Source organism: Apteryx mantelli, chromosome 4 (genome assembly GCF_036417845.1).
Source record: "Apteryx mantelli isolate bAptMan1 chromosome 4, bAptMan1.hap1, whole genome shotgun sequence".
In the NCBI taxonomy this organism is placed as follows: domain Eukaryota; kingdom Metazoa; phylum Chordata; class Aves; order Apterygiformes; family Apterygidae; genus Apteryx; species Apteryx mantelli.
In genome coordinates, this window is record NC_089981.1 from 59,200,867 (window position 1) to 59,345,045 (window position 144,179).

At 36.6% G+C, this 144,179-nt stretch overlaps 2 protein-coding genes across 8 annotated transcripts; both read left to right on the forward strand.

Moving 5' to 3' along the window:
• Positions 1 to 36,554: 36,554 nt before the first annotated feature.
• G2E3 (G2/M-phase specific E3 ubiquitin protein ligase) lies at positions 36,555 to 59,937 on the forward strand. 4 transcript variants are annotated; one of them, XM_067296673.1, is made up of 17 exons: positions 36,555 to 37,151; positions 39,397 to 39,458; positions 40,056 to 40,153; positions 42,826 to 42,927; positions 43,550 to 43,674; positions 44,909 to 45,074; positions 45,767 to 45,873; positions 47,243 to 47,359; positions 48,805 to 48,929; positions 49,037 to 49,169; positions 49,804 to 49,929; positions 51,050 to 51,360; positions 52,013 to 52,194; positions 52,588 to 52,760; positions 54,501 to 54,700; positions 54,879 to 54,899; positions 55,297 to 59,937. In XM_067296673.1, the coding sequence occupies exons 2-17, from the start codon at positions 39,422 to 39,424 to the stop codon at positions 55,527 to 55,529; spliced, it is 2,256 nt and encodes a 751-aa protein (XP_067152774.1). In that variant the 5' UTR covers positions 36,555 to 37,151; positions 39,397 to 39,421; the 3' UTR covers positions 55,530 to 59,937. The 4 variants fall into 4 exon arrangements, with proteins under 4 accessions (XP_067152774.1, XP_067152777.1, XP_067152775.1 ...); XM_067296674.1 differs by having other exon boundaries at positions 36,561 to 36,620; XM_067296675.1 differs by having other exon boundaries at positions 36,561 to 36,620; positions 39,400 to 39,458.
• Positions 59,938 to 60,930: 993 nt separating this feature from the next.
• On the forward strand, positions 60,931 to 118,494 carry SCFD1 (sec1 family domain containing 1). Of its 4 annotated transcripts, none has more exons than XR_010884177.1 (25): positions 60,931 to 60,994; positions 65,909 to 65,979; positions 66,835 to 66,923; positions 67,928 to 68,018; positions 68,864 to 68,986; positions 70,217 to 70,304; positions 74,577 to 74,666; positions 76,162 to 76,217; positions 77,175 to 77,260; positions 79,116 to 79,215; positions 82,639 to 82,778; positions 83,743 to 83,833; positions 84,200 to 84,273; positions 86,466 to 86,547; positions 94,594 to 94,690; positions 98,542 to 98,612; positions 99,659 to 99,738; positions 100,298 to 100,360; positions 103,152 to 103,227; positions 107,272 to 107,325; positions 110,965 to 111,017; positions 114,386 to 114,419; positions 114,627 to 114,678; positions 115,529 to 115,594; positions 117,511 to 117,528. XR_010884177.1 is itself a non-coding variant. In XM_067296677.1 (25 exons), exons 1-25 carry the CDS (start codon positions 60,964 to 60,966, stop codon positions 118,301 to 118,303), a joined length of 1,899 nt encoding a protein of 632 aa, XP_067152778.1. In that variant the 5' UTR covers positions 60,931 to 60,963; the 3' UTR covers positions 118,304 to 118,494. The 4 variants fall into 4 exon arrangements, 3 of the variants coding, with proteins under 3 accessions (XP_067152778.1, XP_067152779.1, XP_013795923.1); XM_067296677.1 differs by lacking the exon at positions 114,627 to 114,678 and adding an exon at positions 118,280 to 118,494 and having other exon boundaries at positions 117,511 to 117,579; XM_067296678.1 differs by lacking the exon at positions 114,627 to 114,678 and adding an exon at positions 118,280 to 118,494 and having other exon boundaries at positions 98,545 to 98,612; positions 117,511 to 117,579.
• Positions 118,495 to 144,179: the final 25,685 nt, after the last annotated feature.

A 144,179-nucleotide genomic window follows, 5' to 3' on the forward strand; every position in this document is an offset into this window, starting at 1 on the left:
GTCTAAAATATATGTAAAAATCACAGTGCTAAGAAAAATTTCTTTTCAGAATGTCAAATAATGTAAACTTTATTGTATAAACTACTTTACAATTACATATTTTGTATTTCAATTTAAATCCAGTCAAGTGTTCTGTAATGGTAATGCACCTTAGACAGAAGTAAGGCATTTATACTAAAACATTTAATGACTTTATCCACCTGCGTTTAGATAGGTAAACATGTAAATGTGTGTATGTGTGTCTGCCTGTGTGGGTATCATACAGACCATTTGTAAATTGCCATAAAGATTAGTCACCTAATTAGTTGCTACTGTATATTATTTTTTAAAAGATCCAGATAGAGGATACATTGGCAAACATTCAGACCATCTTTATGTTATTTCATCTAATTGTAAATATCAACACAATTAATTATCATGTAAGCATGTACAATTATGTCATTACTTTGTAAACATACATGAAAGGTTATGTATCACTGCCATGTATTATAAAATATTAGTAATATAATGAAAGACAACCATACCAAACTTCTTCCACAGTCTTTGGTTCACTCATCATTTGAGAAATTCACAGTAATGAGGTTACTAACACTGAAGATATTTTGTTCTGATTGAGGATTTCTATATATGCCATATACAACATTGAGAGTTTCTGCATTATCTTTTTTCTAAGCTTCTGTTGAAGTTACTTGTACAAGATTTTAAATCCTTGACCTGTCAAGATGTCCCATTGCACACATCCCATCACAGAAGACAGAAACAAATATGCGTTTTCCTTTCTTAAGAAGCCATATGAAAACTAACTTATACATCTTTAAAGGCATAGGGGGAAAAATCTGGAGGCATAAAAGCTGCATTGTGCTTTTTATTTTGGTCAAATGCAGGCTAACAAAAATACAGTAATTTTATATTATCATTTTTACATGTGTTCCTACACATAAAAGATACTAATTTTAGCTAATGTCTAGACCTAAGGTGGTCAAACATTTTACCACTTTAATTTTGACTTACATTTACATTTGCTACATTTTAAAACTTGAGACTGGAATCCTCGTGTCATATATTGGGTGCTGAATTTGTTTTATAGATTTGCCAATATTATAAAAGAAGTCTTAAAGCATTTCATAAGGAATTCTTAGCCCCTTTTGCTTTGGAGAAGAAACCTCAATTTTGTCCAGCCAAATGCAGCCAAGTTATGAACTCACAGATATTACAGTTTGTCTTGTACTAAAGAATATCACATACTAGAGCTTAGTAAGAACTTTTTAGAATCAAGAAATAGAATTTCCTGAATGTTTATGAGCTCTGGGCATGCTTCAACTCTACCCAGCAGCTGGTAGGCCCATACAGTGTCATGTAATGCTATTTGAAGAGATCAGGTCAAGTTCAAAAGTGACATAGGTATGTCAAATTGTATCTGCTCTAATAAACCTACTAAGACCATTGGTTCATTAGCTAAAGTGCAGCAGTCTGCTGACATAGGTGCACTATTTCACATTTAATTGCTCCAGAATTTTTTTGCTGTGAAAAAAATACCTGTGAAGCACACTGAGAAAATGAGGGCAATGTCAGCTGAAAGACAACAGCCTACTACTTACTTGCCAGCTATCTTACTAGTTATAGCAGTAAAGATATGTGCTGATGATTATGCACAAGACCATCATGGTTATAAAATGCAGCTAATTTTTTCTGTTTGTTTTCTGAAAAAAGGAAATTTTAAGAAGTGCTGAACAAGAATAATACTTTTCTAAGTTAGAAACTCAAAATTTAGGAAACCCAAGAATTAAGGTTGATTCAGGCCTCATGCATATGTGTTAGGGTGGACTATTTACCTGTTCTTGCAAGAATTTTTCCAGAAGGTTTTGCCTTATTGAATGGACTACACCATGCTCTGGGAGTGTATCGAGGATAAACTGTGAAGAATAATGACCAAAAGAAAACTGATTCATCCATCATGTAACAAGGGAAGTCTGTAGGAGCAGAAAATGTCAGGAAATGATAGGTGAGGGAAAAGGGATTTGAATGCTGGCAGTGAGAACTGGATCTACCACAAAGTTCTAATGTGATGGTAATCGAGACACTTAAACCAAAATTTTCACATATGGCTGCTAATGGCTGCTAAAAATGGCCACATTTTCTGGGTACCTATTTGAGTCATTCTTGGCAGATATGTAGAAGTGCCAAATGATCACAGCTGTGACTGAAATGAGTTGGATCTATGCTAGTTATTTAAAATGCTCTGAAAAATCAGGCCCAAACTGTTTCAAATGAACTAAATATTAGTGAATTCTTCATCATTTTAACTGTTACTTCTTGTACAGACTTCCTTAATTCTGACAGAATTATTTTACAAGTTCTTGACTTTTTAATCATCTTATAGTTTAAGCATATAAATTTTTAGTTGATTTGATGTAGCTTACATAGGTGGAGCTAAAAGCCCAGATTCAGATGACCTGAATTCCAACGAAGTATACCTAGTGTCAAATTCAGAAAGGGCATTAATGCTTGCAATACTTTTTTCACTTGCAATGAGGCAGTTTAGCCTCTGAATGAATTTAGCACTTTCAGATGGCATAAAGAGTAGCTATTTTCATTGTATCATCCAGGATGTTCACTTTTTGTTTGTTTTTGCTGTTCCTGCACCCACTGGAAATATGGAGTGTCTTCACCATTTTCAGAAACTTTTACACAGCACCATTGAAGGACATGTGTTGAACACTGGGATAATCAAACATACATCACGGATTTCAATTTCTGACCTCTGGGCTACTTCTGAACTAGCTTTTATCTAACTGTGGTGGTTTTCTTTTAATTAATTAAATTAACTGATGGTTTGTTTCCTGGTGGTAATAAGATCATATTTATAAACAGGATGTATCAAGATCAACTGATGCTTTTGGTTCCTATTTTGCAACAGTCTTTTATCAGGAAACTGTGGCTCTCTCTAGCTAGCAGAAAAAATTAGCCCAAGAGGATCACCATACTCATATCTGTATTTGAGTTAGCTTATATTTATGTCTATGTGTTATTTCCTTCTCAAATTGCTTAAAAGTCCTCCCTGCTAAATAGTTATACTATTATAATGTAGCAGGGATGAGTATTCATCAGTATTCATCAACCTCTAACCCAATTCTAGGACTACTAGCTTCTTAATTTGAATGCAAATTAAATACAGTACCTTCCAAATATGATAACTCTAGCTGATGTCAAATAATAGAATGAGTAATTAAAAATTTGGAGGATGAAAGTCACAATGATTTTAACTGTGGAATCGATCCCTGTTTTTATAACTCTTTATCTCCTGTGCAGATCTAAACTGCTTTTTCTACTCTGAGGTGCTGAGCCTGTAAAGATGTAATAGCATGCCTAAACTTAATGGATTTTATTTCCGTAGAGTTTCACAGAATTCAACTTTTCCATTTTTAATCACTATGTAGGCTTATTCTATCATTGCAAAAGAGATGGTAATTGTGTTCTGAGAATAAATATCTTCTGCAGTATTGTTAAATATCATCTGTTCTTCCTGAAGACCTAATCTTTGAACAGTTATAATGTATGACCACTTATAAATTGATGGTATTCTTGTTACTTTGATGGGTTGCCAGTTACTTTCCTTTTAAAATCTAATATAATTTCCAAGTTATAGTATGGAAAAGCATTTGGCATTCCTGTTGTATTATTGCTCAGGTCAGGTTTCCTGGAGAATAATTCTTTTGTTACCTCTTATTATCTTTTGCTCAAGAGCATATTAGAATTTGGTAATAAAGTGTATGTCCTACTGGCTATAAATCTGTGAAATACTGATTCTGATGAAATATTATAAAACATACTGCAACAGTTAAGTAGAAGGTTGGGGAGAAAGAAGAGGTAATAAAGTCCATTTGTAACACAGGTAACTTCCCTGCATACAAAATTCATCATTGCCTTTGTAGCCATATGGTCAAACTTTTTAGTCAGCAAGAGGTAGTGGGGGATAGAGAGTATGCATGTGTGAGGTGGAGGGGTACGGTGAGGGGTGTACTGTGTCATAAAGGAAGGAGAGTTTTCAGCCAAAGGAAAGGCTCTGATCTTGGAAAGGAATGTAGGAAAGGAAGGAGAGAAGAAAAGTGCCATACTCTGAACCTGAAAGTGTTGTATGATGGAATTTTCACCCCTGAAAATGTTGGTTCTGAGTGCACAATAGTAAATAGGATGAGGAAGGAAATCATAGTATTAAACTAAACTGGGGAGTATTTCTGAAGAGATATCAACAGTTGTCTTAGAGCTCTTAAGTTAATGACTTAAAAATTATTAGAGATTCTGGGTTAAGAGATGGTTGTCAAAACTGAGTTCAGAAAAAGCAAAATAAATCATGGGTAAAATTGGTGGCATGCATGTTGATATAAGAGGGCAAGACTTGAGCTAGATTTGAATGACTGAGATTGAGACTGGAGGAAACAGGGAAGAGGTGACACAGTGATAAAAAAAATGTATCTCAACCTGTCCTTACTACAAAGTGTCCCAGTTTTCTATTTTAGCGCTGGAAGTGAGATGAAGAGAGTCCCTTTTTTTTTTTTTTTTTTTTCTGAATTTCTGGCTAGCTTCCTTTTCCCTGCGCCAGAATATTTCCCTGAGAACCCCTGAACACAACACCCCAGTTTTTCACATTAAAAATATCTGCAAGGAGAGTCCACAAGGAGATAGAAAGAATCAGCAGATTGCTACTGACTTATCATTTATTTTGGGCATCATTTTCCACATGACCTATCTCGGGAGGTATTTTAGCTCACATTGTGAGTGATGTTTCCAAATGGAGGTAGTTCTTTCATGGCTGATTTTACAGCACCTACCAGTCTCATAATTTGGATCTAAGTTATAGAAGTAACATCTTGGCCTGATGCTTTTCATATTTGTAATCTTTGCTTTCAGCTACACCAGTGTAAATATACTAGTATTCAGTTAAGTGCCCCAACCTACTGAAGTACAATTTATTCTGAATTTTGGTCTACCATATATTGAGGGACAGTAGAGGCTCAAATACAGACTGACTTTCTAGAACGTGGTTAGTCTTTTGATAACCATCTGCCTTCATCAGCAGAATGAATATTTAGTATACCTATCCTGACCCAAATAATTCCTGAGTTTCAGGCAAAGTTATTCCAAACATCTGTCATCACAACTAGAATTCTAGAATCTCTCCAAGCATCTCTGGATGTAAGCGTAGATTTGGTGTTTTGAGTATAGAAGAGGTTGGTCAGAAAGGAGGACACATCCACTACTGTGGCAACTATGGATTTTTGACAGAAAAGACAAAGTGGATTCTGACTTCCCTGTCTCTACTGACCTGGGAATGACTTGAGGTTTCCCTATTAGCTTAACTCCAATGAGGAGGAAACAAAGCAATCTACATTCTCTTGGATTCTTAAACATCTGCCATTCTATTGGGATGGCAGTGCCTCTCCCTCTTTTTTGGCAACAGAGGAAATGGAAGAGAACTTTCCTCATCCATTTGTATCAGAGAATATGTTTCCCTACCATTTAAAGTACAGTTTTCCCCCATAATGACTAAGCCGTAGTATTTAGCTTCCTAAAACAGCCTCTGGAAGAAAGTGCAATGTGTTCCAATAGTTTGCTTTCACATGTGCAATTTGTTTGTGACTCATGAATCCCCATCAATATGCCTTCTGTAGAAGATGTTATAAATGCCGTCATTCCTTTATTTGTATTTGAATCACATGTACCAAGCGCTGAGATTTCATAATATACCAAGCAGATTTTGAGAGGTCAGCAGTTTTCATATCCAGAACAGAAAAATTCATTTATGTGCAAGATTTCAGTGAAAAGTCAGTGGGAAAGAGCAACAAATCCTTGACAAAGCCTTTCTCCCGTCTATCCCTCCCACTGCCTCTCTGTTTGCATCCTTCTTAAATACCACCTCTCCTTTCCATCAGGACTGGCACTCAGAGGTACCAGATGGCAGCCTCAAGATTGTAATACCCTTTAATGTCCGCCCTTTACTGTCTGGCAAAAGTGTTGACATTTCTGCCTTCAATGAGAACTGAAAACATTTAAAAATATATTCAACATGAACAGTCAGTGTCTAAGATGTTGTTTACACACTGCTAATGGGCTTTGACTTTAATAGAATGATCCTGAGGTCTGCAGAACCCACAATCAGGTGTGAACTGGATATTTTCTTGTTATATCTATTACATTAGAAAAACACTCACCTGTTCTGCCCATGGACTTAAGAGCTGCACATACTAATTCTGTCAGCAAATATGAGGACACTGTTACAAGTTTTCTTGCAAGCTTTCCTAATCAACCAAGCTATGAGAGTAATTTCCTAGAATAACCTCTAGGAAGCTCTGCCTCCTCCTCTGGGAGGAGTTGTTACATTCGTTAGGAAGGGAGAAGGCCTCAAAGTTTAAGGGGCAGAAAGAAGGAGGTCATGTGGTATTAATACTTGAGTCTTGACCAGTTACTGGATTTTGATGCTCACTGCCACATGTTTGTTGTGCACTGATGTTCAAGAGGTGAATTGTATAAATGCCTCTTCATCACTTGAAGTAAAATTAATTTATTTGGTTGGCTGAACTGAGCGGAGAAATAATGGAGTGAATGTTCATTTCTAAGAGTAAGTTTCAGGGAAAACACTGTAATTTTGCCTGAAGTACTCCAAACAGGGTCCTGAATCCATAAAGAGACAAGCATTTTCTGTTAAAAGTTAAACGGTCTCAACATACAATAGAATTGAGTGCAAGAAATGCTCAGTACGTCGCAATACTGGGCACTGGCTGAGTGCACCGCTGATCTCTGTGATGAGAGCACTGGTAGAGTGTTGTCTGCCTCCTGCAGCTCCTCCAGAGCGCAGTGTTATTTCTGATGGATATTGAAAGAAACTGTTTATCTCCTCTTCATCCTAAGTTATTAGATAGCTGCCAAAGTGAAACGAGCATCAGCTGATTTTAAACCAACGTGTCCCATTTGAGGTTAGATTTTGACTTCTGAATTCACAGATTACATACAAAAAAAACATGGATTCTTTTCAGTAACCTCTCTTTTTATGTTGATGAAATTATCAATACTCAGGAGAAAAGGAAAAAATTCTTATGGGACCTCCGTCCTTCTTTACGTTATTAAAATACGTTATTAAAATGGTAGCATTATAACTCTTCCAATAATTATTTCTGAGACAGCATTTCACTCTGTACACATTTGCAGAGTTTCCTTTTTCTTTTGTTCATTTATCTTTAAATTGTTTCCAGTTGTTAACAGGCACAAATTTCCGATTAACATTTTATGTACACCCTTAATCCTCAGATACGTGGAACAATTAAAGAGGTATGGGTAAAAAAATGTAAGACTTAATTTACCAACAAATCCGTGGGATTAATTTATACTACTTAAAGATTTAGCACAGAAAGAGTAGAAGTGTCTGAGAAATGAATACTACTTTCTGCTTGCAAACCCTGTATTTTGACAGGCCATATTGTCTTGAGATAGAACATCAGAAAAAGAATGAATAATTTACTCAGAAGTAGATGAGACAAATAGTATAAGGGACAGTACATGAATTTTCTTCTTGGAAGCTGAAGTCTACCCAGGCCTCGCCTGCCTTGCCAACCATTGCATTCTAAAAGCTAAGCTGATCAGAAACAGCTTTCTTTCTTCCTGTTAGTTTCTAAATCGAATAGATAAAACATTCAGATTTCTAGCAGATGCAGTGGGTTGTACTGTGGATTTAAGGGACATTTATCTTCTAGTGCCCTTACTGAAAGTCTGTAAGGTAATTTTAAGTTTATGCCCCCTATCCAGTTGATCTGAGTTTTAAAAAATCCTTTTTTTTATTCAGCAAAAAAGTGAAAACAGTAGGGTTAATTTCAAATAAAATATTACACAGATTTACTTTGTGCATTGAAGCTTTTATCAGAAATAATATTCATTATGATTTGTTATTTAATGTTTCCAAAAAAATTGAATACCGCTGTACTTCAGTAGGGATCTCCCTTCTCTTCCTCAGCAGCATTAAGAACTGTTGTTCACAGTTATTTTTAGATGGAGTGAACAGAATGAGAAAATCTATGTCTTGAAAAGGAAAAAAATACATATTAAGAACTGAGTATGAACTGTTTCATTTGATCGAAAGGGGTGGAATAAGCATGTGGGACACAAATAGCTTATGTCAAGGCATGCTGTTCCTGCATTTTGTCACTCTTCTTTCATATTTTAAATGCTCTTTTATTTCACCTTCACATTGGAACATGCTGAGTGATAGGGTTAGAGAGATCTAGTGTTTTTAAATTTGCAGGGCTGAACGCTGTTTATTGGTATTTGGATGACATCTAGTGGTGACAAAGCTTCTAGAAAATTTTAAGTCACGCGCTGATCATCTCATTGTGAAGAATGCATGTAACTGGGTGCAAGACTGGAATTTTGTAAGCTACAGAAATAAGGGATCAGCCACAGTTCCCCTCTTTCACTGGCTGATCACTGGGAATAGGGAATGTCTGGTGCTTTCGAATCTTAAGAAACGAATATTCTTGTAGGTTATTTTAAGATTTCAAAATCAGGTTCCACTGATATTGTCAAGAGTGGTAACAAAACAGAAGACAAGAACCAGGGTTCGATAGTGCCATAGTGAAACCTTTATACCGAGTCTGCGCTTCAATCTCCCCTCACTGCAGACAAGATAAAAAATAAATTGTACAAATTGTAAGTGCTTGTATATGATAAAGTAATACCTGGTGCTGACAGAAAGGGGCAGAAAACATAGTGTTTTAGATATGTCTAAATGAAAGAGAACTAATCTCAGCTGCCTTGGTTGTGACTATCAAACCAGTTGTACATATTTTATATGGTTGCCTTTGTTAGAATTTACATCCGTATCTGTGAAATCAGTCTCAGGCCTGGTTCGTGCAATAAAGTGAAAAAAGAAATCAAGCTGTGAGAATTCTCTTTCTTCTCCCTTGGAGAATTAGTGTTGAATAGAGGTACTTTGGTTAAACAGCCCTATTTTCTGCAACACAAATATTTTATTTTTAATAAATATTTATGAGGTATTGGCAGGGGAGGAAGAGGTTATACTTTGTTGATTAGAAAAAAACTGTGATTCAATAAATGACATTAAGCTACAGGTTTTTCTGCTTTTATTTCAATACTATGAATATGTAGTGAGAGTTATTGTGCGTGCATGCATATGCGTGCGTGTGTGTGTGCTTGAAAAAGAGAGGAGTGCGTGTGAGACAGGTGGCAGTGGGGTTGCTATAGCAATTACTTGTCACTAATGATAGGAGGGTAATTACTGCAGCAAATTCCCACATAGCTATTCAGCACATAAGTTAGACTATTTCCCATCCTAAAATATTCTTTCTGTACTTATAAGATTACCTTTTTCCTCAGATGGCTACAGGCTGTATTTATCACATTTACAGTAGTGTAAATCCAGAATAAGTCCATTAATTTTAGTGTCACTGGAGTCAGAATTTAGTCACCCCATCCATTTTCGAAAAGAGCACAGAAAAGTTCTGCCTTTGGGGATCTACTTTTCTCACAGACGCTTTAGCAAAATTTGGATTTTCAGAAAGCTTTTTATAAATTCAATGTCAATAATATATTGAGGTTACCTTCAATTTTACATTAGAGTAATTGAGATTAATATTTGATTAATTGAGTCAGACTCCTCACTTAATTGCAGAAGATGTAAATCAGGTTTTCTGCAGTTAACTAAGTAAAATTAAATTCTTAATAACTGTGCAAACAAAGTACAAATCAGGCCATGTTTGAAGGAAAAGAGACAGAGGCATTGAGAGAGTTATTTATGGTGCAGTACCTTTTTTTCCTTTCAGATACTTTAAAAAAAATGGCTAGAGAGTAGCATATCCAAGATGTACTTTCAGATATGTTCATTAACATATTTTTCATTTTCCTCTCTTGGCACTATCTGTAGCTGAACAGTGGCTTCTCACCTCATGCAAATCAGAAAAGAAAATCTACATTGTTTCATCTTTAAGCTGGTTCATTCTGCAGTGTTTAAAACATTTCTAGAGGAATAAATACAGATGCAATTTCTTAGCTAAAATATATAATGAAAATGTTTGTTATGTACTAGAGTGATCATCATCACAGATACAATTGTCTCAAAAGGTATGTATCTCATTTCCACAGAAACATGGTGTTACCTTGGCTACAGTATTTTTTAATGATTCTCTTTTCCCTACTTTATCAATTAACCTGCCTTTTACTAATGAAAATGTGGATTATGGACATTAAGTTTTAATTAATTGATGGCAAATATGTGGAATTACAAGCAGCTCTGGAGAATTTATTTTTTTTCCCACGTGATTGGACTGTGATGATTTGAGGGCACACACTGTAATTTCTGTTTTTTCAAGATGAAGTTGAAGTAATAGATTTCATAACTATGGACTGGAAATATAACACCTATCCTTCCTAAGTAGATGAGATTGTCTGTTATACCATAATTAATTAATGTTTGGTGCATTCCAATTTATGTGTATTTCCTTCTGCCTCATTTGTTATAAAATTTAAAACTGTACATCTCTGCATGTCTGCTAATCTGCTTACCTAGCCTTATTTCACTTTCCGTTCTTAAGACAATTTGCTGACAAATTCATTTTGCTGACTTTTGTTTCCCCAATGTTACATTTTATTAATGTAAAATCAAGATAATCATTATTTGCTATACTAGTATTGCTAAAAGAACCCTTATAAAATCCAGATATTTGGAGTTATTTTTTTAGTATAACTGAGTTATTTCAATTCATAGATAAATGCAGGTTAATATGTTTAAAATTAAAATCTACTTGCCAACTGGTGACTTTGTACAGTAATTAAAATAACATTTGATATAACAACATGAATAATTGCATGTTTAAATAAGGTTTTTCACAATTTCCTTTTCCATGTTTATGCCTCAGGTGAACATTTCATAAATAGGAAGGTTGATTTATACTCTTCTTATGTGTGAATCGGTAAATCCTGTGAATCAGTTCCTCCTCACAGATAGCACTTGAACTCCCAAGGATTTCATGAGAAGCACTTCCCATTTTTCTCACTAAAAACATATAGCTTGATGCCAATTAAAATTCAGTGCACAGGGTATCCAGTAACCCTGATAATCAGTAAAAACATGTCAGAGAGCAAGATAGTTTCTCTGACTGAATGGAAATCTCAACAAGCAGTTAACCTGCAATAGGAGGAAACTCGTTACTGGGATAGCTTGCTGCCTTATACTGTTTGAAAAGCTGATTAAAGAAGTAATAGCATAAAACTATAAAATCCTGACAAAAGCTGTAAGGAGGATAATGACAGATATTTCAACTTGCACAGTGCTTATGTTGGCTCAGAACAAAGGAAAATTATTGTTGGACTGTTAAATCAGTATTAACATACAAGAACATTAATTTCTTCCCCAAAATACTACATCGTTGTTTTAATTCTTTCAGCTCTTTGACACTTGATGACTTGAGTTCAAGTCCCAAATGGACTTCTGATCAGCAGGGTAGCAGATTTCAGAATAAAGAGAGAGAGAAAATGTGTAAACTTGGTGAAGTGCTCCACAAGCTCCAGCTTGCAAACCTCACAAACAGAGATTGCAGCCCATCCAGCTCACAGACTCTCACCTAATACAATGTGCTGTAAGTTGTGAAGAAATGTGTTTAAGTATAAATAGTCTCTACTGGCTTCAGGAAGTGAAACTGTTCCCTTAGTTTAGTCAACACATTGCTTGCTGGGGAAGCTGAGAGGCCAATGTCCTAGGCTCACCAGTGATTTCTCCCTATAAAATGAAAGTTAGCAATAATTGTGTGTATAATATTGTCTATTAGGTGGTGCATAAAGGCTTGCATTGTATGTACATACTGTAATTGTATAGAAAACATTACAGAGTGAGCCTGCTTTTAGCTTGATGCCTCATACAGTGGTAATTAAGGAGAACAGTCTTTTGATTTGCTGCTATTTGCAGTTCTGCAGGAAAAACTGAGTTTAGGCTATCTTGTGCTATGCATTGTTGCCATGTTTAATCTTGATTCTCTAGGAACAATTACATGCGACACCTATGGGGAATTTAATTGCTTGGCTCCTGCTTCTACAGCAATTGTAATTATGGTGCAGTACTATTTGAAAAAAAAAAAGTGTGGTGTTTTTTAGAACATAGCACTGAATAATACCAAGATTAGATTTATACCACAGCATAGCTCAAAGAATTAGCTTCTAGAATTAACCCTGTGTTTCTTTTGATGAGAGGCCAGACAAAATAAAACATCGGTTATTGTAGATATCCTCATGTAAAGCTTTCTATTCAAGCCTATCAAATGCATTTATTCTCCCAACACATGTGGGAGTTAGCACAACTTTTTTTTTCCTCCCCTTTTCCAGCTGAGGAAACTAAGGCACAGAAATATGCTGCATGATTTGTCTTTATGAAAAATCCAAAGGAGAGCAAATGAGTATGTGAAAAGTGTTGGCTTTACAGTGTTTCCAAGCTCCTTTTACTTTTCATAGATGCAGCTTGGAGAAAAACATAAGGGGCAAGAGACATGCCTTTTTAAGCTCCAAGACCTTAAAAATTTCTGTGAAATGGAACATAATCAATAAATGAATAAACGTTGCTCTACACAATTCTGCTGATCTCTCTTGCTGAGTAGAAGTGAAGGTGTCTGCCTGAATCATCCTGCACAAGTCCAACCAAAGGGAGTTGTAGGCAGCATTATCCTTTTGCGTTCTGAACAAAATTTCAAAGAGCCTCCAAAGAGAACTACTGCATTATAATTTTTTTTTTCCTTATAGAAAAGAAAGAATGATCGTGTGCAGTAAGGCATTGCAAACATTTTTATTTCTTTCATTATCTGGATGATTTTCAGAACTGATCTTGATGGCAATTCATATAGAAATTAAACTCTTCTCTGGACAGAAGTCCTCCACTGGCTTCATGATTTAACAGTCTTTTAGAAGCGGAGTACAGATCAAAATCAGGACTGGTACTCCACAGAACAGAGCCCATTCTGGCTGAAGCACTCATGACTTCTAATAACAATGTGAAGGGGTTTTTGTCTCAAGTAAGCGGTAATCATATAGAAGTGAAATTCACTCACTATTTTCCATAGGTTACCAGTTCACCTTTAATATCTGCTATAGTCTCCTTTAAATGATATACAGCATGGCCAAACATGTGACCTATACATAGCAGAAAGGCAACCCACTCCTTTGGTATAATTATACTGTACAAGTAATATACATTTAAGATAACTACTAGGTTTTTCTCTTTGCAGCCTATCAAACATAAGTTTAATCATGCCAGAAGAGGTATAATGCCATAATTTGCCTGTACGAACCTTGGTAGCATTTAGACAATGGGCTACAAAAGTAAAGGTGCACGATATGTACCCCTGCTGATCTGCTTCTGGGATTAGCCTGAAAAATTGTGTATGAGGAAAAAAGAGTAACTAAGAGAAATGCGTTTTCTTCATGTAATTATTAACTTCTTTTGATACTGACATCAACAGAACTGACAAGATCTCTTTGAAAGTCAAGATTACCTTTCCGGAAGCTTTGCATTCTTTGTCATTGAAAGAAAATACCTACATTGACATTTTAAGCTTTTACCGAGTTCCATATTAACAAAGAACTTGGATTTGATGGAAGATCATTTGAAGCCCATATGGTACAAATCTCAGACAAGAATCAGAGCAAATTTTTTGGGACACTGTAGTTCAGTGCCCTGTGCACTGTGTACAGGACACTGTATGTCCTTTTTCTTTCAGTTAGTATCTCCCTAACTATATTTAGGTATGACAATAGCTAGTCATTTCACTGCGTGAGTTAGCCCCATGAGTGAACTATTCATATGCATTTTCCCCATCTATTATTGTCTTAAGACTTCTGGACTGCTACAACAACATGGTTGGGTTTTTCACTCAAAATATAATCTATATATTCAAAGCAAATGTGATAGCCTAATAGAGAAGTTAGAATATGGGAATGGTCATTTGAAGACTTGTATTTTGCCACCATCTGGCAAAATAACGTTAGACAATCATTTGAAGCCTTTATAGTTCGACTTTCTTGTTTGTAAAGTAAAGGTATTATTAACCAATATTTGCAAATTGCTTTGTGAACACTGTTGTAGGTTTAAAGTCACTCTTGTCTTTCCTGTACCTTAAAACCATGTTCTGACTTTGTTTCCTCCAAATTTACATACCTAACCCTCAAATAACCTCCAATTGCATCCCTTGTTTTATAATGTGAATAGTCTGAGCATAGTACAGAAGAGAAGAGACTCCAAACAGTGAATCTGAATGCACTTTTAAACATGCTTTTCCATTGGAGATATTTGCAAATGAAACCCTGTGATGCAGCATTTAATTCCCACGAGAAGTGTTATTCTCATTATATCTTCTGTCTGTATACAAGCTTCTGCTGTGTTACTTGTATTGCCGTTTTCAGCAGGGACTCAGAAGAGAGAAAGGATAGAAACTCAGACAGAATTACTAAACTGTAACACAAAGATAATGAACTCTAATGCAACAGGACAGCAAATTAAAAGACTGGGAAGTTGTTAGCCCATGTAAAAATAGGAAGAAAAAGAGCTTTATTCCATACTTCTGAAGCATTCTTCAAAGCTCAGAGAGCCTACTAAACGAAGCAGTCCAGTTAATCTGCCTAGAACCCCTCAGTTCAGCTCTCTTTACAAAAGAAATCCAACCAGACATTTTTAAGAGCAATTATTTTTTTATGAAAAGGAAATAACTAAGACCTAGAAAGGCACATTAGGGGCTAGAAGACACACCAATCAGGAAATAGTTGATCTCCATTCAGCTCAATTTGTTTTAAAGTATTTCAAACCCCCTGAATACTGCAAATAGCCAAGTGGCTGGGAGACATAGTGCATATTGCCAAACAGATTTAAATGCAAAACCAAGACTCTTGTTTCCCAAAGCTGTGGAGGGTGATTATAACACTGTCTAGTCTTAAGGCAAAGCTAATCTCTGTTGCTTTTATGTATTTCCCTACCAGAGCCCAAATGTTCCCCTTCTGTGCAAAAATACATAGAGAAGAACAAACTTATACACAAATTTGGTAGTTGCAAAAGTGGCATGGAACTGGCAAAATCATACCCTGGTTCATAGCACTATCAACCAAAAGCGTTCAAACGTCATAAATCATTCCCTGTCCTTTGCCTTGGGAGCAAAGTTGTAATAATTTAAACAATTTATCTAATAATAAATTATAGATTTTTATTTACTTTGAAATTTTAAAACATTTTTAAAATCTGAATTACATTTTAGTTTTTCTTTGAGAAACGTAGTCTTGGAATGTATATTTTTAATTGAAACAAACCTTAAGATTCTCACATATCCAAATAATTCTAGGAGCTGAAACATACAGAAATGCGCTATGTATCACAAGATTTGATAAAATCTGAAAGGTGATAATGTTGGATCCATGGTTTGCAGTTTAGTTTTATTGCTCCAGAAGTTTATGGATACTGTTACATGACAGGGTATAAACTTACTGTAATTCTGACCCTTTCAGGTAATGCATTCTGCAAATGTTCCAACACTTCTGCTTTGTGGGACTTGGGGAATTTTCTTATTTTCTGGAAAAAAAGAGCCAGCTGAATCTCTCAGTCTGGATGGGATCTGGCAGAAAATTGAAGGTAATGAAGGCAATATTTCCAAAATTTTGTGGACAAAAACACTACCAAAGAGAAATCAGGAAATCAGATATTCAGCTATATCTGCAGGCTATAGAAAGCTATGACATAATCCTTCAGCAGTATGCAAGAGACTTGCAAGGTCCTTTGCAAGGCTTGCAAGGGAGAATAATTCAGAATACTTCTAACAAGACTATTGATTGCAAAAGGCACATTTTCTTTCCACATAACCACAATTCTGATTTTAAAGATCCGCACAATAATGGTGAAGAATACAGAGCTGAATAACTAGTAAAAGCTACATATGGAATACCTGATATCTGATCAAAGACAAGCTGTTTGAGAAATTTCATAAGCAGCCATGACTATTTGAAGGGTAAATTAAAACTATCTACTGGCAGATAATATGTGAAATACATTATGTGTTAAACAAAAAGGAATAAATGGACATTAAAACAGAATATGAGTATAGCCAAATCGCAGAGACCAGATTTGTTTCTAAGACATGCAGAAACAATCACAATACAGCGTTGAGATTTTCAGCAAAGAAGTAGCGTGTCAGACATGCAGTGAAAACAGTCAATTTCCAAATTTCAGCACAAGTTGTACCACAAATTGCAAAGAAAACCAAAAAAAAAGTTTATTAGCAAGTATGTAAATGGAAGACAAAGCTGGGGTGATGATTGTGATCATGCAGGAAAAGATTCTTCCCTGGCTCACCTAATAAATGTACAAGACAAGTTTTTCAAATGATGTTTGTGATACTGGAAACAAATGAACATTAAAGAAGGGCTAGTAATGATGACCTCGTGTGAAGTATTAATTATGCCTCTTTTATGTGTAGGTGCATGCTGAAAAGTATATTTGGCATATTTGTATGATAGTAGCTATCCTTCAGAGTTTGAACTAAACAAAATTTGCTAAAACTAAAAAAAAGACAAAAACTTCCAGAAGCAGATCAGTAAGTGGGTTCTCATTTGTCTGAAGAAAACTGTGAAAAAAAATCTTAATTAACTTAATGACATTCCTAAAATATTAAAATTATGATTTATCACATAGGTATAATACTGAAGACTTGTGAAACACCTGTATTACAGGTAATATCTCATAAAAAATTCTCACAACAGAAATGTTAAAGAGAATAAGACCTTCTTCTGCACCACTAGATAAAACAATCACAAGACACTGGTGTGAAAACTGAAATACGGCAAGAATGAGAATTGCATGTAGAAGAAAATACTGTCTTTAATATAGAAAATTACTTGAACCTTTAAAGGTAACGGTTAAATGATTCATTCAAAGGTCATAATAATAACTACTCATGCATATCAGTCTTGTCATAATCATTCCTGAGGACCTGTCCTTCAGGAAGTACTGAAGATAGCTAAACAAAACTATGGCTGATACAGTTTTTCAGTTCCTTCAGGATACTCAGAATACTACCACCTATGTTCTTTCACTAACATATTCTTACGGAATCACTAGTAGTGAAAGTCACTGCACGTACAGCAAATAAACACTATGACAGAACCCTAGCTGAACTAATTGTTCGAAGAATAAACCCCTGGGATTCAATATTTAAATCCTATCAACAAATGTCCAATGAGACACAGAATCACTTCTGCTAAAAATTTGTCCGTCTCCCAAGGGTACACTGCTGAGTGGTTTTAGTTAGTATTTATTGCTATTTTTAGTTGGCATTATGTTTTGTTTTCATTTACTTGCCTTTGCAAAGGGAAACGGCAATGAGAGCCAACATGACAGTGCATACTGATCCTTGCCGTGTATTAGGACTAAGAACCTTTTATTCGCCTCTCCCACAGTAAGGACAGCAAAACAATGCATAGCACGAGCATTAGTATCTGGCAGTCTTAGCACAATGGAGAAGATACTGGAAAGAAATATATGGCTTAATAGAAAATAATAAACTAAACCTATTAGACATATGTCTTATGCTTTTGCTCAAAAGCAAATTATATGAATTAAGCCAAATGAAGTATCAGCTTCAACGTTCAATCAGTTGTACTTAAGCATTAAAATAATTGAGCATTTTATGGAATCTAGCTTCATTTGAGCCAGATTTTATATCCTTTTCTCATTATCATTTCTTATTCTTCAAAGAATGTTTCAAGAAAAATGTTTATAAAAACCTCTTTTTGTTCTGCTAACCCTGCAAACGAAACATGTTCCATTTATTTTTAAATTAAGTGAAAATTAGCCAGGTGTGATAGATAAGCTTTCTATACACAGGTCTAAATATTGACAAAAGGAGACGTGTCACTGGAAAAATCATCAGTCTAGCAATTATCACGTTAGCATGTTAAGTGGAAAAAGATGTGAAACTTCCAAATGTGTCAGTACAGATTATTTCATTTCCACCAGCTATCAGCTATACTGTGAACATCAGTGCCTTAATGTATACTCAGCAGCAGGTCAGCCTTTGCAAGCAAATACTTTGATGTGGCATACAGAATTGTCAGATCTGTGGTGAAATCATGTATATCCCCTTCAGAAATGAGCTACCAAACAAATATTAACCAATTCTGTAGAGAGGGCCAGGCAGTTCAGGGATAGGCCAAGAATGGGGCAGGAACAAGCAGCTGGCAGGATTGTCTCACTCACAGAGGTGGCAGTGACTTTCGGTCCAAATCGATGTGGAGAGGGAAAAGAGGAGAAGGAGCTGTCCGCTTCTTTCCCAAAGAGAGCAGGCAGCAGTAGAGAACAAAACATGCTAAAAAGCTTTTTAATATTAAGCCCAGAAACAAGATGTGATTTTAACAGCTGGTTCTGCCAGACAAAATCCAATCCCCTACACTACACCTTTTCCTCACTTTCTCCCAACCTCTGCTACTTATTTCCAATCCCTACATATTAATAATCTCTCAGATGAGGAATGTATTTTCTATTTTTGTCATCTAGTCAATGTCTCATTATTTGCAACTCAGTTCTTCTTCACAATTGTTTCTGTCCATCGAAGAATTTTGCAAAAAGTTAAATTAAGGTTCCTTCCTTACTGAGTAGCAGAGAAAGAAGTGAGGAAGAGAATAATCATTCATGCAGGTGAACAGGATGCATTGTAAAAATATATTTTTATTTAGAATGTAAATATTTTAATTCATTCCAAGAGCCCTTGAATACACTAGTGTCTAGACTAAGTTTGACGTTGAAACTCCTTCTCTGTTGAATAATAGCACTGACAATTTTGTGGGAGCTCATGAGAGTCAGCATAATAGCTCTCAGGATACATAATTTTGGAGGGGAAACTTACAGAAAGTGCTCACCACTGTGTAACCTAACAACATGAGATAAATCCCTTTTGAGACCAGTTATACTTTCTTTCAAGGATCTAATATAATCTAAGATTTTTTTTATATAAACCTTTTTTAAAAATTTACTTTTAAAAAGCTGATGTTATGTGATGTGTGCCCAAAACATGAGACATTTTTAGGAATGATTAATCTGATATGTATCAATGAAAGGTTAACAGCGTGAGTAGTGCCTGGAACAAAGCCTGGTGAAGTCTATAGAGAGAATCTCACCGATTTCAATGACTTTTGGATCAGACTCTTAGTGCATGACTCCATGCCACACTGTGCACCTTCTGTGGGTAGTTTTGTTAAGAAATACAATACATGGCTATTGTATTCTGGGTAAACTGTGGCCTACATTTGCAGACCCCTCTAGGAGGTACCACAGAAGGTGTGTGGACAAGATAGAATTTATGATGCAGCTTCCTCACCGAAATCTAGTAACTGCGGTGCTGTGCTTGTTTTCAACAGGGTTCATTGTACCATGGTCTAATAGCACTTTTTAGGTGAAGATAAGGAAAATCTTTTAAATCTTATTTCCCCTAATATTTTCATTAAAAACATCCTTATTTGATATCTGGAGCACCTTTTCCCTCAGAAGTGCATTATGCAGACTGCTGATGGGATAATGCAAGTATAAGTCAAAGCCTGAAACTACTTCCTCCATAGAAACAAAATGCGCATATGCTACTTTTTAATATGTACTGGTATTTTTGAATCATTCAACTTTAAGATTATTAAGATGTATTATTTTCCTATTTCCTCCAAGAATTTTACTATTCTTTGACTTTTATGCAAGAGCTCCCTAGCATACAAAACAATGACAAAAAGATGACATTTGGATAAATATCACAATTAATATGTAAAACACTTCAATGCACAAATAGGTTTTTCCTATTTGTTATGTATTAAATTTAAGCTATATCAATCATCTTCCTGTCAGAAAAAGCCAAGACATCATCTCCCTTCGTGCCTTTTTCAATGTTCTAGGGAGTCCAGTGCTTCTAATCTCCCAAAAAAATTGGATGTATTTCAAGATAAAATTGCAAAAGCTAATGAGAAATATACTTTAAGATTTTCTTTATGTCCTTTTTACTCTTCCTTGGTGCTCAGCATCATGCAAGATTTGGCCCCAAGTCATGAAGATTTCAGGCAATAGTTTCCCCATGCTTAAATTTTAAAAGTAGTTGCCATAGCAACTGCCAGACACAGCATATGGTGCGTCTGTTACCTCCAAGATAACAGAGCAATTTCTAAAGAATTTACTTTACAATATGTTACGAACCTTGTACTTTTTACAATTTTTCAGGGTGCAGTATAAGGTACTGTTGTTCCCTGACATTCTCTTCAAGTGGAATGCTCATTTTGCAACTCTCTCTTTCATATTAGGCAAATATTTTCCTCTCTTCCTTGTCTTTTTATTCTCCCAATATTCAACAAAACATGAAATATCAAAGTGGGGAAAGGGAAACATCTATTAAGTTTTATATAAGGATTTTACCCAGTTTTGCTAGAATGTTATCTTTCTTTCGCAGTGACAATCCAAAAGACAGAAATACAGAAAAATACAGAATACAAAAGAGATATATCTTAGTAAAACTTCTTCAGTAAATAGGTGCTGAGCAGATATTTTGTAGAACTATACACAGTCTTCAACTCTTTGAGTCCCATAACTGCCCAACTTCTCCAGTTAAAAATTAGTACCTGTGCAAAGTGGCTTCAAACAAGAGGTACTCAAACATACCTCACCTGTGACCAGTTGTTTGCTAGATAGTACATTCTCCTTGACTAGCAAAGACCTGTGTTACAGTCCCTGTTTCAAAATGACCTGGCTCCTATGTGCCTAACTCCTGAAAAGGACCCCCCTAAGCCAGTTTGCAAGCGGTATTACACTACCTACCTTCCTCTATACAGGGGAGAAGATTCTGCTGCCCAGCAGAGCTCCCAGAACTTAAACATTTCAATGCTTACGTTTCTTTGTAGAACCATACGCAGATTCATGATGGAAAATAGGCCTTTCTTCTTCCTTATGCCCCTTTGTGGTTGTATAGGCTGAGACAGGATTAGACGAATAGTTACTAGGATACATAATAACGTTCTGCTCTGTAATTCTCTGTCCCTTGAGTCCTTCATTCTGACAACTTTCTGCAGTTAAGACACTTTCTGAATAAATCTGCTAAAAAATTAAGAAATAAAACTCCACCAAAACAGGATATATGACTGCACATTTAATTCTACCCCTGAGGGGAGGCTAAGGAAGAGAATGAACCTCTCATTATGCATTTAGTTTAATGCACAGATACAAGGTGCTAACACTACCCCAGTGAAGACAGTGTAAGAACAGAATAAAAAAATTTAAAGGGAACTTTGCATAGATGTACTTACTCTTTATTTACCATGATTACTTCTGAGGGAAGGAGTAATTGGAAGCACTTGGCCAAATAATGCAGCCATGTTTTACAAAGAAATACTAATGTGTAATAAAAAGTCTGCAGTGTTCATTGCAGTAATGTACAGTGTAGATATATTTTTTTAAATCCCCTTTTGCTGCTTGGGCAAGGGGAGAAAGAGACTAAACAGCATAGTGGAAGGTACTATTTCTGGGCAAGTGTGGCTTTCAGTGAAACCTGAATGACTGTGCTTTGGGAAAGATAGGAGAGATTTTTGCTGCTAAAAGAGACTAGTGACAGCACTTTTTTTCCTAATAATTGCAGTTAAAATTATTTAATAACCACAGTTACAGGAAAAGCAATGGTAGGAATTTTAGGTTTTAGCTAATAAGTGGAAAGTGACAGAAGGAGGAGGGTGATGTGTGAGTTTCAGCTCATTTTAGTCATACATTGTCAAATTATTAGTCTGGGGCATTTAGGAAAAGAATATCACTTCCAGTGTTCTGACTGGTTGAAGGATGGTATGGAAATATGATAAATATGTTTAAATTTATAAAAAAGTTATTGTACATAAAGTAAAAGTTGTGATGAACTAAAAATTCTATAACTTGAAAAGATACAGTTGTCATACACCATGCTTCACTTCTATTTGTGCTGTAGATAACATCATAATATATATATAGATCATGAGCTGAGGGCCACTTGAATACCCTGAATGTAATGTTCCCCTTAAGTTGTAATTTCATATATTCTGAAGGCTTTGTTTTACTTTTAGTCTATATAAAGATAATGATACTCTTTTTGTAATAGAATACAACTTCTAGGAAGGATAGTTCATAAAGGGCTCCAAATTCTCCAAATGATCCATAGCCATGTATAGACCATTTATAAAGTAGTACCTACTTCTGCTTGTGTAAAACAAGATGGCCAGAAGATTCAGTATATGGATTGTTAGATTAAGTATCATGTAAATAACAAATAATCTTAAACTGGATTGGTTATATCACAGTAAATTACAAATGGAACAGCTGTGAACAAATTATGTTGCTGCATAAAAGGCAAACATCGTGTTAGGATGCATAAACAGAGGTATAGCCCATAAGACACATTGAATATTTCTTCCATTCTCCTCAGCTTTGGAAAGGTCTCATCTGGTATACTGTCTCCAGTATTCCAGAGCCCATATCAAGGCACAGACAATTTTGGTATTGTCCAAAGGAGGTCAGAAAGAATGATCAGAGATTTAGAAAACCAGCCAAGTCTAAAAGAACTGGAGTTGTTTAGTCTAAAAAAGAAGAAAAGAAACTAACCAAAGTCTTGCAATATCTAAAAGTGTGCCTGAGGAAAAGTTATTACTCTGTTCTCATGATTGAAAGGACAGGAAGTACTATGCTCCAATTGCAGGAAGAAAGATTCAGTGAAGATACTGAGATGTTTGCATAGGTTGTTTATAAAGATCATCCGATCTTCATTATTTGAAGTCAGGTTTAAGAGGTTAGACAAACATCTGTCAAAATGACAGAAAAATTGATTAAATGATCTCTTCAGGTCTTTTCCAGCTCTGTTTTTCTACAGATCCAGGTTTTTATTATTTTATTTACATTCTGGAGTTCTGCAAAAAATTTTCAAGAGATTGAATGGTTGCACCTTTCCATATTGGATTGTTACTTAGGAGGCAACAAGAGGAGTCCCAGCAGGACTAAAAACAGGATGTCTGGCACTGAGAATTCCCCATGTACCTGGGCACATTCCATGCACACTGACTCCAGAGTTACTGTTTTTCTTAACTGGAACAGCAGGAAAAGAGGGAAACAGTATCACTTCAACTACTATTGCACGTACTGTCTGAGGTCCTGACTCACTTTCCAGAATAGGGCCGGCAGTTGTTGCTTGTGAGGGGCAAGATGGCAAAACAACTGCTATCCCAGGAACTCTGGGACAGAGACAAAATTGCTACCATATTCAGGTTGCTGACATTGACCTGGGAGGTCTCCTCAGATGCCACTTTCATCCATTTCTGCATAGTAGGCAGAAGGTTTAGCTCCAGAAGTTCAGTACCCCTTAAAAGGAAGAACAACAGCAAATATGAAACTTTCAGGTACAAAGTGTGGTCGTCAGGGTTCTGTGTGAGGCTATGATGCATCAACACCCCTTCTTCAGGAAGGCCATATGGGTGAAGAAGAGAATTGTGATGGCCAGGTGATGACCTGCTGGAGCTTCACTACCCACAGCTTGTGTAGGTCAGTGAGCAAGTAGTTTGGGGTCAGGAAGTCCATTGGAGATATGGTCATGGTGGAGAACTGCAAAGATGTCATCCAGGTTACATAAGCACAAGTAATCTGCATTAGCAGGTAGGCAGGTCTTTGCCCATTCCCCACCTGTACAGGAGTCACTACAGGATTCACATCTCCATAGAGTAGCATTCCCCACAAAGTTTCCATTGATATATGACCTGCAAGAGCTAACATCCTGCAAAACCTGCCAGATCATGGAAGACATTATTTGTTGCACTAGACATACGCTTGACATTAAGGTCTTTGCAAGTCCCTAAACAAACTGTTGATCTCTTTCCTGCTTATTCACTTCCTTCTTCTGAAACATTCAGTTCTCTTTCCACTTTATCCTGAATTTTTCCAGTTCTGCTCTTAGCAGTCAACCATAATCTCCATGGACACAGGCTGTCTGTACCAGGCAGCCACTAGACCATCTGATATACAAGAAGAACCAGAAAGAAGTGGGTTTGTTCAGTCATAAGATGAATAAGTTAATGGGAGATCTTACTGCTGTCTTCAGCTACCTAATAGGAGGGTACAGAAAGACATAGCCAGACTCTTCTAGAGGTGCACAGTGATAGGATAAAAAGTAGTGGACACAAATTGCAACAAGGGAAATTTCAATTTGATGAAAAATATTTTCACCATGAGAGTAGTCAAAAAGTGGAACAGGTTTCCCAGAGAAGATGTGGAATCGCCATCTTTGGAGATGCTCAAAACTCAAGTGGACAAGGTTGTGAGTAACCTAAGTTGGTCCTGCTTTGAGTGAGACCAGATGACCTCAAGAGATCCCTTCAAACATAAATTATTTGGTAATTCTCTGATTCTGTTGAACTCCGATTTGGCAAAGAGTCAGCAGACACTGTTTTTCACTGAAGAAAGTATAAATGAAAATCCGAGTATGCCTGGAAGAATAAGTCTCTCTCTTAACTGAAAGGGCATAATTTATCAAAAAGTATTTTGTGCCACAGACTGGTTGGCATTATTCTCCTTTGTATGTATTTTTCTACATTAGTGTAGGTCATGTTGAATTTAGTAGAGTTATTCTTGATGAATACTAATTTAAATCACACAGAATCAGCTCCTAAACATGAATGCAGCAAAAATAAAATAACTGGTTAAGTTTCTTTTTTGTATGGCTTATTCCATTTCAGGAAACATAGAACTCAGAAAGTTATTTTCAAAGCACCTCTATAATTAACTGTAAGTGAAGTATATCACTACCGCATATTAGTGACTCCATGTAAACATATTTTCTTCCTGAATGGTTATAAACAGGCATGCCATAACCTCATTTTTAGCTTTTTTCCACATTATAAATTCATTTTTCTCTCTGCAAAATGTCACTTTCTTTCCAGTAGGTTAATCCCAGGAGGTCTGGTAACTACAATTACTCCATTTAAATATTCCACATATCTGTCAAGACTCAAAAGAATTCTGTAGTGTCAGTTTAAATATAAATATATATAATTCTAGTTAATAATCATCACTTCAAGTCTGTTATGAAAACTGTATTACTCATTCAGAGTGTGTGATGTTGTGTACGTATGCAGCATTTGTTGCAGCATTTTCACTGATTTATTGGTTAAAAAACAACTATACTAACTGCAAAACATAATGATCTCATGCAGAAAACAATGCTCTTCAAAGGTAAACTTGTCAATAAGATTTTTTTCTAATGATTTAAGGAAAAAACACTAGAAATTATCCAGCTTTTTACACAGAGAAAGTTGAAATTTTATTTAAATACCATAAAAGAGAAGCTTAGCAAAATATATTTGATGCCTTTCATTTCTGCATCATTTCCATCTAAAACAAACCTTTACAAGTAACCAGAACTCTTTTTTTTTGGTTGAGGGGAAGAAGGTTTGGGGTAGTTGATAACTGGTTTTTCTGCCATCTTATAAATAGCCTGAAAGACAGTAAAAAAGGAGCATCTTAATGGTGTAGAAACTAAAATTGTAATGTTGATCCAAAATAGATAACAAAGTGTATTTTCATTTAATTGAATGTGCTCATCATGTCTCTGCTTACTTTTCCTGCTAGAATAGCCTTTGCAGTAAAGATAAAAGTGTAACTATTTTCACAACAAAAGTTTCAAAGAACTAGAACGAATATCCTTATGCCCAGCAACCACAACTAGTACCAATGAATAGCATTTCAAAGCTTTTAATCTCCATGACAACCCACCTCAGATTCTTCAATAAAATGCCACTTTACATACACACAAACATACTCATTTATGCACACCTACCATGTGTTCATAAATATCACCAGTGCTGTGCATATGAAAACCATATTTAGTACCACTGACTTCTTTCTCTTGGAAAATTAATCAGTGAGCACTTCAGCACAAAAATTAATTTGTGTCCTTCTGCTTATATTAACTGTCAAATAAACAAAAGGCAAAGAGATACAGACATCTACATATACTACAAAATGTGGCTCAAACATATAGAGACATACATTGGTTTTGACAAGCATCAGGAGAAATACCTGGTGTATAAATAAATTGGAAACATTACTTCAAAAACCTACATAACCGAATCACAAATTACATAGCACAATTTTTCACATTACTTCTACTGTCTCAGAAAGGAAATTGTTGAATTAATATAAAAAGCAGAGCTTTCAAAAAGCTGAGTCAGCAAGGGTCTAATTATTGATATGAGTCACCTATTGATGTGAATGTGGCTCACACCTAATACTGGAAAAAACACAACTATTCCAAGACCAAGGTTCAATTTAAGCCACTCCGGCAAATGGTGCATCACAGAGATCTGCCTACATAAAGGAAACAGATATGCATTGCCATTTGGCCAGCTTGTTTTACTGCAGTCGCAAAATGCACTAATTGCAGCCAGTAATCTTGCCTGTTTCACATTTTTGAGGACTAATTCCCTGAACTACCCAGGCTGCCACAGCTGTAAAATACCTGCTAGGAGGAATGCACCACATGAGTGCAGAAACTGATATTTTCACAAGTGAGAGAAAAATATATAGTCACAACTAGAAGCGGGCCGGCCAGACTTGCACACGCATGACCTGAATGGATGAGCACAGCCACAGTTCAGATCCTCCTCCAGCTCATGGCTCTAGAAGACAGCATGCCCCTCGCTCCACCTCTTTAGCTGGAGCCTCTGCCCCAGCAAATCTAGGCGGCATTTCCAGGTAACCTGTCTTAACAGTCTCTCAAACCTAAACCTCAATACCCCGAGCAAATCACAATAGACCTGATTAGTCAGGCTTATGTGCACATCTTCCAAGTACCATTTTGTACCCATTTAGTTACTCTGCAAGGTAATGGCTGATGACCAGGGTAGCTCTCTTTTCCCTATCTTCTCCTAGGATGTGTCAAAGCCATCAGCATCAATTTGGGGAAAAGTGCTTTTCTCCCCACACGCAAAAAGAGAAAAGCTAATCAGAAGCAGCTTTCAGTTGTAGGAGTAGCCTTCTCTGTGACGTCCCAGGCCATCCCCCCCTTTCCCATGAGTCTGCTCATCGCAACACCCTTTATCCTAGTTTGTAATGTCAGTGCACAGCAGGTGACATAAAACTCCTGTGACCCACAGGTAGCTGCCTCATTCCCAGCCTAGAAGCACAGGTGAGAAAGGCAGGAGAGAGAATTCTGAGATTCTGCCAGCTGTGTTTTGTGGTAGACATGAACAGAGATGCTCAGCCTCCTCCTTCTCGTGCACTCCTTTCTACCCTCCCTGCACAGACCTCTACTGCCAAACATGTGCTTATAGAAAAGGCCACTTCTGCATACCTGTTGTTGCATGGAGGGTCACAGGAGCCTAAGAGCTTAGAAAGGGCTTGAGGGGGTGTTGGAAGAGCTTGTGAGTTAGGCCTTCAGTGTGGATATGGATGAATTGGCCCTTCAGAGAATCTCAGAAGGCTTTAAGGATTTAGCCTAGCTGGCTCATGTTCTCTGTGATTCACCAACAGTAATATTTGCCAAAAGATATGTTACAGAATAGTGCTTCAGAAGATAGGCTTTTGGGAGAGGGGGATATTTTTAATTCTTGAAGAAACCAATGCAGTACTATCTGGCTAGTCTGTGGGCATCATAAAACAAAATTTATCAAAAAGATGTTTACTCTGCCTATTCATTTAAGATTAGCTGTGAACCCTGAATTAAAAGTGCTGGTTTTATTTTCAGCACTGAGTTTTACTCTTGTCTTAGGTGCCCAACCAAAAAAGCTTCCTATAGTCCAAGTACATCTCCCATAATGTATCAATATTAATAATATTATCTGCTCCAAAAGCCTCCAGTCTGGCTGTCCCCCTTTCTATGACTCTAACAATCTTGCAGACACTTCTGTGTGTTTTGAATTGATGTTGCACTATGTTATAAAATCAAGGTAACATACTTAATTTTCATAGAAAATGGAGTTATTTATTTTCAAAGCTCATTCCATAAAGTCTGGAGTCCATTTCACTGCAAACCAACTAAAGGAGTCTGTCAACATGTATTCCTCAAAATTCCTTGCTTTGCCCTGTAACCTCTTCATCATATAATATTTTCCCTGTTGGAGTGACTTCAGTATGAATCCTTATTCAGACAATAATGCATCTGTATATTAATTAAACATTTGTACTACCTCTAAATCTGACTAAAGGACAGACTGTCTAAAAGGCCAAAATTGAATTCTTTCGCTAAAGAAAACTTAGAGTCTTTTCTCTTGGTGAAAAGATAGAGTTCCAGGGTGACAAGGGTATATATGCTGATATGAATTTGGAAGGTAAAATGCAACCTTCCTTCAACAGAATTCCTTGAGAATACTCCTCCTCTAGCCTTACCTCACTGAAGGGCAGTCTCTTTACTTCTAGATTCCCATTATCCTCCCTCCATTCATATGACCTCCTAAGTTACCAAAAGAGACTACAGAATATATATAGTGCCTGTCCATCTACGTTAAATGCTACATGCAGCGTCAAAAGACTACCCTTCATTGTACTGTTTAGACTGAACATCTAGATGTCATATCTAGAGCTTCCCTCAAATGCTTTGTAATTTAGTGCTGATGTTGCCAAAAAGAGCTAAGTTGCATTCTCTAGATATTCATTACCTAAACATGATAAAAGGTAGGAGTTACCTTTTATCTGCCTCTCTGAGATGTAGAGAGCCTAATGACCTTCAGAACAGGAAGCACAGTAGAGCATAAATCTGAAGAGATTAACCTTATTCTTTGTTATCTTACTATTTTTAAAGGTGCTGTTAAAATCAAAATAGAAAAAGACAGTGAGTTGGATTTTTCACGGTGCCTGGATATAATTCAGAGTAGACTTGGAAATTCAAAGTCCAGAGATACTAATTCTTATTAATCATCATGATATTATTTGCCATATAGCTACCACATTGATAACAACTTCATTTTAGATAAAGATCCCTGACATCAGATAGCAAAAATTTTTTGTTACCACCTGTGTTTCTAATGGAAAACCAATAGAGAGACCAGAGGTTTTATATGGAATTAGTAGGTCCTTTGAGCTGTCAAGACCCAATATAGGTAATAAAAGATCTAGCCATGCAACTCAGTAAGAATAAACACCTTCTTCCTATTTAATGTGTTCAAGTGTTAAACCAACGCTTCACTTTAAAAAATGCTTATATGGTCATTTTATAACTACTGCGTCCTGCAGTTAATTTTCAAGTCAAAAATACTGTTTGTGTAGGATCCTGATGATATTTACAGTACCTACAGTTAAATAAACAAAAGATACTTTACCATCCTTCAGTGTCTTATCCCTATAAAAATTACATACTATACTTCCACAGAAATATATCTTTTTTCTGTAGTTTATTACCTACAGAGAAAAAGTTTTAGGTATCTTTTTATGTCTTGTAGCTGTAGTTTCTAAACTATATATAATTACTTTCAATGAAAAAAGAAAACTATAATGGGAATAGCTTTATTGTCATATTTTTACTAGTGGGTGTAAGAAATGATTTAACTTACAGGTACTGATTATTTAATTGTATTGATATAGCACATACAGCCTACCCTGACTAGTGAATCATTCAGACTGACAAGAGGAGGTGTAAAAATTCTGCTTGCTTCTGTTCTGCCACATCCTTCTAGTTTTACAAAGGATAAAGCTTTATTCACAGGTGGGGGTTAGTAAGCCATTAAACTTCTTGATAACAGCTATGAATGCATAAAGCAAACACATCAATTCCATATGGTATAATTTTGAAATTAATTGGATAGTGAAACAAACTACTCCAGAAGATGACTATCTCATCAGATACACAATACAGCTAACTGAAACTACATATGGTTTAAAAATAATCTTTTTGTAAACTTAACAGAATTAAGCTTATGTACAAGTTACTTATCTAATGTGCTCCATTTCATTTGTTAGTGTGTAACCTTTATTCAATGTAATTGTTGCATAAACCCATTTGCTTGTTTAGATGTGAAAAGACACAACAAACAATTAAAGTCTTAGCTACATCATTATGTATGAAAGTAATTATATTGTATATCTTTAAACCTATGGCCCTGCAACAGCAGTTGATTAAAAGAACATTAATTTAGTCTGTAAAATAATTGTGCTTTGGACAATACTTGACCAAATGTAATTAGCAGAATTTAGATAAATTCTCAGTCTAGCTTTCAGCAACCTGAATAGAAAATCACTCTCTTTGCTATATATAGATAGGCTTGAATATGACTATTATTTGAGTTGCACGGTATATTATACAGGAATAACAGGGCTAAGATTTTAGATATACAACAAAGCACAGGCCTTTGACTTAAAGAAGTCTCTGTTTTTCTCTTCTTCCTCACCAATTCTGGTTATATTTTTCACTAAATATAAGATGAAGAAAAGCAAGGCAGTAAGGGTTTCACATAAATCTCTTTCCTTATTTTAAATATCTCTTTTGGCTGGGGATAATTAATGACATGGCATCTGGTTTCTTTAGATAGCTACAGTTTGGTATAGTTACATGCAACAATATATTTTCAAGCTACACTCTTCTCATCATTTTTCCTATAATACTTAAATTATGTATATCTTTATGTGTCTTTTTCACTGTATATTATGCATATCCAAAACTGTTATCTTCAATTTACAATATTATTAATAATTCCTTTATTAGTAGAAATTAATATTCTAAGAAGCCGGGTAAAGTAATATGCTGAAAGCATTAACTAATTTCCCTGCTAACAGAAATATTAAGTGTAACATGAGATTTTTCTTTTTATTACTCTATTTGACAAAAGAAACAAATAACGTAAGAGCCGAGTTGGGAAAGATCCAACATTGGTAACAAGAGTAGTGAACTAGTGATTATATTTGCTAAATACTGAAAGAGTTCCCCTTTTAAGTACTGCCACGCGTTTGTTTTGCCAGAAATGAAGTGGTTTTCTTCAACAAATCATTAAAAATCTGTCCAGCACTTGTAGTCCAAGAAGAGCAATGTTGTTGAAGGGAAATCTTTTCTCCCTTTTTTGTTTTGTACAAAAGATAACCATAATGGGTCTGCCTGCAGGGCAGAAAGCTCAGAAAATGATGAGGTTGAAAATGGTTTTATATTCTACACAACTTCAGAAGTGACATGTTAGTAAAGGTCCATGGGAAGAAAGCTGTCATATCTAGAGAATTCTTTGGTGAAAACAAGTTATATTTAATGGAATGAAAATGAATGATATTTTTGGCTATCTATCTATCTTCAGATAAGGAAGAAAGCGAGCTAGACTCTATTCTAAGTAATGTATCATGAACAAAATTACTAGAATTTCACTTATGATGACACTTGAGCTGAAAATAATCCTGGTCTAAGATGACGTTTACAGATCCTGACAGAAGAATCTTTGTGCTTGTAAATGTATCACATCTTACTTGTAACTAGTGGGATTTCATGATTGTTGATGATTTCCAGGTTGCTTTTCAGAACGCTATATAACAATATCTTTACTTAATAGTGAAATAAAAAATGTAAGTATGGTAGTTCACCTAATTTCTTTATCCTTTAAAAAGGATGAAACCAGCAGAAGGTAAACTACCCTTTGAAATGACAGGATTAAAGAGAATCACAACCCTGTTGTTTTTAACAGCAACTTACATAGCTGAATAGAGAATTCGAGCATTGATACCGCATGTTGTAAGTTTGATAAAGATTTCCATTAAAATATTGTTAGTCTGCATCAAATTGTAAAAAATACTTTAGATGAGATGAAAAAATTAATAGAATTTTAAAGCTTAAGGAAGAACAGATAATGCAATTATAACAAGATACAGGTGAGCTACTTAAATTATCATATTCCACTTAACTCAAACAGTGATCATAATCATTTTGCAACTCTGTATTATACACAGATCTAAGAAGAATAATTTAGAAAATCATTAACTCCATCTAGTGGTGATTGTAATTTTCACATGCAACTATGCTCCTGTAAGCAACTATATTCCAAACTTTGATTCTAATTTGTTACACTTCAAGAAATAACAAGAGATAACAACAGCAATTCATTTGATTGATGTATGAAAATTTTTTGAAGTTTTAATAGTATTGAATTAAATCAGTTTCTAAAACTATGCTTAAGAGTTTAAATTTTATTCTAAGGGAACTCAGCTGATAATAATGCCCAGATCTGTTAAAAAATGGTGCTCAAAATATCTTGCAAAGAAAATCAACATCATTATTCATACACTACCTATTGGGAAACTAAGACAGAGGAAAATGAAACAATTTTGGCCAGTGCCAGAATGAGGAAAAGAAGCGAGATCTCCCAAGTTGCTCAGCTCAGTGTTCTGCCCACAGGGAACCAGGACTAGAGAGGCAGAATCTTTCTCCTTGGAGGTCTTTGGCTCAAATCAAGAACAAACTGGTAGTGACTGGCAGTCTGTAAGGACATATGAAATGAAATGAACTTTCTTTTTGTAACTTAAGAGGATAGAGCCATATCACTGCATCTTAGCTATTAAAAGTAATCACGTTTGCAGTCTGCTGAAACAATGTAAAGACTCATTAGACTGCTGAACCTGATCTGCTTACTCAGTCCCTACTAGTGTACAGTTGAATCAAAGTGGCAGCATGGCATGAAAAAATTTACCACTGCCCAATGTTCTGCCCTATTCTATAGAAAAAAACAGGTCAACTCTCCAGGGCAATAACTGCCATTCTTCAAAAGCATTTAATCCGAATTAAGTCATTTTGGATGTTCTTGTTTATATGACCGCTAGAATGTAAGTCCTGCCTGTGAAGTTTTGGAGACTTGGAAAGCAGTAGGTACCACGCTGCTGCATGTTTATTCAGGGTGGGTTATCCCAACAAAAAGGAAAATGAAGTCCATAATGATCAGAATCAAAGGAACTTGAGATCAACAGGGATTTTAACATTGTGAAGGTTTGGGTCTTTGGGGGAATGTGGACATCAAACAAGGTTTAATTTTTATTTCTATTTTCACAACAATACTGTTCAGGCAATGTGATGAACCTCAGGAAGGAGACCCAATATTCACCTCCAGATTTTCCATGACAGGACAACAAAAATGTCTCAAATACTGTTCTATTCTATTTAAAGACAAATAGAAAACACTTCCCAATCAGTAATTTGGAAAACCATCAGTAAATTGTGGACTGGTCAATAGCTAAGAGAAGATTATTAACTACTGAGATCAATAAACATCACTCCATAACCAGGATAATACCGGTTCAGCTCTAGCTTGATCTGACTCATCACTACTGTATCAGTCATAATCTGTACGCACTAAAATCTAGGACACTGAGCAAAGGATTAGAACTGTACTGTGCTTTCGGAGCTTACAGTCTTGGTTAATCTGCCTAAAATTGGATGTTGAAACTATTCACTGGAGAAGTCATCCAGAGATTATTTTGAGTGAGCAAACTTGGCAAATGGAGTGCCCTTCTAAAAAAGGTATAAATAGTACACATCAATAAGAGGCTCCTTTACTCTCTGCTGGTTTTAATCAAACACAGTTGATTCACAGAATTTGTACAGCCAAGCCCTCTCCCACTCAAACCTGTCTTCCTTTGACAAGAGTACTAATGAAAATTCACTGGATTTCTTAGCTACTAGCACTCCTTCTCCCAAGCTATTCCACATGCTCAGTACATTTTTTCTAGTAAGACAAAGTAGTATTCTACATGCTGTCCTTACCAATATCTGTGGATGAATACAGCATTATTAAATAATTCTCTAGACAACTGAGAGTGACTTGGTAGATAAACAGTTAAAAAAATGGAATTTCATAGGGTCCTTATCTCTGAGACATGACTGGCAGGAAAAAAAAAAAGAAGAAAAAGGGAGAAAAGTCCCTCTTTCCAAGTTGTAAAGTGATGGAGATACAGGATGACTTCAGGTCTTCATGCATGACCCAACTGCAACCTAGCAAGAGATTAATCACTGCGGATATATGAAATCCTCTGGCCCCCAGCACGCAATTCTAATATTGTGGTCTTATAGCTATATATTGGAATCTTCTTCTCCTATTACCCTCATACCTTGGAAAGAGGAAAAATGCCTAAACAGAAGAACAGGCAGTGTTTTCTTGTTCTTTAAAAAACAGGATGTATCTTACTGTTTGAAAAGATATTGCCACTGGTTGTTTGCATCTTAATCAAATACTTCACTAAGTAGCATCACCCACAATCTGCAATTAAGGACTCTACAAAATACTTTCTACGAGGCAAGTATCACTGACATTTAGATATATCTTTCAAACGTAAAACAAAACACAAACTATTCAAGCAAAACAAAACATTTACACCTACAGGCTAGAGTTTGTTTAATTAGATTGGGCGATGATAAGTAAATATGTGATAAGTAAATATTTGATAACGGAAGCTTTTCTGTCTTTTGTTTACTGGAAGTAAAAGGAGAAGCTTCTTAAGTTTCTCTAATTAGCCTAAAAATCTCAATAAATAAGAAAAAAGCCATGGGTATCTGACCTATAATTCTTTGGTCATCACACGTAGAAAAGTAATTTTAAGTATTTTCTTAACTTCAGAAAGGATAAGAGATACAATACTTGTAATCACTTCCACTTCAACACTGTGGTTATTCCCCCAGGTGCATCTATTAGATGCAACTGGCTTGTCCTTATTAAAGTGCTGATCATTATTCACTGTTCAGATATACAGAAAGAGAAGGACCATTTAAACTTTTAGCTCAGGAAGGAAAAATTATAAGCAATTTAGCTTACATCCTGTTTGAAAGGCCAAGGAATGGAACAAAGTGGTATTGCATTTATATAAACTCATGACCCACAATGGAACACAGTAATGCAGGCTGTATCTGAGCTGTGCTGGGTGAAGAAACCACACAGTCTCGCAGCAGGAGAAATATCACTCCCAGCCATTGCTGCTCACATACCTGCTTATTATCTGAGCAACCCAGTACCAAGAGACCTAAAATTGTTGTTTTGTGAGGAAATTCCTGCTGCCAAGAGGTGGTATGTTTGAATTTAAAAGACACAGGGAACAATCAGAAGAAATTTTAGATCAAAACATTCAAACAAGGACCAGAAGAGATAATAGGAGAGGACTAGGAAAAAAACTTGTGTTTTGTGGTAAATAGTGAGCTAATACTTTTCAAAGGGACATGTGGAAACAAAGGAACTAAGTTGATGGTAAAAAAAATGTTAAGGTAAGCTGTCCACCTTTATGTTCTTCCTATACAATTAAAGAGTAAGGATGTGATTGGTTATTCTTTAACTTTTATGAATATATAGCCATGTAAATTGGGTATAAAAGGCTGCCTGCATCGTTAGGCCCTTAGGAACTCAGGAAGCTATGCCATCGCTGAGCAGCTCCATGCACGGTTTGGAGTTCTTGACAGCCTGCCATACCTTGGGTGCTCAGAGGAGCATGTTATTACTTGTCAGATTTTTATATAAAGACAGAAAAATATTTGAGGCTCCCTCACAAAAAATCCATAAAAACTAGCAGGACGTGCAGATACATTCACATGTTAATTCTTCCTTTAGAGCTTTTTCTCCCTTCTGGGTAGGGCTACCTGAATAATTGATAAAGAGTGAAAGAAAAAATGGTTAGGTTTTTCCTCACCGAAATGAAAACAAAAAAATGAAAATCGAACAGAAGAGGTCTGCTGACATGCTAATGGCTGTTCTGTATTTGGACATTATCAGAATACCGTAAAGGAATTAAGATATACATTACAAAAGGTGGGGTTAGTATAGCGACAAAATCCTTTCTTTATTCAATAGACCGTTAGTTAAGATGTTCACCCAGAATGCGGAAGACCGGGGTTTAACGCCCAGCTCTCGAGCGAGCCTTCAAGCTGGTCTTTCCCACTGATGTGATGCCGCTTCCTTTAGCAGAAGAGTCAACAAGTCAGTGTAGGCAAGAGCAATGGCGATTCAAATCCACACAGGAGATAAATCCACACAGGAGATAAATCGGATCAGCCACCATACTGAGGCACATTTAGGAAAAATAATGTCATTTGCTAAAAATTACTTGTTAGCAAACTAACAATTACCTATCTCTACTCTTGCACCGTTTTGCGGGGTGTCTTTCTTGTCTTTCAGAATCGCACTTCGCAAGCACACGTGGAAGGAATGGAAAGGTGCTCTGTTTTTGAGGCACCTGCTTAACAGCTATTCCGCGTACAAGCCTTGGGCAAGAGACACAAGTAATAAATTAACCCCCAGACAGGCAAACCCTACGGGAAGGGGCCGCGGGGGGGGGGGGCCGGCCCGGCCCGGCCCCGACAGCGACCCCACGGCCGCGCCCGCAGCTGCAGGCCGCGTCCGCCGCCCCGCCGCTAGTCAGCCCTAGTCAAGTGCCGATCGCCGAGATCGCTAGGCTCCTCCCACCGAAGCGGCGTGCCCGGCAGAAGTGGGCAAGTGCCGATGTAATGGATCCGGGGGGCGGGGCGCTGGGCAGGCTCGCCGCTTCCGGGACGCCGGCGGATGTTGGGGTTTGAATTGTCTGTCAGTTAGTGCGGGCGGCTCGGGCGTGGGGGTGGCTGCGTCGTTGGCCAGGCGGCTGCCGGGTGAGTGACGCTTTAACCGGGCTGTGGCTCTGCCTTGCTGCCTCTAGCCTGAATCCTCTTGGGGTGACTGGGCCTGGGGCTAACGACGCCTCGTAAAGGCCAAGGAGAACTAGGCGGAGCGTTGAGGCGAGGGACGGTGCGGGCAGCCGGGCGGCGGCCTCTGCCCCGTGAGGGGAGCAGCGCGAGCGGATATGCGCAGCAGCCCCCCAGCCCCTGCCGTGAGGAGCCAGCGACGCCTGGGTCTTGTCTGTAGGGAGAAGATCGCGGAATAATTGAGAGAAAATCTTCCCTCTCTTCCTGTCACGCGCTTCTGGGAAGGAAAGTAGCCGGAGGCAGGCAGAATCGCAGTGGCGGAGGGAGGCGGCCCTGCCTACGGCCCTAACGGCTGCCGTCGCCGTTCCCTGCAAACACAGAAGGGCGGCGGGACGGCGCCTCGCTGGGCAGCTTCTTCCCCAAAACCTGCGATGGGTGTTGTGCCTTTTAAAAAGCGCTCTGTGGGTTTCGTGGCTGAAGCTTTTTGAGACTCGGGCAGTAAGTGACCTTATGAATCGTAATGTGTTGGGGTTGTTTTTCCTCCAGACGTGGAGGGAGCTTTCCTGCTCCGGTCCGATGGTGAATAAGGGGTTACTTTCAGGACGTAGCATTGTTGTAAACAAATCGCGAGATGTACTGGAGACCCTCTCGTATGTAAATTTAGGACACATAGTTAACTAATGGTATCCGGGGGGCTTCCATGTAGCCTTTGTTCATGTGGTGTGGAAAACACGTACCTGAAATCTTGCCTCTTCCTTTTGTGCTTTTTCCATTCTCCAATTAAAAACATAAAAAATAACTTGCATTCTGGAGCAGTAAAGAGACAGTTCTAGTAGAACCTAGCAAAACTTCGCGCCACCCTGACGAATTGGCTTAACTTATTTAGGCATGTTAGATAAGATTTGTTTACACTTTAGTTTTATAAACATTGAGTGATAATGTGTTCCTGTCTTGCAAATAGACTAATATAGAATTGCTTTGTTCCTGTAGAAAGCACTGTAGGACTTATGCATGGAACCTCTATGGTTGTTTTCACAGGCTCTTTAACTTGTAAATTTGAACTCCAGGACTCAATTTCCTGAAAGAGTTTGAGAATGGCAGAAGGATTTTTTTTTTTTTTGGTAGCATTTTCTTCTCTCTTGCTGGAGCTAGGAGAGGGGGGAAGGGAGTTTGGTTGCTTCCAGCCAAACATATGCTTTCTCTGTCTTGTAGGGCTTTTTTCAACACTCACTAAACTGAGAAACCAGTCTACTGTGTTTATACAGATGTTTATATTCTGTTGCATTACCCTAGTAGGCTGAGGGCTGTGACCTTTTTGGGGAAATCCCAAAGAGAAAGGAAAATATATAAGCTGTTCTTGTCTTTTCCTCTATGTCCGTGATTCAATAGGGAGAACTGAATTCTCATTTCGTTTTGTCTGACGGTGCAACGTGTGTTCTTAAGGGTCTCTTCACTTGAATTGGTTGCAGTATTGTTTGGCTTTGTTTTGTTTCTTGTAGAGTGTCTTCTGGCAAAAATCTTCTGTTCATACAGCTACTCTGGTTTCCTTTAAAGAAGTGCAGTTGCACAGAATGGTTGCCTTATGCCTGAGAGTTCTGCCTCCGTTTTTTTTCCTCTTCCTCACTCTTTGGCACAATCTCTTTCCTAAAACTCTAATCAGATGGCTGCAGTGCTGTATTTGCAGTAATTGGGATTAGCTTGAGAGCTGTTCTGAAGCCATACCTGGCAGTCATCTAAACTGTAAGTACCAAAGTTCTGATAGCAGGGAGTCTGAGACTTTCAGTTTGGAGGTTGAACTTGCTGCCGGTTGCCCCCCTGCTCACTTTGAGGTGTATCAAGGAAGTTGTTTACCTGCCTGCAAGGTCAAGCATGGATCTGCAGGCAGTGATCAATAATTCTTGTCTTCCAAACTTCTTGTAATGTTTTCTTCAGCTCCTAAGAGGAGACAAGCCAAAGATGCATTCCTAGAAGAGCTCTGTTGCACTGTTGAAAGGATAATCATATTAATGCTGTGGTGAAGAAATATGGTTGGTTGGTTTGTTTTGAGGTGGGCTAGAAAGTATGGTGTTATGGATCTAATTTTTAGGGGCATATCATGTTTGAAAGAAATGCAGGTTTGATTGATTCTAAACAGATTGTTCTCCTCTTTAGAATATAAAACATAGTTCTAAACAGTGCACATTCCCCTGTGTTTCCTTGTCTTGCATTCCTCACTTTTTTTTTTGTAGACTTAGATTGTGCTTCTCTGAATAGGCCAGGATCCTGCATTTTCTCCAAACAACAGAGAATTTTTCTTCTCATTAAGTTACTCATGTTAATAAAATCTTTAATTTGATCAGAAGTCACTGCCTTGGTTGTTCTTGGATCATTATTTTCAACATTGAAAATAATAAATATAAATTCTTTTGTCTATGTATAAAAGTCCAATGCAGCAGCTAGTTCTTTTGAAAATACAAAAATAAAGTATCTTGCTGATAATTTGAGGAAATAAGAGAAAAATAATTAAAAGTTACTATATGCCCCATTGGTCTGGGTATATTTCTTCTGAATGTCTTCATCCAGCTTTCTGAACCTGTCGTTCAGTAGAACAGATGAATTAGTCTTCCTATTCTTGTTCCCATTTTTTTAATGTTACCAAGTCTTGAAATTTTTTGAATTCAAAAGGAAGTATATTGGAAAAGCAGTATTTGATGGTCATTCTCAATGCACTAGATGTGTTTAACATGTCATTTCTTTTTCATAGTAGACAGCTAGAAAAATTCACTAGAATGAATGAAAACAGGCACTTTGACGTTCAAAGCCCACGTAAGTAAGGTTTCTATCATATTCATATACATCTTTAACACCGGTTACAAACCATAACATAATTTTCAGCTCATTATTATTATTTTGGTTTCAAAGAATGGGTGAAGTTTCAATAATCAAGCTATGTTGGTACAATGTGTCTCAGTGAATTAAAAAGAAATAACTATTGTGAATTTCCTTGGATTTGTTCATACAGTCTTTTCTGCAGATGTTTTTAGAAAAGTAGCCTTGGGAATTCAGCTGCCCAGTTACACATAGCTGTGTGTGAGACTTATCATTCAAAACCCTTTCTTAGGTTGAAGCAGTACCTCTTTTCTCCTCACTACTATGACTGTTCTTGATGTTAGAGTATTGAAAATAGTTCTAGATTAAAAAAAAAAAAAGTTTTATATTTCTATTGAGAGGTAAAGAGAAGATAGATACCCAATGTCTGTAGAAGTACATTGGTGGTCTAGGAAGTGCAGAAATTAGGAAATACACAAAGTTTAGGTGACTCCAAGCTTGTCTCAAATCCTTGAATGTTTTTAAAACTAGTATACATTTTAAAAGCACTTAAACATATCACTGAGCATCCTAAAACATGATTCTATATTTTAGCCTGTCTTCTCTGTGGACGGACAGATGACTGCCCTGAAAAGTACGGAGAAAAAAGAACCTATGTGGAATACAATCTCACTGTTCACTATTACTGTTTGGTATGTATTTGGTATTGATTTGGAGCTCATCTGTTTTACCTGAGAAAAAGTAAATGCAGTACTTACTATTTAGTAATTACTTGTCCAAAGTGTTTGTTGTTGGAAATCTTGAAGTGTCAGCTTTAACTTGTAGGCCTGAAGGCTTGTACCTGTCAAGTACAGTAAACTAAGTAAATAAACCCCAGCAAACTTTTATTCAGAGCTAAATTCTGTTCATGTTCCATTTCAATTAATTAATTGGGTAGTACTCCCAACCAATCACAGCAACGAAGGTACATCTTAAAAGAAAGTGAACAATTTGGTATTTGAAAATTCCACCCCTTACGGAAAAACGTAGAGAAAAGCTTTCATTTATTCATGTTTATCATTGATTCTTGTTTGGTGGTGAGGTATTCTTTGACATTACATAGTACATTGCAACACTAGAAATGCAATCCTACTTTTCAGTTTAGTAATATGAGACCTACTGATGATTACAGCTATGGTATGTCAAAATTTAATAAAAGTTGGGCAAAGCTATGGATATAAACTACAACTGAACACTTTGATTATCACGCTTGATGGTTTCTGAAATTCTGTTATATATTCTACTTAAACTACCTTTCAAACTGTAAGCTTTGAATTTTTCTTTAAAACAAAATTATTTAACAAAAAAATGTGTGTGTAAACAAATACTGTTTGAATTTTTTTCCAAGTTGATTAATAAGATCTCAAGAGGGCTACTAAGATGATTAAGGGACTAGAGCATCTCTCATATGAGGCTGAGAGAGCTGGGACCACTTAGCCTGGAGAAGAGAAGACTGAGGGGGGGGAAATCTTATCAATGCATATAAATATCTGCAGGAAGAGTGCAAAGAGGACAGGGCCAGACTCTTCTCAGTGGTGCCCGGTGACAGGATGAGGGGCAACGGGCACAAACTGAAACACAGGAAGCTCTGTTTCAGCATAAGGAAAAGCTTTTTTACTGTGAGGGTGACTAAGCCCTGGCACAGGCTGCCCAGAGAGGTTGTGAAGTCTCCATGCCTTGAGATATTCAAAAGCCGTCTGGACATGATCCTGGGCAGCCTGCTTGAGTGATCCTGCTTGAGCAGGGGGGTTGGACTAGATGATGTCCAGTGGTGTCCCTTCCAGTCTCAACCATTCTGTGTTTCTGTGAAGAATGTATCAAGTACAGTTTTGATTTGGGGCTTTTTGCTGGACAAGTTCTTTGAGGATTATATTGACTGCAGATGACTGAAAAGGTTGGATATTAAATCCTTAAAAGATAAGTTATATAAATGTGGGATTTTTTTAAATTTTTAGCAGTGAAAAGTAATTTTAGGTCTGTTTGTGGTAATTTTGTGTCTCATATGAGGCCATATAAAAAATTTTCTGGTGCAAGATGGGGTAGGTATGAAAAGCCATATGCTTCTTTTCTGATGGCATAACAGCTGAGAAAAGGCATGCTTTACATGGAGCTTGAGGCATCAAAGCCTCAAATTACTAATTTTTAAGATACTTTACTGTAAGGACCTTCTTGCAAATATCGCTTAGCCTTGGGGCCCACTTTTTTTTTTTAAGTAATTTTATTCAAATATTGTGAGTATTATATAAGCAAATAATTTTTCTAGAAAGAGGCCAGTTAGTTGTACCACTTCATTTTTCTTTGCTTGAATGTTTGATACTTGGAAAATATCTCCTAATTGATTTTTAGTATGAAACTTTACATTTCTTAAGACTAAAAGTATTGAAAAAGATGGTTAAAAAATAGTGCCATATTGAAATTTTACTTCTGAAAAAAAAAATCCAAGCATAAAATTAGATTAGAAAGTATATAGGAGGTATCAAGTCATGGAACCATTTAGTTATTTTGAAGTCTGTGATGTAATTGCCTTCCTAAGTAACTGTTGAATCTAAACTCATCAAAGTCTTCTGACCTGTCAATGTATTTGATTCTGTTTTTTAATTCTCTTCTAAAGTGAATTACTTTCCTCTTAGGTTATACTTCAGTACAGATACTTCCCACTGTGCTTCATTATCTCCCCAACACAATCCTCATTCACGTGAACTGATTAAACTAATTTAATTTTTTCTCTGAAGTTTTATATGCTGAAAGTAATTCTTTGACAATTATCTGAGTAGTCCCTATACTTCAGAAAGGAAGTTAAAATGCACCATCTTAGGCTTTATGGTATTACATAGGACTTTGATGTTATGAAACTTAATGATTCTTGCTTGCCTGCAAGTATATACTTCCCAAATTGATCTTTATGATAATTACAGGTAGCAGTCTAATTTGTATAGTTGTTGTATTCATTTTCATATCGGTGGTTACACTTCTCTACTTTCTCATACCAGACAAAAATACCAAGTTACTTTGGATCAGCTTTTTAATCATTGTATATATCTATAAATAGGATTAGATTGCCTGGTCATTTACTGATGTTATGCTCCAGAGTCCTTAAGCCTGTCCCCACACTAGATACTATCAAGCTCTTAGAAATGTAAATTAGCCATGACAGACTTCAGCACTGATTTCAATATCAGTGTGTTTGGAGCCAGAAAGAGCCTATTCTACTTAACAGTAAAAGCTATCTTAGAGCATTTCTCTCTGTTATTCAACAAACATGGCACAGGTAATCTTAATACTTTACGTAGCTGCATTTTTTAAAATACTTAATTTATTTTCATAGCTGATGTCAAGTGGCATTTGGCAGCGGGGGGAAGAAGATGAAGGTGTATACGGCTTTTTGATCACAGATATAAGAAAAGAAGTAAATAGAGCTGCAAAACTGGTAAGAATGAAGTCTTTGGTTTACCAAGAAAAAACAGTAACTCTTTATTAACTGCAGTTCCTGTCATCTGTGGGTTTTTTGGTTTTTGTTTTGTTTGGGGTTTTTTTTGTTTCCCAATGGGCAGTGCTGAGCATCTATACCAGCATCTGAATTTGACGTTTAACTGACATGCATATTGGGTTCCTAGAAGCGGCAAGGGACAGTAAAACAAAACCTATGGAAGTTCCCTAATATTTTTCTTTATATTGCAGATAAATGGATGAGAGCAGATTATACATGCATATTGCCTCGTGACATACATTAAGTCTCAAACTGACCTTATGTAGTTTTGTAGATGTAATTAAAGTATAGCTATCAGTATAATATTTTGTATTTCAGCTTACATGTTACAGTCAACATGCATATAAACAACTCATGATCAGAAATTCTGTAAAATAATTATATCTTCAATGTTTGAAATACGCATAAAATGCAAGCAAATACTTATCACTCCTGCTGGCTGTCCTAACAGTTTGTTACTGATATTTTTTCTTGCACAGTTTTTACTCATTTTCTTTTGTTTATATTCCTGTAATTTTACTTGGGCTTTAATTCTTTTATTTCTAAAACAAATTCCTATTAGAAATGTAATATCTGTAAGAAAAAGGGTGCTTCAATTGGATGCGTAGCTCCCAAATGCAAGCGAAGTTACCATTTTCCCTGTGGGGTCCAAAAGGAATGTATTTTCCAGTTCATGGAGGACTTTAGGTAAGTTTGGGGGGGGAGTTGTTACTTTTTTACTTTCATATTAATGATACTTTTTTATTAAACAGGAGGTGATTTGTTTTTACATGGTTGTTTTTCTATTAAAAATATTTTTTTCAAACTATTTGAGGTAAATGACATCTGGATTATCTCAGAAAAATAACTGCTTTGTAGAACACGTGAAGGTCAAGCAGTTACCTTACATACCTAATATATAAACTAAATTTGCAGTGCTTTTAAAGATGTAATTCCATGCTTCTACAAATAGTTAAATTGTCTATAAAACTGCATGTTAAATCTTGAATTTTGAAAATAACTGCAAAATGTTTAGAGTTTTTCTCCCCCAACCCTGGTTTGTGTGTTTCTCTGCTGAAATGGCAAGTAAAAACCTTTTGCTCCTCTCCTTCCTTCCCTTGGTTTGGCTGCCTCTCTCAGCAGTCAAAACGCACTGTGTGCCATTCCATTGTGTTTCAAAACATAAAACTTCTGGAACTGCTTATCAGAGAGAGTCTACAGGAGAAATGGACTTGGTATCATACATATAAAAGAAGTTATTTTCTTTTCCTACCATCTTCATGGCATCCTGATGGTAGTCAAAATAGTCTTGAGTGTGTTTGATAATACATTTTTATTCTCTCTACTGCAAGTTGAGTTTGCAGGGCTGGTGGATGAAAGTTTGGGAAGCAGTTGTTTAGCTTAGCATAAAGCCATGAGTCATATTTAGTTGAGTCAAGCATATGTAAAAATAATGCATTTTCAAAAGGGTTTCTTTTAAAATTGAACTTCATTGCTATATTTTTACTTTGAAAATGTACGCAATTTTAAAATTTATCATGCTACCTACACTTTGCAGAATCACTGTGTAAATTCAAAATTGACCTTTTAACATCATTGTAACATACTGAAATGTAGGAAGAACCTGAGGTTCTGTGGACAAGAAACACATTATTTGGACCAGAAGAAGTATTTGAGGGAAAGGAGGTGTATGATCCCCATAACGCACCAAAAATCATATGGCAACATGCTTCTTATTACTGTTCTGTTGACTTGATCTGTTGACTTGATCTGTTAGATACATAACTTGTTTACCCATGTTTGCCTTGCCATTTTGCCTGTCCCAAAGCGCTTATTCATGAAGAGCAAATAACAAGATAGGGTATTCATTTTATCTTCATTTTTTATGATGAAAATTCTTAATCTTTTTTTTTATAAGAGAAATTTAAATGATTATTTTTAGGTCTTACTGTTGGGAACATAAACCAGTCCAAAAGTTTTCAGTTAAGGAATCTAGAGAATCTTCACAATGTACAATATGCCTGGATTTGGTTGAACAGCTTCCACTGTACAGTGTACTGAAAAGTCCTTGCTGTAAAAATGCTTGGTTTCATCGAGAATGCTTGCAGGTAACGCAGGTCCTTCCTTTCTTTTCTCTGTGCATCCATGGAGATCATATTTTTGTTACTTATTTGAAATAATAGAACAATTGCTTTAAATTAGGTAAAATTACTTGGGAATAATGTTGGCAATAGGCATGGAAATAAACTAGCTTAGACAGGTGATATTAAAATTGTGATTTGGAGAGTGGTGTTTTACAAGAAGGGGGGGAGTCTGGTTTGTTTGTTTGTTTTCCTCTCTCCATGTTTCTGCATGTGTGATACACCTCATGGCTTTAGTTATTCACAGGAACTTGAGAAAAAGTCCAACCTAGGTAGCTACCTTCTTCCAGGTCACAATGTGCAGAATCTAAATGCTAAAAATGTCATTTATCCATAATTGATACTTTTTGCCTAAGTCCATCACCGGAAAAAATTAGAAAGTTCTTTTTATAAACCTAAATTCCTAGATCTGGAGAAGCTGACTGAAAAGAAGGATTGTGCTTTTGTTTATGAACCTGATTCTTGGATGTGAACTCTGAGTCACTTATGCTCTAAAGGAACAGAAAATACCCAACATTTGCTTTGAAGTCAGGTAGTTGACTTCAACCTTAACATCCATGAATGTAATGCTTATAGATATGGAAGCATTATTTGCTGGCATCTTAAGAGTGGTAATAATTCAATAATTGGTTTGGTTTTTTTGTTTTTTCCTGGCACAGTATCAAGCGTTGAGTGCTGGAGTGTTTTTCTTTAGGTGTACAGTATGTAATAACAAGAACAAATTTCAGAAGGAAATGTTGAGAATGGGCATACACATTCCAGAAAAGTAAGTAACTTTGTAAATAATCCCTGTTTTATAAAAATTTACTTTAAGGTAAAACTTTTTTGTTTATTCTATATAATTGCATCTACAAGCCCATGAAACCTCAGCTCTACCTTTAGTGGTAGAACTGTCTGTTTTGGTAAGAAGTAGCCTGTTTCCTTTCAGTTATGCATCAAAATTTGTAGAAGGTCAAATCAGTCATCTCAAACACAGAGCAGGAGACTAAATTTTTTGAAAGGTCACTTTTCAATGCCATCATTTAGCCAGGGGCACATTTAAAAGATCAGAACACTTTTAAAATATGATCCTTTCGCAGTAACACAAGAGGTTGGTGAGAAATGTATTTTCTCTGTCAGTTTTTTGATGACTGCCTTTATCTGAATTTCTGTCCAGTATTATCATCCGCTGATTACTCATCTATTCATTCTTCTCCCAAGGGATTGTAAGGATATATTTAGTATGTAAACACCTTCCAAAATTATAAGCTGATTTTTACAATAGTTTCTGCCATTTGGTGGGGCTCAAAATAAGGCGAAAAGTAATCAGTGATGTTTACCTGTTAGAATTATGCTTTAATAGCTATTAGTCTCTTCAGAGACTGTTAATTCCCTCTTGAGACAGAAATCCAAGATTTTGGAGAAGAGCAATCAAAATACTTGATGTATTTTGCCATACTGACCGGGCAAATACTGAGTTGTCTTTCATAATGTCATTTCTGGTGGTAATTTCATTGGATTGCCAAAACTAATATTCTTGTCTGCTGTGAGAAAGCAGAATATGAGACGGGAGAAATGAACATTGAGATGGTGCAAAAATAATAAATACTTTAATCAAATTAATGTTGTACAGTAAAAAGTCTGCCAGTGTATATTTTAGGGTAACATTTTTGTTATTCCTACTTCAGGATTTCCCTGGACAGTGGAAAATAAAAACACTGTGTAACTGATATGGGAATCCAAAGACATAATAAAGGGAGTTTTGCATGTATTTTATCAGGAAAAAATACTTGCTTTGTCAGAGTGATTTCCTAGGATAGATACTATTGTGATGCCCAGTAATATAAAAAACAGAGAATGCTTAGAGATTAGCTTGAGGGCTGTCTTGTAGATGGTTAAGATTAACTTCTGTCTTGCAAGATTATTGTTTCATCCTAGATTTCCTTTTTTCTTTACCTCTCCCAGTTGTCTAGCTGTTGTCTGAATATTACATGATTGTATTGTCTGAAATCACATAGTTTGATTCCTGTTGCCACATCTTCATGTGGCTATTATATAAAGGTGAAATTATGTGTTTTTCAAAGACAGAGTAACCCATTTAAACAATCAGAACATGGTTGTAATACGCAGATCTTCCACATTGTCATTGTCTATAGGGATGCATCTTGGGAACTTGAAGAGAATGCATATCAAGACCTACTGCAATGTTATCAGCACTGTGACATTAGAAGATGTCTCTGCAAGAAAGGAAGAGACTATAATGAACCTGATAGGTATGACTGTTTGTTTAAAAAAAAAAAAAAAAAAATCCATACTAAGTTACATCTCCTTACATTCTGTAATACTTTTCAGCATCAGGTTTTTAAGTCAAGCCAAGACACTGTTTCCAAATAAAATGTTAATTTTATGCCCCATAAAAGCCAAGAGAGCAAAACAAATCCATTATCACTTATTTTACCCCTGTTCTCATTTGACATAGAGCTGCAATGGAATTTGTACATCAACATAACGGCATATAGAATAGCATGTGCCTAAACTAGACCTTATTGTTTCTTTCATTCACAGCTTTATTAATTCTATTAAATAATTGTTAGAATAGTTAAAATACCATACAAAGAATTTGTTGAAGGAGTAGACCTAGCTTATAAGTAGTTGTGTATGATCAGTCTACTTTACGAGTGACAGCCAAGCTTTTGTACCATTTGATAGGCAACTGAGTCTATATTCTTGAAAGGGGGTTTTGGCCAGATAATTCTGCCAGTGACAGTGTGATCTTGGTCAATGTTTTAGAGGACAGTTCCAGTCACTTAATAAGGGAAGGCTGTGAGCTATCCCTCTGCACCCAAATGGCAGCTAGAATCATGGTGATATCTTAATGAGATGCTTGAATGATCACATAAAACATTTTATTCTGCTCTACCACTTGTTTAATTTTCACTCAGTGCATTCATTTTCTGCCTTGTTTTTATCATTTTATTTGTGTGCTGCTTCTATATCTTCTGTTGGGATTAGTATACTCAAAGCCATCAGGCAGGGGCCCTACCTTGCAGATTTGTTTCTGTCTTAATGTGGTAAGTTATTTACCATAGACAGGCATGTTAACTTTTCTTTATACAGATTTGGCCAAACATCACTGGGTACTTTCTTCTTAGTACTTATGTCTCAGGATAAGACACTTATGTGTCTTATCATTTAAGAGCTATACCTTTGGCTTCCAATGTTTGAACTAGTATTGGTCACACAGTTGCATTATATGCTTAAGCAAAGTGTAATAAATCTAGACAAGTAATTTAACAGGTATTTAAGTACTGTCATTAATAAAGAATCTTACTCAGAATGTGTAAGAATAATCTGCTTATCCATTTACAAAATTTGGCATTTGGAAATGCTGGAGAGTGAGTGGGTCTCCATAAAGTAAGGGGAATGTTGCTGGCTCGCAACATGAGAAAATACTAGCTGCAAGCTATTGTCATTGGGGGGGACACAGTAACTCATAGCCTCTTTTAATACAGGGTGCTAGAACATGGGGGGTTTTTTGTTTGTTTTTTTCCTTGTTGTACCCTGGAATGGTGACTACATCTTCTCTGAGGAAAGTTTCTCTTGGTTTGAAAACTGAGGCTTTGTTTAGTGCCCAGATCAGATTTACTGTTGACTATTCCTCATTCTAATTAGCATCATTCTTGTGTCTAATTCTAAATACATGAGTTTTTAATTTTAGTAAATGGGAAATAAAGCGTTGTCAGTGTTGCGGTTCCCGTGGAACTCACCTGGCCTGCTCATCTATGAAATCATGGGAGCAAAACTGGGAGTGCATGGAGTGCAGAAGTATCTTTGCAAAATCAGGTAATGTTATGAATGTTACGGTGACTTCTTCAAACAATATATTTTAATAATATGTGCTAAATAAACACCCGGCAAACTCATTAAATGATATTAATTTCATTGTACAGGGAACTATAGCAAACAGCAGAAGCGTTCTTTGGCTGCCTCTGAAAAGACAGATGGGACAACTTGTTTGTTGGAAGAGCCTTCTCCAAAGTGCCCTCGGCAGTCATCCGGATCTCAACACAGCTTTCTTCTCCAGTGTGTAAATCTTTGTTTTCAAACTGAAACAGATTATAACAAAATAATATTGCAGCATGAGGAGGTGATGGCTTATTGTGAAGGAAAGGCTACTTTACTGAATTGCAAATTGAGTAAAATTTGAGTAAAATAAGTTTAGTGATTGAAGTTTTGAGAGTAAGCCATAAACTTTGTGTAAATTTGATATAGACTGTGTACAAATTCACATTGAGTGGCATCTAAACCAGTTTTTAGGTTGACAAGTAAAATTAGATCCTTCTAAAAGCAATCTAAACAATTTAGAGGAAACTTTGAATGTACAAATGGCAAAACTTCAAGCTGAGGTTGCTTACCAGTATTTTCTGATTTTTCTAGCACACATTAATAGTGTGCTAGAAATCTAGTTTAATGTTTATATAAATCATGTTTTTCTCTGTAGTAATAGAGGCTTTTAAGTCTGTGGAAACTGATATTTTTATTTTTATTTTATTTTAATTTTTACTTACTGTATTGGTCAGGACATCCATTTCTTATGTAGAATCCAACTAAATGCAGACCCTAAAACTATGACATAATGAAAACACTATCTTCAAATAAAAAGTGTTTATGCATTCTTCAGTTGTAACTCCTCTTTAAATATTTTTTTCGCTTGTAGGTCACCAAAGATAATGTGCCAGAGCAACTTGACTCCCTGCTCACGCCTAGAACTTCCATCATCCAACAGAATGACAATGTCCTTATCTCCACTGATGTCAAACAGGAACTGGTCACTGAGGAAAAAGTATTTTATTTTATTTTTCTTACACTGAGGAATGCTCTAGCACTTGGTTTTATGTCATATTTTCTACAGAATGTAGCCCAAGCATATTGCACCTAAAAATAAATAAATATATATATATATAGTATTAATTTTGTCACTAGAAAAATTGAATGGTTGCTCTCAAGAACCGAAGTCATAAGTTTGTAGAGGCTTCTGTTTCTAAATGCTAGGGGGATAAAGAGAAAAATTGAAATTTTATTGAAAATTTTTGGGCAGTGAGGGGATTAAAAACCTGGAATGTGTATTTTTCCTTACCCAAGCATGGTTAGCCATTTTGGGGGGGCATAAAAAAAAATCCTAACTACTTTCTTCAAAGTAAATGTGTTATGAATTTTCAGTCCTTTTGCATTTGCAAGGGCTAGTTTGTGATTTTGCTAAAATCGGTGATGAAATAACATCTCCTAGTATATTTAAGGATACAAAATTCTGTGTCTTGCTGTTAGTATTTAATTCATGAATTCTACCTATAATATGTGACCAAATTCTGATGAGGGAATTAGTTACCTCTAGTAGATGGTGTACCTAAATAGTTTTGCTTGAGAGTTCAAAAATGAAAGAATTTTATTTTGACTGGGGCCTAGGGTATTTTTTTAATGAGAACTGCAACACTGTTCCACCCAAATTTTTGATTATGATTACAAAGAAATATTAGTGAATAGTTGACAGGCACTGTTAGGGTATTCTAACTTGGTTGCAAAACATCTCTTAAACACAAACATGATGAGTTCTTCAATTCTTTCACTTGTTTCATGTTACTCAAATGTAGAATGACAGTGCAAGAATTATGTGGGACGACTTTGGCAATAATTCAATTAAGAAAATAACTATTCATGTTATACCAAAGTAATTAGTTCTATTTCCTTTTTTCTCTAATTCTTAGAGTTACTTTAAAGTAATATGCCAGTACAGAGTTAAAATTCAAACAACTTACATGAAATGTTTTACTGGTATAATTTAGATGGCATCTAAAGGTACCAGAGTTTTCAAGCAGATTTTTTTCTCCATAAAAGAATTTACAGTGTTTTCAATATAACTGTTGTTAATCATTAAACATCTGGAAATATGTGCAACTTCATTGTAGGCATCTAAGACAGCAAAGAAGGGAAGTGTCTAATATACTGAAGGAATTAAAGCTACAAATTAATACAAAAACTACAAGGCTTAACATCAATACAGAAAATATCTGGAACAGTGCTTTAAAGGGATTTAGACAGCGCAACTTCAGTCCTACAAACGCCATTGAAATAAAGTTCACGAGCTGCAAAAATAGGTTGAAGACAGATACTTCTGATGGATCAAAACACCGTTTCTTCCAATTATTAATGCTTCATCTTCAGAACTCATCACTGTTTGAGGGCTCTTCTGTAAAGAATCTGTCCCTTGATTCTCAAGGTAAATGCTTTGTTCAAAAATAAATTAATGTAATTATGTAATTTTAAACACTTTAAAAACTTCATTGTGATTGTTAGTTCAAGATCATAGCCCTGAAAGATAAAAATTATTTTTGTGAATCATTTTGTTTTTCACTGTAAATGGTGTGGGGTTTTTGTAATAATGAACATATTTAAACTAATTATCTTTAAACAAATGTTTGGTGTTGTTGGAAAAGTTGCTAACAAACAATAGAAGAACGTAAGCATACAGTTAGACTCAAACTTATGTATTTGTTCTCTGCAAATTAATTTCTTTTCTGATTCTCTGATATTTATTTTCTTTTCTCAGATTTCTAGAAAATTTATGTCTGAAAGCATACTCCCTAGAGATCCAAAGCTAGGTTTTTTGAGTTCTTATGCCTGAGAATAAAATGTGCATTGGGTATAATCTGGAAGAGGAAGCTATATCTCCTCCTAAACTTCAGTAGTACTGGAAGAGTTAAATAGTGGTACTTCTATGTAAAAATTATCAGTTTTATTGTTTCAAGCAGCAGGAGATGGCAAACTTTATATGTTGTGTCTCCTAAAGTGAGAATGGTGTTATGCGATTTTGTATACAGATTCATCAGGATCACAATAGATTTTTTACATATACTTTATTTCATTTGCAGCTCTAAAAGAGAATCTGTATTTTGAAGCTGGCAAAATGATTGCAGTTTCTCTGATTCATGGTGGCCCATCTCTTGGTTTCTTTTCCAAAACATTGTTCAATTGTCTCGTCTATGGTCCAGAGAATGTGAAACCAGCCTTGGAAGATGTTGCTGATGTTGGTGTAGCACAAACAATAAAAATGGTAAATAAAGCTAAACTTACTGGCACATTGTTGTTTTTGAACCTTAAAATACTAGATTGAGGGTTGTAACTTGGAGAGGACATGGTTCAGAATTTAAAACCTGTAAATCAGAATCGTGTTTGAATTGTTTCTCAGACATAATTAGCCTTTAAAATCTTTTACCTTAGTAGTGATCAGTGATAATGCCACACTTCTTTACATGGTTAGTTCTACTTTTGGTGAAAATTTACCAGTAATATTAACCGTAGACCTTTCCTGTTAGTATAACTTGTGTTACCTGGTAGAATAACCTAGTCCAGCAGTGGGACTTTTTCACAGCTACATCTGCAAATAAACTGATTTTATATATATGTACATGCAATAAACATTTATAACTCTTATGTTCTGATGCAGATAAAATATTCAAATAGTCTATCCAGCCTACAGTCAACAGTACATGACTGCTATGAATTTCTTGCTGCTGCTGAATGTTTAAGACCTGTAACAGCTTTGTGTGATAAGAATATGCTGGTGAATGACATATTGATCCATCATGTAATCAAGAGAATTATTTTGCCTTTGGAAAGGTTTGTTTTGTTTGAGTTTTCAAACTTGCTGGATTTTTTCCTCACTGAAATACAAAACAAGATGTTGTTAAAACTAATTTCACACACTCATACTTCTTCTCCATTTAAATCAATGAAATATACTTTAATTTTCAATGGATTAAGTGGTGATTGTTAATTAGTTCAAGTTAGTTTAACTGAAAGAAGAAAAATTTTTTTCTCTGTTTCTGTTTATTTTTGTCATTGGTATTTGGTATCTGATCAATTGCACTTTTCCTCAATTACATTCTTCTTGTATTTTTAGCATTACAAAGAGGGGAGACTGACAGCTGTAAATTGTAGCCTCACAAAGACCTTTGCAACACACAGTTTCTCTAATCCATATTCGGTTTTAATTCAGAGTTGCTCAAAGTGAGAGTCTTTAAGTGTTAAAAATATTTTTAGACATTAAATGAATTTTCCGGAGTTCTAACTATGGAGTTGGTATATGCCACTATGATGGTGACTGTGTGCACAGATGTAGGTTGGCCTACTTCAGAGTGTAAGCAATTCTGAAAAGCTTGTTAAGAACAGTGTACCAGCTATTTCCACTTGGTTTCTGGAATTCGTGTTTTCATGATGTAGTGATGACTTCAGCTAGCTAAGAAAGTTGCATTTGTTAACCATTTTTATTTGGTGTCTGGCCTAATTTCTAATCTGAATTCTTCATCTACTCAGTAAAAAAAGCATTCCGGTTTTTCCAGCAAATGTGGTTGGATTTATTCTTAATGCATTTGTGGTGTTACCTTGGACTAGTTTGAATCGACTGAATCTCCCGAAGAGCTGTGAAAAACTGATTCTGTATATAAGGTTTTTCTGACAACTTAGACTTGAGAGTAATTAGTCTTTCAATCAAAGCCCTTTGTGGCATGTTTGACCAGTCTATTTCTCATATTCTGAACTAGTCAGTTAAAAAGTGAAAGGCAATAATTAGCTAGTTTGTTTATGGAGAAAATCATTGTTGGATATTTTTGAGATGGGCTTAAAATGTGCAAAAGTGAGTAGAGAGAAAATTTGCGTGTCGATATCAAGTTCTAAATGCAAGAGAAGAGCTAGTTAGTCACTTTGGCTGTTAACATTGTATATCACTGATTGTGTAATCCCAACGTGTTTATTCTGAATTTTACTGATTGATTTAGCCTTTTGATCTCTAAGAAATAATGAGTAGACAGCTTACTTAAAATTTTAATTCAGAATTAATATGGTAGTTAAGCACCTTTCAAATTGGCTTTACAATTTATCCAGCACATATAAATAATGAAAAAATTTTGAACCCGCAGAGCTGTTGTTAAAATTTAGATAAGTAATACCATACAAACTCATGCAGACTCCAGAAGCCAAGTAAAGTCTAGCTTTTAAGAGACTTAGTCTTGCCTGAAGACAAGGAATTTAAACTGTTTTCTCCAAGGGCTATTTGTAATGGAGGAGTTCATTATGTTCTCATAACAGTTAAATGCGGACCATGCTCATACAGTCAAGCACCAGAGAAATAAAAGTTCAGTTCTGCATATTGCTTCTCATCTTCCCAAAAAACTCCACAGTGAAACTGTGATTAGCCAAGATTAAAATAAAATGGTACTACGTATACCTTACTGATGACATTTGGACACTGTACAGATTTGGAAACTTTATCTCCAGTCTTACAGCTTTGTAAAACACAGAGTAGAGTTACCAACCTACAAACTTTCTGATGTATGCTCTCTTTCTTTTTTTTGCTCCTAGTTTTAGTCAAGGTTTGAAAACCCTTGGTGTACTAGAGAAAATGCAAATGCATCCAGATGCATTCTCCAGCATATTTTGTCACAAACCTGAAAGACTTTCAGCAGAAACTCTTTGTGATCTCTTTACAATCCATTGCTCATCAGATGTAAATAAAGCTGAAGGTGCTGATTTTTGGATGCATTATTTGCAGGATGTGGAAAGTAAGTAATTTTTTCCCCCTTCTTCACTGTTCGAGGTGCTTAGGAGCTGGTATACATGTAGGATTTGGTTTTTAGAGTTCAGTGTGGTAAATAAGGTTTTGAGGTCACTGTCAGTTTATAATTGTTTCTCCTTTTCTCCTCTTCCTTCCCAATCATAATTTCTGAAACTGTTGCCCAGTTACAGCCAAATTTGAGCAAGGTAAGTATCTGAAAGATTGGTACTAGCACTCCTGTCAGTTTTAGAAAATAAGTTGAGTGGCAAAGAAAAGAGATCCCTTTTTTATCTCCTTACTTTGGCTCTGCTTATAAGCTCCTTCTGAATTAGTCTCAGAATAAAAACTGATAGAAAACAGGTTTCGTTGGTCTTCCTTCTTGCAGAAGAGATTTTTCTATTGACTTTATTTTTTTCTGAATAATTCAACTGGGTTTTTATTTGACCTTACTTATAACTCCAAATTCATTCAACATGTTGATCTGGGGCTTGCCGATTTCACTGGCTTTCTTTTTTTGTTGTTTTGTTTTTCCTCTAACATTTATCATATGGGATATGGTTTGTGAGTAATAGCAAATGATGATATAACAATCCTCTTTTTTAGGTGGTGAATCTGTAGTGACACTGGAGGACATTCTGCTCTTTGGAACAGGCTCTTTTTCTATACCACCCATTGGTTTTGATCCTGAACCCACTGTTAAATTTTTGCATATAAGGTATCCTGTTGGAAACAGACTCCTTAATTGCCTAGAGCTCCCAATAACAAAGACATATGAGCAGTTTAAAAACAAAATGGAGTTCACCATCAGAAACACACTAAGAGGAGAAAGAGAATAAATATTTCTGTTACTAAACTGGATGCTGAAAAATTTGGGGTTTTCTGTGGGAGTGTCTGCTTGCAAGTTGCTACTGCATTTTCAGACAGCATGCTCTCTGCCTCTTTCCAGTTTTCCCCTGAAGAAATGCTAAAAGTGGTAATCGTGCAAGATGGAAAACAATTTGCAAATGAAAATTTGATATTTTCTGTTGAATCATTTTGTTTGAAGTTGGCTTAAGAGCCAGCAGTCTCTTGCAGCACAGTCCTTAAAAACTGGTACTCTTGCTGTAGACAGATGTGCAATGTTACACATCTCTCTAACATTTTAGCTATTTCCAAGACCTAAATATATGTATGTATTACATACTTCAGTAACTTATTTATCAAAGTCCAATCAGGTGCATTTTTAAGATAAGAGACAAAGCTCTACAGCAGTTAAGTAAAACTGTGCAGTTTTTCCAGTTGTTCCATGTATACTTTTTCAGTAATTTTTTTCATTGATTCCTTTATATTTTGATGATTCCTTTAAACCTATGAAAGTTAGGAAACATGAATTTTTAAAGGTAATGTGTTTAGTGCATTAAAATATAACTAAAGTCTGGAGAAAAACTAGACAAAATGATCAAATGCAAGAACAAAATCTGGTTTTAACTTGTTTTTGCTGTTAAATAAAATCTTTGGCATTTGCACACGTTTCTGCATTCTGCTGTTATACTATAATTGTTAACTTCACATATAGCCAAAACAATAAACGCTAAGGTAAATCTTTAATATGCAAAAATAAGTGATTTTTCAAAAAAATATGAAAATCATTGGGTATGAAAGTTATGCATAAAATTTTGTGCTCATTAGAACATGGTGCTACTTCTTGCATGGAAGTCAGTATTTTCGTAGGAATACGTAGTAAAACTATGATCTGTTAAAGTACAGAGTGTCAGCCATCAAATTTTTTTGTGAGTGCTTGACACTTTTCTAGCTTTTATTCTAAACTCCTTTTCAACTTTGCATTTTGAGCAACTTCAACTGTATAAAATATATTGTAATTCTGCAGTTTTTGTATAAATAACATTAAGTTATGAAAAATCAGTATGTCTACAGGTGTCTGGATCAACAAATATTTGGCCTTAATGGATATTCAGTGTTAATAATAAAACTCCTATATGGCAACACCTTAATGTTACTAATACTCAAACTATGAAACTGAAAGGATATTTAAGTGCACAACTTTTTTTAATTGGATGCAAGTCTTCTGAAACTACTTTTTTCCTGTATTAGTCTGGTCATCTATACTATGTCCCAAACATAGATCAGTCTATATGTATAATCTGCTCACATTCTTCAATATACTGAAAAGTAAGTAATCATCTACTTCTATTAATAAAGCTTGTTTTCAATTGAAAATACAAGCAGGATTACTTTCCTTTTGAATGTCTTGGCAGGAAAGCACATCCACATTAAATTATAAAGTGGAGAGGGGCATTTAAAAGAAGCCCAAAATAACCTAGTTTCAGATTCTGGTTTATTAATAGGAGCTATCTTCATTGTATTTTTTCTTCTCATTAAAAAAGTTGTATTACTAAACAGTAATTACAGAACAACCTACTGCAACAGAAGAGTTGTGGAAGTGGTAGTCATGACTTTCATAGCACAGTCCTGAATAATGAAAGTTTAAAGATGAAAAGGCTGATGGGTATTTAACTTGTACAGTTCACTTAAAAATATGTAGGTATTTTGAAAACTTTCTTAAGCTGCTACAGCATCTTAATTCTTTCTTAATTTTGGGGAAGGTGCTACAATTTTTTAAAAAAATATTTCTAGAGGTATGTAGCAGTAGTGTGCACAGCGTTTGTTCTTGAATTTTAAAGTCTCTTTAAGCAAATTTTTCCAAAGTTCAGGTTGGACATCTTTACATTTCTCATGAGATTATTTTTAGCTACTTTGACAGTAATTGCTCTCTCATCAGAATTCTCAATCTCATGAGAATATTTTAAAGAAAGACAGGTACAGTGCTGTATTTTCTGGTTCAGAGCTAAAACCCTATTAAGTTTCCTTTAAAATAAACTTCAATCTCTAGAGACTTGCTAATAAGCTCTTAGAAAATGTCATTTGATTTGTCTATGATCTTAAGTATTTTCTCATTCTCTTCTGATTTTGTATTTTTTTCTCCTGTAATATTCTATACTTGCCTTCCTTCTGTAATTTCTGAATGTCATACTGCCGATAACTTCTTTGTATTCTTATTTGCCTTTAGAATAGTCTTATTATAACGAAGGTAACCTGTTGCAAACTGTTTTGCATAATACAGATTTGCATTTTATGTTCATGTTTTTTAAATTCAGCACTGAGTCTCCTGCAGATAGAGTACTATAAAAATGAGTGGTGTTCGAGGCGCAGTATTCTTTCTTCTTGCCTAGTTAGAGATTAATGTCTTCTGTGATGTTATGTCACGTTTCTGCACTGACAGAACAGAACTTAAGAGAAGCAGCAAGCAGTATGTGAATAATTTTGAATTCAAGAGAAGTTGTTGAACTTCTGGTACTTTGAATGGCAAGGGAAATGGTTTAGAACTTGGAGCTAAATAAACTGCATTTTAAGACCTTCAATGAAGAAGCAAGTCGGTTATTCGACTATTAGGCTTCAGAAAGAACCTTAGATAAAAATAGGGCTCATGCCTTTTACGTTATAGCTTATCAGTTTTACATTGAGCAGTTATTCATTTTATATAAAAGATAAAGCTAACTTATTTTTGTAGCTGTAAGAAAAATCTTAATTTGTCTTTCAAACTATGCTCTACAGTACTACAGCAAAAGGTGGAATTGATAAAATCCAACGGTCTTTAATATTGCTTGCAAAGATTTTTCTGGAGCAAAACTTGTTCCCATTTTTCAATACTAATGTACATGTCCAAGACAAAATTATCTTCTCCTTTCTTTTAGACTTATTTAGCTCTATCTAGACATCTAAAATAGTCCTTGATATATTCAAGTTGCATTCCTAAATGCTACTATGGAGGAGATGAAATCTTCTGCTCATTTTCAGCATTTATTTATAGATACCATTCTTAATTTTGCTTGAATTGTTCATTAAAATTATTATTGCATTGAATAAGCTGACTTCCAGTTTGTCAAAACACAGTCATTATGTTTTTAATTGATACAGTAGGTCATTTAAGTGCAATATTCTCAGGTAATTTCCTCATTTTACATAAGGACAGCTGGAAATTAGGGAAGGTGCTTATTTTTATATCAGTATTTCTATAACACAAGAGGAGTAATAGCATATGCAGTAGCTGTTGCATATTAAATATATTTTTATAGAAATTACATCTTTACAGTAAGATTCATCATTAGGGCCACAAGGGACTATTACGGACCTCTTTTGTGATTGACTGGCCAAAGAACTTCACCCACTAGTTTCTGCATCAAAACCTAAGCTTTTCCTTTGGAATTAATGTCTGATAAGCTATTTATTTTTTATAGTGATCACTTCCTAGTAAACAATACTAGACTAGTGTTGTTTTTAGAATGGTCTCTTCAAGCATATGTAATTAAAAAAAAAAAGTAAAGTATTTTAGATCTATGTTAAGAAAAAAAAAGATGGAAAACAATTTGCAAATGAAATGACTTACTCTCAACTCTCAAATGAAACAACTTACCCAAGTTAAAGGATGCCTGCTAGTTAGCATTTTTTTTAACAATTACAAGTTAAATATAGTCACAATGAGAAGAAATTAATTTCAATTTGTACTTTAAAGCGTTGTGTGTTGCAGCTCTGATTTCTTTGTCTTCAGTCTCAGAAACAGAAGAGTTAAGGATGTTGCGAGGTGTATTTAAAATGTACAGCAGAGTATAAAGAAATGTCAAAAAATCTCAATCACATTCTGCATGTTTGTTTTGAAAATAGTATCAAAACATAAAGATCTTACTCTTTCAAATAGAGGAAAGTGCAACTCTGGAAGTTACAAAATGTGCTTGTAAAGTTTATCTTGATTCTGTACTTTGTGGTAGAGCATTTTAAAGCGTAAGTTTTATTGGTTTTGCTTAAGTTAAGGGAACTGCCAGTTGGATAAAAGGAAAATTGAAATGTAAAAATTAACTCTTGATGTGTCAAACATCTATACTTGTATACAAAAAATTAAGCATTGTCAAAATATTAGTTTGATGTAGAAACAATGCAACCCAGAGTAATTTTGTATTGTATAAACAATGTGGTTTTTCTAAGCTATGGTAATTAGAATAATATTATACAAGAAGATATAATTTTGTAAATATCTTTAGCTCTGACTTGGTCAACTGCCGGATCAGTGCCTGAAACGTTGCAGCTTCAAGCAACATCATACTTGACAGGGGTAGCATCAGTGTTTCAGTCATTTATTGTGGGAGATAACTGTCATGTAAATGTTCAAAGTGCAATAAAGGATTAAATTACTATTTTGTATTAAACATGAAGCTTTTTTTCAAAAGCCGCTTGACTTTTTATTTTGTTAATTTAATGTTTTTCAGCTCTAGAAGGCATCACTGGCTTCTGTAGTCTGTAAACGTAGACTTGATTTTCGGTATCATTTGTGTACATTAGCTGGTTAGCATGTATACCTTTATATAGCTGTATACTTTGTCTACCCTGATACTCATTGTATCCAAAACTGCCAGTTGTGGCTTTTTGATCAGGGACATTTCCCCCTCCAAGATTTCTACAAGGACACATCATTTGCTGCAGCAGCTTTGAGGCATAGAGAATCCAAAGTATCCTCTAGCTACCTGCCTGTAGTGTCCTACGCTACCTAACAGAGAGGTCTTCTCTAAGTAAATAATTCCTTAGAAGTTGATGACTTGGTTGGAGCTAACAAACTGCTTTTGAAACATCTGCCCTTCTCCTGTGGCTAATGCCCATGTCGCTGAGCTGCCCCGGTTGTGGTCAGGCTGCTTTTCCAGGGACCATCTTCGGTTATCTCAGCCTTGTCAGCAGAGCAGAAACAGCTGGAGCCACTCACCCTCAACAAGCAGGGTCAAAGGCAAAATAAGCAATAGAGCTGTTGTCTGATACTTTTTTTTTTTTTGGTGCCTTTGTCTGAAGACGTGGCGCAGGACCAAATTTCAAATCGCAAGACATAATTTCTTAATTGTACAAATGAAGCGAGGCTGGAACAGGAATGGAGACAGGCCAGCGGCGGGGCGGAGGCCCCACCTGCTCGCGCGCCTGGCGCACGCGGGGGGAGGGGGAGCGGCGGCGCGGCGCTCGCCGGCTCCGCTCGGGGCCGGGCGCGGCCGGGAAGGCACCAGCGGAGCCCGCGCGGCGGCGCGGCCCGCGCACCTGGCGCGCCCAGGTGGGAGTGGGGAGGGCAGGCCCCGCCCACGGCCCGCCCCTGCCCGCGCGCGGGCCGCCACGTCGACCGACTGCTGCGCGCGCGGCAGTGGGCGGGGCGCCGCGCCGCGGCCGGCCAGGCGGCGGAGGAAGATGGCGGCCGGTATTCGGGAGAAGCAGACAGGTAAGCGGCTTCCCGCCGCCTCCCTCGCGCTGCCCTTCTCGGGGACTGGCAAAGGGAGGGAGCGCGGTCCGCCCCCCGCTGCAGCCCTGGCCGCCTTGCTCCGTCCCTTCCCTTCTTCCGCTCCCTCCGCCAGCGGGGGCCCCGGCCGCGGGGCGGGGTGTGGGTGTCTCCGCCGGGGGTTTCTTCCCTCTCTGCTGCTCTGGGTCTCCGGGAAGGGAGATGGCGGGCTGCCTCCTCCTCGCCCCGCGGCGGCCGCTGGGGCGGAGCCGCTGGGGCGCTGCTCAGCTCCGCCCGCCGCGGAGGTGCGCGGGCAGCGGGGTCTCGCTGCGGCGCTCGCGGAGGAGGCGCGGGGCTCCGGCGGCGGGTGGGGGAGGGGCGCGGCGCCGCCGTCGCGGTGACCAACGGCCGCGCGCGCCCCGACCCCGCTCCCGGGCGGTCGCGGCTCCCGCTGCGGGGCGGCGCGGGCAGCCGAGGCCCGGGGCCGCCGCGGGGCGGGAATCACCCGCGGAGGGGGCTTGCACGGGGCCGGGAAGTGAGCCGTGCCGGCCCCCGTGCCGCGGCGGAGCGGGTTGCGCTTTCCGCCTTGTTTCGGCTTTCTTCCTGTATGAGATAAGGATCAATGGGAAATGTCGCTGAAAGGTGCAAAAATAAAATTTCTGCTGTGATGCTCCTGTTAAGATAATACAGAGGCCTTGGAGTGCACACTGATCCCCGAGAAATTGAAAATGGGAACTTTACCGTGACGATTAATTATGCAGGAGGTCATCTGTGGGTAAAAGGGATAGTTATTCTGCTATTCCTTACACATTTACTCTGCGTTCATAATTGACTTTCTTCTCTGTCTTGCATGCACTTCCTTTCTGGTGTACTTATAACAACCAGCAACCTAATTTTGATTTTAATTGTTGAAGGACTAAAACTTAAGTAATCTACTTTAACTTAATTATGACCAGGGTAAATCTCAAAGAACTGGAGGCAGGATGCTGCTTTGTGGAGCCTTGAGCCATCCCTTTGAACATATTCCTAAAATGGAGAACATGTCACTCCATAGTCCTGTTTAGTTCCCTTGCCTGCAGAAGCTGTCAATAATTTGAGCTATAGTCTTGTCGCCTTTTTCTTGACAGCTGCAGTATCTTTCTGGTGGCATAGAGGATTCTGGACACTTATTTAACATGAAATTTCTAAGATCATCTGCCTGAGAATCTCAGTCTCTGTATTGGCCTTAAATATTTACTAGTACTGTCAACCTACTCTCTGTATCATAAGCCTACTTACTGTAATCTCATTCCTTTGGTCTCCTACTGCTAATAAGTAGGAGAATACTGCTATTTGATGTTTCTGTACTATCCTTTACTTTTGTTCACTCTGTTAGCTTTCTGATTAAGCAAATTGTCCTTGAGGCTTTATTTCATACAACTTTGTTCTTTTCTTTCATGCTTCTCCTTGCTACTTGATTATTTCAGTCATCCTTCACCATGTTGTCTTCTGTTGGGAAGGTAATTTGCCTGTTGGAGACATAATTTGCCAGAAGATGGATTGAACGACTAAAAGATGCTCAGACAGGAAACTGAAATGATGTATTATCATTTAGTATTTGTATAACCATGCATGTACACCATCTGTTGTGACCTTGGTCCCAGTCCATGACCAGTCAGAACAGGTCATTGTGCAAGCAAAGTAAAAACCTGATCCGTGCTCCAGGGAGTGTTCAGTCTAAACATAAATTAAATGACAATGTGAATATTAAAAAGAAACCCAGATAAATGATGAAAGGATAATGTTTGTCATGATTGTCACAGCACACTGGTAGTTTGATTGCTGTCTTCTTTTGTAGAGAACTGATGCTGAGTTTTACTTTAAATGGTAAGCTCTACAAAGAAGCTGCTTCAAATCCAGTAGTACCAAACCTGCATAACCCTTCAGCTTTATACGGAATTGTTCATATGGCTGTGATGTACAGAAGATGTCGTTGGCAGGGAGGGAGGGAAGCTTCCACGTACTGTTTGTAATCAGCTTGCAGAAGTTCATGGTAAAAAAAAATTAGGCAAAGTGGAAGGCTGGGTCCGGGGAGATCCAGCATTCACTACCAGCTTGCTTCCTCCCACAGTCAAGGGTGAATGTGCCAGCAGTTTAATTACTGGTGATGTGATTTGAAAATGCAGTATACAGGAGGTAGAAGCAAGGACAGTCTGTAAAGGAGGACTTTAGGGCTGGGCATGTACACATGGTGTTAGGAAAGCCAAAGTTCAACTGGAGTTGAGATTTGCAAGGTTTGTTAAGAGCAATGAGAAGAGCTGCTGCTGCTGCTGCATTAGTAGTGGAAGGAAAAATGTGAGACCATTGCTGACTGGAGTAGGTGATTAGTGACAGTGGCAAAGGCTGAGATACCAAATGCCGCCTTTGCCTTGGTCTTCACCAGCAGGGTTTTCCAGGCCTTTGTGCTTATGGGAAGTGTTCAAAGAGAATTACCAGCAGTGAATGAGGGTTGAAGCATGGATTGTTTGAGAGAACTTGACCCATATGAGTCCATTGGACCCAATGAGCTGCATCCAGTGGTGTTGAGAGAGCTAGCTGATGTTCTTGCAAGGCCGCCTCCATCGTCTTTGAAAGGTCTTGGTGACCAGGAGCAGTCCCTGATGACTAGAGAGAGGCAAATGTTGCACCCATCTTCAAAGAGGGCAAAAGGACAATCCAGGGAACTACAGACTGGTTAGCCTTACTTTGATCCCTGTGAAAATCACGGGCCCAAGTCCTTTTGGAACATATCTCTCATCACATGAAAAAGGTGAGCATGGATTTGCCTATAGTAAATCATGCCTGACCAACCTGATTACATCTTGTGATAAAATGACAGGATTTGTGGGTGAAGGAAGAGCAGAGGATGTCATTTACCTTGACTTCAGCAAGGCTTTTGGCATTGTATTCTTGGATCCAAGTTAGGATGTTGTGGTCTGGGTGGTTGAGAAAAAACTGGTTGGATGGTCAGGCCCAGAGGGTAGTGGTTAATCAGTCATGCTATACCTGGAGGCTGGTAGCAACCGTAGCACCATATGGGGTCCATCCTGTGCCCTGTCCTGCTTAAAAACTCCATCAGTGACCCGGAGAAAATGTCAGAGTACACTCTCATCAAGCGTGCAGATGACACTGAACTGGAGGGAACAGTTGATACTCTCGAAGGCAAGGCTGCCATCCAGAGGGACCTAGATGGGACAGAGGAATGGGCCAGCAGGTACCTTATGAAATTCAACAAGGACACATGCAGAGTTCTGTGCCTGGGAAGGAAGAGCCCCTTGCAACGGTACAGGCCAGGGACTGCCCAGCAGGGGGGGCAGCTCTGCTGAAAAGGCCTTGGGGGTTGCAGTGGGCAGCGAGCTGAACACGCGCCTGTAGCGTGCCCCTACACAACAGCATCCTGGGCCGTGTTCACAGGAGCACAGCCAGTAGACTGAGGGAAGTGATTATCCCCTGCTATTCAGTACTTATGAGACCACACCTAGCATACTGCATCCAATTTTTGGCCCTCAGGAGGGCAAAAAGACATTGATAACTGAAGTCTTAAGCAGTAGGTCACCAAGATGGTTGGGGACTGGAACAGTTGCCCTGTGAGAGGAGGCTGAGGGACCAGGGCTTGTTCAGCCTGGAGAAGAGGCTAGTTTAGGTGTGACCCCTAAGCTACCCAGGTAGCAGCCCTCCATTACCTATGAAAAGGTCATCAAGGAGGAGGAGCCCGGTTTGTCACAGTAGTGCATGGTGGGAGGACGAGAGACAATGGGTGTGAATTGAAACAAGAGGTGTTCAAGCTGGGAAATGCTTTTTCACTACGTGGACAGTCAAGCATTGGAACAGATTGCACATCCATCCTTGGAGGTGTTCAAGGCCTGCCTGGATAAAGCCCTGAGTAGCCTGACCTGACCTCACAGCTGGCTCAGCTTTGGGTAGGAGGTTGCACTAGAGACCTCCTGAGCCCCTTCCAGCTTGAGCTGTCCTGTGATCCGGTGAACTCCATGGGAGCTGCATTGAGTATTCTCAGTAGCTTCATTCAGTGTAAGAGTTAGAACCATTTCTACTGTTACCCATTTATGAGCAAAGTGGTGTACATTGCCGTGATTTCTGAATGTTTTTCCTCCTTGCAAAGGTTTATGATGATTTTATTCATGAATTCGGACAGAACAGCCACAAACTTGTATTGATGCAAATATTGTTTTGCTGCTAGTCAAAGATGGGATAACAGAATATTGTGTATTGTCTAATCAGGTAAATGAGGAAGGGCTCCTTATTTAGATGATTTGTGAGTTAGAGGTAGTTTAAGGAATCTGCCTTGTTTTCTGTGTTGAATGGGACATTTAATGAAAACACATTCTTGTTTCTAAGAGTTTTCCTGCTGCAACTTAGAGGAATTTTTGTCCCTCAAAGCAGCAATTTCTTCTGATGTTTTCTAAACATTCTCAAAATGTTTCAATCTGTGCATCAAAATTGTTGTCAGGCAAACAGGTATTTTTGGCTTGTGTATATAGTGCTGTTCCAGTTTGGTGGGAAATGCAGAGCAAACTAGTTCTTAATGTATAGAGTGCCCCCTTTGGAAAGATACTGAAATTATTTTTTAAGGCAAACTGTTACAGAATACAGCCCATATAATAAAGGAAAGAGATTCTTTCTTAATGTGTTGGGACTTGCTTTTTTTTCTTCCTTTTGCAGTATTTCCCCGAGCCTATAAATTCTAGCTGATGTGTGTCAGTCACTTGTCAGTCAAAAGCTGCCTAAAAATAATAGACAATGTGGCCTGTTGTATTTATATTTTGTGGGTTTTTTCCTCCCAAATGAACCATATCATAAAGGCCTGTTAATGTGTTTCTGTTGTTGTGCCAAGTAGTATAACCGTAAAGAGAGTAAATCATTATTCTACTTACTTTGCAGTGGCTTTGAAACGTATGTTGAACTTCAATGTTCCTCCTGTTAAAAACAGCACAGGAGAACCTGTATGGAAGGTAAGTACTACTTGAACTAGAACAGCAGATATTTACAGTGCTCTAGAAAGTTTAGATTATCAGATTTAACTAAATCAAGTTTAGTTTAATGTTCTTAACTTATACAGAATATTTTTTTCCTGTTAAGAGTATATAGAAATTGCATATTAGAATTTCTGGGGATGATACATATTTGAAAGATTGGTTACTTAAAGAGCCAAAGACTAACTGATTCTTTAGGCGAGTATTTTAATGAGCAACTAGGGAGAATGTTTTGAAATGTGCTTAGGTCTCACTGATACCTGTTGGCATAAATTTAGGTGAGACCTTACAGTTGAACTCACAAAGTCAGGAAGAAACCTGTAGAAAGGGAAAATTATTGAAAACTTTAAATTTAGGATAAGCTGAGATCAAGCTACCTTCATTAGCTTTAAAGAAATTAATGTGATTCTGAAGAAATTTTTGCTACCAGAAAGCAAATATTCTATGTCTTCTTCTGTTCTGTTGTCTTTTGTTACTAGGTCCTGTATTTTACCTCTACTTCTCCCTCTGTTTCCTCCCAAATATAGCCAGAGAAATTCTGCCTGTACAGTAACAAATTACTGACAGCCACTGATTCCTATTTGACTGACATTTTTCAGAAGGAAGTGATGAATTTTCTTCCATTTATCTTTGAATTTATTTTCTTTTTTTCTTTTTGTCTTAGTAAGCACAAATGGACAGGAAGTCCACAACAAATTAATGATTTATTATAAATGGGTAAATGTTTAGCACCTTTAAGGAACTACTGCCATAACCTTGAACCTGAACTTCTTCATCCACTGTTTACCTCTTTGTAAGAAGGTGTGTATCTGTACAGCCATGTTTGTGTTACAGGTTCTCATTTATGACAGATTTGGCCAAGATATAATCTCACCTTTGCTGTCAGTGAAAGAGTTGAGAGATATGGGGATCACTTTGCATCTGTAAGTACTTTTAAAAAATATGACTCTTTTTTTTGGGAAGTTTACCTGACATTCCCAGCAAGTCATGAACAATACATCAAAAATCATTCAATGAACAACTGTTAAAATAAAGATTATACCCTTACTTTTTCCTAAATTCAAATGGTATTATTAAGAATCAGGAACTGGTGAGATCATATTCTTCAGCAGGATTTTGTACTCAGTACAGCAGGCCCCTGTCCAAACATAAAAATTATCCAGTAGGGTTTTTTGGACATCTATTTGTACAAATCCCTCTATATTTCATATATGTTAAGATTTCTTTGGTACAAATGGTTTGATGGGACTGCCTATGCTCTTTGCATACATTTTTACACACAGACTTCAATTGTATCTTGTCAAAGATATGGAATATTTAAGTATTATTTTAAGAGATTTTGGATTTCTCTTTCTTTAAGTTCCGTTTATTTAGTTCACTGTCATTCTGTAGCTGTGGTAATAGCCATGGAGGCACTTTGAACATACCTTTAAGTTCTTCAAAAGTTTTTTAACTTTTGCTAAGTGAAGGCTAGAAATTGAAACACAATTTAATATACTGACACATCTGCAGAAATATGATAGGAACATGTTAGCACCTTGCCTGTCCTTGTTTAGAAGAGCAGGAAAGGCAAGTTTACTAGTATAAGATAAGCTGTTTTTTTGTTGTCATGCTTTAAATTAGCCAATAAATAGGAGTTCATACATGAACTTTTTGTATGTAATATTTTAGTTTCCTTTGGATGGAATAATCTGTCTTTCAAATAAACTTTGGAGATCTCCATTGACATATTTAGCTACCAAAAAAAATTAAATGTGATTTTTCATTTTTTTCATGTTATGGTCTCGCTAAAATCTAAGTAAATAAAATGTAAGGAGAAATTCTAGGGAATTGGATTGTTTCTTATAGATAAATGATTTCTTTAGTGTTATAATGTTACACAACTCTGAAGAGGGACACATTAGAGATCTAGTTTTCTTCCTTTCAGGCTTTTGCATTCAGATCGGGATGCTATTCCAGACGTTCCAGCTGTTTACTTTGTAATGCCAACAGAAGAGAATATTGACAGAATGTGCCAGGTAGCTTGCATGCTCAATATCTGAAATGAGTAGACACAACACAGAGAGAGTGTGTGAAGTAATCTTGCCCTGAGGGGAATGTGACTATTCTACATCCAGTTCTTGTGCGTGTCTGAACACACCTTTGCTTGTGTTTTATTATTTATTAGCAAATCTTTGTCATACAAAATATTTCCCAAAATTTTTACATGGAAAACTTCTGTTTCCCAGAGAGTAGAAGAGTAAGTGTGTCTACAGAGTTTTGGAGAGTGAGTTTTGGGAATGAGGGGGCAAGAGGGCACAAATTGAAATACAGGAAATTCTACTTAAACATAAAAAAAAAAAAAACTATTTTTTTAATGTGAGGATGATCAAACACTGGAACAGGTTGCCTGGAGAGGCTGTGGACTTTCTCTCCTTGGAGATGTTCAAAACCTGGCTGGATGTGGCCCTGAGCAACCTGCTCTGAGCAGGGGGATAGGACTAGGTGATCTCTAGAGGTCCCCTTCAACCTCAACAATTCTGATTCTGTGGGAGGAGTTGATGGAAAGTTGACATCTTTACCAAAGAAAGAAAAAATAGCAAAGGATAATTGTTGTCAGTGCTAATGCGTAGAATAGTAGTTGTTGCTTGGTAGCTTAAATTTCATTTCCTGGCTGTTCTGTGAGAGGTGTGTTTTGTTTAGTAATTTTAGTCAAAACACTACATACAAGGGTGTATGAACCAGGCATTTAAGCACTAAGCAGAAAATGTAATTTCACTATGATATTGGAACACCACCTTGTAAAAGTATTTATATTTTTTAATTATTTGGAAATGTATTAGTATTTATTCAGGAAAAAGGTTGTGGTCTTCTTTGCTTTTAGGATCTTCGAAGTCAACTTTATGAATCATATTATTTAAACTTTATTTCTGCCATTTCAAGAAGTAAACTGGAAGATATTGCAAATGCTGCCATAGGTGCTAATGTAGTAACACAAGTGGCTAAGGTAAGAAAATCATAGTCTCTGATGTTAAAGATACTACCATTACAGATGTTCTTGTAGTCTGTTTTGGCCACTTCTATGCCACACACAGCTTTTCTGGCTGAATCATGAACAAAATAAATGGATTTTTTTTCTTTTGTATAGCTTGATTCAGTGACAGGCATGGATTTATTGGGGAAAATAAGGGAATTACAGTCATCTCATTAATGCTGCTTAGTACTACACTTCATCGTAGTCAGAAGTCCAAATGCTGCAAGACCTTTGCGGTGAATGATAAGGGAGGAAATACAGTGGTTTCAGAGCATTCCCAATCTCATCAACTCAGTCACTGCATCCAGTCATATTTAATGGTGTGAAGTTTTTAGCTTGTAAATACATGAAAAATGTTTGTATGAATGCAGTTGTCATTTTAAACAGACAATGTACAGTTAGGTGGGTGTTGCATACATATACACTATGATACTGTACACTTCTAGACCTTTATGATTTAAAGACCAATGACTGGCATATAATCTCTCATTTTTGTTTAATACCTTTACCAAGACTACATATTATTAAATAACTATTTTCATATGTATTTAAATACATTTGCTTTTTCTCAGTCCTGTTGGGGATTACTACTGGAGCGAGAGAAGGAAACAGTTGTGATTTTAAATGAAAAACTAATAATGTTTCTTAAGGCTTAGATCTTCAGCAGGGGTAAATTGGTGTAGTGCTGTTGACTAATTTTATTATATCTATTTGTCCCATTCACAGTTTATGCTATAAAGAGGTTTCATTTTTTTTCTGAATGTACAAGTATTTTACAGAAAATTCAGACTTATATGAGATATGATCTCTTATTGTATACATATTACCCTCTCTTTCATCTCTCCTGGCTGAGAGCTCAGCGCTGTTTATATTGTAGTCCTTCATATTAGTAAAAAATAAACCTGTAATATTATACTGTCCTCCATGTGTATTTTTTCAGTGATGCTTGACTACTAAAAGTTTATCCATAGAAATCCCTGAAGTTGGATTGTTTTCTTTTAACACTCTTCAGGAGTGCTCTAATATTCTGCAGTATCACTCAGTGCTTACAAAGGCTTTTTTAGTCTGTACAATGTCTTACATTTATGTCTTCTAATAGGTAGTTCTGTAACACTGAGGTTCAAACAGAAGTACCAGTAAATCACAAATAGATATTTTATACTTCATTCTGGACTGTTCTGACCATTCTTCCTTGATTTCTAGGTATTTGATCAGTATCTCAATTTTATTACTTTGGAAGATGATATGTTTGTATTGTGTAACCAAAACAAAGAGCTTGTTTCATATCGTGGTAAGTAAAATTTATTTGTACAAAAATTATACTAGAATGTCTAAAGTTGGTGTTTACTATTGAAGTTGTAGTTAATATCTAACAATGATTCTATTTGACTTCTTAATTCAAGACTCTTTACTGTGTTAATATGTAGATTGCATGCACAGATCTCTACATCTACATATATTTTTTCATCTTTGACCTGTTCAGACATCGGGATAATCTGTTAGGTGTGTAGATTAAAATCATGAAGAAAGCAGTTCTTAGGTCTTAAATACAGCATCTTTACCATGTGGCTATTGTAATAGTGAAATGTAAATCTGTATTTTCATTTAGGAAAAGAATTAAGATATAGATTCCCTCTAAGATTGTTGAACACTTAAAAATTCTAGTTTTAATTTTCAAATTATAAAATTTAGTAAAGGGAAATTGTAGCATAGATTTATATATGGATAGTAGGGCTTTTTATGCATGGAATTATTTAGGAAATATTTCTCCTTATTTACACATGTAGAGAAACACTCTGGGCGACTGCTGTGTGTAGACACTACTGTTTAGTCATAATCTCTTCTGCAGTTCTTAAGGAATTAAATACTTTGTTTCTGTGTGAATGGTCTGTTGCAAAGTGCCTGTGAGGAAGATAAAGCAAGAAAAATGACTTTGAATTGATAAAGAGTTGTTTGTACCTTCTAGACAGTTACCAGTTAGTACCTGCTTTTCCCAGTCAAGATGTGAAAGCAGGGATCCAAACATGTGGGGATGTACAGAGGGGAGATGGTTAAGATCAGGGGGTGGAGGAGCACAGGGAAGAATCTAGGGAAGGAAAGTATAGAAAGTAAGAAATGCCAATGGCTTCTACAAGCACCTGAACCAAGGAGCTGTTTGTCAGCTTCTCCGTGAAATCTCAGAGCTGCAAGTGAAATCAGTCTCAGGGAACTTCTTTGTTTTTTCTTGTCTTGAGACTTCTGTCAGGCCTGTTTTGGAACCTAACAGGAAAACTCTGTGGCTGCTTGTGCCAGCCTTAGGTCAGTCACCTGTAGGCTGCAGTGCTACTGCAGCTTGAGTCAGCATATATACTAGCTGTCACCAGCAGCCATGTGGTTTTCCTCCCTCCTTTGCTCTGATTTTTGTGCTTCCCTGACCCATTCAGTGTGCTAAGCCAAGAGAAAACTATCATCCTGCACCCAGTGCCCCTCTTACTCAAATGGCTGGCTACTACAGGGTGAGTTGTCTTGCTGCCCCTGCTGTCATTTCCCTCATCTTTGCCTCCCTTTTACATCAGAATTAGGGATTTTGCAGCTGCAGAATGTGTTTGTTCAGTTGGCTCATTCTAAAGAAAATACCAGCTCACCCTACATTTGTGTGATCTACAAATCCAATGCAGGAAAGTTGCAAAGGTGTGCAAGTCAGAGGCAAGACAACCGTTTTTTAACAGCACTCTTCGTTACTTTAGCATAGTCACAATGTCTAGCTGTACCCTCACACAGTTAACTCCTGATTTAGTTGGATGCACAGAATACTCTCCTTTAATGACCGGGTAGAGAGATGAGAAGTCTCTGTATGCCTAACACTTAGCAGTGGGACTTTTGGCCTCTCTTGCCCAATTTCCAAAGCCAGTACCTTTTTTTAAAACTGGATCCAGACTACCAAGCTCTGTCTCACATTGGGTTTTATTCCATTTATGAAAATCTTTTGTCAAGAGCTGTAGTAATAATTGTTTTGTGATGTATTTGTGCGTGCATAAAGATGGTTGAGTGGAACAGGTCTCATAAGATTCCTACTAACTAACAAGGAGTTTGAATTAAAATGACTGAAAACTGTTTTTAGCCATCAGTTACCATAAGTTGTGGTTTTGCTTTCCTTTCTTGAGTTGCTGAAATTTGCCACACACCATGAGGTTTCACACTCTGTTTAAGCCAATCTAAATGTGGACTGTTACCAAAAACTAAACAAACAGAAATCTAGCCTTCCATACAGAAGTGATTCTATATCCCATTATAGCACTGAGCTGATCTCAGTGCATGAGTGCTAGCTCTGACGCAGGGGGGCAGTAGGAATGCACAGGCAAAGGAGAAGTCATCTCCTCTCCTTTTGGAGCACAGGAAGCTGCCAGTTCGTATAGTTTCATAAATCTGCCTAAGCCGCTGTGAATCTGCTGCTGCTGCAAGAGGCTTGCTGTTCTTGTGGCAGCTCGATCATGTGGCCACACGTTCAGCTGAAGGGGTGAACTAGGAACTAATACAGCAAAAAAAGGTTAATTTTCAGTTTCCTGATTTGTTGGTGGTATAACTGCATTTACGGAGAAGTAATGTCAGGACAAATAAGCATGATAACATTCTTTGATTATGTAAAAGGCTTTCAGAGAGAGAAAAGAGATAGCGCATTCTCTCTGTCCATGTAGTAATGGACTAGAAGTAATGAACTTAAATTGCAACAAGAAAGTTTCTGGTCAGGTATTAGGAGCACTTTCTAACATTAAGGATAGTGAAATATTAGAATAGATTACCTATAAAGGTTATGGCATTTCCATCACTGGAAGCCCTTTAGGAATTGGTTAGACACAGAAATACATAGGTTTAGCTCTTCTTTGGGCAAGAGGACAGACTAGATGATCCCTCAGCCTCCCTCTGGTTCTGTCTTTCAATGACTCTGTGTAGAAGGAAGAGTGACTAATAATGGTATAATGTGGATGTTCCTGGAGGATGTTATTCAAATGTTTCTATACCACATTTGTATCAGTTTTGTAAAAAAACAAGAAAACGGAGGAAATCTAACCTTGCTTTCTATAATAGCTTCATTCTCAATAAGCTTGTTAAAGTGGAGAGAGAGGAATATATAGAGAAAACATGATAAAATGTTTTGCTGAAAGAATATTTATGAGAGATTCTGAAAGGTTGGCCTTACTTAACAAGCGGTCATATTAAGTATTTTTGTTGATTGCTATGGTATAGTAAAAGGAATGTGCTCATAAAGTGTACATCTAACAAAATTAGAAGGCACTGATATGATGTTTCAATACTCTGCATACTATATGATGACTTTGAACATAATAATAGGAAGGGAATGGAATTTTAAAATTGAAAATGGTACGGGAGTAAAAAAAATTATTTTCCCCCTGTAAACTGGGAGACCATTAGTTGGAGATAACTCCAGAAAGTGATAACCCCAGTTAATGTCAAAACTTTGACATTACAAGAAAATACATGTATTGGGAACAGTCTGCGTTTCTAGGTACTGATGTTTAAGAAAAGTGAACACGGAATAAAAAAGGTGCTGAGGGGAGCACTCCTATTGCTGTTGTTTCATCCTAGTAGCCTAATAATAAGTTTGACTTGTTAAGTCTAGCTACTAGTAAAAACTGCTAATATAATTAATCTCTATAAAGTTTTCAGAGGACAAAAACTAGGGAGAAAAAAATCACCCTTAAATTTAGAGAATGATTGTGACTGGCCATGCATAAATATGGGATGGAAAGCTTATTAATGCTCTGAGCAGTGAAGTTCCTGTTTGAGGTAAGGGGATAAGACAGGTTACTTCAGAGATTTTTGAAAAGTAAAATAAAATAAAGGAGGGGGGATTTATGGCATCAGTCCAGAGGTAGTGCTTGACTTGATACCTGTAATAAGATGAAATTTGATGTTTCCTGTTAGCTTTTATGTTCTTGTCAGTATTAATTATTTACCAGAAGTGTTGCTAAGCAGTTCTTTTACTGAACTAAACAGCAGAGGGAAATCTTTCTATCTGTAGCATGAAGTGTTTTAGGGAATTTTACCTAGACTAGAAACTGACAGTGATTTTATTTTTCTTTAAAAAAAAAATAAATAAATGGGTGCTCTGTTACAGGAGGTGGTATTTAGAATCTTTAAATATAGATAACAGTGTACTGTAATTCTCTTAAAAATATACGAGTCTAATTCTTGAAGATTTCACGTCTGAAAAATGGTTTCCAAGTGGATAGCCATTCATATTTCATAACGTGGTTTTCTAGGTGGTTTTTACTTACAGTGAGATAATACAATCAAAAAGTTATAGTATGCATTGTTAGAGATAGCAGGAGGGGGGAAGGTTGTGTAGTGTTTGACCTTACACAATGAGCAATAGTTAAGCTCTCCCAATGTCTGACTTAAAGTAATGGAAGTGCTAAAAGGTGCATTTCACAATTTGATCTCTTCACCAACAGAAGCATTTGGCTATTGACAGCCATTGGGTAAGAGGAGGATCAGTTTCTCAGTATTAACATGGCATTATGAGCTGCTTTAACCCTATTAACTTTTTTCCATACTGTTGTAGCCATTAACAGACCAGATATAACCGACACTGAAATGGAAACGATAATGGACACTATTGTTGATAGTCTCTTCTGTTTCTTTGTTACACTTGGTAAGTTTTCAAATTCTAGCATATTTTCAATGTGTTCTCTTTCTAGAAGAGATGCATTTTTAGTTAGATACAGAGAAGTTCAATGATTAAGTAGCCAAGGAAAGGTGGAAGTATACTTGTTGCAGAACCTTAAATAGTTCAGTGTTTGAGTTGCCAAGATTATTGCTATACATAAAGTCCATCCTACATGGGAGTTGAGTCTTAGCCTTCAAGATCAGTGGGTGAAGCATACTGCTAAAATGCAAGATTTTGGATTCATTGCTTTTACAAAATCCTAGTTTATATTGAAAATCAACAGTGCTTTGAGTTTGGATTTATGGCTTGCAAAAAAAGAAAAAAAAAAGCAGCAACCCCCCCAAAACAAACTGTGCAAAGGTCTAACTGAAATAAATCAACGTGTAGAAAGGTGTCTTAAATTTATTTGGTTTATTGTGAATTTTCTTGATGGTTGGCTTATACATTTTCATGCTGGTGACATCTACATGAGTTCTCATGTATCACCGCTTCATAGTTTAAATAATGTAGTGGAAACAGACAGAAGTTGAAATTCCCACCAAAAAGTGTATTTTTTGTGTATTTTTTGCTGCCAGCTGGTTATTACAATGTTTTGTAATGTATTACAGTTTCAAAACTACAAACAAAAACATTTTTAAAATAATATAAAAGACAACATCATTCGCACATTGTGTTGTGTCAGGGATTGTCACTTTTAACTTTAAGCAGTGGCATAAATATATAAATCTTAAAACTAGTGTTACAGTTAATGTAGTTTATGCTTTTCTTGGGTTTAAAATTAAAAGTGTTCAAATGCTAAACTCACCGACTTTCCATAACTGTCTTCACTGTCTGAGATAGTATTTTCTCAAGGAGAGTTTGGGATCTCTACGGGGAAATCTGTTCAGGAGAGATTTCTTTGAACCTGCTGATTTCTTTGAAGTGTTAGCATGATACAAATTAAATCTCTTTTACTGAGCCAGTTAAACTCTGATATTTGGATTTTCATATTTATATAGTCATAAGGCAGAAACAGCTAAAGACACTGAAACCTGCAATCCAATGGAAAATGTCTTTTAGAATAGAACATTCCCCTGCAGTGAGTTATAACTGATAATGTTTTTTGGTTGTTATTTTTATATTACAATTTGTTATTATTGTCGAGTAATTTCTAAGGTTTTGAAATGTTCAATTTTAATACTTCCATATGAGATAGTTTATTCTTCCCCTCCACAGTACATTAGCTATTTTTTTTGTTTACATTATACTTCTTACAAAAACCTGCATGAGATATTCATTTACTTTTGTAAAACTTTATTATAGTTCAGTACATTATGTTTGGTTTCATAGATAATGACTGCAAGAGACAAGTTGAGTATAATTTGTATTGTCCATTTAAAAAAATTGACCTCAAAATGTCCCAAGTTTGTTTTATGAAAAGTACACTAGCTTATGATCTGAAACTTATCGTGCAAGTGGAAGTTGCTATCTCTTTTATTAGGAGCTATTCCTATAATCAGATGCTCAAGAGGAACTGCAGCTGAAATGGTGGCAGTGGTAAGAATTTCTTTTCTGAAAAAGTATCATTGTTTTAAAACTTTCCTAACAGCATGTTTACTTTTTTCAATATCAGACAGAGATCCAGTGGTATCATACACTTTTTCTTACCAGGGAGATAAAACTGGAAAGGAAATAAACCAGTTCTCCTTTCTGATTTCAGTTCCATGAAATTTCTATAGAAATTATAGTATCATAATACTATGATATTGCAATATTATGATTTAGGAATATTATGAATCAGCTGATGAGAAACTTAAACCTGAATAATCTTTCCTACTCTAGAGTTTATCTGAATTTTCTGAGAGGCGTTATAGTTAGAACCATTAAGCTGTATCTTCACTGTTTGAAAAGTAGCTGTCTGGCTTGGGGTTTTCTGTGTGTCTGCATAAGGAATTTTTAGCTATCTTACTGGGAAACCCTATGAATACAAGACTTTCTTTACTATATCAAAGTAAACTTGATTATCAAGTAGAGATGAAATTGCCAGACTAAATGACGATTAAAAAATGCCTCACGCTGATTAAAACTAAGTATTCAGTGTGCGTGTATTCACAGTAGTAGTAGTAGTCTCATTCTCATGAAACATTCACTGTGGCAGTGTCTGACAGCCCATTTGCTGCTTCTGCAGGTCTTCTGAGCTGTGGTTCCCTGTTGGTGCCTCCTATTAGCGGTTTTTGTTCACATGTTTAGGGAGAGGGTGCTGATTGCCTGAGAGGGTGGTTAGTGGACATAAAGGAAGTATCTACTGTGCAGTCCTGGATCCAGAATGCTGGAGGGAGGAAAAAGGAGGAAGAGATTTCTTGGGCTGGGTTCAGTGTGCTGTGGACCTAGATTTCCTGCAGATTTATTTACCACAAAAGTAGCACAATCGATCTTTAATTTTTTTTTTCATATAAAAAGGTTAGAAAACCATTGGTCATTCAAAGCTACTTTGTTTTTTTTTTCCCCCCTCAGAAATTAGATAAGAAGCTTAGAGAGAATCTAAGAGATGCCAGGAACAGTCTTTTTACAGGTGACACACTTGGAGCTGGCCAATTCAGGTATGGTGTTAGTAATGACTTTGTATTTTCACTTTTCATATTTCAGTTGTCTGAAAGATCTCTTTAGAATTAAGTCACTGTACTGAAAACTATTTACAAGGATTTGGTTCAAATTCTGAGTAGCTTGCTTGTATTGAAAGAATTAGAAGTTCTTCTAAGTGAGTTTTTATATCTCTTTGTATAATCAGGTTGAAAACTTTCAAAGCTAAGAAGTATGCAGTCCTAGGCTGTGAGTCAAAAATTATTTAAAGAGGCAGGCAATTTTGTTCACCCAAGTCCCTGCCAATATACTTGGTGTACAGGAGTAGAATGTACAGTTGGGTGTCTGAACATATCTGTTAGCATCCTTTAGTCAATTAAAAAGAAAGAAATTCACATTTTCTCGCTTGTGAGCACTGTTATCAATTGCAATTACGTCAAGGGCAGGTGTTTCTCAACTCATCTCTGCTTCTACAAGAGGACGACTACGCAGGGACTGCCACCTGGATCATTAGACAGTTAAGAACTTTTAAGTCGCCAACATCTCAATCCTTTGTGGGGAAGGAGGGGTAGGAAAAGAAATTGCAGATGCTTCCATTCATCTGATATGTGGTCTCCGTAGCCTCCCCCACATCCGTTTACCCCCAAATACTTGATCTTAGGGAAGACTCTACAGACTGCCTGGGGGGGTGAGGGTATTATAGTAGCTTACACTGTACATGAAAAGGTAAGGAGACCTACTGGAAAGATTGAAGCTAAAAGAAATGGGTATGATCTCCTAGCTAGGTATAAAATAATCTTTACATGGTATTTTTTTCTCAAATCAAGAGCAGCACTTTGACGAAAGACATGAAAACATCTGTAAGTGTGGCAAAATAAAGTGAGATTGAAAGCTATAAGAAAGTAAAAGGAGAGGAAGTAGCTGTGAAATCCCAGTTCCCTCATTTTCATGGGAACTGAATTGTAGCCACTGTTTTTCCTTAAAAGGGGTAGCTTGTTTTTTCTTACAGTATAGCATCATTACCCTCAGAAAATCAAGATGCAAAAAAAAGAGAAATATGGGAACCTTTAACCATTTAAGTGGCTTCAGATCTTGAGTTTGCTTTTCAAAATGATACAGGCAAGTGACTAAGACTCCTGAGCCTTTTAATCTACATGAAAGTACTTATTGCAAGGAATTAGCATGCTTTTACTCCATTCAGATACACTGTAATTTAGCTATCATATTTACTGTAAGGTTAGTGTGCTTTAGGGGATGGTTGCAATAATGTTGTGTAAATTCACACCATTTCTGTCTTCACTAAAAATTATGTAACCATACCCCAATATACTTAGGCTCGTCTGAAATTTTTTTCTGTAAAATTGAGTATGAAGTCATTACAGTGCATCTCAGAAGTTCATAATCTTTTCTTTACAGACTTCATATGCAAGCAAATAGGAAAAATGAAATGAAAAACACTTGAGAGATTTTATATTTAAGGTTCATATTGGGGATTAAGGTTGAATGTGACCCACCTCATCTCTTACAACGTAAAACAGTTGATTAGAATTCAGATATGTATCCACACAAGTAATAACTAATACCTAAAAGGCTAGTTACTGATTGGTGTTTTGACTTCTGTTTAATTGTTATGCATTGGTAATGTCACTGAGTACAAAACAGAATTATCTTTTTACCATTGCTAGGACAATGATTCATGACGTTTCTGGCAGTGGTCAGCCCCAGATGCTTCGGGGAAGGCTGGAAAAACTCCCTAGTAGACAGTCTGGCTTTTAACTTGAAATCTGAGGTAGAAGGTGGCTGATACCACTCAGGATGTTACTGGAATGTTCTAAACATGTTTAAAGAAGTACTAATGCAGTGTCATCTTTTCAGCTTCCAAAGGCCCCTATTAGTCCTTGTTGACAGAAACATAGATTTAGCAACTCCTCTACATCATACTTGGACATACCAAGCTTTAGTGCATGATGTACTGGTAAGAATAATCCTAATTTTATTACCAAAAATATTTTTCATTCAGTTTGTTATTAACCGTAATATCATATTTTCTCTTAATCAAAACACTGTTTGTTCTGTTTTATTTGGAGGTTGTTTAGTTAAGAACAACTTGGAAGATTTCCTCTAGAAGGTTTATTTGACTATAACATCTAAAATAATTAAAAAGTTGAAATCCTGATATTATCAGAACATTAATAATTCAACAACCCTACTTTGTTTTCAGTAGTTCATGATCTTTTACATTGTGTAAGCTCTAAATTCATCAAGGGCAACTCCGTTTTCAAAATGAAATAGTGTAAATAAGTTCTAAGCCATTTTTAGTATTAGTTAGAACTTCCAAAAATGCCTATTTCTGTTTTTCTCCACAAGATGGTGTAGCTGTTTAGTATAGAAATGCCAAGCAGTATATGACCCTACTGTGAGGAATGTAAAATAGATTTGGGGGGGATTTTTTTTTTTGAAGTTCACATGTCTTTAAAGCACACTCATTTCCCGGAGTTTATTTTATAAAACCAGTAGTAGAAGTGTACTGAACAAAAGCAAATACTGTTTACTTGGGATTTATAGTTTTCATACATAATTATGGAATGAAATAATAAAAGATAATGTGAGTAAGAATAATATCTTGAGGGGGTTTTTACACTTTAGAGTTACCATGCAAATCATTTGAATATGTAGCTTTTCTGAGAAATGTTTTGTCTTTATCATTGAGGCTGTTAGAGCCTCACATACACATACACACAAAAACACATGTAGATAAGGTTATGTGTTTGCATTCAAAGTTTATTGTGAATTAAATAGCCATACATGGTGGTGTCTAAATGCTTGCATGGCTGTGATGAAGATTTTTTTTAGCACAAATAGGATGTTCTAGGACTTTTGAATTCTGTTTGTGTAATTCATTGCTTACATGCTTTATAAAAAGTCCCTTCCTCTTTGAAACAAAAGAATAGTATTCACAAATAAAAAAACCTTTGGCCTGGTTTCTTTAAGAAAGGCATATATGAAAAAATACAGTTTACACTGTGTTTTCTCCAATAACTGTTGAACCATCTGAAAACTTGCAACTAGAGGTACTGAATTTCTAGTGTTCTGATGGGGGTTTTTTTGAAAATCAGTGACAGAGTAGAGGAGGGAGACCCACATTAGACTCTTCATAGATGTAAATGCTGTTGCACAAGGTCAACTTATTAGGCTTCTTTACTTGTCTGCCATTCAATCAGCAAATACTTGCTGACTAGCTAGAAAAATACATGCCTACCTCTATGTACTTGCCTCTTACTCGGCTGGTCAGTAGAGAAGGTAGTGTTGGTTGGCCTCAGGCATGTGTGGAGGTCAGACTTGGTGCAGCAAGAAGCAGAGGGGTCAAAGATGTCTTGGAAGCTAAGGATAACTAATGCTACATATATGGAGAGGTATCAGAATAGTGCTATAAGAATGGTTTGAGGATCCTTGGATATTTCTCTGTGCTGCATCAGGCTTTAGTAATTTCTCTGAAACAACTTGTTGAATGTTGCATGTTGTGTCTTTTTTTTGACTGAATTGATAGGACTATGAGTCTGTCTAATGAAATTATAACTGAGTTGCCTGTGTTTCGTGTTAAGGGGAAAAGTTTAATTTCAAAACCAGGCAAGTTACTCAGTTTAAAGGCAAGCATGCCAAGTTCTTCACAAACTGAGCATAATATTTTATGAAGTAACCACAGTAGCCTTTTAAAAGGCCCTAAAATACAGCAATGAAAATGTTACCAAGGTGATGATTTTCATTTCAATTCTCAATTAAAATAGTCCAGGGACCTTGTGGGATGTTGAACTAAGTGCTAACCTAACCACAAAATTGTGTGCTGTGTCTGTGTAGATAATAATGGAATGAAAAGATTGCCATTTGTGATTAAAATACCTTCCAGTAGTGATCAGGGAAAGGTGGGTGGCATGGATAGAAAGCCTTTTAAAGATAAAATGAGGAGGAGAGAGGAAGAGGACTTTAGTCAATAAGAATCATTTTGGTAAAAGCTAGTAAGTGCAAAAACTAGCTTGAAACTCAGGTCACTGCTGAGTTAAATTGAGCCAAAACATAGATCTCCATTAAAAAAATCACAGCTGAGTTTTCAATCAAGTGACTTTTTTCCCTTTAACTTTTTAGTGAACAAATGTTAGTGAAAAATACTCTCTTTTTACTGAAACCTTAAACAGGCCTTGTTAAATGAGATTTCTCCCCATTGACTGCATATGCTTCCTTTGAGTAGCTGTTTGTTTTTGTTTCCATTCTGGCACAGATGATTTGTGGTATTTCATTTTAAGTGTGAACTCTGTAAAGTGATAGCTAGAAACACTTTTTAAATTGTTTTTATGTGACAGTTTCACTTATAATGAACTAGTTCTGAATATTGTAATGAGCATAATAAAATGCAGTTGTATTTCTCAAAAAAAAAATACATAATCTGAAAGGTTTTTGACAAATTCTGTAAAGTCCAAGATTTGACTCCTTTTATCATTATTTACCAAGAAAAGAACAACTTCGGAATTTTAAATGTTTTTTGAAAGGTAGAGTAGTCAGTAAAGGTAAAGTCAGTGACTGGGGTACTAGCTAAGCGCTGTATTGGAAACCAGAAGGAATGTGCTGCAGAAAATGCAGAGCTGTCCTTGGCCAGGGTAGGAAGGGAAAGCATACAGGAAGGAGTGTGGTGATATAGCATGTGAGCATAAATAACTGTGTCATCTAGCTGAAAATGTGGTTTCTTGATTCATACATCTGTGGAAGAAGAAAAGCTATATGGAGAAATTTCAGCTGTGTTGCAAGCAATACTTTTATACTTTTATTGGGGGGCATTATTTCATTAGTATTTTAAAAATGTGGGGAGGGAGGGACGAAGACCTGTGAAGGTGTAGATAAATAGTCCTCACAGTGGATATTCCCATTGCCCATGTCATGAACTTCTTTGCCGCTTTGATACATCTGCTGTAATTGCGTAAGTGGAATTCAGTCTGAGAAACTTGTTTGTTGTTCTGCAACACAGAAACTTTTATGATGGTAAATTTTTAGTCAGCTGTTAAAGCTCAGTTACTGTTAAATAATTTATTTTCCCTACAGAAAACAATATTCCTATCAGTTTAATTTAAGTAGATTGCTTGCCTGTGAGACAATCAGATATTCCTGCTTGAAATCTGTTGCTTTGTTTGGTAGTTTTTCAATAAGTTTGAGTAATTTTGGAATTCTAACACTGCTACTGTTATTATCTGGTTAGTTAGGAAACAGCTTCTTGCCTTCTTAAGAAATTTTAATAGACAGCTGTGTTTCTGTTTATTCTAGAAAATATTTTAGAAAATAATTGGCTGAGTGTAAATGACTGATTAAATGATTTAAAAACTGTCGAGTGTTTAACTAAGATTTCTTTTTTTAGGATTTCCATTTAAATAGAGTTAACTTGGAAGAATCAGCAGGAATGGAAAGTTCTCCAGCAGGTGCTAGACCTAAGAAAAAAAATAAGAAGTCCTATGACTTAACTGCATCTGATAAATTTTGGCAAAAGCATAAAGGCAGGTAAGCTGAATAGGTATTTATGTAGTCAATTTGTGTGGAAGGATTTCTTTGCTTTTGTTTGACTATAAGGGCATATGATTAGCTCATGGTACTGCAGCTGAGGCTCACAAATCGTAACATATGCCTGGAAAAGTTTTGTATGATCTTACAAAGTTAGGTATATTTTTTTATAGCGCAACCATTTAAGTCTAATTTTAAGGGTATTAATAACAGTTCTAATACTGTTTTAGAAGGACTTCAACCCACAATAAAAGTTGCGACCATCATAGTATATCTAGTAATAGCTTTGCTAGGATTGATAAAATATTTTTGGAGCCCTGAGCAGTTCTGGGTTAGGAAGGACAAAAAGAAATAGAAAAGGGTGTTGTCTTTACTCTTATTCAGATGAACAAATAGCTATACAGAGTTCTGTCTGCTGTAAGTTTATTGTATTTGAAAAAAGATGCAATCTGATTCATATGGCTTGTCCCGTCTGTTTTACTAAATACTAAATTTTAGGGGGAGAATTCATTACAAGTAGAATTAATTCCTTGAGTAAATCATTAAAAAAATTAAAATGATGAGGATATTCTAATGATTCTTTCATATTCTGGTACTTCTATTTTTAAGTTTATTTGGAAATATATAAGGTTTTTTTTTTATTAAGCAGTCAGTTTGTTGTCCGCGTTCATTGTATATTTGCTTTCTGTTACATAGCACACAACTTGTGTTTTTACCAGAAAAAATAATAAAACCTTTTATCAGGATTATATAAAATGCACAGAAAGCAGTGAATATATCTTGGAAAGTTTCAGTAAACATTCAGTAAGAGGTCATTATTTTCACTGGTTTGAGTCTGCTGCATGATTAGTATATTGGTATTTCTGAAATACATTTCCATAATCATCCTGATCATACAACCTTGTCTGGTTCTAGTGTTTCAGTTCATTCCTTTAACTGAGCCTAATACAGAGTATTGTGTTAGTCCTTTTCCAGAGGTAGCTGAGTCTGTTCAGCAAGAACTGGAGTCCTACAGAGCCCAGGAAGATGAAGTCAAAAGACTTAAAAGTATCATGGTAAGGTTTATCACATATATTTGCTTTAAGTAAAGTATAATAGCACTTGTATAGTGTATATTTGTATACTTGCTGGCAGGGAGGCTGGTTGTTTTTTCCAAATATCAGCACATGTTGATAATTGTATGCATAATGTAAGCTGAAATGTAGGACTGGGGGTACCATGTTTCATCATAAAGTTCAGTGTTTCTTGTATTTATTGGCATTACATTTATATTACTTTCATAATAACTGTAAAATATGATCCAAACATTAATATCAGTATGAGAAATAAGTTACAAATGCACTGACTGTATTTGTATGTGTAGTTTTCATATTTATGATGATTATTTTTATTCCTCTTCCCAAATCCTTCTCCAAAACCAGGGTATAGAAGGGGAGGATGAAGGAGCAATAAGTATGCTTTCTGATAATACAGCTAAGCTAACTTCAGCTGTTAGGTAAGTCATCAATAATGCATTATTACTTAATTAAGTTAATGGGGAACAATTTCTAATTCTCTCTGCCATTTGACTTTTAATATCCTTTGAAATTAATAACTTTAAAAATAGGCTATTCAGCTCAATAGAAGACTTTAAATGCTTTATTACTCTGGTAGAGTTTAAGACAATTCTCTTGGCAAGTACTTTCCCCTGTAACTTCCACAGCAGGTGTATGTAAGTCCTATAAACATGAATTTGTGACGTTTCATCAACAGCAATTGTGAATAGTGAACAGTTTTACTGCATCATAGATTTGCTTGCATTCTCCCAGAGGAAACACCCATCTACCTCTACATTCCTTTTTAAAAATTTGCCAGTGAAACACACATCTTGAAGCATCTGCTTTCTTTACACAATGTGTTATTAATTACATTTTGATTAATGCAGTTACTGTAGTTAATATATTAACATCTGTTAGCAAAATTATAGTCATTAAGAACTCTGCACTGGAAATTTACTACCTTGTTAGTGGATACTTAGACACTGTGGATGAGACTGAAAGTCTGAGATTTAGACTTGTTCCTAACTGTAGATCTGTTCTTCATTCTGCTTCTGCCTTGGAAAAGGAAAATGTTCAGTTTGCTGTTCTTGACTAAGACCCCAATTATCAGTGTGAGGCAGAAAGAATTATTTTGAGCGTAGATAGGGTGATATGTCCTGTAAATCCATTATGTGTCTACATTAATTAGTTGTCTCTTAGTGATTTCCAAAATTTATTTTATATGCTATGCCATAGTTAGAATTTGGTTGGAATTACAAAGGATGTCTTGATCACACGTTTCCAAACAAGCCAACGAATGTTTCCAAGTTCTCAAGATGCTGGTTCTTGGGTTATGGCAGTAAGACTGAAAGAGACAAGCATCAAAAGCTTTAAACTTACAGCCCAAATGAAAAAAAAAAAAAAAAAGCATCATATGACTAAAGTGTTTTCAGGAAGTTTTGCTGTTCAATTAGTCTCTTCATGACTGTTTCCTGTGTTTCCTGTAATCTGTCAGTATTAAGGAAAATCTTGTCTTACTTCAGAAAAGCATGTAACGCAGTAAGCTCTTCTGTTTGCAACATTTGAGCCCCAGTCTTCTGGATTATGCTGAGAACTATAAAGGATCTACCATTTAGGCATGTTTCTGCTGGGAGAATTTAGCTGGGCTTTGCTCTTCTGTTGTTGTACATCATTTGCTAGTAGGAAAAAGACACGCTTCAGTCTCTAAGGTTTTACAATTTCTAGAAAACTTTGGAATAACTAATAATTAAAAAACAGAGGTTCTAAAAGAGGATCTCCTGCCTTTTTTAATGCAGTTCTTTACAAATGCAGTCCTAATCACCTTCCAACTACAATGTCATTAATGGCAAATCATCCTAAGTGACATCGCATTTATAATTACTTAAAGAGGAAGGTTTAGTTACTTAACTTTACAGATCTTCAGGATATGTAGTCAGTGTAATTCAGTGCCTTATTATCATCTTATTATTAAACACGGAGGCACTGACATCTAGTTGGTCATCTTTGTTTTCCATTCTTTTGTATATGAAAGTTTATAGACCCTGTGATTCCTACTGACCAAAAGAATCCAGCTTTTATACTGGTGATGCCCAGATCCCAACAGTGGAAATAATACAGCTTACAACATCTCAAGAAACCCATTTACTACAAAGTAAACTTAACCATTCAGTTTCCCTTTTTACAAAAGATTTCTCTTCAATCTTGAGTCTTACGCAAAGATTTGTGTCATATGCAGTAGCACCTGTGACACATTCAAGGACATCCAGAGGTTCTGTGACTTATTTGACAGATAACTGCACTTTTATTGGCATCAGACATGAACTAAATGTTGATTAGATAAACCAGAATTCTGGTAGATTATTTGTTTAGATAAGAAGAGCAAATACCTGTTTTTGTTGATCATGAGCTTTCAATAGTAATGCTAAGTTACCCATGTTATATATGTCTTTTGCTAGTCAACGTAAAAAACCTGTTTCAATATATTCCATGTGGATAATTCAGTTCTGGTATGAGAATTATTATATCTATACTTTCTAACTTTTTATTTCTAACCTTACCATTCCATAGGTTTTTTTGTACCTACTATGTACAACACACAATTCAACTAACTGGGCAACTCAGCAGGTTACTTTATATTTACTTTTTTCAGCTCTCTTCCAGAGCTACTGGAAAAGAAGAGGCTCATTGATCTCCATACGAATGTTGCAACTGCTGTTTTGGAGCATATAAAGGTATGATTGCTTCAGTTTTCTATCTGTAATGCAGTCTACCTGGAGAAATATATTTGAACAAGTGAAGCAATCAATTGTGTTACCTTTGAAAGAAATCATTGTGTAACATTACTTAGTGTTGAAGGGTGATGGAATGATTTTTGAATGCCTATGCATTAAAAGTGAAATAAATATACCAATTTTTTTGTATCAGAACTTATTAATATATTATCATTTATTTATGATGGCCACAACTTTTATTGTGGGTTGAAGGCCTTCTAAAACATGTTTTTGAAGGAGAAGCCTTTGCTTTGCTTCAGGTACATGTCATGGCAGGTTATGATTAGAATCTAAACAATTTTGTTTGGTATACACATATTGAAAGAGTACTATTTATTGGTCACCAAATGAAAGCAATCTCCTGAGGTGTGGCAATAATGATGCCAGTTACTGAACTGGTCTTTCCAGGAGGGTCTGTGTTAGATGTTTCTTCTGCATAAGTTGTACTAGATGAAAAGAACTTCGGAAAGATGTTTGTCCTCCTCCTGCTGCTCTTGTAACAAAGAACTTGCAGCCAGTTTCAGTATCAAGTAAAGATCATGGTTACTAGTAGGAAAAAATAAAAGATATATCAGTTTCTGAAAGGCTTGTCTATAATTTGTATTCTCCTAAAGCAGAAAGATTGGAATTCTGTTCTTGAAAGTGATTTAGGCATCGAGTCTCACTGAAAGTCAGTAGTTAAGAAAATTTTACCCCGTGCTATTTGTAACAGTCATAGGAAGCAATGTGTGTTGAAGTCTACTTTGCTAACATTTGTGAAGTCTGTCTTTACTTCTAGGTGCTACTTTTTTCTTAACTCACTACTATAAATGTACTCATAGGGACACACTTATGTCTCTTCTTCAATTTTAAAAATACAAATAAGATTAATTTCTATGCTAAAACTCAGAATATGTTTGGTTTATTACTGTGGGGGCTAATTTTATATGCTTTTGCAGTATTAGGCATGTATGTCAGTTATCAGATCTGGCAACTTTTAAAAACAGTACATTAATTCCATTGCAAAAAATGGAAATTGACAGTGGTGTTTTATTTGTTGTCTGATCTATAAAATCACTTTTCTAAGAAAGATACTGACAGTAATGGCAGGCTTACATCAGTGGTATTTTATCTAATTTGTTGGACATAATCCAGGTTTCAGAGAAGGATGTAGAATGAAATTACATTAGTTTTATCAACTGTGTCCTCCTGGCAGCGAACTGGAGTCAGATGCCCATGCTGATTCTCCTTTACATGCTAGTGACACACTTTTCTATTACCTAGAGGTGGTAGGAATTATCTGAGGGTCCTACCAGAAAGCTCCCAGGGAGTGCTGATAGATTCCACCATGAAAGATTCTTAGTTCTGGAATTGCAAAGTGCTCAGGCTCCTTACCTTCTTATTGTATAGCTGTCAAGATCACAAAATAAATGGGCATGCAGTTTCTTCAGTATGTTGATGGTATGTGCTTCTTTATCATCGTTTCTTTTGATTTAGAATAATTTCCTTCCTCCAAATATTTAGAAAACTATTTAAAACTCATACTAATGTAGAAGCACATTTTCTCCATTGGAATTTACCTACACTAAAGCCTTTTCACTAAACAAATAGGAAGTTTCTTCAAACGGTCCCATCCATTTTCCCTCCTGTTTTACAAACAGTATCTTTCTAACTTGAGCTGTAGAATTCTAAAGTAAGGTGAGTTGTTACTTAACGTAGCCATCAAAAACATTTACAAAAGAAGCAATATCTCAGCCAGTGTTTATAAAGAAATTCTGATGGCACCTTCAGGCTTGGTAGCAGGTTTACATACAGTTAAATAATTAAACCAGACTAGGGTAAGAGGAAGATTTAAAAAATGTTTGGCAAGTGCCAAAGTCACGAGAGGGTATTGAGGCACCGTATAAATCTATTCTTTTCTTCAGGTTGCTGTATTTTCACTTTTAAAATAAACTGGAAGCACAATTATACTTTAAAATTGATTGTTCGCATTGTTCATTATGGTTTTTACTACAGTAAATTTTTAAGCATTTTTCTTCATTGCATATGAGAATCAATGCAAAGAATTCCCTGAGACCTGCTCTAGATACACTAAGTAAGTTTAATTTTCTTAATGGTCATATTTTAGTGTTCAGTTTACAGCTGCTTTCCACATTGTCTTGGATCATTTTCTGAGACACAGTAAGAGGAAACCAGAAATTAATCACCTACTCAGGGGTACTGGCAGTTTTCTGGCATATCTAAGTGTTTAGTGAAAAGATGGAAAGAATACATCACTTTTTTTCACTAGCTGAACCATCAAATATTTATTGCCAATGCTTAGAACAAATGAATCCTTGTTTTGCATTGATTGCCTTTGCTCTGAAGAAGCTGTTCACTAAAAGAGTGTACCCAAAAGTTAACAGATTTAAGGGTAGAACGGTGGATGGTCTTTCAAGCTGCTTTAGAGTTTTGAGTAATGCTTATCTTTGCTTGTCTGTCTAATATTAATATTAGGGTTACTGATCTATGTTAAATCATGACATATGAAAAGGGATATACTTAGACTTTTCTGAAGCAATTAATTTGAGAGAGGGGAAGATTAGATAACACCTTGCTAGAATGCTATACCTATGAATGTAAGTGGCAATTTTTTATGTGGATTATTCTCATTTTAGATTGCTGATAGGTTTAGGATTTTTAATCCTTACATAATTTTCTTATCATATACCTCCAGTTCCACAGTTATTAGTTGGCTTAATCTCAAGGACTGATAGTCTGCATTACTCCTTTACCTGTATGGCCAATAGTCTTTCAAATTATCTATTTATTTTGTGAAGGAATTCCACTATTTTAACTACTCTGTTTTAAGACAAGTTACATTTTTTGTCTTACCATGTGAAAAAGTGTGTGTTGCAAAATATATATCACTGTCAGTGAACCAGGCTGTTTTTGTGTGATTCAGAACTCATTATTAAGTAACTTCCCAATAAGTGACAGTTTTGATGAGTTCAATTACAGTGGCCTTTCTTTCATTATTCCTTGGATAATTCTGTACAGCTCAGTTGAAAGGAACTGGATCTGTCTGCCCCTTTCAGCTTTCTCCCAAAGTTTTTCTTTCTCTTGATGAGAGCAGGCTATAAATTCCTGACAAGCCTCACTTATTCCATTGACTCTTATGGGGCTGTTATTTTCTGTTGTTTTATTTGGTGCCTGGTCATTTTCTGTTTTCTGTTAGTGTCTTTGAGAGATTCCTTCCAGTAATTTCTTCTTTGAGAATTTCTTTTTTCTGCATATTCTCTCTCTCTAAAAGGAAGAACTTTTGTACTGTAAAGAGGATAGGAGAGTCTCCTACAAGTCCTTACAAAGTGACCCTCCAACAGATTTAAATGGATTCCACTTCTCTGCTTAAAAAGGAAGTAGTTTTGTGTTTGTTTTGGATTAGAGTGCTCAGGTGGAGAGTTACAGAATCATGGAATGGTTGAGGTTGGAAGGGACCTTTAGAGTGTCTAGTCCAAACACCCTGCTCAAGCAGGGTCACCTAGAGCACATTGCCCAGGAATAGAAGCTCTACAGCCTCTCCAGGCAACCTGGTCGAGTGTTCAGTCACCCTCACAGTAAAAAGCTTTTTTCCTTAGATTTAGACAAAACTTCCTGTGTTTCATTTTGTGCCCGTTGCCTCTCGTCCTGTCGCTGAGCACCACTGAAAACAGTCTTTACACATTCCCCTCAGATATTTATACACATTGATAAGATCCCCCCAAATCTTCTGTTCTTCAGGCTAAACAGTCCCAGCTCTCTCAGCCTTTCCTCATATGAAAGATACTCTCGTCCCTTAATCATCTTAGTAGCCCTTCACTTGACTCACTCCATTAACTCCATCTCTCTCTCGTACTGGTGAGCCCAGAACTGGACACAGCACTCCAAGTGTGGCCTCACCAGGGCTGAATAGAAAGAAAGGATCACTTCGTTCAACCTGCTGGCAACAGTCTTCTGAATGCAGCCCAGGATACCATCGGCCGCCTTTGCCACAAGGGCACGTTGCTGGCTCAGGATCAACTTCCTGTCCACCAGGACACCCAGGTCCTTTTGTGCAGAGCTGCTTTCCAGCAGGTCAGCCCGCAGTCTCTACTGGTGCATGGAGTTCTTCCTCCCTAGGTACAGGACCCTGCACTTCCCTTTGTTGAACTTCATGAGGTTCCTCTCTGCCCATTTCTCCAGCCTGTCCAGGTCTCTCTGAATGGCAGCACAGCCCTCTGGTGGATCAGCCACTCCTCCCAGTTTTGTATTATCAGCAAACTTGCTGAGGGCACTCTGTCTCATCATCGAGCCATAAGTTGAACAGTATTGGACCCACTATTGACCCTTGGAGTGCACTGCTAGTTACTGTCCTCCAATTAGACTTTGCACCACTGACCAACCCTCTGAGCTCTGCCTTCAGCCAGTTTTCAGTCCACCTCACTGTCTGTTCATCTAGCCTGTACTTCATCAGCTTGCCTATGAGGATGTTAGGAGAGACAGTGTTGAAAGCCTTACTGAAATCAAGGTAGACAACATCCACTGCTCTCCCCTCATCTGCCTGTCAGAATCCCCAGAGCTTCAATCAGTTTCCCTAAAACAGAATTTTTGGCTTAATAACAGACTGTTTCTAAAGATGCTAAGTTGAAAGCTTTCACAAAACACCTTCACCTTGCTTGCCAGCTCAGGATCCGTTAGAACCTCTTCCTTGCTTTTCTTATTGAATCTACAGGATTGTTTAGCTCCTATCCCCCAGCTTTTCTTCCTGGCTTTTCTGTGAGTTTGCCAGTGAGTGAGCAAAATTGCAATTACTTAAATTAAATGGAACATCTGCTTCATATCAGCGCTTCTTAGAACATTTGGCTCTTCAGGAAATAACTGTCTCATTGATGTGGCATATCTGGGAAATCTGTCAAAAGGTAACTAATAGTTTCTAAGACTATTCAGTAATCTATGTGAAATTTAATTTGGTGTCCATCTAATTCCTAGTGAACCAGTGTAAGAAAAACACTGCACTAATTAGCACCTTTGCTAGAAATTTTGGTCAGATGTCTACTGAAGAAGCAGCTAAGCAGACTCATTTTGCCATATTGATCCATCTCTTTAGTTCATACTTATGTCACATCAACAAGAGAATGTAGAAAATTTTATATTGCTGCTACCTTTGGTGTCCCTATTGTGGATAGAAATAAAGTACCAGAGTTTTTCTAGGATTTTCAGTTCGGCTTTTTTTCTCCAAGAGTGCCAAGTGCACACTTAAAGTAATTGGCCAAAATTCTTGAAGAGAGTAAGTATACACGTTCCATTAAGGTTTCTGTTTAGGTTCAAAGTATAGCAAAAAATACTCAGTGAGTGTTCTTTGCTGCAGTTAGTCTGTTTTGGTTGGTAGCCTTAGCCAGATAGTTGTGAAGTTGCATGTGGTTGAGAAGAATTTTGTGCAGTTTGTGCTCAAAATAAGTTGACAGCTGTAAATCTCTTTTTATAAGTTAAAATCTTTAATAATGGAACTATAAGAATAGCATTTTAATTAAAAATTAAATATTGAACAAATATTAAAGTGAATTATTTAGTATGGGATTTTTTCATCGTACACTATTACACCCCATCTGAATAAATTTGTCTTAAACAGAACACCAGCCAGCATAATATATGTATTGCCAAATTCAACACTAATATATTTATCTTTAATAAGACGAAGATTCCAGATTTGACAATCCTTTGTTAGATGCCTTTTTTTAGAAAAAATATTTTAAACTTAAAAGCATTGAATCTTGCTCCATGTGAGGAGACAGAAGTGTAGTTAAATACAGGAAGGAAGTGAATATGAAGGACTAGAAAAATTGTAGTGGTTTGTTTGCACTTGTTTTATTTCTCTATAGAGAGCTGAGGAAACTATAACGCAAGCAGTCTCCAAGATACTGTAGAACTGAAGTCACAGAACTTCTCTGATAGGCCAGATACCAAGTTGCATCTAAAGTAAGGACTTGATAAAATACTGGTAGTTCAGTTCTATTCAGACTTTAAACTAGAGTAACATAGCCACTGATAATCACTTTACCTTTTGGCTAAATAAGATACTACTAATCCAAGGTATTACATTGGTTTACAGTAGTGTAACAAGCAAAATTTGACAGTAACTAATCTCCTCTTATATGAGCTCTAGGTAAATACAGCTTGAAAAGAGCTCTGACTCTTTTCTTTCTCGCCTCATACACATATATAGTCTTAGTTGCTGTGAAAAGGGAAAGAAGACATCCTTCTGTCCCTTAAAAGTAGTGAGTGGTCATTGTTTGAGCACAGTTAATTTTAACCGTTTTCTTCAGAAGTACGGATCTTCTATCACTGTAGGTACAAGCTTCCACAAGGACTTTAAATTAAGTTGCTGTTCTGTGGGTAACTGCTTTTTTAAAGGAGTTCAGTAGATAGCCAATGAGAATTGCAAGTGTTTTTTATATAATACCAGGAAACAAGTAGTTCCTTGCATAAGCTGATTACCAAAAGCTTTCAATATTAAAATATTCTTGTGACTTACCTTTTCTCTTATTTTGTATTCTCATCTCTAACTCTTCTCTAATGAACTTCTAATACTCAAAGGTGAAATACCTTCAGACTAGAGAAGCAGGGGGTTTTTTTACTTTTTAAAAATGCCATTTCCTTATTTGTGATGTCAGGAGTATTTTTAGTAGGATGCAAAAACAAATGAAAAACTTTTAAAGTGTTTATTTGGTATTGCTGTCATTACAACAGCCTCTGCAGTGGGTTAGAAGGTGCCATAGCAGGTTGCATGCCATGGCAACATCAGCTAAAATTTCCTAAATCTCTCAGCTGAAGTATAGACCTAGAGACTCATGCCTTACTCTGGCAATATCAGCTCAGTTTCACAATGGCCATGATGTGGAGCTGAAACACCTCCAAGGCAATGAGATGGACACTCACTCTACCAGTCTCTTCTCTGAGCCAGTACATAGCTGAATGCGTCCAAACGTAAGGATTTAGGTAGCTGCCAGATAATAAGGTTTTGTAAACTGAGTAGTTGTAACATTTGTTGTGATGCTACATTTTAATGTTCAAATCCTCAGAATTATCTGTGATGGAACTTATGTTTTTGCTTAATTTTTTAAATGCCTTTTTCTGTTTGTTTAGATTAAAAGTTCAAGATTTGATGGTTGAGAAGTGCAAAGCTTGGCTCTTTGTGCTGCTGCATGGTAGTGCAGTCATTAGTTGCATGGTCATGTGATGCCTTCCATAAGGCTTCCACCTCGTTAGTTCCATGCAACAGACATACCATCCTCCTTAAAAAAGAACTTGTGCAGCTTGGCCCTCATGACTGCTTTATAAATATGTCACCATATAAAAAGAGATTTCTTTTCCAGTGTTAGTCAGATAACCTTATTCTAAACTCTTCCATCTTTGACATGAATGAATTATTGCAAGACTTTCATCTGAGGTAGTTATTCAGATAACCTTATTCTAAACTTTTCCATCTTTGACATGAATGAATTATTGCAAGACTTTCATCTGAGGTAGTTATTTCAGTGCAAGCCCTTTGGATTCAAATGGAAGACTGCCAGCTTCTCTCTGGGATGATGCCTTAATGTATTTAGGAACTTCCAACGTTCATCAGCAGTGACTAATTGCCTTGTTGACTGAGAGACTTGAGGTTCAGTGTAAATTTGACTTCATTTGCACTTCAGCATAATTTTATCTTATTACAGCATAGCAGTACCTATCATGTCATGTAGTTTTCAGCTATGGTGAAACCATAGTTGAAAACACTGCTCCTGTTCCAGTTTAATATTTGCATGTCAGTCTTCCCTTGCCTAGTGTGTTTTTACTTTTGATATGAAAGTTAGTTAAGCATCAATTTTTTGAGAGTTAGTAAGTGATTATAATGCAAGCCTTAATTTTTGTTTGTTAATTTACATTTAAAAATTATTAAAAGTAGTCTTGATCAGTAAAACATGTATGTTTTTAAAGAGGAACTAAATACTCTTTCACAATCTAAAAATGTTAATTCTAACACTTAAACAGACTCGAAAGCTGGATTTGTATTTTGAATATGAGGAAAAAATAATGAGCAAATCTACTCTGGATAAATCTCTTCTGGACATGATTTCTGACCCAGACGGTAAGTACTTTAAATCTGAACTTGGTGTAAACTTTGTTAAGAGATGCAATAAATCTATACCTGCTATGACTTTAAGTTTGGTAAAGAGCATATGTTTATTGTAAGCTATGCAAGACTTTTAAAGAAAACAGGTTTTTACAGATTTTAGTAGCAGTCTAAAGAGTTTACTATTTAAGTTGAGTAACATCTGAAATATTGGCAAATTTTGTACAGCTCAAAATCCTTTCCAAGATCCTTATTTCTGAAAGTCAAATATTTAAATTTTTTATGCTTCTCCAGTACTTGCTAAGATAGCATGAAACTCTGTAGTCTAAACAATACTGCTCCCTTAGAATTCTGCATTTTTTATAAAGCATACAAACCTCACAAATAGTGTGAAAATGGACATTTCACAGGATTTGATTAGGCCAGTGAGTGGAAATGTCGGTAACTTTGCTCTTGTGAGGAAAAGGATGGGAGAAGGTGGAGAGAAGGGAAGCAAAATATAAATTGGCTGGTTCCCTTAGAGACCCACAAGAGGTTTTATATGCCTTTATCCAGCTGTGGCTTTTCTGTTTGCTTTCAGCATCTAAGAGCAGAGCATCCCAGCTTCTCTCTCATATATGGTTCATTCGTAGCAAAGCTTTGCATACTGGGTGAAACCCAGATTCTATATTGGCAACAGGTTGAGACCAGAATGGGTTCTCAGCATTTTATAGTATCAGTAGCACAGAGTCAGTGGCTTTAGATCACTGTCATTGCAACCTTTCACAACCAGAGTTGTTACAACCTTCTGATGGTTTCCAGTATGATCTGCGACCGGTCAGCTTGAACAAAATAATCTGCAGAACAAGGTCATAAAACTGAAGTTGTGACCACAGACCTGTCTGCAGTGGAAAGTATTAGTAAGTGGCAAACCTTGAGCTTTCAGAGGCAGAGCAGGGTCTCTGCTCTTTTCCCAATATGCTAACAAAAAAAAAGTTGTATTATTGCATGCCTGTGGGTATAGCCTTGTAGCTATGTACTAGACATAAGGTATGTTTGGAGTTTCTAGAATGGTTCCTATTATAGAAACAGTGTATATAAATGCTACAGTGTTTCTTTTTTAATCTTTTATTATTTTCTGTGCCTACAGAGTCAAAGGCAGCGAAAGAAATAATACATAATTGTTGAAGGTTCTAGCTAAAGTTTCACAAATCTCAGATCAGATCCAGTCTGGAAATTAACAGACTTTCAGAAAATCTGTAGTCAGACATAGTAATTCAATACAGATACCTGTTGTTAATGTAAAGTTAATATGAATATGTAATATTCATAAGAATCTCTACTTCTGTTTAGCATTAGTGCAAACTATTGCTTTTTCATGTTCAGAATTAATTGTTCAAGTACTATTTTGATTTTATCTTTTATGTTTGCATGAACAGCTGATGCTTATACATGAAAACAGAATGATTATGCTTTCTAGTATTTCCTGCTGGATCGGTTACTTTTTCTCTGAACCCACATTTTCTATGTATTTTTGGATTGCAATATATATCAAACTGTTTTCCAAGCTTGATGCATCATATCAGCATTCCTATTAATAAAATGCTTGGTTCTCAAACAAGAGAAAGATTAGATATTTCCAAGGTAGAGTTTTCCTTCATAAGCTAAGTAGTCAGATATTTACAGCAACACACTAATTTAATATTTCATATGCTTTCCCTAGAATGAAGATAAGTTTATATAACAAAAGGATTTAAGTTAAAGCACAGAGGTTGTTTAAGGGCATGCTGTCTTGTAAAAATGGCTGGCTTCCTATTGAGTGATTTATTGTGAGATACCAACAGAAAACATTTATTTTGAAGGAATAATGCATAAAGTCTTCCAGCACATTCAGTGGTGAACTGCTTGTTTGTATTATCAGTGGGATACTTGTCTCGAGGACAATGATTTCTGCAGAGCTTTTCACAACAGCATGCGATCTTGACCACTTAACAGCTTCAGTCTCCCATCTCCTTTTTTCTTATTATCTTGTAGCTAATCTACCACTCATTGCAATTAGCAGCCTCCCAGTTCAGTGGATATTATTACACCCTGGTGTAGTGATAAAACTGGAGTTACTGCTTAGTTAAGCAGTAGCCCTAAAGGCTTCCTGCTGGGTTGTGAATGGAGAATAAAATTGTTTCTATTCTAGGTTTGCCAAGTTAAGTTTTCTTCAAAACATTTACCGCTCCCCACCCCCACCACCCATGCTGTCACAGGCTCTTACCTTAGAATAAAACAATGAACATTTTTAGAGGCAATGGACCTGGCTGTTTGATTTATCGCAGCTATGATTTACATCAGTAGTCTGTTTAGAGGAACGTACTCCTGCCAGGCAAAATGGGTTTTCTGAGATTCAGTGAAGGGTACAAGATATAATCACAGATTTTTTTTTTTTCAGTTTATTATTTTTGGTAAGACAAAATACCACTTACATTCCTTTGTGAGACCACTTATACTCCTGTGAGCACAAACCTTCCAGCAGTTTTGTAGATACAGTAAATCTGCTCACTCAGGGAAATGCTACCAGGTGCCAACCAATTTCATTTGAAAATGAAACTTAGTGATCAGCAAAGTACTGAAAAAAGCTATAAATTGGCTAGTTGGAAGCCAACTATGGTCAGTTACACTGTATATTTAGAACATTTGAAGTGCTTTTTTTACCCAAGATGACTCCAAGTGGATATCTACCTTAAAAGCTGGCTTCTGGTTCTGATAATACAAATTTTCTCCAGTTCTTATTCTTCTGACTTACTAATATTTGTTAAAGATTAATAAAACTTACTTTCCACAAAAATTACACCAACTCATAAATGTTCATTACAACAGTGAATGGACTAAGGAATGGACTACTTAACTTCTGCCAAACTAAATATATGCTCACTTATAAACAATGTTACATTTTAAGTTAGATGATCCCCTGCTGACATGATTGTTGCATTCTGTAGTGGGAGAAAAAAGAAAAGATTATCTCTTTTCTACTCCACAAATGTAAAAAGTGCCTTTTTTTAGTGTTGTACTATATCTAAAGGGCTTTTTTAATGAGATATTAAATTACAAATTTATAAGTTTGTTTCGAGAAGTTTTGGTTCCGAAATCTTACTTTTAAACCTTGCACTTTGCTAACAGTGATTCTGGTCTTCTAGAAACTAGTAGATGCTGTTCAAAATTTGATACAGTTGTTTATAACCTAACACACACAAGAACAGTCATATGATCATTTTGATGTAGCAAAGATTAGTTTTAATTGCCACTGATAATTGCTCCCAAAAATTCATAGCAATGTTTTTTTCCAAGGAGTGGTGTGATAGTAGGTGATTCAGGAGGTGAAATACTTCCAGAAGACGTTGGAAATTTAGGCTGTTTTTTCTGACTAAAGCTTCACATAAGTGCTTTTGCAGCTTTTGCAGGTTTCAGTACCATCAGCCATAGAGCTGCATAAACAAATTGTAGAGCTAAAGAAATAATGTGCTGTGGCTTTTGCTTTTATGTGTTCTCTTTAGTCTCTTCTTTCATTGATCTTGCAATCTTCTCATAAAATGAGACATAATGCCATTAGAAACTTGTTATTTTGTGTGTTATTTGAAAAAGAATTGCTCCAGGCAAAACAGGCAAGTGTCAATAATGCTTTCAGAAACAACGATCCAGTCTAACCAATTTTTCAATAAAATTGCTGAATGTCTTTTTACCATTTTACAGTCTGAACGATTCCATAGACATTTTATAGGTATAATAATTACCATCATAGCTGAAGGTCTGAATGTACATATATATTATTACTGAAAGGTAATTAACGTAGTAGCATAGTTACAATTTTAGGGGTTTTTAATCTCTTTTGTTCACTGCAGCAGGAACTCCAGAAGACAAAATGAGATTGTTTCTTATCTATTACATAAGCTCAGCTCAGGCACCTTCAGAGGTATGTTCTTTACAGCTTGCAACACCAAATTTTGCCAGGCAGGATTTTTCTGTATCATCTCAGCTCCTAGTAGATATTTCTGCTTCTTTTTAAAGAAAAGTACGAAATGCCCAGGTAATATTAAAACTTTAAACAAATGTTGTAGTATTATCAGGGAATCTCTCTGCTTTCAAAGCTTTAGGTATGCTTTTGAAGGATATGAATGGCTACTTAGAATGAAGAAATCTTTGAAATCTTTTGAAAACTTTCATCTTTGAAATATTTAGTTCAAAGTTACCACAAAACACATCTTAGTATGCTATTATTCTGCTCCACTGCTCTATAAAAGTAGATATAACAAAATGTTAATAAGATTCTTCTCACTTTGTCCTTGTACATTCAGAAATATAATTTGGTCTGTTGACTAGCAGATACATAAAGGAAATGCTTCTTGTTCACATATGAATAATTCAGGAAGAAATTTCTTAATATTTCTCTTGAGTTTATGAAGATGAATTTCAAGGAGTTTTTTCATTATACTGTTGAAATGTTATACAGAATTAATATAGATAACATGGAATCATTTTATCATGAACTGCTATATGGACTTAAACTGGTAGAAAAAAATATGCTAGTTTAGTCAAAGAGAAAGTAGCCTCTTTGAATCTTATTTTAAATGTATTTACTTTGAATATTCTCTATAAATCTATTCTAACTCTTCTTCATTTTTATTAGTTTCTGTTGTGACATTTTAGAGAAACCAGTATTCTGTCAGATTTTTGAAAGGTGCTTATATAACAGACTGTTCATTAAGTTGAAAGTGCATAGGATTTAATTCCACAACTACTGCTAAATTTAATGAGAGCTACTCTTAGCAAATTGCATTTTAATTTGCATACTTGTTAGAGGATGAGATAAAGTTTAATAATTTCTTTTTAACTTTAGGTTTTTTTGTGCTATGGCTTTACGCTGCTTATTTATTGTTTAGTTAAGGATATCTGTCTTTTCACATAAAGAGAGTTAAGAGTAGTCTAAACCAGTTGCAATTCTCCACTTTATCATTTCAGGTTGATTTGGAGCAGTATAAAAAAGCATTGATGGATGCAGGATGTAATCTTGCTCCTTTGAGCTACATAAAACAATGGAAGTAAGTCACGTCTTTTTTTCTCCTAGTTGAGGATATAATTTGGTAGTTTTATAGAACTCAGTACTGATATCAAAGAATTATGCGTTACTTCTGATATCTTGTAAATTATCCTTAAATATCTATTCTGGCATAACATTTTATTGTCATTGTTTTGCTAATACATGCAAGGCTTATTTTAAAACTAAACTCTAATGGTGCCAGAACTCTGACATAAAGCAGTGTACTTAATGATCCAAAACAGTAACAACTTACTGAAGCCAATTCGGTGAAACAGTTGGGCTAGTGCAGGCACCAGTTTTTTTGGTTTGTACCAAAGGGCCATGATGCCTATCAGTTATTTTAGTTTTACGTGTTATAGAAATAAAGTCTTTAAATCTAGTCCCTTTCACTTTCTTAACCATTGTATCTCTAGACAAGAGTGATGCATGTAGTAAATAGTTACTTCCTGACTGAGTTTGAGAATCAGAAGTATTTTTACTTTCAAATGACCAGAGTGGAGCATTCTACAGCAGGATGTGTCATGAGATGAAGCATTTGATTTCTACCCCTGCTTTCACAGGGCTTTCACTAAGATGGCTTCAGCTCCAACCAGCTATGGAAACACTACGCCTAAACCTTTGGGGTATGTTTTTCATTCATTTTCTGTAAGCTTTTGGATTCTGTTACCTTATTTTAGAAGTACTGAAAGTTACAAAGCCAAGAATAAAACATTTCCCCATCTATAAAAAGTTTTAAGTTAAAGACAAAATTACAAGCACACATCATTTTCATAGCCCATTAACAGTGCACAGGGCTTGCACTCAGGAAAATAGAATTTGTGACTAAATCTACAAAGTAATTTAGTATAGTGGTATCTGTGCCTGCATGTTAAATGTTTAGGCTCCCACAGGAGAATTCATTACCAAGAGATGGATCTATGACAGCCATTGTGCTGAGCCTGATGGCAGAAATGGAGAACATCCCTGTGCATTCAAAACTAACTCCCTCCAGGGCTGAGAGACAGTCTGGGATGTAAGAATGCCCTGTTTTTCCTTTAGGATCTCCTGGACTTGATGTCTGACATCATATTGAAAGTTATTTATTTCAAGACATGACCAGAGAAGATAATGACTGTACATATGCCAGGGGTACGCGTACCCCATCTAGAATACAGGATATGGGACTTGAGTCACTCCATTCTTGAGAGGATTTGAATCTTCATTACCCCCATTCTTTCTGAAAAAGCTCTGTCACGAGGAGGCTTTGGGGTAGTATGGCTAGGAATTCCGTCATGTTCACTGATGCTATCTCACTTGGAAAAATTACTGTTTGGTAGGCTGGAGATTCTGAGCATCTCTGTTACTAGGGCATCCACTTGAAAGGAGCACTCTTGTTCAGTGGATCAGAGACTAGAACTCAAGACTTCCATTGATAGGTGAGGATCTAACTGCTATGTTGTAGGTGTATTCCCATTCCACTTGCTTGCCCTCTGGTTTGAAGGATAGTTTATTTCATGAAAACCTGACCGACTTGGGTAGCAATGCATGAGTTCCATCACAACAGACTACCTTTGTAACTTAAGGATTAGGGTACAAATATGTGGGTGTTATGGGAACTATGGGGTTCAAATTATCTAACAAGTAGGATATTTTAGCCCTTTCACAGCTTGGTGAATCTTGCCTGTACTGACTGACTTCAGTAAAAGAATAGTGCCACTGTGTATCCCCTTCTTCCTAGTTTGATGATTATAAGAACGTCTTTTTAGATCAGGCAGCAAAGGTGGAGGAAAACACTAGTTTATGAGTTCCTTTGAAAATCTATGTGTAAGGCAAAGACTGAGTTTTAAGTTTGTGGTTGTTCTGAGTATACCCCGATGCAAAGCTTTTTGGAGCTGGAAGATTATGTGCCATTCAGGGGAGACAGCAACTGAGCAGTTTTAAAATTTTCTGTTTGGATTTAGACACCTAAAATAGAAGTTGATGAAGGATGTCTGTGCCTGAACCCCTTTTTGAATCTATCCCTTACACTTTTTTCATCATGTGAAATGTGCATCTCATTAGTGAAGAACATTTCCTTTTAAGTAATTTGACATTGAAAATGACCATTTAATGACAGTTTTAATCAAAGTCTACTTAGTCTATGATTATAGGTTATATTAGGTATATGTAGGTGGGAGGCAGAGGGTTAATCTGAATTTTTCCTACTTCAGCTCTTAACAACAAAACATATTTTTTATAGTCATTTCTTTATAAATATGTAGTTTTCACATAGCAGTCCTGTACTAATATATTCAGGTTCCTTGTAAATATCTAATTTTTTTATTGTTGACTTCTATGTTACAGCTGTTATGAAGTCTGTTTAGCTGTTGGTTCTGAGCAGTATTTCAGTTGACAGGTGCTTCACTCCCATCGGCTCTGTGGGAGTTGGATATGAGCATAAAGCTAACAATGCATATAAAAATGTGGATTTTCAAATTCAGACCTTATTAGAAAAGTATTTGTTTTGGTTTGCATTTCTCTTGAAAAGTTATCTGGAAGCACAAAGAATACAAGATATTCACTAACAACTTTTCATATTTAATCTGCCTGTGAAATTAGGATGTTTAAATTTGGAGTTTTTAATATGTATGTTACAGGTCATGATAGGGAAGAGTGGTATGTTCAGAGTAACTGAGAAAGGGGGGCAGCATAGATAGAAGATTTAGCTCTTTTTTGACTGCTCAGCAGTATGCATCAAAGAGGAGAGATCATGATGATAGATCAGCAGTTTATTGAACTTTTTTTCACTTAAAAATAACTGTCTGGCTGCTTTTGGCTAGTTTTTATGTAAATATAGCACCTAACTTATTGGAAGTCAGAGCCATGGCTATATGCATGACTTTTATTTTTAACTGGTGTTGTAAAAGAACTATTTTTTTTCCTCTAAATTTGTTTCAGTAAACAACAAATATGAAGTATGTTATTTTTTCAGTTAAATTCACAAAATATGTATTTTTATATGTAAATATAAAATTTATTTTCATAGATGTCACTAAATGTTTACTAAAAAAAGCAGTTATCTTCTATGTATAAAGATTAATGCGGACTATTTATTGCTGTAAAGTTAGTTGAAATTTCAGAACAGTAAAATAACTTCCTGAATGCATTGTTGGGTTTTTTTCCATCAAAGATGATAGGTTTTTTGGAAAAAAAAAAAAAGTTGAGTTTTATGCAAACTTTAACTGATACAGGGATTGAAAGCACTCCTTTATTACATTAAAACATTTTTTTAGCGCCTGTCAGATTAAAAACAGGATATGTGTGAAATTCCTTCGAAGTTGTACTCAACTCCAAAATTGTTCTTATCGAATAAAGAAAGGATGTTGATGAAGTGAGCACCTTTTTTTTTTTTTCTTTTTTTCTTTTTTTTACTTACATGTTATCTTGTTTTTTCAGTCTGTTTTCACGTGTTATGAATACTGGATCACAGTTTGTGATGGAAGGAGTGAAGAACTTGGTACTGAAACAACAAGTAAGTTTAAATACTACTAAATAAAAATTTTAGACTAGTGAGCATTGTGAACACTTAGAATGAGACTCTATCTCTGACAAATTTTAATGAAATTAGTTGTGCAGTTAAAAAAAAACTGCTGGTAGATAGATTTGCCACTTTGTAGCTTTCAGCTTTTAGGCAAGTAATGAATAATGTTCAAATTGTCTTTGAGTACCTCCATTTGTAAGGAATTAGATCCCAATATGGGTGATTAAGACTGATTTCAGCATTATAAAAAGAGCAGCTGTGGAATGCTTAAAACAGACTAGACCTTTATAAAGCCAAAAACCCCTCCATGTTTCTGCTTAGGACAGCACATATCAAATACAACTGTTCTAGAGAGATTGAAGTGCTGAAAGCATTCATTCTGCCTGTTCGGTTACCGCAAGCACAATCTTGAAATGTGCTTGAAAGTCAGTGTGTTATGAGATGTGTTATACCTTTGAACATTCACTTTGCATGAGTTATACTCTGTTTTCTCAAGTTAATTTCAAGGTACCTTCAAGACATCTCTATGTACTTTGTATAACATTTTTGTAGCTGAATTTCAAATTTTGGTTACCAGAAACCTGCTTTCCTGTAAAGGACACGTTATTTTATCTGATACACACTTTTGTCAGGTGACAATAACTAAATATTTGCTGAATATTGATTGTTAAAATCTTAACTCTGAAATATTTGAACATCAGGATTTCTAAGAAAAAGATTGTTAGTCATATTATCACTCTCAGTGGAAGCACCAGAAATTAATTTAGAAATAAAGCATACTGTAAATGCCTTTGGTTGTGTAATGTAGGTACTAAACAAAAGAAAATCTCAACTCTAGTTAGATTATACAACTGCTTGACCTAGTTAACCTGATCATAGCTGTTGATCCTTTAATCATTGCTAATTGATGCTTGAAAAGTATCAGCTATCACAGGAAAGCTTTAAAATTGGTTTCCATAGCTTTTATAAGGTAGTCAGTGAAAGTAATTCTGCAGGAATTTCACTATGACTAGAGCTGATAAATCGTATTGCACAGTTACAAAGCAGTGCAGTGTCATGAAATACTCAGTTGAAAGAATCTCAACTGAGAGAGTCTGTTTTAAATTTGAAGCTTGCCTCTTTATTTTATACAGAACTTCAGATAAACTGGTTTTCTTAATAGTAGTAATAATTACATTCTATATGAGACTTCCTATTTTTGTATTAAAAGTTATGTGATTTCTTTCAATGTGTAGCTTCCAAGTCCTAGGATGGTGTCCTACCCTTGAGCCTTTTTTTCCTCTGTTCTTACTTCCTGGGCAATTCTAGGGAATGACTGTCTCTCTTGCAGCAGAGCTATTTCATCTGCGTTTAGCTTGGGAGTTGTAATCCTTTTTGCCGTACCAGATTACATTTTGGTTTGTTTCAGCATGTTTTGAGCCCGCATAGGTTTTGATGCTACCATTTAGTTATAGAACAAGCATCATAGTAGCTCCAGGCTTGAATTTAAAAATGTAGCATGATGTACATATCTTTGGGTCAAAAATTCTTTGGTTTTGGATCTACATCCAAAAAATGGCTAAAAATATCCTATAGGAGCAAGCTGCTTTACACAAACTGTAATGGAGGTTGTGGCTGCTTTGAGGCAGAAAGATAAAAACTGAGTGGCAGATTGGAGGTTGCCATTGGTAGACGAAGGACAGTGTGGTCTGGAGCTGAGAAGAACTTAGGTGAATTAGAATAGCATGACAACTGGGGGGCCTATTGGTGGGAACTGCGATGGAGAGCAGGACAATGTAGCTCTGTTCCCACCTCTGGAGTAGGAATTCTTTGCCTGAAACTTAACTTCTACTAACACAGAATCGGGCTCTCGTGGAACTAGGCTCTGAAAGCAGCTGACCCTGCAAACCTTAGTCTGTCTGAAGTTGCCTCACTCTGCTTGACAAGCACTGCTGCTGTTTCTTTATTATTTTCTTTTGTCTCTCATGTAAGCCTTTATTGGTTTTTATTTATGTATTAGCCCATCCAAGCTTTTGCTAGGCATCCAGAGGACAGTGCTGCTATCTAATCACAGAATGTCTCCTTTGTGTTTACCATGCCCTACCAATGAATGCTCTTGAACCAAATGCTTTTTTATTTAAAGAAGAAAAAAAGCATTTGTTCTGGGGTCTGGGTTTTTTTTTTTTGCTTGTCCATTACAAGTACTAGTTTTCTCATTCTCTGAATGCCGTTGCATTTGTAATACCTCTAAGTATTATGTAGATTAGGAATTTAAAATGTAAACCAAAGTGCAATGTGGTCTGGTTTCTTATGGTACAACCATTTCAGTTGAACAACCAAAACTTGAAATGAATGTTTCCTTTTTTAATAGGAACATTATTCTTCTATGCTAGCTCTGCATTAGGATACTTCCTATTATTGCAACTATAGCTTCGTAATCAGAAAATCGTAATGATTTCTAACAAACCAAAACCAGTTACTCCAGGAAAACAGTTTTGCTAGTATAGTGCCATCTGCTGGGGGTTCTAGGACACAGCTTTGTACTAACTGTATGTAACAGACTCTCTCTCCTAAACTTTAGGTATGTTTACTTTATTAAAGAGGAAGAAATGTTTTCCGTTAAGGCTTTCTATTTACTATAATAAAAATACGGAAGCAGTAGTACAGTGAATACTGTACCATAAAAAGTGCAGCTGGATAAAAAATGTAAATTTCTTAGATTATGACATACTGTATTATTATTGAAATAAAACTAGTCACAAAAATAATGCTTTGCCAACACAGTTCAAGTATATTATTTTGCAATACAGTAAGTTAAATCCCTTCTTAACTCATTCCAGGTAAGTGCAGTTACTCAGTTGAGTTTCCTGGTCTGGATTGTATTTGTGCTAGCTATTAGAAGACAGCTTTATAAATACATTTGGACATGAGATTCTTCACTTGGTTCACTTCCTGACATTCAGCATTCAAAAGGCTTCCTGAAATTCAAGTAGTTTGGCCTACAGAAAAAATGCTTAATAGCAGTCTACATTACATGAAACTCTGACCATTTATTGTATCTGCATTATCTTCTGTTGTTTGCTATATCTTCTGCCAGTGTTACTAGTTCATGTGGAACTTCTGTTTATTCTTTATACAAAGAACATCTGTGGAATTCAAGGTTAAAGAACTTGATGTTAACAAATGTTGTTCATAAGCATAATGGTACAGTTAGTTAACCACTGTGATTACTAACATGTTGGTCCTCTTGTTAACTCCTTTGCCCAATCCTGTTAGTACAATGAGAATTTAAAACTCTCCTAAAATAGGTTGTCTGTCATGATTGACCGTTACAATGGCTAGTGGGCAAGCTGTTACAAGATGAAGATCTTGTAACCCAGGGGTCTAGAATTAGAAAGTACCGTATAGCTCCTTTGTGGATCCCAAGTGGTTCAGCTTGCAAGCTATTAGCTGAGCATTCAGCCAATCTTTACAAAATACACATGGGGAAGAAAAGCACTAGATGAAATAAGTCATGTTTTAACACATTTCCTTCATGTCATGAAACCTAACAAAGTCAACCTTCTTAGACCTACAGTGTTGGAAAGTTTCTATATTACAATGCATATATAGCTACACAACATATCACTTCTGGGAGAGCTATTCATGTTTGAGTTCCTAGAAGTCTTCCGGTTTGGATTGGCTGCTTATTTAAACAGAGAATGGGGGCGAGAAAGGGGGTTGTGTTAAATGTGGACTGCTGAGGAAAATACTGGGCTTTATAGCAGAGATTTTATTTTGATTCAGTAATTTTTTAAAGTAGCTTTATATTTGTTCTTTGAGAAGTAGCCTAGGGGAAAAAAATAGTCAGTGTGCTGTACAGAAAATAATTGGGGTAATGATAAAAATGCTCAACCTCTACAAAACATGAGAAACACTTTAAAGTAACTTTTCAAATGTTCTGTTGACAAATGACTCAAATGTTTCAAATGTCAAACATCTTATTCCATTAATGATGGTGTGCCTGTGAATAGTAAACAATTCAGTATTCCATTAGTTTCACATTCTATTTCGCAGAATCTACCAGTCACGCGTATATTGGACAACCTTATGGAGATGAAGTCAAACCCTGTGAGTATAACTGCCTTCAAGTGGAAAGAGATGGGACAAACAAAATCTTTAAGCTGTGATACATAATAGTCATGGCAATTCTTTGATATAGCAGTTAAATCTAATGACGCTGTGTCTCCATAACAGAACCATTTTTGTAACTATTGCATCAGAATTTTTAGCATAAAAATAGTTTCTAAATGAAGACCATTTATTGTATATCACTGATCTATTTATCACTTTCTTACTATATTTCTGTTAAGGGAAGTGAGAGTGGAAGCACTGTTTTTGAGTTCTTGGCTTCTAATACTCTTGTGTTGCTTTTAAATTTCTTGAAGTTAATCAGGGGCCTGAAATTTTCTTTGCATTAAGATGACTTTTTTTTTCCAAGAGTGCAATTTTGGAAGTTGAGCAGTTACTGAGTATATTGCATAAAATTGTGTTTTCCACATCTTTAAAGATATTTATGGGAAAATAGCATTATCTGGGTCTTTCAGTTTGCAAGCAGGTTTGGTTTTGTGTCAGAAATGCCCTTGTTTCTATGAAAATTTACTCAGATTTGCCTAAGTTACAAACTTTTGAAAAGCTTAAATTTTAGATACATGGTCAAGAGATTTGCTAGAATTTAAAGCAAAAAATAGCCCCAAATCTTGTCTACATAGTGTATGGTCAAGGCTGCTTTATTCTCACTATATATTGAGTTCCTTCAGCGTTCTTGCATATGACCATACTGTACATTAACTTCTTCTGGAAAAATCACATTTTGAAAGTTACTTTAAAAGCTTTAATATGCCTGCCACATTTCATTGGTCTTCCTGTTTTAATGACGTTAAAATCAGATAGAGATACAACTGTAATATCTCAGATTGGTTTAGCAGTATACCTAGAAAGAGATAAGGAAAAGGGGAAATTGCTTCGATCTCATCATTTGAACAACATTCTTGGCACTACAAAAGCAAGTTTTTACACTATTTTAGTTAACCATGTTTTTAAAGAAGTACAAAGAATATATGGACATGGCAGTTCTGAATTTTGGCAATAGCTGGATTTTCACACTGGAGCTTAACTATGTCTCACACTTTCTGGCTGTTCAGACCTGGGCTATTTGCATCCACTGATCCATCTTTGCCTCTTTAATAAGATATGCCTATACTTTAGTTAGCTAGCTTTTCCCTGGTCAGTTGTGCATCCTCTTCTGAGCTACCCAAGTCCAGCAAGTTTAATGATAGGTTTTACTCTTTACTGCATTGGTTATGACAGAAATGTAGGTATGCCTAGTATTAATAATAAGGCATTAATCATATGTAATAGGGAGATAAGTAATAGTAAAACAGAAAGTAATCAACATGCAGGTAATCCTGCCTCTTCTTAAACTTTACTTTATAGATAATGTATGTCATGATTGTTAGGCAGAAAATTTGCTTTCTGTTAACAAACCAAGAAATTGATGTTTTCAGGGCTAAGGGGGATTGTTGTGCTTATATGCAAGACTTGGAAAAGATACGCTGTGCAGGACAGCACTGTCAACAGAGCTGTAGTCTCCTTCACCTGCTATCCAGCCCCACCATTCTAGTAAATCTGCCTGTATGAAAGAAAAATGTCAACAAGTTTGAAAAGACCTTTTAACCAATTTTATATAGTCAACCAGTAGAGGTCACTCAAAAATGCTCAATATGGAAAACTGAAATTAAAAGCTACTGGTCACTTAGAGTTGGTGAAAACTGAAACCAAAAAAATTCTGATAAACACTAACTTCCTCAGCCTACAAGTTTAGGAATTGGTTTGGAAAAGTTTGTAAGTCATACGCTTTATTTTTGTTGACTTGATACTGTCAAATTGCACTTAGTAGAGAACAGCCTAGATCACTTGGATAATTTGGAGAAAACATTGACCTTCTCACTTGAAAAAGCAGAGATTGAGGCAGTCCTTCAGACAGAGGCCTCGTCTTTCACTGCCATGTCAGACACTAGAATTCATGACCCAAAAATGGATATCCTATTTATCAAGTCTTAGGAGACCAGGGAAGCCCTAAAGAATAGTTCTCTCAACCTATAGGAAAATTTTCCCTTTCAGCTAATAGAAGAAAGCCAGAGAGTCATTGTGAAATATGTTTAGGCTTGCTTTTGGATTAACAAAAGTGTATCTGGAAAAGGACAGTGTGTAGATTTACACCTGTGTGGCCTCTGTTCTTCTGATGTTTGAGGTCCTTTCCATTCTCAGAATGGACAGCCGTTGCCCTGCTGGCAAAAGACGTGGCAGAGAGATTTTTAAGGTTTTTTTTTTTTTTCCAACACAGAAGAAAATCTCCTTTTTAATTCACTGAATTTTACTAGCTAACCACAGTGGTCAGTGTATGAAATGTACACACAGATAAAGGTTTACACTTTTATGCAAAATTAAAACATTATTCAGAAGTCATGCTAACTGAGTGTAAATAAATTTAAATTATATTGCTGCTTTTTATATTTAGCATAAAGTAATATACTAAAGGTAAAACTTGTGCCACAGCCGTTCACAAATATTACTGTGTCAGTTAAAAATTTGAAATTATTCAGAGTAGTATTCTGTGCATAACTAATGCACAGTTGTCTTTAAATCACTCTGTGTGTTACTCAAGTGCTTGTCCCTGCTGCTTGTTTTGTCTGAAGGACAACTACTAGGAAGGCCAAATAAGTCCACAGTTGTGGTTTCAAAGTTTTTCATAAGCAGGAACAGAAAGAACAACTCTTAGAGGCAAAAAATACCATCCTGTGTTTTTTTTTAACCATCCTGTAAATCAAGAAGAATTATTTCTGCTATACAGAACCATCAAAACACAAAGATCCTGCATGTAGCACACAAATGAAATCAGCTTAACTCCTGCATGCAATTTATCCATAAACTAAACTTCACAGTACCTGGCTGAAAATGTAGTATAGAAACAGATGAAAGCCAACTAGCTGTCAGAAGCGGTTACTAAGACGCTTTGTTTTTCATCTATAATAACTGGCAAAAATCTTGCATGTTGCCAGTAAAAATATTGGATATGTCTCAATGTTTTGCATGAAGAAAAAAATTTTGTGTAATTTAGACAGTTCTTGTAGAACTTGCTTCTTCACAAACGTAATTTTGTTTTAATAATAGTCATAAATCATGAAATGAAAAGGATAAGTTTCATAATAGTAGCAGATTTTGATCTATGCTGCATTTAGCTTTCATTGCCATAAAACTGTTTTGTTTTTCAATATTAAATCAATAGGAGATCACTGTAACCTGGAAAATTTTAACATTCATAACTAACCACATGATATTCCTCTAAAGCTGGTGACACATTAATTTTTTCTTTTTCTGCCTGTTCCCTTTCTGCTGGGATTTATTATGCAACCAATATATTTTTTGGAAAGTTCATAATAGTGGATTTTAGATGAACCAGAAACAAAGAGTCACTTCAATAGCACCCTTTGTGGCTCTAACTTTTGTGGAAGAACTATTGTTTGTACTGTACTGGTTCAGTTATATATAAGCATTATAAATATATGTGGACATCACAACTAATTTTGTATGATATAACTTCATGCAAACTTCATACTTCATGGAAAATTGCATTGGTCTGAATTGTGTTTAATATATAAGCAAGCATTTGTAAGCTGAGATTATGATTAAAAGCATATTTTTTAATAGGAGACAGATGACTACAGGTATTTTGACCCCAAGATGCTCCGAGGTAGTGACAGGTGAGTTTACCATGAAATTTGCTTTTTTCCTTCTGCTACATGAAATGGATAATTTAAGAAATTCATTTTTATTTTATATACTGACTGCACAAGATATTTAATTGTTAATGCTAAGTCAAGGAAGTTGATGTTGAAGAAATTTACAGTTAGAACCTGGATCAACCAGTTACGTTTTTGTAATACTGCACAAAAACTTTTGTTCCAATGATTGAACATACCGCTAAAATCTACATCTGTGGAGACACAGGAATATGTACTAATATTTAGCAGTAATAAAAATTAGAAGTTTTTACAGTAATACTAATTGTTTTTTTGAAACTGTGCATTCATTATTAAACTGAAGTCATTTGATGGTGCACCAAAACTTTTCTATCAAATTTCAGTTAAAATTTTAATTTGAATACATTCTTTTTTTAGTAATTCTTTTGTTAGTAACTTTGCTAAAAATAATTAAAAATTGAGTGCGTTTGCTTTTGTAGACAGATGCACATTTTATATTCATGTACATATGAAAGGGATATAATTTATGTTGCCACTAAAAAGAGAGGAAAATAACTTTATAAATTTTTAGTAGACTTATTATTATAACTTTTGCTTCTGTGAGTAATACCCATGGTTGATAAGCTCACCTCTAATATTCTAGAAAAGAAGATGATGTTTCATTTTAATGTATCTTTCTAATAATTTCCATCTGAGCTGTGGGAGAATAATCAGCTCATTTAATTGCAGAAGTTTATTATTGGACTAATAGTTACAATATTTGCATATTGCATATTTACAATAGCAAAAGTGGTAATGAAAAACAAATTCCATAGAATGTCTTATTTGAAAGTATTACTTCAGCCTTTATAACTTCAAAAATTAAGCAGATTTTGAAAGCATTAAAGAAAAAAATGACAGTATGTTTTATTTTAATTGCATCTTTTGTTGTGTTTCATTCTCCTTTTGTAGTATTTTAGACCTAGTATTTTGTCTGAGAGCAAAGATTTTTGTTTTATTAAAGACAATTCTTTTTACATAAATGTGTATTTTTACCCATTATATGTGTTGCTTCTGTTAGTTTAACCAATTTAATGATATCATCTACAGCAGTTCATAAATGTGTCATTCTGTGTGACTGTAATAATTACTACAGGAAGAAGGTTTTAAATTTTGGTTTGAGGTTTGTTTTTTAAATGAACTCAAGTTATATTCCTGCACCTTTTTTAACCTTTCTCGATTGGAGAGCCCCTACGCTGGAAGTGCAGAAATTAGCTAGCCTGGTTTTCTTGTAACTTTTCAAGACTTTATAGTAGTAGTTCACAGACAATACATGTTGAAAACCCATGTCCTAGAAAAAATATTGGGAATCTGTTTTAATAGCATATTTAAGTTAACGGTATGCAATGTACTTTTTATTTAAACTTCATTATATAATGCTAAAATATGGATTGTTTGAACAGATTTATGGAGGCTTACCTGCCAAAGGTCACTTCATCGGAATTATACCCTACACTTGATGTATCCATTATAAATTATACTGGTGGGATACGAAATGTGTCTTTTTCCATTCTGTAGTTGGGTTTTCAACAGAATAGACTGATAGGCACCATTACTTTATCAAAATCAAGTGTCCAGGATCAGCTTTTAAGACTTCTAATGCAGAAGTCATTGACTTTTTTTTGCTTTCACAGTTACTATTATTTTTAGTGCATTCCATGCAGTTTGAATACGTAGTTACATAAATATAATGGTCGTTAAACCGAGCACTAAGTCATTAAACCAAATCTGCATGTCAGATGTATTTAGTTTTCTCATAGAGACGAGATGCTTGGAGGGCTGTATGTTGATGTGTGTCTTGTTCATGTGACAAGATTTGTCACAGCCACTAATAATACAGCTTTAATATATATCATCCATTGCATGGTTATTTTAAAGATTTCAGATTGCCTTAAATCAAATTTGAGCATGACAACAAAACTCTAGTATAGCCATAGAGACATTTGTCTAATTTTCCCATCTAGACGGTAGCACAAATATTCATAGATTATCCAAAAAGGTAGGTTAACTGGCTTGACAAAATATTCCTAGTTTAAAATATCAGTATTCAGCAGAATAATTAATGCAAGAATATTTAAAAAGTGTTGCTTAAGAGGACTCATTTTGTTCTAACCTACTCCTTCCAGGCATTTCTGCCTTATTTTTAAATAAAGTGGGGATCACATTACTCTAATTCGGACTTAGCAAACCAACACCTTTATATCCCATGCAGAGCCTATGTAAAGCATAAACAGGGCTTGCCATCTGAAAGGATGACCCGAAATATGTGTGGATTTGTCATATCATATTCAAATAAGGAGAGAATTAGGCTAGCAATTCTGCATACGTGGGGTTTGTAGCATTCACAACACATTCAAAACAACATATTTAAAGATAGCCATTGCCTCTTAAAAGCTATTTTTCGTCGTACACTGGGAGCTATGTCACATGAACTCATATTGGTCGCTTCAGGGATTGGGAAAAACTTCTTGGAATAAGAGAAAAGATAAGCTGGAAGGGGAAATATGGTGCTTTGTTTTAGGATCTAAGATGGATTAAACTAGCCTGGGTCTGCAGGCCAGTACAAGGCAGCAAGTAGTGTGAGCCTGCGAGCCAAAGGAAGGAGAGCAGGTTGCTGCTTCAGAGCATTCCTGTTCCTTTGTTCCTTTTCCTTTCCTCTCCCGTATGCCAGGTGGTGCAGGAGGCGAGGTTTCCCTCCCTCACCGGCTACCTGCCCATGGCTAACCATGTCATCAGATGGAGAGGAGGCAGCTGTACCACTCAGACTGTAACTTGCCACTTCCTGTTTAAATCATTTTACTCCTGATGTTGTTGCTGTGAAACCTGACGCTGGAGCACACAGACAGCTGCTGCCTGTAGGAATTGTTTAGATTTTGAAACACGAATAAGTTTGCAGGCAGGGCAGGCACTGGGAGCTGCCGGGTTAGCAAGGGAAGGTTCCGGTAGGGAGGATTCCTAAGTGTCACGAACCATGATTTTTATGTATGAACTTAACTAATGGTGATGAGGTTTTTAGCTAACATCTCCGTCACTGTATTTGTGCTCAAGCTCCACAAAAGTGTTGTAAAGCTCATGATTCAAAGGACAGCTTTAAAACGGAAGTAGAAGAATTCCTATTTACTCATGTATTCATTCCGGTAGGGTGAATGATTTTATATAATAAATCATTTACTTAAGATGAACACAGAAAGGCAATTACTGCTCTATTTTAAGTCCTTGCCTAATATTATATAGCATTCCATAAACATGATGTGTATATGATAACTTATTTTGTGTATTTATATCAGTGTCAAATAAGATTCAAGTTAAATTGTTTATTTTTCTTATAGTTCAATTCCAAGAAACAAAAATCCATTCCAGGAGGTAAGTCATGTAGAAATTATTTTTTCAGTGTTCATATATTAAAAAAAAAAAAACAAAAAAAATTTTTTTCCCTAAAGTACCAGTCATTTTTAATGATCATGATTAAGAAAATTAGAAGTTTCTGTTTGCAAAAACCACTTAGTCTAATTACATCTAGCATTAGTTGTACTTAGCACTTGCTCTGAAGTAATCTTTTCATCTTCAAAGGACTGTGAAAGCATTAACTAATCCTGGAGAAAAATAGAAAATGCTTCTGGAGGCAAGTACAGGAATTTAATAATACTGATTGCAGCATTATTGCTCCAAGTATGGTACTCGGATTTAAAACTCCCATTGTTATAGTAGACTTTTATAATATTCTCTAAATTTCATCCTTTGCATGTCCTTAAACAGTCAATCATTGATATAAGTGATTGTACTTTAGACAGTCTCTGTAATTTAAGAAAAAAAAACCTGCAATTGTTATCATTTCCTCCCTTTCCATTTAAGATAAATTTTATGCTGGTAATTGTCATTATTTTTGGAAATAGTAGCAGTCTTACCTCAACCTACTACCAAGTTTCAGATGCAAAATGTTTGCCTTGTCAGTGTCTTTTATTTCTCTTGAAATGTCTTAATTATCCTCTTGAAGAAAAGAATATACCATGAGGCATCATGTATGACTAACAGAAGGTCATAGCAGCTGTGACAGTATTAACAAAGCTGTTACTATACAAAATTCATATAAGGTAGTCAAACAATTACAAAAGTATTTTGTTTCCCAAATTAATTCTTAATGGTCCACAAAAATATTTTTAACTGTTCTTTTGGACACTGGAGACATCTGCACATGAAAAAAGTAACATGTTGAAACTGCATAAATTTCCAAAATTTCTTATTAGAAAAAAGTGACATATTAGAAGCTCTCTGCTTGCCCCTTTGTATACCTGCAAAATTTTTCTATCACCATATTTCAGGTAGGAAGCCAGTACTGGTTCCAGTCCTTCTTAGAATGAAACATGATTGATCAGGATGACTGTTGCTCTATGTTTAATGATTTAGTATATATTTTACTACTGAAATGTTAAGATTTAATTGCATATTCTGAATATCTGTCTGTTGCATTTTAGGCAATAGTATTTGTAGTCGGAGGAGGCAACTATATTGAATATCAAAATCTTGTTGACTACATAAAGGTACGTACACTTTTGACAGTTATATTGTGTAACACACTGATAGCAACCAATTTTAGCAGACTTTCTGTAACATATTTAGAAGACTGCTTCTGTGAAGTTAACATCTTTATTATATGTGCAATCAGGGAAAAAATACATAAGAAAACGTCAGTAGGAAATCAGGATTTTTAATTTTGCTCGTGTTGCACTTTTGAATTGAGTTAAACAGAATTCTGCCTTATTTTGTCTTTTATAATTTACTACTATGCATCAGGTTTTATTTTGGCAGAAAGGGCATTAAGTTTCAGTCATTACCTGTGCTAGACAGCACAGTTTAGCCCAAGAAATTTAGATCCAACATAATTTTTCAGTCAAAACATATCAGACTTTGAAGAGTACTAAGGTTATTTTATTTGAGATGTTAAGGGGTTTAAACTTGTCTCCAGTAATTATATAGCTATAATTCCCTTTGTATAAGTGTTCTAAGTAACACTGAAAGTGTTTTTATTTAAAATTACCCTTCTAGAAGAATATGTATGACACACTGCAAGCGTACATGAATGTATTTTAGCTACTTGGAAGGCAACAATCCCATTTCACAATTATTTCTGTCTTTTAAAAATGTATTTGGTACTATGGAGAAACAAATGATATTCAGTCATACTGCTGAAAATGGGACCTGTCAAAATACCAGTTTAGATCAAAAACTGAGCTTTTCAGGTGCAAGGATACAAACAGAAAGCACCCCCACCTCAGCTGGCCTGAAATGTGGGAAGACCCAAGCTCAAGACCCTGCTTAGGGAAAAGAATAGCATATTATCAGAAATCACTCAAATTTAAGAAAAGGTGAAGACAAACCAGGACTGCCAGCTCCCCAGTTAGCATGCAAGCACCAACAGTGGACTGTTAGCATCTCCTCCTCTTACTTTCTGCTGAAACAGCAAAATTCATAGCATTTATGAAACAGAAACACTTTGTGAAGGCTTATGTTCCTTTTTCGTTCTTTAATAAGTACAGTTTTACCTTCCTGCCAGAAAAACTAGCAGTCTTTGCAGATAGGCTCATTCTAGGCTGTTTTTGTCTTGCCAGTTCTCCTGACCGCTTCTCGTTTGTTAGTCATGAACACAGAGCTAGAAGGGTTCTCCTTTTCTAATCACAGAAGGCTAAGTAATATGGAAAAATGCAAAATAATTTAACAGTGAAACTGTTTAATTTGATTTCTCAAGACTATCCCTGAACTTTGAGGAACGATGGTATTAATAGCTCAACACTGGAAATAAACTTAGTTTGAAACTATGTATTACTTGTACTAATTTTCACTTTCAAAATGCTAATGTAGCACTTTGGCAGCCTTTTTACTGTCAGGCATTCACTGCAAGCTAGGGTTATTATGTATCTAACTGAATTAATCATAACATTCTGTTTCAAAATCCTTTTACAAAAAATGCTGCTTCTAACTTCACCATAGTACAGAAATGCATTACAGATAGAGGGTTTTTGGTTCTATCACAACAGTAGTAGTAAATATGCCATTCCTATTCTTACAGCAATGTCCAGTTAGTTTAGGGGGCAGAGGTTTGGCTGTTTTTTGTGGGAGGCAACAGAGGGGATGACCTTCCCAATAAAGTTGTTACCCTCCCTCCCCCACTGTGCCATTCATAGATACATCAAAGAATTTAGGATTCCAGGGGGTTTAAATGTGTAAAATGCTTCATTTTTTTCTACTTTTTTTTTCTGCCTCTGGTCTCTTGTTTTCTGTTTCAGTTTCATTACAGGGTTTTTTCCTGGTGGACAAATTATTATTCTTTTCCTGGCCAACAATGTAGGACTTTATAGAGATTTTTTTTTTTTTGGTGTACAATTAGTTTTAAACTAATTTAGCACTTTTGCTAACTCTGTTAAAAACTTGATTTCTTCCCATTTTTGTCTTTTCTTAGGGTAAACAAGGCAAACACGTGCTCTATGGCTGCAGTGAACTCTTTAATGCTATGCAGTTTATAAAACAGGTAGGTAGGTTACCTTTGGTAACACCTCGGTAATTTTTATTACTTATGTAACTATATTTTGAGTTATATAGTTCTTGGCACTCTCTACAAATAGCAAGTCTTTTCAGGTTATTCTAACAACTTAGATAGAGGGAGCTCAAAGTTGTCCATACCTATTAAAATCAGTCTTTTAATGCTGTTAATGAAGTTCTCATTGCCATTACTTCTCCATGCCTCTTTCCAATACAGATGCAAAATACAAATTATTCATGTTTGGTCAGCAACTAATAGTCCTTCAGTGCCTGTCACCATCTATGCTTTTACTTCCTATTAACATGAGAATAAATTCATTCTTATTCAGAACTACATTTTACAGCACTAAACTCATTCTTGTTGCACCTGAAAGAGACAAAACAAATGGTACATATCAGATTACAGCTCTTCAGTCAGTTTAATTAACTTTTTCATTCCTCAGAGACTGGCTGTGTGTACTGGACTTTTACCACCTACATTTATTCATATTTTATGATTTTAAAGAAGTTCAGATCCCTTCCTGTGAGTGTATGCCTTAAATATTTTCTCTATTACTACCATGCTTTTGGTTGCAAGAAACAACCAAACATTGTAGGACAGAAAAAGTTTACTCTATGAACTGGTTATTAGTTTGACTGAATGAATAAGATTAGCAACCTAATGTTATTTTTTGTCTCTTCCTCTTTAGTTGTCCCAACTTGGCCAGAAATAAGACTGAAACACCATTACCTGGGTGGTGGCCTGACAAAAAAGGATTGTTACAACACTCGTATCTTCATATCTATAACTTTGTCATTACATTAAAACTTAAACCGTTCCATTAATTTGATATATTTTTTAAAATATCTATACTTAATATAGTGTATAACAACATTTCAGAAATAAACCTTAAAACATGCTATATTTTTGGTGGGGGTCAATTTCACATTATTACTTTCTAAATGCAGTACTAGCTATGGCATATGACAGAGCTATCTGCACAGTTTAGCATTTTCAGGGTCTTGTATATAATTTTTTTTAGAGTAAATAAAAACAATAGTTTGAAGAAAAGTCAACTGTGTTTTTAGGAGACATGTTCTTATTGAAAGGGAGGCTATCTTTATTTAACAAAATGGAAAAGGACAACTGCATTTTAGGACCACAGATAACAGCCTTAGTGTGACAGAACTACTACTTCTAGTTGTTGTCCTTTTAATATTTACCAAAGTCCTTATACTTTGACTTTGGATTTGTGCAGTCTTTAACTCGATAGTCTGAAGCTGTACTTGAAGTCACTTCAATACAAGTTTCTGATACGGTAACTGAGCTGTCCTCTCTAAGGTTGAGCATCTGTATTTGTCTGCCTGCCAACCTAGCCAGAGTTTCAACTGGTAAAACTGTGAAAACTTTAATACTTTTTTCTGCACTTTTTATTGTAACTGCTTTCACTGTTACATTTGGGAAGAAATTAAGCCACACTCATAGTACAACTCCTAGCTGTTTTATAAGCACACATTTAAAATACACTCTTTATCAGTTGCATTAGGAAGAGCTGGTTTAGGTGTGGGCAGTATGTTAGCAAATCTCTTGCTATAATTAAGTTTTCACAGTAGTGATAGGTCTGGAGAGTATACGAATGGGAATTTAAAGAAGGCAACACAATTACTTTATAGTGCTTCTCTGCCTCTGGAAATGTCCCCTCAGAGAATTGCACTGCTACAGGTGAAGCAATAATACAGCGTATTCCAAATGAAGCCTAACATAGTCAAAAAGTGAAAAGAAAACATTTAACACAGTGTATGCAAAGAAAACACTTATTATGATTTCACAGTCTGTTAATACACAAGAATTATTGACTTAGTTTAAATTTTTAGAAGTGTTTTTTGCAGTATTCCTCAGACGATGTTTAATGTTAATTTTGCATTACAGGCAATATTCTTTCCCCAAGTAGAATTTTTTTAGAACATCTATACAAGAAGTGCAGCTGATCTTTTCCTTAAAATAGAAGTATTGCAATAAAAATATGCATAATCTAGTCCATGTTATCCAAAAGTAATAATGTTATTTAATTATCTCAGCAGAGCAATGCAAGCTCTGCACTACAGCTCTAAACTACCAACTTCACTAATACAATAAATGTATTTATGCTGATGTTAATTATAGTTCTTGTAAGTGAGCACTCTCCAATAGTTCAGCCAACTAGAGGATTTGCTCTGTCAAATGCGGTTTATTATTCCTCTAATTCCCTAATGTGCATTATAATTACATATATGCTGTGTTTGTTAAACAAAGTCAAAGAAGTGCATTCAGAAAAGAAAATTATGTTTAAGGTGGTTCTTGTTTCCTGTTAAGAGGTGTTCCAGGAGCTTGAAATAATCCCTGTAAAATCAGTTAAAACAGCTTGAACCTCACAGCTGACACCCAAGGTCTGGAAAAATCTGCTGACTGTTTTTTGTCTAGAACTTTCGGTTGTCAGTGATATGACAGACCCTGGTAATTTAATATCTTCAGGGGAAAGAACAACTTGAAATAACACTGTTCTCTAGGAGTTCTCAGACTAAGCACAGAGGTGTCCACCAATCCCTCCTGCTGACACGTGTTTCTGGGTTCTACAGTCAATTGTGGATGGTCAATTCATGCCTAGGTAATAATTGGGTTTTTTCTGCCAGGAAGTGTCAAAAGTACATATAAGCAAAGTTGTTTCGCTGCCCAAAAGGACAAAGCAGTAGATCCTATAGATCATCTTATCTGAGAGCAAGCAGTCTGGGAGCTAAATCACAGCTTACAGAATTTGCTCATTCAGGTCTGTGGCTGTAAACTACCAGCCAACAAGACTATGCTATTTATTTATTCTTCAAATGGCTGCTCATTAACAACTCAGTCAAACATGGTCTCACTCCGATTGCCCTTGTGAAAGCACATACCTGGTGAGTGCCACCCATAGCTGGTATGCACAGAAGTCCATCTCTCCCAGCAGCCTGTCTCCAGCAATGGCCAACATCAGCTGTCTCTGGCAGGTAACAGGAATGGCACAAGAATGGTGCGCAGAATTGCTCACTTCACCTGGCATATATAGCAATAAGGTACCTGAAAATAAAATCGCAGGCCAGTTGCGGTATCAGTTGCTTCTTTTGATAGACAGGTAAGATACAGGTTTTTATACAGCTTTTACTTGTTCCCTCTTCCTTTGCTTGTTAAAAATGTGAGTGTTTAAAATAGCAGAAATTTGTTTGGTTGACATATTCATAAAGGTTGCAAATTAAATTTTCTATTGCATCTGGAGACAGATTTAATTTGTGTCCAGCTTTATACCTGGATCTTCAGGTTCGTTTTGTGAACATGCACTGATCAAGTAAGGTTTTGGGGTTTTTTTAATGAATAAATACAATTTTAGTATTTTAAACATTCTTCTCTTTCTCTTTCCACCCCAAATTTGATTTTTGTATTTGGTATATTAGTAGTCTTAAAGCTCTGTGTTAACATTAAAATCTCAGATTTACTACCATGTCTTTGTAAAAGCATGCTCATCTTGGGTCTTCCTTTCTGACACAACCTGATTATTAGATGCTGTTTTTGTTCTGTGGCCCTTTTCCCTATATACTTCTGTGGAATGAGGAATGTAAAAGCTTGTACATGATTTCCAGAGGCAAATGAAATTAAAAGTAAACTGACCCCTTTGCAAGCTTATTGAATGTACAGCCAGTGCCCATACCCTTCACATCCTCAAAGGCTTTGCATAAAAGACAGATCAGGGCCAGGGAGCCACATGCCTGGGCTCTGAGAGTGAACATTTAAGTAAAGCAATCCCAGCAGTATTCATGTTGCTAAGTATGTTAAGCGGGTGCATGGAGGAGCAGCAGGTTTGGGAGCTTTTCTAACCTCGCTGCTTAGTCAGACATTTTCACAGTTGTTCTTTGTTAATAAACCTGGGGAAGGGCTGGCTGGCAGGGCAGTGCCGACAGGCAGCTCTGGCCTCCGGCACAGTAACTCTAGCTCTGGTGGCTCGGGACTGGCAACCATTCATTGGGCTCTACCTTCTCAGTTAGGTAAGTAGAAGCAGAGCAAGGCTGGGTTTCAAAGTGCTGTATCTGTTCTCAGGAAGAAAATAAGCAGTCTGGTCTTCAGCTGTGGAAAATCTGCACGTGTCTTCCAAGAAGTATATACTTGTCATCTCAAACTCACAGCTTGAAACAATAATCCTTCTTTCTTCTTGCTTTACTTCAAAGGGTTGTGAATATTTAGATGGCTGTTTTGTGAATTAATGATGAATTAATTTATTGCCTTTGTTTTTTAGAAGAGCCTTTTTTAGAAAAAGTCCATAACAATAAAAAAGAAATGAGCAGAATGAGAAAAAAAAAAGCCTCTGAAGACCACTACTTGATTTATATGCCCTTATTAGCACAACACTATCACTTACTGCTACAAATCAATATTTCTTTCCTATGTTAGGATAAAATATTGCTAAGATTGCTGATGCTTGTATCAATCTAAATGGAATGTAGAACTTCAGCTTTTTCACAAAATGTATCAGTACTTCCAACAACTGGAATTATTCTGTCGTTCAGTTGCAGATCCAACACAGCTGTGCATAAAAAGTTCCATGACTAGAGCTGAAGCAAGTGCAGGATTTAATGATATTAAATGATATATTCCAAAATGTTTTCTTAATTGTTAGTCCGATGTGTTGACTGAAGCAATCCTAGTAGTATTTTGGAAATAGGAATAAAAGGTTTATATGTAGATGCATTATGAATTAACTTCCAAATTTTCAAGACTGAGTTTTTTAGATCTGAAATAAAAGCTGTTGAGACAAAACAAGATCCTGCCCTTAGTTTCCTGACAGGGAAGGGCAAGACCTAGTCACCATCTTTGGTTGGTTGGTTGGTTTCATTGCTGACAGCTAGCGCTGTTAATAGAGAACTAAGCTCAGCGAGTGCTTGAGTGTTACGAAAATATTAGCTATAGTGACAATGATTTCTCCACTCAAACTTTAGACATATTTTGCTGGGAGGTTTTGGTTTGGATTGAGTAGTAATGACATAATATGAACACAGTGACCTGATAAGAATACAAGTCTCTTGAAACAGTTTTGTGCTGTTTTATACTTTCTCAATATTGTGCAAAAACTAAAAAAGTAAAAAAAAATTTTTTTGCAACATCTTAATTTCCCCCTATTTTAGGAACATAGCAATAAGCAGAAAGTGTAGCCTCACCTCTATTACTTCTGAATAAGAATTCATGGATAAAGTTTTACTTACTAAAAAGGAATTTTAAGTACATTTCTTGAACGTCACCAATCAGTACTTCTTATATAACTGATGATAGGTAAAAAATGTTTCTTATTGTGAAACTAAGTTCTATTTACTTCTTTCAACAGAAGTACTTACTGCAGAAGTTTTTACTTTTCATTCTTCTTAGCCTTTTTCACCCCTTCCCCCTCCCTCCCCTAAATAAATTTTAAATGGCTTCCCTCTCTGTATAGATCTGAAAAGGTTTTGAAATTATATTGACATCTATCTTTGGTTTTAACAAATAATGGGATTACTCCTAGTTCTTTTTGGAGAGTAAAATTTAAAAAGTAAAGAGTAAAAACCATTTTTAGTTGTTGATTTAGCTAAGCTGTTTAATTTACTCCCTGAAGTGTACTAGAGCCACTTGTATCTTCAACTACCGTAGCAAAGCTTTTTCCTCAGTTCTTACTGCATTTCAAACAAGGAGAGTAACTGCAACATCTTAAAGATTCAAGTTTGGCACCTTATATATGAATGATATCAGGAGCTCTGCTCAGAAGTTTTTCTTTCAACTCAACTCAAACATAAAATTAAATTGTTTTAAAATAGATTCCAAGTATTCAGTCTTACACAAGGTTCTCCAAAAAATTTTCTAAACCACAAATAAATATAGTTTGTATCTATCCGTCTGTTTCAAATGCAAATAACTGTTCATGCATTGCACATGCTGACTTTTTCTAGACCATAAATATTGACCATATGAAATAGACTGAATAAGGGCATCATTTTCTGTCATCTGTGAATCACATATGATCAGAGTAGTCCTCTTTCTTTGGTTTCTTTGTTCTTGTATCCATCACAAAACGTTACACAGGTAAATACACGATTCTTTGTGTACAGCTTGTATATTAGCTTTGCTAATATTCTGTATTGCCAGTTTTCCCTAGCACTGAAAAACCCCTCTCTACTTATAAGTGAATGAAGCAAGACAATGCTGGCACAATATTTTCTTCAGATTCCCTTACTAATGTGTTCCAGTCCTCTAGGACAGCAGCTCTTCTGCTTCATTTGTTGACAGCTACATTACTGGGCTCTAGTTGTGATGGCAGCGCACGCCTGAACAAGAACAGCGATATGTTTCACATAGCTCATCCATCAATCAGCCGTGGGCCCTATTCATGCAAACATTTTGTGAATTGTTAACTTGTGGGGAAAGATCCTGTTACCTGCTCTTAAATGCCACAGTCTATCTATTTTTAAAAAAAAAAAAAAATCAAAAATGTTAATGACTGCAGTACAGAGGACTATTTTTAGTTTTGTTCTGCCCCGTGAAAGAGCACTGGTGCACTAGCCTGCTGCCAGCATACTCACCCTCAGGTGAGTGCTTCGAAAGCAGCCAACCTGAAGATAAGCACTACAATACAGGGAAATTGGCTCTTTATTTAAATAGAAATGGCTCACAGCAATACTGTAACTGATGTTTCCAGTCATGTCACGCAACCTACCTTCCTGAACCCTTCCCCAACAGCTTCTCCCCCCACTCCCGCCAGCTATATAATGCCTATGTACTAGTCTCCATTCTACTCTCTATTCCCTTCCAAATAATACCTAACATTTTATTTGCTTTTGTAACTGCTACCCATGCCGAACTGATATTTCCATGCCAGTGAATGTGATCTGCTATGAGATTGAAGGACAATAAAATAAAGAGTCCTTAACAGATTGCCTTCATCTTTACTAACCTGAATAACAGTGTAGCAAATCATCTCCCTCACTGCTTTTTCCCAGTTGTACAAACATGATGCAGAGCTCATGCCTTGAGACAACCCGCTGCTGAGCTCACTTCACTCTTGTTAGACCCGAGAGTTTACGCTTTAAGCAGTGTGCTACCTGTGCAAGAAGGCTTCCCCTTTCCTAAAAACTATATTTTCCTTAAAAAATACAAGGTGGCTTGCCTCTGCATTGTGGCATCCCTGACAGGAAATTTGCTCACAGGGTCTCCTTTGAATATTGAAATGTTTAAATTTTATTGTGTTTAGCATTTTTTGATCATTACGAGATATATTTAGCCCTGCAGACTGCATCTCCCCCTTCCTGAACACCATTTGTATCCAGCTACCATAGCAAATGAGGTCCTTGGAGAAGTACAAGGGCCCTGGGGTTTGAAGCAAACAGGGCTGCTTGACCTTTTCCTGCTGTTGAATTAGGATTTCATAAGGCTGTGCAGATAGCCCCTGCTGCCGCTTTCCCCTCTGCACCTGGCAAACCTTTCTGGGTGTGCTCTCAGCTGGGCCATCGTGGCTGGTCAGCAGAGCCACACTAGGACTCTCCTCAGCCATAACTGTCTCCAAGAGATACAAACCGTAGCTCTGGTTCACTGTATAAGCTCCTGAATCTGTCCTTTGCACGCACCTCTCTTCTTACACAGTTGTAGCAACAGGCAATTTCTTGTGGCCCAGTCTGGGCCAGCTCCAGAGTATGAGCCCTTCTGCAGCCTATAGGACCTCACCTTGTTCTGTAATTTGTTATTATTTATAGCAGCCTGATAGGCTTTATTTCCTGTTCCAGAGAGCTGTCCTGTGTTATATTTTGAAATATATTTTTGAAACTGTTTATCTGCTCAGGAAAATAGCAGCTATGAATGAAGAAAAGGAACCAAACATGAAAACCAGCTTCCTTAGCTTGCTATATTAGTCTCCCTCTTACTATTTATTTTTATATATATTACACACGCACACACACACACACACACACACACACACACATATGCTCTAGCTCAAGGAGGCAGAAACCCAGTCAAGCAGACATCCTATATGTTTCCTTCTTCCTTTCTCCCAAGCATTTACTGCCACTCAATTTCAAAAGAGGTTCTTCTGCAACAATCATAGAAATGCTGGTTGGAAGGGACCTCTGGATGTCATCTAATCCAATCTGCTGCTTGAAGTGGTAGCATTGCCAACATATCATGCTGATGTGCTCAGGTCAGCATGGCTTCATCTAGAAGAGTTTTGAAAATCTCCAAGGATGGAGATGCCACAACATTTCTGGGGAACCTGTTCCAATGCTGCACTACCCTCCCAGTGAAAAAGCTTTTTCTAACATCCAACCCCACAAGTTCATGGCTGTTAACGTCATCTGACATTACTGAAAACAGTTTGGTTCCATTATCTTTGTAACTACCTTTTAAGTAGTTGTAGGCTGCTATTAGATTATCCTTTAATGTCCTCTTCGCCAGCCTACACAACCCCAGCTTCCTTAGCCTTTCCTTACAAGCTGTGTGCTCTAGGTCGCAGCCCACCAAAGTAGCCTTCTATTAGACCACCTCTCTTGAGCTACGACCCCAAAACTGGAACAGCCTAGTTTGAAGGTACCACCCTCAATCTGCTGGCCATGCTCCTCCTGATGTAGTCCAATGCAGTTTGCCTTGTTCACTGTGGGAGCGACCTACCCACAGAGCAGTCCCTTCTTCCAACCCGAACCTCTGCCGCATCTGAACAAAGAAACTATGTCAAAGGCCTAGCGAAAGGCAAGGTATATTACATCTGCCACTCTCCCCGCATCTACATAGCCAGTGACTTCAAAGAAGGCAATTAGGCTAAACCAAGTATAATTTGTCCTTGGTATAACCATGTGGTCTATTCCCAATGATCTTCCTATTCTCCACAGGCTTAAAAATAGATTCTCATCTATAGTACTCCGAATAACTCAGTATCAGACAAAAAACTGTCACCTCACTACTCACTCCCTTTAAATATTCTGCACTTCAGTATTGCGTTATTCTATTTTTCTAGATATTGCAGAAGGAACATAAGGTTAGAAATGTTAGCTGCCGTTAGCAACATGACAAATCCTTCCATTTATGATTTAATTTCTATTTCTTGCATTTGCTTAAAGATATCTTTACCGTCAAATATTTACATTCCTCTCCCTCAAATCCCCACATTTTATGTTAACAAAAAGAAAAAAAAAAAACTGCACTGGTGAGACACATCTGGAGTGCTGTGTCCAGTTCTGGGCTCCCTCATACGAGAGAGTCGTGGACATACATACTTGAGCAAGTCCAGTGAAGAGCCATGAAGAGGATTAAGTGACTGGAGCAACTGTCATATGAGGAGAGACAGAGAGCTGGAACTGTTTAGCCTGGAGAAAAGGAGGCTTATTAATGTGTATAAATATCTGATAGGAGAGTGTAAAGAAGACAGGGCCAGATTCTTCTTAGTGGTGCCCAGTGATAGGATGAGAGGCAATGGCCACAAACTGAAACACAGGAAATTCCCCTTGAATGTAACAGACAAACAAACAACACACTACTGTGAGGGTGACTGAGCACAGAAACAGGTTGCCCAGAGAGATATGGAGTCTTCATGCCTGGAGATATTCAAAACCCGACATGGTCCTGGGCAACCTGCTCTAGCTGACCTTGCTAGAGCAAGAGGGTTGGACCAGATGACTTCCAGAGGTCCCTCTCAACCTCAGCTGTCCTGCGATACAACAGAATACATGCCATGCTGCAAGTACTGAGATGTACAAGGTATTAAACATCTTCTTGTTTTATGAGAAACAATAATTATCAGAGCTAAACTCTAATAGCTAAAATGACACAGCCACAGCCACCTCTGGGATCACAAAAAGGGTATGAGAGTGTGTGTTCGCCTGGGAGGCCAGGATTTGTGTAGGCCAAGAAAAAGCAGTGCTATCAGCAGCTCAGTGCTCTCATGGAGAAGCGTGAGTGCTAATACCTGTAGCCACATCTTACTCCTCTCTGGAAAAGTTGAGCTTCTGTAGACTCAGCGAGTCACATGAAACCAGGTAAACCAAAAGGAGGTCATTCTTGTACAGAAGTTCATTATTTATTGTGAGACAATTTCTCTCTTATTAATTAGAATTAATTGTATGTCTTTTTTCTTCCCCTCTTTCCCCTCAATTCACTGGAATATAAATGATCAAAACCACAGTCCACATACTTCAGGATAGGTTTCAGATTAGTCAAACACTCAGGGACAACTTAATGAAAACCGATGTAGTTGTGTAATTGTGGTATTCAAACCACAAGCACCAAATCCGTGATTTTTCCAAATTCATTTTCCCCCTTTAGGTGTCATTTGTAATTTGTTCTGCTTTTCTCCTGGCCTGGTCTCCCTACTCACAATCTCTATCTTGTCAGCATGTGGGCTTCAAGTGCCAACGCTCACCAGTTTCCTAGCCAGCCTTTCTGTGAAGCCTGCCAGTTTTTCAGGTCCATTCATCTACACTGGCATGAGCCCTGAATTCCATGCAGGCCTCAAACTTGTTCCAGCATCCCAACAGAGACAAGGATTTAGCCCCAAAATGCTAGCATTGATACCTGATCAAAGGAAACAGCTAGCTGCCTTCCCCAAACCACAGAAATATTTGTACATCTAAAGTTCCTGAAGCAAAAACACGCCATATTTAGAAGAATCTTTTGGCTCAGGATGACCTTACTTTCCATTACCTATTTCTAATAAGCTGCCATTTGGGGAGTGAAAAAACAGTGCTATGAAAATAAAGCTAACTCTGGCTGACTTAGATTCAGGAAGATGAAAGATGAAATAAGATGAAATCAGGACTGCATACTTTGGAAGCTTTCTCAGCAGGAGACCAAGAACCAATGTCTCTATCATTTTGTTAATACTTGACATTTTCATGCTGTTGAGATATATAATTTCACAATGACAATTAAAAAGCGAAATGTCCTCAAAGTATATCAATTGAGATGCAATCTTACTCTAGTCTCCTTCTGCCTTTTACTTAAAATTATTACATTAAAATGATTCCATTTTGTTCACATATTTTACTGATTCCCCCAAATTTGCCTGCATACACAGTATTCCAGCTTTGTTCTGTCTTTTTCCAATAAGGCTGCACTGCATACTGCTCCCAAATGTAAGATGAAGAGCAGTTTTGCACCAGTATCTTTGAGAATTCTGTATCTGTAAGCAACCAGTCACTGTTTCCAAGACCAGCTTTTCAAACATACTTTTTGAGTTTTGGGGATCTATTTTTTTCCTCCTCACACTAGTAAAATTGTCAAGGAAGGGGTGGAAGTACTTACTGACAGTTTCCTTTGTCAGATGCGTTTTGATTACCATCTTAGTTTCCTTGCTAGTTGAAGACTAGTTCAGACTGTGTCTGTGGCCTCACGATTTCTAGAGCTGCAAGCCTCAGCACAGCACAGCCTGGATCTCAGCTGTGCAATACCTGCCTTTTCTGCAATGAGGTTGGCACATTTGCTCAAATTCTAGTGCATCAGAAGCTTGAGGAGTACCAAGAGAATACACAGATCAGTGAGACCCAGGACCATGGTCAGACAGCACAGACAACACTGTTACCTGCTGGTAGGTAGGAATCTGGCTGGGGTCAGAAAGGGACAGTGAAACGGGCAGTGTATGTTCCAGATGAGCCCCCTGCCCTTTCCCAACTGAAGGCCCAGATTAGAAGTCTTTGGGATAATACAAGCAGCCAGAAGGGCTTGCAGGGCTAGCAAAGCTCAGAGGTAACTTATTTGGTTCATTGAGAGCTCTGGAGCAGTCAAATATTAAAAGGATCTTTATTCAGCGTATCCACAGGCAAGGATTTGTAACCAGGGAATACTGCCATACCGAGGGGGTTTCAGCCTGTCTTGCAAAGGCAAAAGGGCGAATCAGGCCCTTGCCAAGAGGCCTGGGTGCAGAGAGGCCAGGGACTCCTTGAGCAGCAGTGTGGAAGAGGCGATGGATCTCAAAAGGAGCACTGGGAGGAGCACAAATCCAAGCGGGGGATTCTCCCCTGAAGCAAAAGGCAGGGGCAGAAAGCAATGCCGCTGCTGGTCAGCATGCCTGCAGAGGCACTGGGCTCCGGCTCCCACACGTTCAACGCTGTAGCCATGAGCAGGGGGCCCAACAGTAACGGTGGGCCCCATCCCATGCGATGGGCTGAGGATGGGAGCCGTCTCTCCCCGCTTCTCTCTTCCACGTGGGCAGCCAGGAGAGGAGCAGGGCGCTGAGCTCTGTACCTCAGCGTTCATTACCAAACAGACGCAGAGAGAGCCCCCAGCATCCAAGTACATCCCGCATGGCCCAGGCTGGGCCCAGCTTGGGATTAGGGGACACTCTGCAAGCATCACTAGAAGATTCAGCTACTGAGGAACTAGCACATAAATTCACATATTTCAGGACGGTACTGAATACCAGCAAAAATGAATGCTGCCTACCCAAAGACTATTTGCAGATCTTTTGTCAACAGAAGCCATAAGCACAAAGAAAATACAGTTCAAAGGACTACAGGTGGCTCTGAGATCTTGCATGTTGTTTGGTGCTGTAGCTGCACTTCCACTGTATAAGACTTTGTGGGGACACAAAAGACTTGATGGTTTGGCAGTCACAACAAAAGATGGAGATTAAAAACATTAGGTAGGTCCTGCTGTTCTTGCTACCTACCAAAAAGTCTGGATTCAAAGGAAAGAAAATCCTAACCAGGCCCAAGTATCAGACTGAAGTTCACTAAAAACTAAAATCATCTTTTGCTACAAAAATTTATGCATTCCAGCTCTTCAGACAGGAAGCAAAAGAAAATGTTAGTTTATGCCAACAGGCTGCACTGAGATACAGAGAATTGAATTCTCAAGTGTTTTAGTACTCCAGTATTCCTATAAGTATGCGCAACTCTCTGTAGATTGAATTCTTGAAAAATAATGGAAGATTAACAGTTAAGAAGTATCTACATGCAGGATCTTTATAACAGTGTTGTGTGTGTTCTTTTGCTCATCTCTGAATTCATTAAAACTTCAGTACTTCATGTACTACAATGGCAGGTATGCTATAAATATTCCCACACATGTAAGGACAGAAGCAATTTCATAATTAAACAAAACAAAACAGGGTTTTAGGAATGTTAACATTTTTCATGATCCAAGTTATAATTAAATGAATGTGTTGTCTTCTTTATTTTACTTGTGTCTGATACTTAGAAGTATCACATATCAATTTAGAACATGTCTAAATTTAAAAAGTCAGTAAGTCAGTTGTTTGGAAATGAGAAAAGAGCTTACCTAATGATGTGAATTAAAATAAAATTACTACTAATCAAATGACATCAAGTTATTCTACTTGCTATTGCATTGAACCTGACTGGTACGTGGGTAGTGTAAGCAATTCTTAAAATGGAATCTAATCAGCTTGAAATAGACTTTTTTTCTTTTTTTTTTATTTTAATAAAAGTGTTTTTTGTAACTTCATGTTCCTTTTTCCCTTCTCCACTGTGATGAAAATTTAACTAAAAGATCATCTGGCAACAGAAATGTAATTTTCAGTTTGCCTACAGATATAGTCATTTCTCAGGGGGTGGTTAATAGCAGACACTTTTGTAAATAGCCTTAAACTAAAATAAATAAATAAATAAATAATAAAAACCCCACTCCACCCAGTCACAGGAGATTCTTTCTCCACTGAGCACCTCCGAAGGGTCCTCTCAGATTGCAAGCTCTCTGAATTTCAAAGCTACCTTTAGTTTCTGTTTTTAACTTCTAAATTTCTAGACCCGTAAAAAGCTCAAAGTAACTACAAAGCTTCCTTATAGAATAGGCAGACCTAATTTTATTTCACACTCTACTTCCAAGGACGGGGGGTGGGGAGTTGTGGAGGGAAGCCAGTGCTGTAGCATAAGCACCCGGCTGGTGGGACCCGGCTCTACGGACTGCAGAATTAGTGCATGTTTGCAGGAGGAATACACGGTACTTACTCTGGGGACAAGGGCTGTGGATAAAAAAATAGAGCCTAGAAAGCAACAGACATTTAGAATCACAGTGCAAAGAGTAGGAGAAAACGTACCATGGCCCAGTGCAAGGTGCATGGACATTCTACTTTTTCAGACCATGAGGACAGACAACATAGGTGCAACTGAAGGAATGGGATGGAAATAGGGAGCCATAAGCACAGTAGAAAAGAAGTGGCTAAGAGGATGGAAAAGCCACCATTTAAGTTAGATTAATTCTTAATTTGAGTCTCTTAAAAGAAAAGAAATAAAAGAAAGCACACACACTAGCACATAAAGTAACATCCCTGAAGGAGGAAAGTTTTTCCTGCTGCAAGAGAAAAGGACCCTATTCTCCTGAAATGAAATACAGGCTATTTAACAAGACTTAGCCAAGAGAAAATAGAGCATCTTAGAACAATGTATCTATTATAGCCTTGTTTTTCAGCAGATGTTTTGAGGTGACACAGAACAGCTTAGTAGTTGGGTGTTCTGTTTTAAATATCAAGCTGTGAGTCCTTCCGGAACAGAACTATTTTGGCTATACAGGGCTTTTAAATTATCATTTTTAAGTGTACTTAAGATGTTAAGCTATGTGTAGCTAAAGACTTTTGTTTGAGGAGGAAGGGCAGGAGGCCAAGAAAGGTACCTCCAAGAGCAAAATGTGCTTTATTTAAGCAAAGTGCACAAACAGTGCTAATCTTATCTGTTTTTCATACATCGCTCTGTAGCCTTAGCAAAATAATGTATTTCACTCAAATTCAAGACTAACATTTCTAGGACACAGAATAAAAGCTTTTGCTTTGCAAAAATATTTTTGCAACAATCAGGTGTCTGAATACACTTCCTGAAGAACTAGCACACAAGGCGAATAATGATGCTATGAACTATGTTTGACCTTTAAACAGATCTCATTTTGAAACTGGGCCTTCGCTGAAGCAATGGCACTATTCATAATGAAAAAATTAAACAAAGTTGTTCGGCATGAACTTAAGTTTCCACAAGATGTTTGAATAAATGAACCACTGAATGCAAGAAACACAAGAATTTGCTGAATCCCACCAATTCTTCCAATTTATCAAGAGGCCTGGGAGCAGTGGGGTGGCCAGTCTGCAGTGCTCGGATTGCAGACTGTCAGTGTCCTCCTCATACCAAGAGCTTACACAGGTTTGTGGACAACAAAACACATCCTTGTTTTACTCATACCATCTCACGCCTTTCGCTCAACAGTTCCCATAAAACGGATTCAAACTATTTCCAGTGCTTATTTTACCCATCACAGCCTGAAGCAGCAGGCCAAAAAAACCCTAGCCCTAATGCTACTCTGCCATCAATGCTTTTACAGGGTGAAACCAAAATAATGTAACCTTGAATCCGTCTCCAGCACAAGCAGCAGTAGAATATTAATATATACACTCTACAATTTAAAATGCAGATATATATTTACTAAGAAAATTGCAGCCAGAAATACAGCTATATTATTATTTCTGCCCTCAGTAAACACTTGGAGAAGAGCACTTTTATTGTAAGGTTGAAGACACAAAGCTGCATCAAGTTCAAGCACTGCCCTTACTAAAAGGGGCCCATCCAGAAGCTGCAGAGTTGCCTGTGAAGATGCTTAGCTTGTGTGAAAACCTGAATTAATACCATGAGTTTCTATAATCCACAGCGTGTCTAGTAAAGAACCTCAACATTTGAGAATAACCAACTGAGCTAAATCTATTTATTTAAAATCCCACAACTAATAACTACAATGCAAGTCATTAGAGAGAGAGATTGAGAGAGGGCAGGCAAGTTTTCTACCGTTTCTGTATGAAGGGTGAAGTAGCCCTGACACAAACGGGTCCCTTTGCAGTGCAGGGGTCTCCGCTCCTGAGAAACCTCCAGTTGCATCAGCCTCTGCGGGAGGTATCTGTACATGGAGTGCGACAAGCTGACATTCAGGAAGTCGCTGTAATCTACAGTTTAATTTGTCAGAAACTACACAAGTACATGAATTCCTGCCACTATTAAACCTTTGGTTTTCATAATTAATTATTTCTATAAATAACGAAGGAACCTCGAACACCACCACCACAAACCCTATTGACATCTCCATAAATAGTTCACTACAAAAATTTTAACAACCTTAACCAATTAAGGCTCTTAAAACTGTTGTCAGTCAGGTCTGTTGCGTGCTCGTATTCATTCTCGCTTGGTGCCGCATGGTTTCTTACTGTTCTAAAGGTTTGTAAGTAAAGTTCAAAGTTGCACATTTTCAAATTAATTTGATTTCAGTCAAACATGCACATGCTTTGTATAAAAACAAATAGATTTTATCAAAAGGGTTCACCATCATCTTAGTTCTGCTGCAACTGAAGTCAGCAAAACACAGGAGATTGCAAGAGTCATGTTAGCAAGGCCAGGCAATGCAGCCAGCCCCGAAACTACAGAAGGGGCAATACCAGTTGCTCCAGAGGAAAGAAATTTCCGTGGCAGAGAACATCATTCTAACGCAGCTTTCCATCTCACTATTGACTGATCTCAACAGATTAGTCCAAGCTCTATCAGTATTTCATAAGCCAACATCAAAAACTTGTCATTATAATTACAGGTACTTTATGCATACAACATACAACTGTGCTTGAGCATTTGATCTCATCGACACTTTGCAGATAGGACACCTGTGCGCTAGCTAGCTTGCTTGATAATTTCTTTAACCACAAGTTTAGTGGTAACAGCCCAACTTTGAGCCCTACTTGAAAATTCCTTCCTAAGTAATATATATGTACAAACACACACACACATTTTCTCCAAGTAAAACCACGAAGTCATTTGTGAGCAGACTTCAAAGTTACATATTTGCTAACACCTAAAAGAGTACAACACACACCTGCACACAGGCTAGGTGGTAGGAGATTGATACAGCAAGACCCCCATCTCCTCTTTCACTTCCTCGCATATGGATAGAAGAGCAGGAATGACACAAGTCTTCTAAAATCAAAATTTCCAGCTGCTGTGGGAATCCAAGCCAAAATTTAAAAGGATGGCTGCCACTGCCAACAGGTCCCTGAAGTATTGCTCATGTCTTTTCTGATATGGTGATGAAACTTAAATGTGACAAAATATTTAGTGTATTCTTATTTTCTTGAAAGCACAGCTTATATATGCTTGTATATGTTTTTTAATCATAACTGTAGCTTTTATCTTTTCAGCATCTTTTATCTTTTACTGTGCAACTTCCAGGAAACTGTGGAGGCATACTAAAACTATATCACTATTAATGCTAATGGTATCACCTATTGCTAATTTTCTCTAAACAAATAACTCTACCACGGTCTCTCTTTCTGCTTTAATTTCTTCTCTCTGCTCACTCCCCAACAGACATTTTTCACACGCAGATTTTCTTTCTCACTTACAAATCCCCACTTGGCATTCACTAACATACTACAGGACATAGTTAAAAGCCAGAGGATTAAAATTCATTTAAATCACCTTGATAGAAAAGCAAGAACCTGGTGAGGCATGGGAAGAAACAATAATTTGTTCACACAGAGTTGCTCTGTTGATCTAATGGCAAGTGTCTCCCCATGAGAAGTTCTGCAGATTTCAGGTAGAAAATTTTAATATTAAAAAAAAAAAAAAAAGACAAACAGCATCCATGTATGGGAATCTTTTTATCGAAATAGTAGAATCTTAAACAATTATACGGGATATAAATAGGAACCATTAGATATGACAATCTTAAAATACACCCTCTGCCTTCAGATGTGTCGTAGCAAGCACAGCTAAGGAAACATTTTTCTGCAACTGCTCTTTTACTTCTGCAGAAGAGGTGCCTGTCTGTGTTGTCAGACAAACAGACCAGTCTACTCCACACTAAAATAATGCACAATTTCTTTGAGATGTATAAATGGACTCCACTGTAGTCTACATTTTGTCGAGTAATGACTTAAATTTCAAGAGCCGCATGCAAGTGCCAGGAGAGCAAAGAATTTTGCTCTTTCTACAAGAAAGTGGGGAGGGAAGTAGTTTTTTTTTTTTTTCCTCTCTCTCTTCTCTGCTCCTGAAAATCAGTAATATAATGAAGCTGTAAAGGGGATACTTGAAAACTTCCTTCCCCCTAATCACTTAAATCACTTTCAAGTTACACTTTAAAACCTCAAATGTAGGAAAGCAGGCAAATATAAACTCCCACGGGTAAAAACTGTTTCATTGCTTGCTGACCCTCCACTCACTGTGTAATCACATGCAGATATTTAAGTTTTTCGCAAAGTTTTAGAAAGACTTTGAGAAGTCCAGTACCTGCAAATTTTCAATACTTTCTCTAAAGAGAGTCATAGAATAGAATAGAACACAAAAGCCAGTATTTCCCTGAGGCTGCAATCCAGGAGAGCAGGGATAGCCTTCTTTAGGAATAGAAATTTAGATTAAACTTCAGTTAAAAAGGTGCAATACAGAGAGTCTATTACCAAACTGGGAGAATAACTTGGGTAGACTTAGACAAAATTGAAAACATGCTATTTTGGCTCTAACCCTTGGCAACATTTGCCTTTTAGAGTATAAGCTGTTCTGACCAGCAGAAAACTAAAAATCTAGTATAATTCTGATTTTCAACAGGAACAATGACATGGAAGTTAGATAACCAACTTCACTTTTGCCTGAACCATTTGCCAAATCAATTAACAGAGGCCCATGATGTTTCAAATTAGAGATTTAGATTCCCTACTAAGTAAATTACTTGGGTTTTATAATTGTTCAGGTAAAATAAATAAATAAATAAATAAAGTTTCATTCTAATTAATCTTAGAATTGAAAAAATACTTTTATTCTATAATTTCAGCACAAAGTTTCAGTCTAAAATTAAGGTTGTTTTTCCTATTTACTTTGATCTGATTTAGATAGCACAGTTACAGTGTTTTTATTTCTTAGCGTACTGCTTACCATTCTTAGCTTTGTTAAAGTTTCCTTGATTTTAAGTGATTTAATTGAAAAATGTACAATATACAATTATGATTATTTTGATAAGGAATACACAACTAGAACTCTTGGAGGATCCATCCTGATCAAAAGTTTGAGTAGCTCCCACAAGCTTGGGCCTTCCAGAACAAGCTGACTTTATTAATTTGTTTCTGGATCACTGACACAAAAAAAATTTCTGTCTCCAGCATTCAGTGGGTGATGCCATAGGTAAATTTTGTTAAGTCAGTAGTCATACTTCCAAAATATGTATTTTAGTGAAAAGAACACTGTGAGTATTGCAAATAATGTTTATAAAGGCTTAATTTAAAAATGTACCCTTGTCAGCAGTATGTGTGAAGCTAATTATTCAGTTTTTAGCCAACATTCAAACTCCTGACACCTTGTGATGTTCTAAAGGTTGAGGATTCCTTCATTCGGGAAGTGGAGCATGGGTGATCTTTTCCCTAGAACAAGTTGGCCATTATGAATAAGGAATTTTGCATATACTAACAGAAAAAATAATTTAAAAAAAAGCTGAAGAACTTAGAGTCATAAGCAAATTCCAAGAAATTTTGGTCTGTGACTGAGAGGAAAAACCAAAGACATCAGTTTCATTCAAGAAGTCACTCACTGCAAATACCTTGTCCAGGTTCAATTGTAAACACCACCGAATTTCCAGGGACTTAAATAACTACACAAAAAAATACACAATTTTTTTAGTACCTTAAATAATATTAAGATTCATCTTTCTCACTTGAGCTTACAGCATCTCTGAAAACTTTAAAGTAGGGTAATATTAATAAAAAACAAGTTAGAAGATAAAAGATTGATAGTCTACGTTAAAAATAAAAGTTTGTTTCAATGCAGGTTTTGTAATTTTGACATTTCTGCAGAATTTCCATAATTTCTGCATAGTGCATAGAACTTGGAGTCAGATTACTATACTGTTTTTGGCTTTGTTTATGAACCTTTCAGAGCCTTTTACATACGTGGAAACTATTCTAACTAAATAATTTCACCAACAACTACTTAACCAATACCAGCAAAAAGAGAACCTACTTAACTCTACTAATACTTGCCAAAGCCAACAGATTAAGTCAATGTACTCATCTGGAAGTTCTACACTGACTTATTTTGGAGATACGATGAGCCAAGAGAGTTAGGAAAGCATTCAAGTGGTGAGTTAATCTTATTTTTCTGAAGTAGCAAAATTTCCCAAATGCCTTTTCTAATTTGTCTCAATTTTCCAAACACATAAAATAAAATTAAAAGGAACCCTGGTGAAAGATTACAGATGTATTGGGTGAAGTATTTTGGTTATGGTGAGGTTAGTGAATATGAAAAGCAAAAAAAACAATTTTAAATGCGGAGGCAAGGTCAGTCCCTAGAAAGTGAAGGGGGGTGGAGAAAAAAACAAAAGCAAATTTATTTAGAAACCTAAAATATTGTTTTACAGAGAATTTTAACACCTACTATCTCAAACCACAACAGAGAGAAAAGATGATGTACTTCCTAGCAGATAAGCAACTGGAAGGCACGTGGTGAGAAATATTACAAGAATCGGGTATTCTCTTCCTCTCTCCTGCCAAGAGCTTTAGCTTACAGGGGATGCAGTGTAGGGAAATGCGAAATTCAAAAGGACTCCAGGCTCCTGGTGGGATAAAGTCCATTTCTTCCTCTCCCAGGGATGTACAGGGAGTCTCACCTTTTGGCTTGGGCCCTGCAGGTAGAAAGACTAACCCCAGAGCAGACATAGAACAAGTAAACCCAGCTGAGGGAAAAGGAAAGGTAAAATTCAGCAGGCAGAACAAATCTGAGAAGAAATTGATATGGAGAAAGGGGACAGATCTGGGCACTAAGGAGCAAAATTAATTGTTGACTAGATGAACATATGAAAAGATCCCCTCCACAATGCCTGACTAAAAGGTCTATAGTTGATATTCAATCATGCTTAAAATAAAGCAAAAGTGTTTTGGAAATAAGACTTGGAAAAGATTATTACTAGATGCTGTCCAGATTAAATAGCATTCCTAAATTTCATTTGATAATTCAGAGTAGATATTTATAACAATAATGGAAAGAACTGTGCTCAGCTCTTGCTGGAGGACCATTTATTATTGAGACTGGCAGGGGAGAAGTATTCTTAATGACTTATTTGAATAGGATAAAGTTTGTTAGTAGTTTAATAATAACAACATCATTTAAAAATTCAAACAAACTGCCTCTGAGAAATAGACAAAACCAAATAAGTAAACTTTGCAGTGAAATAAGGGTGGAGGGCCATCTACATTTTTCCTGAAGCATGATGTTTTTAAATGTCCCATATTTTTTATGACTGCTCATAAAAGTTGCCCACACCCTAAAAAGACTGTTTTCTGCTCAAGCTCAGTGAGCTTAACAACAACGGTATGTTTTTAATAGTATGCACACTTAACACCGCAGCCAGGAACAGCACTACCAAAGTCAGTGAAGTTACTTGCCATTAAAGGGATACTAAAAATCAGAATACAAAGATAACTTTATTTACACAAAGTGTTTGTCAGAACATCAGTCTGGTATTAATACACAATAAAACCTAGTGTTTTCACATCACTTCTTTTTCTAAATAAACCCTGTTGTCACTGTTCTTCGACACACCATGCAAAGTGCTGCCCTCTTTCCTCTAGTTCAGTTCGTTGCTTTTTCTCCTCGTGATTTAACTCTATAACCATGGAACCTGATTCAGGACATCACTGTATGAGTTAAATGAAAATTAATTAAAGTTTAAAAAGTTATTTTAGAATAAACCTTATGCAGACAGTAAAGACAAAAGTAAATCAGCACCCGGGTCTACCTCACCAGAGGCCTGATGAGGCAGCCTCTCAATTGCAATCCATGCAGAATTCCACAGTCCTTTTCATGGCAGATCTGCACAGACAGCAGGCTGAGACATCGCCCACCAATTCAGAAGCGTGCTTTACCTGTTCCTACATACAGTCAGCCAAGGAGCTTTCAAAGAGAAAAACAAGAGTGTGTCCTATACAACAGACCCCAGAAGCCTCAGCTAGAAATCTCCAGAAAAACTACATATTATATTCATGTCACCTAAGGTTTTAGTAAACTAAAAAAGAAAAAAAAAAAACAGGAAAAAAAAACAAAAAAACCAAAACAGCTATTTTCCAGAAATTCTATCATGCATCTGGCAAGCTTTTACAAAACCTATTTCTTACCAGAGGTCTGACAGATAACAGAGCAGAATTTTCAAGACTGGGCCCAGGGTTGACATTCAGTGAGTTGGTCATTTAATGATACACATATATGTGCAGTTAAGTGATGGGAGAACGGATCACAGCAATACATTGCTCCTTGAAAAACATGTCTTCTGCCTTTTGAGTGTAGAAACCTATTAAAAGGTATAGCTGCAGTACACACCATAATGCTTTGCCTACTGTTTTCTGTCTCCAGACAAAACCTACAGGCAAGAATGAGAGAAGTCAACCCAGAGACAAGATCTGCAAATACATGAACTGTGGCTGTCACAGAGTATAAGAAATATAGAGGCTAGCTGAGTCAGTCTCACATGTGGAACATAACATAAGCTTCAACTAGCCAGTTTCAAGACACTAAACCCCAGTAAAACTTCTCCAGTTCTCTTGATTTTCTTATGTTCATCTCCATTCCTTGAAATCACAAGCCTGCTGACCAGAAATAACTATTACTATCATTTCTTGTGCCATCGGTCTGTCTGAGATGACTCCGGATGGGCAGTGTTGTACAGCCAGTGTTCTGACCAGTTTGCCCAGTGAAGCATTCCTACTGCATTCCTGGAAACACTGGCAACCAGCAGGACCATTTGCTGTGCTTACATGACGCAACCTAGGGAAGCAGCGGTCTTGATGTGACCTGGCAGCTTTCATCTTGTGGCTTCCCCAGTGCCTGGGCGGCTCGCTCCAAACAACACCTAGAATGGCTGAGAATGGAACAACCTCTCCTACACAAGGAGGACTACTTGCTTCCTCACAGGCAGTGGTTGTTACATCGCACAGTCCATAGCTCTTCTCCGAGCAAGCCTCCTGGGAGGTGAGCAGCAAAAAACATACGTCTAAGACATGTAATCGCACCTATAGCTGTAAATTCCAGTCTTGAACATGAGTTTCTCAAATAATGTATCTGGACAAAATTGCAATTCATTGTGTACTTCCAGACACTAGGAAAGATTTGCCCTTTTCTGCACTCTACACTTGTTCTCTAGCCTTCCACTGATACAGCTGACAGCTAGTCAAAAGATGGCTGGTGACAACTACGACTTAAATCCTGTGAAGAGGTCCAAGTCTCTCTGGAGAAAAGAAAAAAAAAAAAAACAGAGCTGAGTTGACTTATGCGGGACAAGGACATCTGCCTTCAGTGTCTAGGATTAAGGGGAGATCAGTAATGCTGCACTCCAGGCCATTGATCACACAGAGCCCTTTGCTCTACAGGATGTCAGCAGCTCTGAGGGGTGCCCCATGATACAATTCACACCAGAGTAACCAGTTGCAACAGCAGGATGCAGCAAATGCAAGGAAGAATCTGGAAAACCATTAGGCCTATTTCCTATCCCACACTACTGTGATCATAAGCACAGAAGAGGCAGAAAAATGACTGGTAAACAAGGCTATGTTGTTAAGACATGGAGTTAGGGGATTGCTCACATAATGTGGAGTGTTTCCGTCTGCCCTAAAAGACTTCCCAAGAAGGGTACAAGCAAATTCAAAGCAATTATTTCAGGAACTAGGTATCTGGAGCATTCCCCAGACAACCTACCAAAACCCAACAGACTTCTGAGCTACTGCTACATTAACTAGAGTAGATTTGGTGACACAGTACTCTAGAGCACCTCCCTTCAGGAGGCAACTCTCAGAAACAAAGATCTGAAAAGACTTTGCCTTGGATTTAACTCCAACTTTAGCTGGAATACTAGTAGAGCATAAAGTTAAATCTGCACATCTGTCCAGGAGGGACTGAAGCACTGCTCTGCCTCTAGCAACATTCCACCATCACTTGTCCAGATAGGATTTTGACTGTATTTTCCTCAAGTGACATCACAACCTCTTGCAAGAAGTCCAACAGAAATAACTCCCCATGTAAAACACTGAGGACAAAAGCCAAGAAAGCAAATCCCTAAGGACCTACCAAAAGCACTCAAGAAGCTACACATTTCAGAGAAGACCAGAAGAACCAGCAGAATACTGCAGAATTAGAGGTTGTATCCCCAGCTGAATCCAGCAGGGCCACTACCTATATACATTACAACGTCTTACCTGTCTACACTTAAAATGCTCACAAACACCAGCCTTGCTTCTGGTGACATATGGGAGAGGAATAGTTTCGAAAACATTTACCATCATGAAGAAAGCAATGGAAACGGGAAGAGGAAATGGGAAATTTGTGAAAAGAAGTATTTCCATACTGAATTAAGAATTAATTAGAATTAAATATTTAGAGCTTTTTAAGATTTTCCTTTACCCATAATGCCACTGCTCCTATGAAAAGATGGTTATCCCTTGCAAAAAGGCTAAAAGTTTGGGGGGTGGGTGGGTGGAATTTTACATCTGTTGGAATATTCCAGGAACTAGCGAACTTGCCCCACAGGGAGGCTATTAAGGCACAGATGAAACAGCTTCTCAGAGCCTGCTCAATTGCCCTGTCTATCCTTTCAGCGTCCTGTAACATACAGATAAGAAGCTAGGATGGGATCACCATCTCAGTCACATGCATGCAGGCACTATAAAGAGAACATTTTGAAACACTCCCAGAACTCTGAAAACCTTGTAATTTTCATTTTCTTCTTTCCCTCGATTCCATTGGCCTTAGATTTGCATTACGTTCTTCTCTAAGAGTAAGGTTATCTCTGTTAAATATATTAAATAAATAATTTGACTGAAGGCTGTAAAATGTAACATATGACTAACAACATCATACTTTAACCCATATTGATTTAATGGAAAAAAAAAAAAAAAATCAAACAAACATACTTTTGGTTGAATTGCACAAAAAAAAGGAAGCCCTTTAACATGTGGGCTTTATAGTAGTTTTATTTTTATTTCAACATAATAACTTCAAAGGAAACAAAGTAAATCCTTTGGAAAAGCACAGTTTGATAGCATTGACAGCATGAAACGTGGTGACAAAGAACCAAGTCTAAGCTGATACTAATTGAAACGCAGCTGGTAGCTTGCATATGGTAGCTAAAGCTGCTTCATTTCTGCTGGATCATGTATTTGCCACATGATGCAGATCTCATCTTTCTAATCAGTGAGGACTTACACCTGCCTGCCCCTTCTCTCTTCCATATCTTAAATTCATTTAAGCAAACTCTGGTATTCCAGCTCTCCTGATAATAAACAACCTGCCAGGAGCTAGGAAGTTAACAGGAACTGTTAAATCTACCAGACATGCATCAGGATACAGTACAGTTGGAAGAGTAATCATCCCCAAAGAAATCAAGAGAGTAGTTTTCATGTGACCATAGCAAGATTTTTACAAGGAGCTGGAGCGCAAGAGATCTATTCTAACAGCAGCAGAAACATGTGTTGTTCCTTTTGCCTTGTTCATATGATTTTTGAAAAACAAGATTTTTCTCTTTAAGACAACATAGAGCCAAACTGCTTCATGCAGAGTAATGAGGGATTCTTTCTCTACAGGAAAGGTAATTACCTTCAAGATCACCCCTTTCTTCCCCACAGCTCTGTACAATACAGGCACACTTCCCTCAGGGAGAGTAAAGGAGCGAGGGGAGAAAGTAGCCCCAGTGCTTCCTCAAGCTTGGGGGCTGCACAGAAAACAAAGGATGCTCCTTTTCCTGTTATTTTATCATGGCTCACTCTTTCCCACCCACCTCTAGAGTATGCAGTTGATTAAAAGAGACCCCTAACATACCTACAACTGCTTGTTTTTCACTATCACCTCCCTCACGATTATACACATGTTGTTGAAATTCTTCATTCACTCTACCACCCTTACTTAACAAAAGACTTACAGATTGCAGGATAGGTACACTTTCCAAAATTGGTCCAATTCTAATAAAAATCCTTTAATCCTTTAATTCTTCAGTCTTCAAAATAACCCAAGAATGTGTCTTTGATCCTTCCCCAGCTTCTGTACACAAATGAAACTGCTCCATTTACATCATTTCTTTATTTACAAGCAACCATTTCTCCATAATGTTATTTCACCATTCCTTAGACTTGTTCTTCCCAGGTTTCGCAGCCTAAGATCTTTTGTGTGACTTTTTTTCTCATATAGAAGACTGCAGTCTTATTCCAGCTCCAGTCTAATTCCAGCTACTATTTCAGCTGAAGTGCTAAATTTTCACTAGAAACAGAGCTTTATATAAGATAATATTTCACAGAAAACTACATCAACACTTTGATATCTGAAATTCATAAAACAAGTGACTGAAGTAGTGCTAAACCTTGATCTCATAACTTCTCCCCTGCTCCTCTCTTCCAACCCTCCTTTTTTATCCTGCCTCCTGCCATGTTACTCCCTCTCAGTTCTTGCCTTTTCTAAAATACTTAAATGTACTTTTTCTAAGCATGTAATTTCCAACCTGCATGGAATGAAGTATTTGGGGGAAATCAGATTAACTATGCAAATTTTTAAGCTCAGTTAAACAGATCTATCACAGTCATGAATGTTAGTTTCCCAAGCTGGAATCATTTTGTACCC

Bases quoted from the DNA above. Each gene is read 5' to 3' on its own strand.
- G2E3 (XM_067296673.1), top strand. From the start codon at position 39,422: ATGAATGAAAACAGGCACTTTGACGTTCAAAGCCCAC. The intron at 39,459-40,055 runs GTAAGTAAGGTT...TCTATATTTTAG, and splicing joins CTTTGACGTTCAAAGCCCAC to CCTGTCTTCTCTGTGGACGG. The intron at 52,195-52,587 runs GTAAATAAAGCT...GTTCTGATGCAG, and splicing joins TAGCACAAACAATAAAAATG to ATAAAATATTCAAATAGTCT.
- SCFD1 (XM_067296677.1), top strand. From the start codon at position 60,964: ATGGCGGCCGGTATTCGGGAGAAGCAGACAG. The intron at 84,274-86,465 runs GTAAGTCATCAA...TACTTTTTTCAG, and splicing joins AAGCTAACTTCAGCTGTTAG to CTCTCTTCCAGAGCTACTGG. The intron at 86,548-94,593 runs GTATGATTGCTT...ACACTTAAACAG, and splicing joins CTGTTTTGGAGCATATAAAG to ACTCGAAAGCTGGATTTGTA.